At 41.0% G+C, this 144179-nt stretch overlaps 2 protein-coding genes across 24 annotated transcripts in view; one reads left to right on the top strand and one right to left on the bottom strand.

Annotated features, from left to right (window-relative positions):
- The window catches only part of KIAA1217 (KIAA1217 ortholog), a 327102-nt gene extending 300110 nt beyond the window's left edge, over positions 1 to 26992 (top strand). For 11 of the 19 annotated variants that reach the window (XM_015853276.2, XM_015853273.2, XM_015853271.2 and 8 more), the window contains 11 exons: positions 2694 to 2869; positions 9795 to 9925; positions 10173 to 10320; positions 10931 to 11432; positions 12108 to 12288; positions 15035 to 15189; positions 15747 to 15893; positions 19121 to 19240; positions 22491 to 24170; positions 24602 to 24724; positions 25406 to 26992. In XM_015853276.2, the coding sequence (XP_015708762.1) occupies positions 2694 to 2869; positions 9795 to 9925; positions 10173 to 10320; positions 10931 to 11432; positions 12108 to 12288; positions 15035 to 15189; positions 15747 to 15893; positions 19121 to 19240; positions 22491 to 24170; positions 24602 to 24724; positions 25406 to 25900 (3858 nt within the window). In that variant the 3' untranslated portion in view covers positions 25901 to 26992. Of the gene's footprint in view, positions 1 to 2693; positions 2870 to 9794; positions 9926 to 10172; positions 10321 to 10930; positions 11433 to 12107; positions 12289 to 15034; positions 15190 to 15746; positions 15894 to 19120; positions 19241 to 22490; positions 24171 to 24601; positions 24944 to 25405 lie in introns of those variants that run through there. The other 8 variants (XM_015853285.2, XM_015853287.2, XM_015853289.2 and 5 more) reach the window with 5 other exon arrangements.
- Positions 26993 to 29925: 2933 nt separating this feature from the next.
- Positions 29926 to 126222, bottom strand: ARHGAP21 (Rho GTPase activating protein 21). 5 transcript variants are annotated; one of them, XM_015853295.2, is made up of 25 exons: positions 103594 to 103714; positions 89997 to 90179; positions 87464 to 87488; positions 77586 to 77678; positions 72505 to 72583; positions 65615 to 65669; positions 58615 to 58644; positions 55177 to 57124; positions 44458 to 44616; positions 44202 to 44304; positions 44079 to 44115; positions 43311 to 43436; positions 42266 to 42550; positions 41249 to 41313; positions 41017 to 41165; positions 40045 to 40187; positions 39753 to 39908; positions 39569 to 39647; positions 38552 to 38625; positions 38356 to 38445; positions 36262 to 36387; positions 36031 to 36072; positions 35572 to 35677; positions 33781 to 33812; positions 29926 to 32514 (listed from the first exon to the last, which is right to left on the bottom strand). In XM_015853295.2, exons 1-25 carry the CDS (start codon positions 103675 to 103677, stop codon positions 30781 to 30783), a joined length of 6003 nt encoding a protein of 2000 aa, XP_015708781.1. In that variant the 5' UTR covers positions 103678 to 103714; the 3' UTR covers positions 29926 to 30780. The 5 variants fall into 5 exon arrangements, with proteins under 5 accessions (XP_015708781.1, XP_015708779.1, XP_015708777.1 ...); XM_015853293.2 differs by lacking the exons at positions 58615 to 58644; positions 103594 to 103714 and adding an exon at positions 126129 to 126222 and having other exon boundaries at positions 30781 to 32514; XM_015853291.2 differs by lacking the exon at positions 58615 to 58644 and having other exon boundaries at positions 30781 to 32514.
- Positions 126223 to 144179: the final 17957 nt, after the last annotated feature.

The following is a 144179-nucleotide window of genomic DNA, read 5'->3' as shown; positions in this document are numbered from 1 at the left end:
AGATTTAATCTATGCATGGTAAAAAACTTTAGGAATTAAATAATAAGATCCTGCAGAGATCCTGAGCTGCAGGAAGTCAGTCCCTGTTTGTGGATGTGCACTGTGTGTCTGGGAGGTGGGTGGCCTGGAAGCCTCTCCCATCAGGGCCTCACATGCTCCTACTGGAAAGGGCATGCCTGTCGTGTAATGAGAAGCAGGGCTATGAATTGATAGCTTGTTTTTCAGTTGCCTGTCTCATGAATAATAATTGGTTTAAAGTGAACTGGCTGGTTATCAGGTTATTTTCAATCCTGGGGTACTTGTGAGGAAAATGGGAGTCAAGCTCAGTTCCAAACTGTGCAGGGAAATACACTATATAGACCAGAGACTGCCTCCTCTTCCTCACTGGCAGCTCTTTACTCCTGCTCCCAATGCATTACATCATCCTTTGGCTGGTCACTCTACCCTGCTTAAACCCCTGGTTACTGGTTTCCATTGATTCTTAATTTTCTCTACCTGCACCCATCTGTACCTCCTTCTCATCTTCTGTCCCTGTTCTCCAACCATAAATAAACCTGTGTTTGTCAGAAGTAGGTAGGTGTTGGATGAATTTTCATAGGAATAGCTGAAATATCTCTTTGAGACGAAGGTGAGTCATTTCCCAAACTTCAAGAGCCCCCTCTGAACACTGAGGCTAAGGAGTCCTGCTTTTTGAAGTATTGATCAGTTATATTTTTATTCCTGAATCTTGTTACCAGAAATGGATGAACTTTTTATAAAATGAATGAAACTTGCTAATGCTACTCAAGAACTATGTAAATTGAAGCGACAAATGCCTTAGCTGTAGATGTCACTGTAATAAATATGCAACCTTGTGGTGAAAGTATTAAATAAGCTTGTTTACTACTGCACACATGCCCACACAAGCACAGAAACCCCATTTTGGTCGCTGGAAGTCACACAGCTGAGCAATATAGAGGTCTGAAATTCTGGACACCTGAGGCTCAAGTTTGACTCTGGGCCTTCTCCTTGACCTCAGATAAGTTATTTCACATTTCCATGTCAGATCTGTGAATAAACAGTATGGATGAAGTGTTACGTGCCCATTCCCTCATTTATTAATTTATTTGTGTTTTGTTCTTACAAATATGACACCGTGAAAGCAATGTTTGTCTCAGATAGCTGTCCTGATCTCACTGTAAGAGATTTTAATGTATCAAATCCAAACACTAATGCTGAGGTAGGGAAAAATGTACATGGGCTGTTCTTGCAAAGAATGCTGTCTAGTACAAAGCAGCTGACAATGTTTATAAATCCATGCTGTTTCAAACGTTTTCCAGCCTCATTTTTTCCCCTTACTGCTTACACTTACCTTAGGCTGTGTTTTGAGCTGACACCTCCTGCTTGTCACAGCCCAGTCTCCTCTGAACACTCTCAGTGAAGTGTTACCGTCCATCTCATCATAGTTGTGTCATTGGAGAAGGCAGTCAGGCACAAGGACTGAAAAGCTTGGAGAACTGAGTTTGCTCCTCTAATTCATGAACTGATTGGAAAGAACAATCTGACAGAGGCTCTTGTTCCTCTGTTTCCCAGGAATTCTCTTAACTACAAGAGAAGTTTTGCTGCCTTGTATGTAACCCATTTTTATGATTCTTCCCATTAAGCAGTATTTTTTCTTTTTATGTTTGCCTGTTAAGCTGGAACATCTAGAAGGCAGTTGAAGGATTGATTGCTAGTTGTAAAAATGGAATTTGGTATCCCAAGATGTTTTTGAAAATCTTACAGTATGAGATTGTTGCTAGGCTGACAGAGTTGTTTTCTGTTTGCCCGTATCCTGAAGTTGTGACTGGATGGAACCCTGCTTACTGCTTCGTGCAAACTGGTGATTTATGTAAAAGACTTAAGCAGGTTTTATTTGTGTGAGTGTTGAGTGTAGCTGCACTAGGGCTGTCCACACACTACAGTCTAGTTTACTTTCTTACTTATGTTTTGTTCTACAAACTTAATATCGGTTACAAACAAAAACACTTTAGTTACATGAGGCTAAGAATGTACAAATAGATCTCATGAGAAAGAAGTGTGAATGGGCAGCTTTCAGAAAATTGATGTATTTTAAAGGATTATTTTGGTGGCTGAGGGAGGTTTTTTATTTCACAGATGAGTTTGTCTGTCACCAAATTACACTGGATGACACAATCCTTTCTCTGCCACTTGAGAGAGTGAAATGTTCCATTCTGAGAATGACAGTGCCTTGCAGCTCTGACATTGATGTGTGTGACTATCCAGTAGGCATACATATGCAATGCAGTGCATAGGAATAAGAGAGATGCACAAAGTAGAAGTCAGGCTTCTGGCATTCTGGTGAGGCATGATTAATACTTGGTTCATGCTGGACTAAACATTATAAAGGGGTCAAAATCCCTACAGAAGTTACACACTGAAGGCAATGTATTGAACCCAACATCTTTTGTTCACAACTGAAAGTTAGATAAACACTTCAGAAGCTTAGTGAATGTGGGCTTTTCTCACCTCTAAGATTTCCTCATGAAATAATGTCTATAGGTAAAGTTAAAGGAGGAAAGAAGAAGGTAAAAAGTCACTCTAGCTGTAAGGCTGTGTTTATCCCAACCTATTTCTGAGTTCTGCAATGTATTCTGTTGCCAGGGATGTCAGTCAAGCAGGAGAAATTGAAGTTGATTTCTTTTGTGCAACAGCTGCAGAACCAGGAGATGCTGAGGGCAATGGTGAAGAAAGCAGAGCTGGAAATCAATGGCAAAATGTTTGAAACAGTGAAGAGGCTTGAAGATCCTGTGCAGCGACAGCGCAACCTGGTGGAACAAGAAAGGCAGAAATACCTCAGCGAGGAAGAAAAGATTGTGAAGAAATTATGGTGGGTAGAGAAAACTCTCAGAATTTATTGCATTTGACTGGCTTTTTTTTTCTTTTTCTTTCTGTTGGGTCCATAAATACTATCTTTCACCACTGTCTTCAGTGAAACTGGCTCTGTGCATGCTCTTTTATTTATGTTTCCTAGTACTCATATTGTCTGTAGAGCTAGGTCTGTGTTGTACAAATCCTTGGTCCCTGACTAGGAGGCTCACTTGGCAATTCCTACCAGTATGAAGATTTCAGCCACTTCAAATTCCTTTGTAAGGAAACAGATGTCTGTAAGGAGCAAGATCACCTCCATCTTCAGAAAGACTCCCCTTACCCTAGCTTTCCTGTTCAGCTTTGCATATAGCATTTTAGGGAAGCAGAGAAGAATTTTGTTAAGAACAAATGGATGCAAAAGAAGGTAATGAGATTAGCTTTTATAGCATGGCTGATGCAGGAAAGAACCACCTGGTCTAACCCTTGTTCGAGCAGTGCCACTTAGAGCAAGGTGCCTAGGGCCACATCCAGGCAGCTTTGGAAACCCCCTAAGGAGGAAGCTCCACCACTTCTCTGGTAAACCTGTGCCAATGTTCAGTAACCCACACAATAGAGAAGGGCTTCATTTTGTGCCTATCACCTCTTGTACTGGTACTAGCACCTTAGAAAGGAACTTGGCTACTCATGTAGTTCAGCAGTCAAACCATTGCTACCACGCTTGCTTGACCACATCACTCAGTGTGACATCTATCCTTTCTGTGAACACCTCCAGAGAACTTTTTCTGCCAGGCTACTACAGCTGGCTGACCCCAGGTGCAATTCCTCTTGTTGAATTTCTTGAGGATTCTGTCCATCCAGGTCCTTCAGCCTGTCCAGGTTCCTCTGGACAGCAGCATGACCCTCTGGCTTACCAGACACTCTTCACAGCTTTGTGTCATCTGCAGACTTTCTGAGGGTGCATTCAGCCCTGTCATCCACATCATAAACAAACTAAATAGGATTGGGTGCCAACTTGACCTCTAGGGTATACTGCTAGTTACTAGCATCCAACTAGACAATGCACCACTGATAACTACCCTCTTTCCAAGCTGTAAGTGTGAACGTCAGATTTCAATAGTAAATACTTCAGTTATTGCATGGGGAGGTGGGGGAAGCTCCTAAATAGGGTACGCAAGTTGAATTGCAATGAGCAGTGCCGTTGTACCTCTGAGGCTCACTCTTAGTGTAAGACTTACTCATTGGGATTTCTGTACAGTGAACTGCAGTTAAAAAATGTTGTTGTTTTGTTTGTTTGTTTTCCATGTAAAGATTTTTTGTTAGACTCTTTTCCCCAAAACTTTGGCCTATCAAGACTGGTGGGATCCAGTTGCTTGTTTCAGCGTGTTCAGAGTCAGGAGGCAAGATGAGGCTAAAATCAATAAACAGTTTAACTATTTCTAACACTCGCATTTGTAGGATACTATTTAAACAATTATTTCTCATACTACATGTAGTTCACACCAGATGAATGGCTCCGTAATGCCGAGAAGCTTTATAGTCCACTTTCATTGGAATTGATAACTGAAGAGCCACAGGAGTACAGTTCTTGACAGCTGAAGAAAGTAAATCTTCCCTTTTGATGAGTGCTTTGTCAGTTGAGTATGATCTGTAACAAAAATTGTGCATCTGCAAAGACAAAGTGCAGTGTTTCTGAGGGAGTATGTGTTTTCTGTGAAGGAAACTTGTGTGCGGCAGTAGTCCATGTTGGTATATATAAGCTGCTCAGCAGGTTTGTAGTCTTTACATAGTGTTTCAGCCCCAAGTAGTAATTCACCTGCTGTTCATCACTTTGCTCATATGTCTCTCATTGCTTAATTTCTGGATTGTTTGCTGTCTGTGGAAAAAAACCACAAACATTTGTGTGATAGTTGTTTATAGCATTGCCTCATAAAATGGATTCTTTGTGAGGTCAAGTGCAATGTCTTTAGTTACAGCTGCTCATTTAGATACCGCTTTGATTGCAGTATGGTTGTGTTTTATCAGTGCTTACAAAGTCTCCACTGCTGCTGTGCTACTTCAGCTCAGTTATCTAAGGGCAGCATCTTCGTGAAGCAAGTGCATTTTGTGCTATGCCTGTTTACTTTGCAGCTAACATTGAATAGGAAAGTATTGTTCATTTGCTAATGTTACAGAAAGATTTCTTAAATCATTCATAAGATTTAAATGGTAACTTAATCTTTTTGGAGATATGTTGGAAACAAATATTAGATCATACTTTTTTTTTTTCTTTATGCCCAGTGGAATTTCTTCATCATGTATTTGCATGCTTGCAGGATCGGTGCTCAGAAAGAAAAGCACATCTGATAACAATACTTGAAGTTCAACAGTTTCACCTTTTCTGCATCATAGATCTAAATCAGTAGACTGAGTTCATGCAAGACAGAGCTTAAGGACTTAGGCAATACTTGCAAAAGTGTATTTGGTGTTCTGCAGCATGAGCTTCAGCTCTGTCTAAAGAAATAAAATGAATGTTCGTTTTGTCTCTTAAATCTCAGCTTAAAACACTTTTTTTTCTGCAAGCCTGAAGATTGCCACTGGAAAATTAAAATTTAAAAATATTGGTAGTTTCATGTTGTAAAGAGCAGAGATGTCAGTGGACACCTCAGTACAAGTTTTCTGTTAATCAGCTTTACATGAAACCTACAGAATTGTGTCCATGTGTGTCAGCTGCAGCAGGACTAAAGTTCAGAGATATATAATGAAAACCAGGGAGACCAAGGAACACTGATGAACATAGAGTTTGTACTCACTTGTAACAGGGAAACATATACTCAGAATTAACTGAAGAAGTTTTTACTGTCCAGCCTTTTCTGCCAACATTAAAGATGTCATATATTATTCTGTCTGGGTTGCAGATGCTATCCTTAAAATTGACCAGACCAAGGGCAAATTGTGACAGTGTGACATATTGCCTAACAGAATATTTCTTTGGTAAGGAACACATTACAGTTATTAGTGGTTTATTATGTTGTAGGTTATTATAAGCACTTTAATGGACAGGTTTTTATAAGCAGAGTATTTAAATCATATCCATCTCTGATCTATCTGATAGATTCTGTATCAGCTCATAATTCATATTATTTTTAAGAAGACTTCCTTGTAAGAATAGCCATGCTCAGATGGCCAGTAGTAGCAAATGCTTAAGAGGTAATATAAGAACAACACTGAGCGACATGCTCAGAGTGTATCTCCTTCATTTCAGTGACTTTGTAGCTCAGAGATTTTTCAAATGAGAGATGTCACCTTCATATCCAAAACTCTGCGGGCATCATTTACCTTTCATGAAAGTATGCAATTTTATAAATGTATGTGCATTTTGTTGGGTATAGTTTTCAAGTTGAAGGAATTCTGTAATGAACCTCCTCCTAATTGTAAAATCTCTTATCTGTCAATCAATCCTCAAACTCTTAAATTATGCAGGGCAGAATATTCACTAATTCTAATCTAGTCATAATGTTAGAGATTCCCCACACACTGATGATGTCTTTTCCAGCCTAAAAAGTCCCAGTCTGGTTAGTTACTCCTTATGTAGAAGCTATTCTGTACATTTCATCATTCTCTTTTCTGTAGCCTTTCTAACTCTACTGTACATTTATGAGATGGGGTTGGGGAAAGAGGAGAGCCCTGCAGAAGTTGTACGAACGTGGCTGCACCAGGACTTCATGCGGTGACATGGGGATTGTCTCCCTGTTCTGGTGGTCCATTACAAACCCAGTGTTGCACTTACGAGGGCTGATTATCAGTTCAGTATATTCATAATTGTGCATAAAAATTCAGGTTTTGGGAGGTTGTTGGGGTTTCTGCCTTTTTTTTTTTTTTTTTCTGTGGTTGGTTGGTTGGTTTTGTTTCTTTTTCTTCTTCATGTGAGCATTACCTTACATTTATTAGGTGTAAACTGAGTGTTTGGATTTTTTTTTCCTGGTCAGTTAAATTCAGATGATCCATCTGCAGCACTTTGCAGTCAGCTTTCATTTTCATTCCTCTGCATAATTTAATATCTGTTGGAGGTTTCTTGACGATACTATTCATCCTCTTTTCTAAATCATCTATAATATGTTGAAAAGCACCAGCCCTAGCACAGATCCCTGCGGAACCCACCAGCGAGCTCCATTCATTCAGTAAGCTGTTCATTGATCCCTTTATTTGCAGTACTATATCCACGAGAGAATTTCCCTTCTTGTCCTACAGCAACTTTTCTTTCTTAGAAGCTTTTACTTAGGTACCTTGCTGAAAGTCATTCAGACTGTAGCCTGTCCCCATGCTTTTGCTGTTTTCTTCAAATGACCATCTGGATTTGTGAAAGCTCTTTACGTAAGTCACATTAACACAATATGTTAATCCATGGGTCCACTAATTCTTTATTGTTCATTCCTTTTTATGGCATCTATCAATTACAGTAGCCTGAAGATGTCAGTCTCACCAGAGATTACCCCACTTGCTTTTTAAATTGTTGTTTTTATCATCTATGACCCTTTCCACTACTCTAGCGCCAAAGAAACTCTAATCAAGAAGTAAGATCCTTAGCATTAATAGTTCAACTGTTTCATCCTTGAGTTGCTTTTGAACTCCGGGGCAAATACCATCTGGTCTGGGTGATTTGTTGCTACTCATTTTGCAGTATCCATGGAACAGGTTACAAAACAAACTGACAATCCGAGACAGATCCTCTGATGCTTTTCTGCCTAAAGAAAGATCTCGGCGTAACAGTTTGTCTCTTCTCTGTAAAACAGAGGAATCATTTATCATGTATTGGCCTTCTGAAACTGCTTTAAGGTGATATCTTGTTAATTGGGTTTGCACAATCAAATCTATAAAACCGAGCTGTTTTCCCATTTACAGAAGAGAAACACTGGAGACTGTTCCATCTGTTTAAATCTTTGGCTCCTGAGGGATGAAGTTTCTCTTCCCTCAGTGTTAACAAGATGAAGCAATATAATATGGCATCCTCTGAGCTGTATAAGGATCAGTTGTCATGTTTGATAGGATCACTGTATGGAATTAAAGGTTTTTTACTCATTTCTACTCAAAGAACAAAACAGAAAGACACTGCCTGCTAGTAAGTTGGATGTCTTTTCTGACAGTCATAAGCCTACCAAAACATCCTACCATTATTCTGTGTTTGCTCATTTCTTTCTACCTGTGAAAAAAGTAAAGTTTTTGTGTGTGCCTCTTTGGATGCCTGGGGAGTGCAAATGTCAGAGAAAGGTATTTTTCCAGTGTTAAAGTGCAAAGACGGGATGGATTCACCCTGTGGTTCCCAAAATATCCTCATGTGAAGGATGAAGAAGGTGCAGGACTGCAGAACATAATTTTGGAGGGCAGCAAACTCCACTATAAAGTGCCCTGTAGTGAGTGAGTTACCTCACTCACACTTACTTTTCCAGCTCCTTCCGGGTTTAGATCTGCAGCCTTCTTTATTGCAAAGCAGAGACAGGGACAGCAGACCACTGCATTATTGCATCTTCTTCTGCTGGAAAAGTATTGCGAGTAATGTTCCCTTGCTGCCATCGTGTGGTCCCATTCGTTGTTTGCTGCAAGTACACTTGTGCTAGTGGATATCGGGGCTCTCCCAGTCTTTCTCAAGGCAAAGTATTTAGGAGAGGTAATCTTAAAATGGGAAGAGCATCACTTATCTCCACCCACGTTCAGAAGCAACTTGTGATTCTTAATTCAGAAATATTTCATAGTTTTTGGATTGAAATTAACACTTTTCTGTGTGAATTTGTTTCTCTGAGCGTAGAAAGTGCTGTTGTATTGTCATTTATTGTTCTTTGTGACCATGTTTCCACTTTAACAACCTTAACTCAGGGTGGTGCTGCAGTGGCTTTACTCCTGTTTATCCCATTACTGGACATTTATTCCTCTCTCGCTCCTCCTTCTGTCCTCCCTTATTCACTGATGTGAGTGAATCACATCAGTGGTTATTTGAAGTGGCCTGGCTGAAAATGAGTAATTTTCTGCTGGATTTGCATGGCAGTGCTGACACAAGGGAAATACAAGGAAATGCAAGACTCATGGAAGGCAGTCTTCTGCTACTTCTTTGCTGACAATCAGCCTATACCTTTCAAAGCTTTGACTTGAGTGAATGCAAGAAATGAAGTCCAGAATTAGGTTAAAATGGTACCTGACTGACAGCTTGGAGTTTGCTTTGCGTTGTTTTCTAGCATGCGATTAAACTTGTGAAAGGCATAGAGGAAGCACCAGGTGAAGCCTGAGGAAGCATGGGATATCCCTGCTTGGAAAAAAAAACATCTAAAGTGATTAATCAGTTAATTCAAACGCTGACCAAGAGCTGTAGACAATGCACAACTTGCTGTTTCATCCTGGCTATTTGTGGAAACAGGATGCTGTATCCTGTCCAGCAGGAACAGGCTGCTAAACAGGCCTGTGTCGAGGGACCATGAGGACCAGTTTTTTTGGTAGTTACTTCACTGTTGTGCCTTCCTTTGCATGTCATCAGCTGTGAGAAAATATAAAGTGCAAACCAGTACTGGATGTCACAGTATAGCATGTATGTACCACTCTAGGATTTGCATTCTCAGTGGGCTGGCTGTTAGATGTGTTTCATTACTCCATTGGCCCTATGTAGCACAGCTGCTCTGCACATGTGCAGCATCAGAAAAGTCAGTGGTTTTAGCAGGTGGTTGGAACTTGATGATCCTTTGGGTCCCTTCCAATCCAAGCCATTCTATGATTTGGGCAAGTTACAGGTGCCTGTGCTTTGGGTCTGAGCATCCAGGAGCCTCCTGTCTCATCATGGTGCCTTGCTGTTTTTTTTTCATCCTGTGGTATCATATTTAAAGATACCACAGTTAAGGTTTCTGATTTAGTTCAGCCCATTCATTTTCATATACTTGATTATAACGTCCAGCTTGCATTTCATGTCTGCTCTTTTGTTTTGCCAGTGAGCTAGAGGGATTTGTTGAAGACCTAAAGAGGGACTCCGCTGCTTCCAGCAAGGCTGTTACACTGAAAGATGTTGAAGATGGAGCCTTTCTTCTGCGTCAAGTGGGAGAAGCTGTTGCCACCCTTAAAGGTACGTATTTATGGTTATTTGTTTTGATTTTTCACTTTTGACCACAGTAGCTGAGAAGAGTTTTGCCTTTAATCTGAGAGCATAATCTTTCACTTGTGACATATTTAAAGTTAGGATTATAAGGGGCTTGTTTCATGGCCCCTGGAGAGAGGCTGAAACTCTACTGTTCAGCTATCACCCTGTCATCTGTTTTTCCTCAGGGGCTTTTGTGATTTCCTTTTCAGCTTCACAGTTGTTGTCTTTGCAGGAGAGTTCCCGACGCTGCAGAATAAAATGCGTGCGATCCTCCGCATTGAGGTAGAAGCCGTGAGATTCCTAAAGGAAGAACCACACAAGTTAGACAGCTTACTGAAACGTGTGCGCAGCATGACAGATATCCTTACCATGCTCAGAAGGTGATATATCTTTTCTTCAAGCTAGAGAATTTCCTCAAGCATTTTGGGTTTGTGTTCTTCCTTTCTCCCCAAGTAGTGTGGAGAAATGCAACTTGTTTGTAGCATTTTAGAGTTTATTCCTAAAGCTTTCTCAAGGGAAATCAAATTATCCTTTCCTGTGCTCTGTGCAGCAGTTCTGTTCTGACCGACAGTCTCAGTTAAGTGTTAGAAATGCTTGACTTGGCTGCCATACTTTACCCCAAATTGCTGACAGACAAAACCTTCCTGAGGTATTGTTTGAAGGCTTTGTTTTGGCCATTTTCTCAACTGCTACTTCACATTCCGTGTAGCTACCACATTCCATGCTAATAGTGCAAGAATTATTGTTTATCTAGGATCTGTAAAAAAAAAAAAGTCATCTGATTTCCATTCTCCCTCTGAAATCAACTCCCTGTAACTCGTGGTTTGGTCAACAAGAGCCAGTGTGTCCTTGAAGGATTTTAAATACAAAGCACAAAGTCACAGATATTTTGTAGGTTTTCTCTTGCAAAAGCTTATTGTTAAATACTGCCCATGCTTCACCTCTATGCTAACCATGCTCCATGCTGTTGTGTTCCATTTGGCTGAGCAGACATGTTACAGAAGGACTGCTAAGGGGTGTGGATTCCTCCCAGTCTGTGCAATACTCCGCTGTGGAAAAGACCACTGCAACTGAAGCTCTGAAAAATCAGGAGGAGCCCAAGCAAACCCAGGGACACGCACAGCAAAACCTCACAGCGGTCACATCAGAGTCCCAGGTATCATCAGTCAAGTCAGAAGTCGTCCCCTTCTCCACAATGACGGTACATCATGTGCAGAGCTCTCCTGTTGTCATCCATCAGTCTCAACACTCATCAGCCCTGGTCAACCATGCCCAGGGTTCACCTGCTGCACCCAGCCACAGTGAAGGGCTGCCAATGGGCAGCCACCCTTCCACCACCCCACCAGCACCCCCCCAGGAGTCAGCAGTAGGATCCCAGCCCACCCAAGGCATGCCGGCACTACAGGTCTCTGTCAATGGCAACACCATGCAAAGTCTTTTCATTGAGGAAATTCACAGTGCAAGTACCAGAAACAGAGCCGTATCAATCGAGGTATGGTGTACTCTACTCACCCAGCTGTTGTCTTTTTGGGTCTGAGCTCCCAGTCTCACTTCTGAGACTGAAGGTGGGATTTTCAAATGCATTGTGAGGATTTATATGCTTAATCTCTAACTACACCATGCATTTCTGAAGATACCCTCCAATTTTAAATGTGATAGTATAAGATTTTACGTAGGTTAAAGAATACCCTCTTTTTGAACAATATATGTAATTCTTTGGCAACACTTGCATTGCTGGATTTCATCCATTCCTTAAATCTCCATGTCCCCCATTATGGAGAGAGAAAGATGAAAGAGTGTGAAGTTTCAGTGGTTTCACACAGAGGTAGGTATTGAGCAAATGTACAGCTGAACTCTCATGCCTTATTACAGACATGCACATTAATCACCAGTGTAATGTAGTAAATCACTGAACCAGATTTAAATTTTGCCTTTGTTCCTTTAGCAAGCAGTGGTCTGTGTCAGTTTGTCCTGTGTTTGTATCTAGTACAGTGGAGGTCGGAACTATTTTACAGTTACTGCTTTAATATATTTCTCTAGTTGCTTACTAGAACTGAAAGAATCTATCCATGGTGACCTATGAATTTTGCACATGGATTTTTTTAAGAAGTAAATGGTCACTGCAAAAATCAGAGAGGTGAACTGGTGCTTTACTGTTTTTGTCTAGAAAGCAGAGAAGAAATGGGAAGAGAAAAGACAAAACCTGGATCACTATAATGGAAAGGAATTTGAAAAGCTCTTGGAAGAGGCCCAGGCCAATATAATGAAGTCAATTCCTAACTTGGAGATGCCTCCCCAGCCAGCAGTCCTGCCTAAAGGGGATGCAGGGGAGAAGTTTGAAGTGTCGGGTAAGTTTCAATAGAGTAAATGGTGCTAAGAAGTTGCACATTTGGAAAAGAGAGGTCATTTATTCCACTTTCTAAAATAGTTGCAGTGTAAAGATTTCTGTTCTCTTGATCATACCATGAGTGGTCTGTGAGGAATGATGCAGGTCCAACTGTCAGAATGCAGGACTGTATCACAGAAGCAGTGATTTTGCAGATGCAGGGGTGGGTGACCAACGAAATCTGAATTTCCCCATACTGCAACTGAGTGAGTTTGTCCTCTGGAGAGAAGGACTCCTTGTGAGCAGAAGAGTAAGAATACAGCTTCATTTTGACAGAGATGAGAATATTTGTGCTCTGTGCTATATCTACAACTCAAGTACTGTACTCAGTTTTGTGCAAGGTTGGCAATATGGAGTGTTCTGGAAAGAGCCACAGAGAATTTGAGCACAAAAGATCCTACCATCAAAAACTTAAGGTCTTTTTTGTGGAGGTTTCTTATCAAAAGAAGATCAAGACGTGTCTGAGGCTTCTGAGGATAAGGAGATCTCTTAACTTTGCACAAATTCTGACAACTTTCAGCACATGGAAGCTGAAGCTTGAAAAAGCCAGATAAAAATTAGGTGTCAAATTTTAACATTCAGAGTAAGTACTCACTGAAGCAAGTTTAATTATGAACACACTGTATTATTTACCACTTCAAATCTTGCAGTAATATTTTATTCCTTTCTGAAAAGCTGCCCAGACAAGCTCTAGGCATGATGCAAGAGCTGCTTGAAGAAATCCTTCAATCTGTGTTAAGTGGGAAGTCTGCTGCTTGATCTTAATGGTCCTTACTAACTTCATAAACTGTAGCTATAAATACTAGAGGTGTTCTGGATGAGTCTGTCAGAGGTCTGTGAAAGACCTGCAATGCTGCATAACAGAGTGTCTTGACGAAGTGGATGGGAAAGGAAGGAATGAATGAGAGGGAGGTTTGCAGTAAGGATTCCGCCCACAGCTACGCTGTAGATATACCAAGTACACTTCCAACACCCCCAACTGATTATGAAAGAGAATATTGCAGCCTAGTCCTGTTCATATCCATTATGGATTAATTGCTCTAGCCCATTTTGAACCTGCTCTTTTGCCATATACTTCCCCACTACCATGGCAGCCTATTTGATTAAGTATCTCACATGCCATCCAACTCTTCTGTCATTCAAGAAAAAAATGCCAATACGTTACAGTCTGCTGTAAATTGGCATACTGAGCAACATAAGGAGAGCCCATCTACCCCAGCAACGCACTGCATAAGACACTTTGGCCATAATTTAGCAGAGTCCTTTGCTGGCTTTGCTGCAGAACCGGGGTAGATCACCTTGGCACGCTATGTTGTCTCAGCCATTCTCCACACAGAACCCAGCTAAGAAATTTTTTTCCCTGCAAAGCACAAAACAAAGTTAAATCATACCCTTTTAGCACAGTTTTGCAGATGACTGTAAATGCTTCTTTAATGTCTTATACTGTATCTCATAGTTTGTATGTATCACAAATACGAAAGAGAAATCATTACTTCTTTGTGCCTTTCATATCTTGTGTCCAGACTTACTCTTATTAAGCATAAGAAAAACTTTAATGTTCCTGCATTCAGAACCACCAGATTGAGCATAATGGGTTGAGCCCATTGAAAGGAGCAGAGGTGGGCACAGGCCCCACATCACAATCTCGTGAAAACCATCTTAGAGAATTACTTTGACTTCATAGGAACTGGTCTCAACTTGTGCTGGTAGAGAATACCTGATGGCATGGAAATCTTAATGGCATGTATTGGCAAAAGAAGTAATCTAATGTAAAGTGCGTCTGGAAAGTCACTATTGTTGCAATTCTGCAAGTCAGTGCCAGATAATCACGGAAGGCAGTAACAGAACAGTGGATTTCTTTAAGCTTAAGCAGCTTTGAAGAACATTTGATCTAATAAGGGAACAAAGATGAGGCTGGGTCAGCCAAGGGCTCTGTCCTGTCTGGAGGGGCTGGAGCATCAGAGGAGCTTGATGCAGCCCAACCAGCAGACACTTATGTAATAACTTGCCCAGAGGGAATACTTAGCCCTAAACAGATGTTTACAGGCAGTAATCTGAAATCAGGAGGTTTTCTGAGTTATGCATTCCAGCTGTTGATATAACACTGAATAGCTACAGAAAGGTGCTCCTCTGCCCTTCACAATGATGAGAAGACTCATTGAACTTGTCTGAGTGTAGCTAGTTCTGGTTAACTACAAGGCTACTCTGCTGCTCCTGTCCTACCACCTTGCTAAGAGCATCTCCCAGCTGAGCAGAAACGTTACTGCTTGCTTCAGAATTACTGAGAACGCCAGCAAGCCCCTAAGTTTGGTGTCTTGCTAGTACTCATGCCAGTTGCACACGCTTTCAAGGGAGGCTGCAGGGGCCCAATCTTAATCAGATACCGTGTGACTGATTGCCAGAAGTGTGCTGACCTATCACACCTGTACACCAAGAGCTGAAATCCCAGCCACAGTGATGCTGGGAACAGGAGTTTTGCTGAAAATTTGTGGGTGAAATGATGTATTTTTGCTGGGCAAGTGCAAGACTGCTATTGTGCAGGAAGGTTCCACTTGAATCACGAATGTGCTTCTATTTATGTCTATTCATCTGCAGAACTTTTTAGGAAGTTTTTTTTTTTTTTTATTCCTTCTGGTTGGGGCAGGGCTGAAAGTACTTTTTTCCTTCTTTCCCCTCTGCTCACTTGGTGCTGCTTTGCTTACTTGCAGAAGATGCTCCAGATGCAGAGCAGGATAATGACAAGCTGACCAAGTCCCCACCTCCTCCACCTCCGCGGCGCAGTTACCTGCCTGGGTCAGGACTGACCACGACAAGATCAGGAGAGGTCATCTATGCAGCCAGGAAAGAGGCGGCTGCTGGCAAGGTTTGGTGACTCAGCCTCTAGGCAGTCAGATTGCTGAAGAATGGATGGCACAGAGGTGCATTCCCAAGCTTGGGCCGTGTCTGTAAACCACGGAATAAGTTGAGACAGAGCTATGTCTTGAAGAGCTACTGAAATTGCTTGCCAAGAAACGCTACTGTCAGGCTAAATGAACAAGTAGGGTTTGATTGGTTCTGTTTAGAGCAGTCTGGGCCTTGCTGTGTTTATCTCTCAATATAGAAAACAAGTCACAAGCTGATTTGTTTACAGTTGTAAGAAGATTAAAGATGAAAAAAAATAAAAAGCACGTGTTACACAGATGGGAAAGATCAGCTTGGAGCTGAGAGCAAGTTCACAGATCTGCATGTTGCAGATTAGTTTTTTTGGTATTCCTTTCTCCATCCCTTCTTCCTGAAGGAAGTAGTGGGAAGCCCAAGTGAGGAAGCTGTTACTCCTACTCCTATGAGTAGGAGCTGAATTTCGCAGCTGAATTTACTGTTTGATTTGCATCTGGAGGGCTCAACTACATTGGTTGTCTGTGCTTTTTCATCCACTTGTAGGAATGCAGTGAAGATGCTGGGCAAACAACGCAGCCCAAAGCCCCTAAAGAGGATCAGGCATTGTCTCAAAACACAGGGCTTGCTGTAGCATCCGCTGTAAAAGATGAAGAAGAAGAGGAAGGAGATAAAATAATGGCAGAATTACAGGTAGGCCCTCTGGTTTGCTCGTGCACAGGTATGCCTGTTTTGGAATCAGTAACACTTCCAGAGTCTTGGCACAACTTATAGCTCAGAACATGAAGGAAAACAGATCTGCCTTTCTCACCCAGTTCCAGTTTATTTCACTGGATTATGCACATTTTGCAAGCACCTCCCAAATTGTTTTCAAGAAATGAGAGGGTGCTCAAGAATGCAGAGGTTGCCACTGGGGAATCTTTCACAACACACATGTATATTGGTCAAGTAAAATACTAGTATCTCTTTGGTATAGTCTCTGGCATGGTGTTCTCAGTACCAGACACACAAGGTGCTGAGAGTCCTTCATTTGGGTAGAGAGAATATGGAGTGTGCTTCTAGCAAGCTTAGCTCACAATGCTGTGATCCAGTGGTTCTTGGTGTGTTTGAACACTGAAACATTTGCTGTTCCCTGCTCTGTAGGCTCTATAGCTGGTGTATTACTTTTCCAGTGGCATAGAAGGAGTGTTCTCTTGCTGGTCCTTCACTTGACAGCATATAGGCTGGCTTAGCTCAGTGATGGCAATGCTGCAGTAACAACCAACTATTCCAGCTACTGTCAGTGAGCTCCAGCCTCCTGGGACACCTTCTGTCCTCTTCCACATCCCCATGAGCAAAGGAGATGCAGTTATCTTTAACAGCTGTAGCCTCTGATGTTTGGGGTGGCTCAAAGCACTGTCAGAGCAAGAGTTGTTCCCTGCTGCTCACCAGAAGGTGCACTTGGTGCTGTTGGGGAGTGTTTTCAGCATTGATATCAAGCAATGACTCTTCCATTTGATGAGTGTGTCCTGCATAAAAGAGCTGGTTCACAAGGAGCAAGTGCAGGGGCTTACTCATGTCCCTTGTTAACACTAACTAATTAACACTAATTAACTATTAGTTAATAGCTTATGTGACAGGAGAGCTGCAAGCAGTGAAGTTGTTCAGTTGTCTCCCATTTCCAGGAGAGCAGCCCAGCTGCCTTTCCTCTTATGGCCATGAAGTAGAGTTTAAGATCTAGAAAGGGAGGCTGGGGGCTGTTAAGGGACAGAAATGGGCATGATAACTCAAAGGGACTGAGTGTTTAAATGCTAGTTTTGAGGACAAGCAATGTTCATTTTAAACAATAATCAAAATAGCAGGTTATATATATTAATAGCAGGTTATAATAGCGGGTCTGTCAATGGGTTGACAGAATATAGGATTTGGAAAGGTCAAACTGTTCAGTCTAGGAGCTACAGACTTAGTCTGATGTCACTTATAGGCAGAACTGGAAAACTAGGTTTGGGATTCAGTCAGTGAAGAACTGAAGGACAGGTGTGTACAGTTATGCTCATCAACACGATGTAATGGAACACCAGTCAGTCAAAGGAAATGACTCCCTTTGATGAGGTAACAGGTTAAAGTGCTTGAACTGAATTGTGTATCTGTAAACATTTTTGTTAGTCATTTGATCAAATATCATTCACATTAAAATCTGGCACCATTGAGTATACAAAACACTCTTGCCAAAGCCCCCCCCCCCCCCCCAAGAATCTTAAAAGGACTGAGAGCTGTGTGGCTCTGGAAGTGTTACTCTCAAAGCAGGGGTTTATAGTCACATCCCGGTGGACTCAGCTTCCAGGACACTGATGGTACGTTTAAAATCTTTCCTGTTCAAATCAATTTAAGACTATTGAAGTATGAGAGCAGGGAGATGATAACAATCAGTCGATGACTATAAAACATCTAATTCACTGAAATATAGTCTGCCTGAAGAACAACAAATACAGGTCAGACCATAACTGTGTGTATTGGAAAGGAGCTGGAGCTGTGGTAGCAAGTTGACAGCAGCTCCCAGGTGGAGTGCTCTTGCCACAGAGTTAATGTCTGCTTTGGGTGTAGATGTGAGAACAGGGAGTGTTTTTATCTCTGTGTACAGAAGATCAGGAAGAGGAGACTGAGCTACTGCGTCCATGACTAAGTGACCATGTATTGCCTGTTTAGGAAGGGCAGTAAGAGTATGAAGGTTCAGAAGAGTACAGTGTGGAGGTAGTTTCATGAGGAGGACCTTCTTAGACTTGCAGAGGAAGTATAATGCTAATCAGCTGCAGAAGCACAGGCTGTATGTGTACACCAGTACAGATCTTTTGGAGCAAAGGTGATACATAAGCAGATTACAGAGGGAAATAGTGGATTCTTCATCACTTAAAGTCTGAAGGACCTTAGGGGTGCCTTTGTAAGTGGTAGGCCTGACTCAAAAGCACATCATTAGTCTCAGAAACCGATAAGCTGGGGACAGTCCTATACCTTGTACTACAGGAGCAGTAGCACTACTTCTGAGTACTGTGTCATCTGAGCTACGCTGATCAATACAGACATGCAAACAGGACGTGATGGAAAAACAGCAGCAACTCTGCACCATGATTTTTGTACTGGGTTTTTTCATTTTCACTGATAATCTGATTTTGCATAAGCAGTCAATAAGCACATGAAATACAATTTTTCATTGTTATATTTTTATTCAAATCTGTAAACAGGGCTATTGATTTTGTGAGTTGCCAGGAACTAAGTGATTTCCTTAATATATTGTATAGTAGTGTAACCTTGTGTTTCACATGTTGTGTAACTCCCATAAGCACTCCCTCCCCCCCCCATTCCCTGGCTGGCTTGTGCATCTCAATGGTGGCAGACAGTGCCAATAGTGGCCTCCAGAAACCCCACAAACACTTGGAGCCAAGACTGTGCAGTTGTGTCAGTGATGGTTCTGATTATCTGGATCTGAGCCAGATGGATGGAGAAACCCAAAGGAAATGGAAAGAGGACAGCAAAAAGGTTGAAAAGTCCTGGCTGTGTCCTGGGATGCACATGGTGGGAGGCCAGTGGTCCCCAAGCCCATCTTTTGTACTGTTTCCAGAGCAGGAGGAACCTGTTATCATCTGGAGCGTTAATGAAGGCTGTGGTAGAGACAAGTCTAAAGTTTTAATAACGCTGTATGGGAACAAGTGGTATTATATAGGTGTTGCATTATGTGCAATGAGGCCAACAAAACTGGTAGCTGAGTAGACATCAGCGGGTGAGGAAGAAGTATTACTTCCCTTCTTCACTCATTTATTGACTGTGTGTAAGATGGGCTGTTGTGAATGTTAAAAAGAAATGCTCTTTTTGTAGTTGGTTATCTCCAGACAATTCTGTGTAAAAGCTACTTGGTCTCCTGATAACCTGCAGTATTTATTTCCTAGGCTTTCCAGAAGTGCTCTTTTATGGATGTAAACTCAAACAGTCATGCTGAGCAATCCAGAAATGATACACATGTTAAAGACATAAGGCCTGGGACTTTAATACATCACAAGGAAAAGAAGGTAACAAGTGGCGTTTGTAAACATGCCACCCGGTCTTGGCATAACCTTCTTTCCTTACTTCAAAACTAATCTTATATCTTGTGTCCTCTTCTCTCTAACCCCCAACCACAACTGCCCAGCGGTTTCCTTCTTTTAATCCCAGTATGGATCAGAAATGCTCAGATGGAATTTTGTATCGATGTACATTATGTGTCTCACCAGCAGTTACACAAGGAATGCATGAAGTTTTAAGACTGTGAAATCAAAGTTAAAATAGGATCCCTCAATTTCCTCTGAAGAGGTGTTCTTACTTCTCAGAAAATCCTTCCTGTGTTGCTCTGGCAATGGATGATAAAAGCATCTCTCTTAAGTCTTGTTCTTGTTTTGAGTAGAATTAGTGGTTCCTTTCAGTCTCAAGAGCCAATGTAGAGAATTTCTGCTTTGCTTTGCTTCATTTCTTCACCGTAGAATTAGTTACTAGACATTCAGAAATCCCATTTGGTTTGCTAAAAGACAGAGACAAGATGGATGGGCCACATTTGCCCTTCACACTTGCCCTTGTGATGTTTAGGGCTCAAGATTCACACTTGGACACTACACTAACTCATGGGACTTAAAAGAGGTGCCATGTGTCTGGGTCCACAGCCAAGTTGGGATGAATTTTGCACTATGTCTGGGATTGCTGTTTGAGTTATTGGCGTTAATGAGAGGCTGACATGTAGGATGAAAAATAGGACAAGTATTTCTGCCTTTGCAGACTTCTTTTTCAAGTTTAAGTGTAATTAGTTGAATTGTCGCTGAGCTTAGGTGGTCATGCAGGCATGACAGCTTGTTAGCCAAATGCCAATTTGCAGTGAAGTACTGCTGTGGTGGGGAAGACAATGCAGCTTTTCAGCACAGCATTTCAACTTTGTAGTGCATTTTTGTGAGTGTGTGCAAACTGGAAATAGCAGTAATACCTTTTGTGTTGTTCCGTCATTAGCAACTCCTCAAGAATTTATAAGTAGCATTGCATTTCATCCTCCCTTAACAGAAATTGGGATGAAAGGTAAAATGACTTTTGACAGGTCCTAAAGGCAAAGAAGAACCCAGCTGCCCCATCTGTACAGAGCATTGCAGCTCTAACGCTGCTGTTGATATCTGAGACCTCCAGTAAGGCTGCCAGAGCTGCTCTAAGAGCAGTTTTGGTCTAAAGTGGCAAGCAGCTTGCTGGGTGAGGGCACAAGATCGTGGTGATATCTAAAAGGAAAAGCTGCTTTGTGTTGAGTGTTACGTGTTATGGAGAAAAAAAGGAAGAACATGTCTCTATTTATCCTTGCTAGTCCTGGTGTCAGAATAAGATTGTACTGTTGCACAAAAACCTGGGTTACCTCTCAAGACACCAGGCGTGTTGTAACACAAATATCTTTTCGAAAGTTGCTGCCAGTTGCTGTAACCTGCCATTTATTGGAATAACAGAGAACACAGGAATTTAAGGTTAATTATAAAGTCTATTCTTGTCATCTGACGTGACAGAATGATACATTCACTTTAAATGTGGAGCCTTGTGGTCATGATAAATTCATAAAGGAAATAAGTTTTGTTACATTTCTCTTTTGTTGTCAGAAAGGCAGCCCTTCCTAAAATGAGGTGTATTGTACAATGACACCTACAGATGTTGCACTGATGCTTGGAACAAGAAGTGCAACTGGCTAACAAAAAAAAGTATGGAGAAATGGGAGTTCACACACTGAGTCTGGGTGTTGAGAGGCAACAAGTGCTGTTACCTTTTGTGATGCCGGGAGCTCTGGCTTGTAATGGAACTGGAAGGCACTTACCATGTAGGTAGTCTGGGCCTGAGGTGACTGCCATGTTTTGTTCTGGCACCAGTTCTCGGCATAAAGTACAGGCACCTTTGTCCTGCACACTGATGCCTTGCTGTTAGTGGTTGGTTTGTACAATCACTCCTCTTCATTCAGAAGTACGTGGGGCTTTCAAGGTGGCCTTGGAGCAGCTGCACAGCTTTATTGTGCATTAGCCAACCTGTGGATTTTGGTACCGTCATTCATTTATCTCAGCTTAGAGAGTGGCTCTCCTGGCTGATCTTCCAACACCTCTTGATGCTATCATAACTCATCCTACATGTGTGTTAAGAGTCAGTTTCTGTGCTCAGGCAGTGTCAGCAGAAATGCTGTTTGGTTTACTGCCTTCTGTCACCTGATGCCAGATTTGTTTCCTTCCTGGTGAACCATCTTTGAGCGTAGATTTCTCTCTTGCTTTGGTCACAGGTGTGGTGTCTCCTTGGTCATACCCTCACCCCGATGATTGGTGTTTATCCTAAGCTGTCAGTAGCACTTAACAAACCAAACAAAAAATGATATTAGGAGTAATAAGGAGCCTGACATTATGAAACAGCATCTCCAGAGGACCTCATTTAAGAACAAAGGAAAAGCATCCCTAAAATTTAATTGCTGGGGACATACTACTTTTAAGCTAGTGGATGACCTCTCTGCATACTGTTCAGAGTTGCTTTTATTAATGAATGTAGCTTGTTGTTCCATTCTGCACTTCCAAGGATGCTGAAGGCTGCCTCTGGTAATTCAGAGGGAAGGACTGCTTTTAAGCTGCAGTACTGATTTAGAAATGTTAAGATTGTGGCCATCCTAACTGTAGCAATGCAGCACGGCTCAGGCGTGAGCAACACTAGAAGCAGCAAAATGCTGTAATTTGAAAAACAGCTTTTTCCAGGAGAAAATGTACTTTTGAAGGTAGGCAGACCGTCATTTCGCTCTCTGCTGAGCTGGCTGCAGTGAGCCCTTATGATCCAGCGTCCTTTGATGTGTCGCAGCTGAAACTAGTCTGATACTTCGAACCTTTTCAACTTCAATCTTATACAAACCAGGTTGTTTCTTTTGTCTTTAACTTGGAAGGTAAATGAGCCAAGGTAGTTCTCTGTTGGAAACAAGGTAACTAGAAAGCTTTTGCATATTCTGGAGGCCTTGTTAAAACAGGAGCGGTAGGTAACAACAACCCATGCTGGCCACATGCACACAGTGCAGTACATGAGCACAGAACAGTAACGTCTTGCTGTGCTGCCAGAATTTGGAATTCTGCCCTGAAGAATTTCAGGAGTTAGATGACAGCTTCAGGCATGTCTCTGCAGCACTGAACTGAGTGGTGAGTTCATGAAGTCTGCGCTTCCCCTGAGAATATGATGATTAATTTTGGGGGAAAAAAAGTCCTGTAAAAGTAACAGCCCTGAATAACTGAGTAATCCGACTTTCCCCCTTAGGTGTATGGGGCTACAACAGGATCTCCCACAGATAGTGACCATCTTAAAGAGAAGAGGGAAGGGAAAACTGAAGAAGAATTGGGTTCTGATTCATCCAGCACAAATGACAGTAAAATTGGCTTTTCAATGAATGACAGTTCTGCATTTAGCAAGGGTTTGTTTGTAGACAGTAGAGACTATTCTAAGAAAAACCTCCAAAATATGAGCACAAACCTGCCCAGTGTCAGTTTGCCAGAGGATGACAAACGAAGAGGGGCTCAAGATATTTTAGGATCCCATTTTCCAGCTGTTGAAAATGGAAAGCCAAACCCAAACTACGGACTGTCACGAGATGCTTGCCAGGGCCCTCCGCAGGGTGAAGCTGTGCCGAGTGCTGCCAGGTCTGCCCCTGTCAGCAGCGTTGCCCCTCTGGTGAGACCTTCCCAGGAGGCTGCAGGGCCTGCCCCCTCCTCACCCGAGCAAGAAGCTCCTGCAGGCGGCTGTGGTCAGGTTGTGCTGAGACCCAAAGCAGCCAGAAGCAATGGCACTGAAGAGGCAGAGTCTCCAGCTAGCTCTCCAAGTGAAGACAGCCCACCCACTGAAAACATCGCCTTCATGATTACCAAAACAGCTGTCCAGGTCCTCTCAAGTGGTGAAGTCCATGACATAGTCAGCCGGAAAGGTGGTGATGTGCAAACGGTGAACATCGATGCGCGGAAGGATGTGGCATCGGAGAAAGGCATCCCAGAAAGCACTGACAGCGAAGAGCCAGTGGTGTGTCTGGACAAAAAACCCGTCATCATCATTTTTGATGAACCGATGGATATTAGGTCAGCGTATAAGCGTCTTTCTACCATTTTTGAGGAGTGCGATGAAGAGCTAGAGAAAATGATGACTGAGGAGAAAATAGAGGAGGAAGAGGAGGAGGAAGAAAATGAAGCACGTGAGATTTCTAAGAGGCCTAAGGAAGAGCCCCCAGTGCTTATTGACAGAAAAGCCATCGCAGAGTATTCAGCGGCTCATGGTCTCAACGAGCAGTACGTGTTTAACCTCCACTCTGCCTCGGAGTCCACAGAAAACAGGGCTCCTGCAGAGCAGGAGAGCTCAAAGACAAACTTTAATAAGTACAGTCAGATGTATGGGCTGCACACAGAAGCAAACTTGGACTCCACCGATCAGTTTGGAGGCAGGCAGGATTCTAAGAAAAAGTTTAAGTTTAAATTCCCCAAGAAGCAGCTGGCTGCTCTGACACAGGCAATACGTACAGGAACCAAGACAGGGAAGAAGACTTTGCAGGTTGTGGTTTATGAAGAGGAGGAAGAAGATGGGACCCTAAAGCAGCACAAGGAGGCCAAGAGGTTTGAGATCACCAGGTCCCAGCCTGAGGACCTTGACAAGAGTCCTACAGGGAAGCAGGAGGCCCCTCCTGGCGCTGCCGTGCCTCTATCTAGGACTGATGAAATTCGGCAGAGCACGTACCGAACTCTAGACAGCCTTGAGCAGACCATAAAGCAGCTGGAAAACACCATCAGTGAAATGAGTCCCAAAGTTATCCCCGAAAGCACACACAGCTCTGAGGGAAGCACTGTCCCCTTCTCTGCCCCACTAGTACCAGAGGTCCCACCCCGAGAGCTTGTAGTGCTGGATGAGAGCCGTGGTGGCACAGAGCCCCCTCCGCCAGTCCCAGCCACTTCACGTAAGGTACCTTAGTCCGAGAAATTGAATCTCCAGCTGCTTTCTAAACCTGCAATAATCACCATTAAACACGAGGGTCTTGTGATTTGTTCGCTTCCTCTCAGGTGGCTTGTCTGGGCTCCCATGAGGTGTCTAACAGCTAATAGACATTGGGTTGGTTTACTTTGCTGCTGTTTGGTGATGGGCAAACGCAGGGGAGCTGGGTCCAATAACCCGCTGTGTGAAATGATGAGCATCACTGACGTGAAATCCGGTTTGATCAGTAGTTGAGCAGTGTTCTCCATTTGATTCCTGATATTAACACCTGCGGTGTGAAGCTCCAGTGCTCTCCCTGCATGTCATTCTGCAGCTGTGTCGGCACATGGCGTGCGGCCGCCCCGCAGCGCTGCTGACCACCTGCTCCCCTTCTCTTCCCCCGTCCCCCACCATTTCCGCAGGGCCCCAGCGCTGCCTCGCAGACGAGCCGGATGCCGGTGCCCATGGCTGCAAAAAGTAGACAAGGAAGCACGGAGAAAGCAGGCAAACAGCACAAGCTGCAGGACCCGCGCCAGTACAGACAGGTAGTTTTACCCTAACCCGGTGTTTGGATGGACATTTAATGTTGTCTGTTAATTTAAAAACTGCAGTGACTGACTGACTGTGCCAAATAACGGATGCCTGTCTGTCGAGTTGAGGCCTAACTGGACGTCCTGGAGCCTGGGGGCATGCCCGTACCTACTGATCTCTCACATGCCTGTGCATGCCTGTCTGCAATAAAACACCTGCTGCTTTTTGTTGGGTTTTGTTTCGTTCCGTTTTGTTTGTTAACCCGTGGTACTCAGCTGTAACGTCGAGATGTCAACTACCTGTTTACTTTCCCTTCGGTCAATGCGGGTTCCTTAGGTCGACCGTGCCTGCACGGAGCCCCGGGCACTAACCTGGGGGTGCTCTGGGGGTGCACATTAACCCTCCCATCGGACATGTCTGCTCACCCATGAATAACCCCGGAGCATGGCCACGTAGTGAATGCTCTGTAATAAACCGTAGGTCGCGCCTTCTCCTATCCGTGCGCTCTCTATCTCTGCGTTCTTTGTTGTGTACTTTGGGTTTTCTACCAGGTCCAGTCCTTTATGGCTGCCAAGACTTATCTCAGGCCTCGAGCTGTTAGCTCTTGCTCTCTGTAGGGCTGTTCTCCCAGGTCCTGTTGATTTGTCGTATTACTGGCTTTCTGACAAACTGTCTCCTGCCGTCTTTATTTGCAGGCTAATGGAAGTGCTAAGAAAGCTGGTGGGGACTATAAGGCTACTTCCCCCACCCTCCCTGCTTCTAAGATCCCTGCCTTTTCTCCCACTTCTGGGAAAAGCAGCTCTGCCCCCGCTCCCAGCAGTGACGGCCCTAACCCCCTTACCCCATCCGCAAAGCCCTCCGTGCCCCCCTCTGGCCTCCTCGGGCCCCAGGCAGGCCGCATGGCGTACTCGGCCTCCCTGATCCCCTCTGTCGCTAATGGCTCCTCCAAGTTCCAGAGCCCACCCTACGCCGCGAAGGGCCACCAGCTCTCCTTCTCGCTGCAGACTCAGAACGGCCGCCCGCCCCCTCCTTCCTCCTCCACCTCCCCCCCATCCTCCACCTCTCCCACCTCACTGAACCAAGGTGTGAAGAGCATCAGGACCATCCACACTCCCAGCTTCACCAGCTACAAGGCGCAGAATGGAAATGCCGGCAAGTCCGCCTCCCCCGCGGCCAAGGAGCCGGCCTAGAGGCTGCGTGCTGGATTGCCACTCCTTCCCTGCAGCCACTGTTCTAACCAGGGAGCATAACCATTTTGCTGTATCGCTGGAGGCTTAATACTAACCATGTGCTAAATACTGAGTTACTACACTAGAGTAGAGTGAAGCTTTTTTGTAAACCTGTTGCTGTTGTCATGATAGAAGAGCGTTTTCCCTCTGTAGGCAGCACCTCATGGTGGTGGTGTGTGGGTGTGAGCCGGGCGCTGAGCATGGCTACACGTGTGGCTGGCGTTTAGTAAGAGGTTTTGTATAAAGCTATTTTTCATTACGGGGACTAGACATGAACAGAGATAGATATACTGCAGTGTGATTATACACAACTGTAAAACTGAAATATTCCTCTTTTATTTTGGTGTTATTTAGCTTTGTTACAGATTTCTATTTTTGTCAACCAATGCCACGGTTCGTTTCGAGATCTTTTTGCCAAAATATTTTGATATTATCCTATAATGTACATTTGAAAGCAGTATGCTGGACAGTAAACCTCTGCACCACAGACAGACAGAACAAGACTGGTCTCAGTGCACAGGAGGCAACTCAACCTATTGCACTGCCGTTCAGAGTCTATTTAAGAATTCACCAAGCAGAGAAAAAAACCCACAAATAATAGTTTGACACACACAGGGAGTTGCCGATGATTATTTTCTTTCTTTCTGAGCTAAATTCACCCTCCTCCTTCAGCTTTCTTTTACTGGGACCTGGTAACCCATCGATGTACTGCATTGTGGATTTTAAAATGTACACTTCTGTACTGTTCTGTATACTGGCAAACTTTTTGTACATACCTATAAATAGATATAAATAAATAAATGCTGTATGTGGCTGGGCACTTGGCGTAGTTTGACCACACCAAAGTTAATTTTTATGCATGCTTTCAAAATATCTATGGGGCAGGGCTGAAACAGGTGGGTCACGGTCACACAGGAGGAAAAGCAGCAAGTTTGCAGAGCTCATGGTTTTGTAAATAAATTTATTGTATAACAAACACCCTGATGTAATATACAGAACTATGATAAGCAAAGATCTTTACAGAAATAAAGGGCTGCATGCTTATGTTTTCTACTTTGTCACTAATATTTTTTCTGGTGGTCACAAGCAGGGCTGTTTGTTTGCCTTAAAGAAAGAGGGAAACTACCAGGAAAAAAACAAAAACAAAAACAAAAACAAAAAAAAAACCGCTACCCTGATTTTCCCCAGGTTAAAGCCATAAGTAAGGATCAGTTTCAAAATGGAGTCTTTTTAATTAACTCAGACAAGAGTGAATTGCTTGGCTGCCGGGTTGGTTAAAAAGGCAGCAAGAAAAAAGGGGAGCACCAGAGTCTTGGGACTGATGAAATGAGGGATGGTCTGACCTCCCTGCTCTGCTTTGTTCCTTACAGGGGAGCAAGAGTTTTCTTGAAACTCATTTCAAGGCTGAGCCCTCAGAGGGTGCATCCCTTGCAGTGGAAACAACTCAGTATGCAAACATCAACTCGTACCTCACTGACAGGAACAGACTCGTGTTCTGGCAGTGCTTGTGCTGGTCCCCTGTGAAGGGGACATTTCTGCAGGCTGAGAGCCCAGCACTGTCCAGGAGCTGCAAAGCCAAATCGAAGCGCAGCACAACTCACAGCACTCTGAGTGTGGTGCTGGGCTCCAGCCATCTCCCAGCCTCTGCAGGACAGCTGTGGGCCCAAATCCATCTGACTCCCTGCTGAGTGGCAGCTCTCCCCACCTGCTTCAAAACTCACCAGTAAGGTGACACAATTAAGGCAGCAGCTTCTTAGACTTATGACTGCAAACTCAAGCTCTGGGCACCACTTGCACAATGCTCCATGCTGTCAGTCAGTCCTTTCCGCTCCCTGCTGTGTCCAACCACATCCTTCTTTGCCCAGGTTGGCATAATTCAGTGCTTGATTGCTACCTAAATAAGGGCTGTGCAATGACATGGCTTTAGAAGCAAGAGCACAGACTTTTATGCAAGTGAAGATACATTTCAAACAACTCTTTCTTCCCATACGGAAGGAGCGGGGAGTTTTCACAGAACCATGAAGTCATAGGGGTTTAAAGGGACCTCTGGCGACCATCTCATCAGTCCAGCCTCCTAAAACAGGCTCCCTATAGCAGGTTGCACATGTAGGCATCCAAATGGGTTTTTTACTACAGTCAAAGCTAGTAGATGACGATTATTAGGTATGTATAAGCACTAATACCAACCTCCGCAGTCTTCTCCAGGCTGAACAGCCACAGGTCTCTCAGCTTTTTCTTATGTGGGAGATGCTCCATGTTCCTCATCATCTTGGTTGCCCTCCACTGGACTCTCTAGAAATTCCTGTCTGAAATCAAGGAGCCCAGAACTAGACACAGTACTCCAGATGTGGCCTCACCAGAGGAGGGGGAGGATCACCTCCCTCAACCTGCTGGCCATGCTCTTTTTGAGGTACCTTAGGACACCATTGGCCTCCTTGGCCATAAGGACACACTGCTTCTCACTGCCAGCCTGCTCCCCAAAACAACACTCAGGTCCTTCTCCACAGAGCTCCACTCCAGCAGGTCAGCCCTCTCTGATGCACATGGTTATTCCTCCCCAGGTATAGGACTCTACACTTCCTCTTGTTGAACCTCATCGGGTTCCTCACTGCCAACTCTCCACCTTGTTCAGGTCTCACTGAACAGCAGCATAGCCTTCTAATTTGTCAGCCACTCCTCCCAGCTCCGTATCATCAGCACTGTTGATGACTCCTCCCCATGCTGCAGCCAGGGAAAAGACTGTATGTGCGGAGATTTTCCTTCCACACTGCAGCCCCCACAGAAGTAGCTGAACTGTCTGGACTGTGGCCATGTCTTAGTTCCACATGAGCTACCTGACAGATCTCTCCTTGTATCCCCACACTGGGCTCAGTTGTCCCTTCACATCAAAGGCTTCCCCAGGCCCCTCTTCTGCTGGACTACTTCCTCCAAGACCTGCTTTACATGGAAGACAAAGGGAGCTGCAGCCCAAACTGCCACGATCTCCTTCTTACACTCCCACCAGTGTCCGTATCCTCTGCCCACCTGCCTGCTCTGCTCACATTCACATTCCTACCATGAGTCCAACTGCTCTGCTAGTGCAGCACCAGAAGATACCACGGAGCCCACAAGGATTTAGATTCGTGTCCTGGAGCATAGGCACCCAATACAATGATGACTGTCCCATTTCACTAACATACCCACTTTGCCCTGCATCTCATGCAAATGCTAATTTTCCATTAATTTCCAAAAATACATTTCCAAAAATGTACCATTCTCCTGCCTGTGTTGAAGTAACGGGCATTTTTAAAGTTTGTAAGAAGACCACAAGAACACGGTTCACTTTTATGTGAATTGGTAACAGGTACAGAGACCCAACATAACCACATGGTGAGAACGTGCACAGGTCTTCTGTTCGATCTAATGCTTTTTTTTCCCACAGATTTTGATATGGGAGCAGTAACACAGTAGATAAAAACACAGGTCTGTTAGAGTCATTCTAGAAAGGAAAAGAAGTCTGTGTGAAACCTCATCTATCCATACGCCTCCTGGCTGCTATCATTCCTTCTCAGTGATGGGAGATATGCGTACAAGCAAGTTGTTCTATGCTCGCGATGTTTAACATCAGTACAGGTACGATCCTCTGCCAAGTTGGTAACAACAGCCATGAAGTAAGGGAAGGGAACAGGAAAGGAGTGAGGAGCTGCTTTGTTTTCAAGTAGTTGCACAAGGAAATAGAAGAAAAAAATGTAACTGGTGAAGAGGCGACACGCAAGAGGGATTTTAGGGCACAAACCCATCTTCATAGTTAAAACTATACCAAGTCCCAAGCCCATAACCATACAGACTGTTTTGGCCAGCAGCAATTCACTTCTTCTGACTTGGGGAACATTGGGAAGATGGTGGGTATGGTTCTTCATTGTTCCAAAAACGCCAGATTAAACACAAAGCAACTCGCTACGGCATTTTTAAACCCGTCATTAGAACGAACTCACACCACACACAGAGTCACCAAAACAATTTTATTTCCAGTGTTTAAGTGGGTATGCACACAGGCATGATACAGGTTTGGATTCATTAGGTCTTCATGCAGAATTATATTCTCAATAAAAGAAACCAGTTCCATCCAGTATCCACTATCTACACGCCTATGTTACAACATTTATATCAAATCTGGTATCTGAAGAAAAGATACACATGTAGTATGTACACTTAAGTTACTTATTTTACAGAAAGATTAAAAATTCAAGTCACATAAAACTCAAAATCTGTATTAAAACTGGAAATATAAAACTCCAATATTTACTGGAATGCCTAAGGAATGGAAGCTCTGTAGCCACCTGTGTTAACATTTGTAAAATGTAATGAAACTCGTTAACAGTAAAATGCATTTGTTTGTAGTAAGTTTCTCTAATTTAACAATATGGCACCCTAAGAAACCAAATGTGTTTATGATGAGGCACTTGTTAGTGACTAAACCAAAAGAACAATTTTTCTGCATACTAATGCCAGGCCAACTCTCAGTCAGAAAACCATGTATACACTACACAGCTTGTTGCATCAGATGCTTTGTCCAACATTCGTATGCAGCCATCAAATATACTTTTTTCATAAAATATATATATATATATATATATGTATATATATACACACACTTTACCTTTAGTGTTCTTCTGGCTGTGGTAATGCACTGTGAAGACGTTCCACAGAGCATATTGATGAAACCAGCCCAAATGAAGGCTGCATAACAACAACAGTACAAGAAAATATATATATATATATGTACACACACACATACACACAGTTACTGGGAAGAGTAACGTTAAGTTAATGAATTGCTGTAGTGGACATTTCTCCCCATTTCAAAGATACTGGTAGAATCGAGATCTAACCACTTGGGTCCCAGACAGCTTATGAGGATGGGCATCAACTGCTGGGCTGAAGTTGTTTTTGTTCATATTCTGGTAACTTTCACCATTTACCTGGTCTGGTGGCTGAAATGGTCCCGAAGGTGGTGTTCTGCTGATTGAAGTCAAGCTGCTGGAGGAACTGCCTTCATCTGCTTGCATCTCAGCAGACAGAGGCAGATCTACTTTTGATGCATCTGCTAAGCTAGTGTTCTCAAGTCTGGGCTTTCCAGTTTCACCCGTATTAAGGTCAGTTGTGCTAGTGCGTAAACGTTCTCGTGCAAGCCACTCTGAGATGGAGAGGTCCTGGGCTGGACATTTTGGCTTCAGACGATTCACAGCCGAAAGCTCAGATTCTCTCTCTCTACTTTGACTTGGCTCTTGAACTTTCCAAACATTCAGGACACTTATTTCATCAAAATCCCTCTGCCCTCCAAGCGTATGCCTTCGCCTGATATTCTTCCTCTTCGCCTTCTCGGCAGAGTTAGCCTTTTGATTCCCAACTCCAAACATGTCATCTGCAGACGATTTGAGCCGCAGCTTTAACCTATCTGTAATTTTTAATCTCCAGGTAGGTTCTTGTTTGTCAGTCTCACTTCTGGCTGATGTAGCTAAACTGCTTGTCGACCTTCCTTTTTTCATTATATCAAACATTTTGGTCACAGCAGGTAAGTCCTTCTCACTCTTCGCATCCCCAGAACCCTCACTGTCCGTTTTGTGCCGTGCAGATTTTCTCCTGGACAGCGTATCACATTCAATCAGTTTGTGTGAGCTAAAAAGTCTGCGACTCTCTAACTTTGGTGTTGAACTTCCCTCGGTACAACTTACTTCGCTTTCCTCAGAGTTCCTCCGACTGCTCTTAAACACTTCAGATACTTTCCCCTTGGACAGCCTTTCAGCAGCAGAGCTGGTGGCAAAGACAGGGAAGTCACTCTCACTGTCTGTCTCCACAGGACGCCCTTCACTGATCAACTCGCTTCTCTCATCATCGGCATCTTCTCCCTTGCTTTCTGTTACCGACTGCACTTCAGGGCTCAGCATACTGGCATCTAAGCCAGTTATATATATAGAGGATGAAGTCGTTGAATAATCTGAGGTGATGGAACTGACATCAGCTGCTAAAAACTCACTGTGTTTGATTTCAGGGCTGGCTACCTTTTTGCACAAGTATGTGTGCTGGGAAGCCTGAGAGGAAGTGCTAAGCATAGTGCCAGAGTCAGACACCGTCTCTTCAACCTGGGAAGAAGACTGGGAAATGGGCTTTTTAGGGTTAACCTTCTGCACAGTTTGCTGGCAGCTGAGACTTTGTGATTTGGTACGTTTTTCAAGGTAAGGCAGTGAAGGTTCCTCTGACAGGACGCTCTCTTTCCTTAACGACTTCTTTTCATCCTTTACAACATTCACATCTTTTTTACTGCTGTTCTCTTTTTCCTTCAGGACAAACATCCTCTGTTTTCTCCCCGCATCTCGCTCTTTTTCATATTCCCCTTTAGCTGTGTCCTCTTTTGCTGCGTCACCCCGAGACTGCTCTGCGAGCTCCTTCTTGGAAAACACATTATCCAACTCATCTTCTGAGCTACTCGGTTGCGGTTTCTCTTTTGTTTTTTTCCGCTTGCGACTAGCTGCCGCAAAAATGGAGGACACGAGCAGTTCCTTACTATACTGATCCTTTCCAGAACCCCAAGAACCCTGTTTAGAAACAACAACAACAAAACACAGGGCATGATTAAAAAACACCAAGAAACAGCCATTAGCACAAGACTTTTAAAAACATCTCCTGAGCTTCAGAGCAGAAAGTCTGTCTCTGTTCAGGAAATACTCTTCATTCAGGAGATGTTTCCTTGCCACGCAGTTGACGTGATACTGCCCACACTGACCATTTTCATCCTGGAAATCCCACTTGTTGAGCCCCTTCAACTCAACAAAGATTTGTTTTTAAGCACAGCTACTTAAGTTTTTGACTGACTAATAAAGGAGGCTCCATTAACAAGGATGGCTTTTTCAAGACTGGATTGTAACAGAAAGTACTTTGCAGATGAGGTCCCAGCAGTGTGGATTCAAGTCTCCACCTCCCTACCTATGTAAGAATTTCTCAAACTATTTTTCATTTGATTTTTCATCTCTCAGTTTCTGAGTTTTAAAATCCTACCAATCCAATAGGAAGAATGCAATAAAAGCCACATAAAACCCAAATTTAGGTGCAATTAAAGAAAACTAACAGAAACAAATTTCTTCCCGCCCTTCAAGGCATCTGCCTGTAGAATCACAAAGAAGCAAAAAAGATGAGTCTGCTTATTCTGATTTGTAAAATTCATTAAAAACTATTTCAGCAACAATGACCATGCTGCTGCCTGGCCACCTCAGATCCAAACACCTTTCCTACTCCCTCCCAGATTTATCAGAACTGACATGTTTGTCTCTGACTGCTGACCAGTGTAGTCTGCACACTGCAAGCATTCAAGAACAGCGAAACAGGAGGTATAGGGCAATTGCTTACATCAGGGGACCTTGAACACAGCTGGACTGAAACCTGACATCTGTGCCAAGGTCTCACCAAGAACGGCTCAGATGTGCGTGTTCAGACAGAAAGCCTCTCCCTCTGAGCTGAGGACAGGAAGACTCAGACCAGCAATGAAGGACTTATGCTCAATGAAGTTCCTGAAATCTCGACCATTTGCTACTGCTGCAGCACTCCAGAAAGGGACACGTGGGGGAACAGTTATCACCACAGAAATACTTCCAACAAAAACACCTGGGATTTCATTATGGAGGGGACCCTGTAAGTGATTCCAGGTACCTTTTTAGAAAATAAGCTGCTGCTAAGAAAACGGCATTATCACTTAATTAAAAGCAAAATCTACCTAGTTCTATAGTACACCTTCATAGAAGCACTCTAATAAAGCATCCATCAAATCTCTGAAGGTTACAGCTATGCCACTTCAGCGAATACATTACCTTAGATTTTGTTGAGTCACTAGTAGCTGAATCTGTGGAAAAATTAAAAACAATTCTGCTCAGTTCCGTGCAATTTTCCTTTTTTTTCTGTTGCTACAGACAATGCTGGACTTATGGAAAAAGACAAGCACAGAACAAAATGTGAAGCAAATAAAACCAGAACAGAGTGAATAATCAGAGCTCACAAAGATGCAAGCTGCACCACAGAAAGCCACCGCCATGAAAAGATGCTGTGAATTGTAGGCAGAACCAGCTCAATGATAGGAATGGCAAAGGAGCCCTGTTCTTCTAAACTAAAAACAGAAAACAGAAATACTAATGTTTATTCCATGTTTTAGGTACACAGCCCCTGCAAAACCGCAGCTGAGAGACCTTTTCAGGATTGTAGCGTGTACTCTCCTGAGATTCAGGATACACAAAGCAAAATTGAATGTCTTATCACTGCTGACTGCCCTATGTACAAATCGTGGTTCGTGCAACCGTATTCTTTTTGGGAGACTAGAGTTTTTACAGGAATTCAGTTGCATTTTGTGTGAAACACCCCAATTATGTATCTCTCTACACCTGTGACTAGGTAGAGGTGGGATTTTCTTTGTAAATCAGCTAGATTTCAGCAGCCACCAGTTTTGTACATTTCCCATAACAAGCGCTATTATGAAATGAAAAATGGACACCATAGTTTCACTGTCTCGCAAAACCCAAGATTATACAATTATAAAGGGGGTAGGAAGGGGCTAGCACAGCAACTAAAAAATATGAACTTGGATGCGTTCCACCTTTAGGAACTTGCTCCCTAGGAAGAAAGAGCTGAGCCCCCTGCCACACCCCTTTTTGACACATGGCTAATGCTTTATGACTAGAAAGACTGGTAGACCATACCATGCTATTTCTCCTCAGGGTCTGCTTCAGAGATAACAAGAAACAGCAGAAAAACTTTTAAAAAGTAGCATTGATCTGTTTAAAATACTCTTAAAAGAAAATTTACAGCACAGATCAACTTTTTGGTTTTCCATTTACAAGAAACGGGGGTTTCTGCAGACAAGGCAGCTACAGTGTGGGCAACAGTCCTCCTTCTTCCTACAGTTCCAGCTGTCCATCAGTGACATCACAGAATCCACTAATGACATCACCGTGTGATAGACTCCTCCCACTTCTCCTGTTACAACATCAGTATAAAGTGACTGCTTCAGTAAGTGCTGAGCAACCCTTGGAAAACTGAAACAAAAGCTAGAGACGAAGGGAGAGCATTTGTGGGATACAACATGCTGGGTTAGTGCAATAGTATAGTGAAGGGAAGGGGGAAAAAAGTCACCAAAAAAGAGCCTGCATTGCTTGTCCTTAGCCACACAAGAGGATGGCATTCATAAACAGAAGGAAATCAGCTTTAGTATAGACATACTGCAACATACCCCCAAGTAACAAGAAAACAATTTTTTGCATTCCTAACGAGCAATATTAGAACCCCACTGGAGATCAATCTTTCTGCCATCACAACACACCCCTTTACAGCAGCGTATCTGCTTCGCCTTACGATGATGACTGCATGAGCTACTGTGAATAAATAAAACAGAACGCGCAAACCTCATCTTTTAATGATTATACTATTGTTAGACAAAGTTTTCTAACATATCATGCATGATTACCGACAATTCAAATCTCTAAGAAGTGTTAATGATCTTTAAGAAAAGAGAAAAAGAATTTATTAGTAAAAGAAAATAGAGTGAAAGAGTTACAGTGAGTTAACAGAGTGGGTTATTCTAGCCTACAGACTAGCACTGTCCAGGCTGTTACCTGATACATCTCCAGGAGACACTCCCGTTCTTCCAATGTTGGTGAGTAAATGATCTATGTTTGGCACTGGCTGAGATTCTACAGTGTTTTCCTCCTGCACTGCTGTCTATAGTTAATAAACAAAGATGTCTTCATCATCGTTTCACAAATAAGTCGTTATGATTCAAAAGCATTTAGAAAATTGCATAATTCACCTGAGGACACACTTTCCTCATAAGTTCTCATTTTCCTATTTGGATCTATGCTTTTTAGAACAAATGCATTACTTTTTTTCTTTTTTTTCTTTTTCGTTTAATTAATAAATAAATTACTGGAAGGATTAGAGAGCTAAAAAGGTACTTTTTAAAGAGAAAACTATACAGTGATGCAATTAAAAGAAATACGGACTTTCTAGAGGAAGCAGAAGCAGTTTCTAAACTTAGGTAATCAGAATGCAAATATTTATGCCACAATACTTACAAGGGGTTCTTCAGCATCATCTTCTGTGAAAAACCAGTCATGCTACAATTTAAAATAAAAACGGTGAAAACTCCACAAGAAACACAAAAGCCAAATGAGGAACAATCAAACATGGACTAAAAATTATAGCCTGGAGTTCAAAGGATAAATACCAGACCCAAAGCGGCCCAAAAAGAGAAAGCAGATCTGTGTATGAACTTACTCTTTAAGTAATGAAAATCACCCACTTACTTTTTGGATGAGTGTTTCTACAATTTTATATTGGTCTGGCATGTGCGTAACCATGTGTGTCATGTTATCATCAGATGTCCTCACAAGCGTTGGACCAAACACTATTGCCAGGTTTCTTGGTTCCATCTAAGAAATGAAGTATTTCCATATATTATATATGTGATGTAAATGAGAAAATGCAATAATATAAACCAAGATTTTAATACAACACTATTCATATCTGAGAATCGTTTTAAAAAAAGGACAAATAAAATTTATTCAAAAACACATTACTGACTCAGGTGAGAAGTTACACTACAATAAAATCTTTCCATGCACAGATGTAATGAAGGCATTCAACACTTCTGAAATTCAAAATTCAACTTTCATTAAGCCACAGCAAGTGAATAGATCCACCAGAACAGAAAAAGAAAAGCCTGTTTTGCTTCAAAAACACTGACTTTTTAAATAAAATGGAAGAAAAATTTATCAAAGACATTGGTAGTTCCCTGTTTGTTTCACCCTGAAAATACTTACATGATACACTAAAGTTCAGACAGTGAACAAATGGCACGTTATGCCTACTGACCAAGAGCTTATTCAATTCACATTTGCTATCAAGAATGTGCAGCATCCAACATGACAGTTTCAATACAACTACTCACAGACAGAGTTAAGTCCAGTAATGTCACAACATTAATCATCCACTTAATTTCCTTCTGAAGTTACATTTCCGACAAATAATGGCAAGAAAGCAGCAGCAAAATACTAATCTTGTATTCATGCCTCCTTTTCTCACTTACTGCTATGACAGAATAGGCTGAGAATGTTCTTGTTCTTACAAGAAGGAAGCTTCAAAGAGAATGAACCAAGCCCCTGCTGCTCACTTTGATGTGAACTGTGGCCTTTGACATATCATACTAGTATACAACCTCATTTGCCCAGACTTATGTATTCTATAGTACTTACATTATTGAAACCATACTTATGCAGTACAATGAAACATAAAATGATAAACGTTTGCTTTGGACTTACTGGCATTCACTACTCTCTTAAAACGTTAACTTTAATTACACTAAAGGTTCTGGATTTTGTTCATCTATAACCTTAATGATTCTGCAATTTCTATTCTGATCTAAAGTTGACCATAGTTCATCTTTTTCACGGTGTTTTGGTTTTTTACTGTATTCCCCTGCAACAAGGCATCATGCCATCTGCCCTGATGTGAGCACCTACAAGCACACCCATATTGCACAGCTTTGCATTCATCTATGCCTCCCTGAAAAAAAAAGGATACTGTTATTTGCACTTACAGTCGGATTATAGCATATAGAGAAGCACTAAACAAAAGCCAACGTCCCCAAGCAGTGGAAATGACAAAAGATGTTAATTAGAAGATTGCTACCCTACACATCATGCTTTTTTCCCCCCTCTTAAAACCACTGAAAGTATTTAAAAGGTCAAACATTTGAGTTATTATAGCAAATCCTAGTCTTCAATTGATTTCAGTGTCCAGGAATGTAGGTTTCACACAAAGCTGATGCAGCCAAGCCTTTGTCAACTGGCTCATTTAGGTCATAGGCATTCACTTAAGATTTGCCCCTAACTTTTTACTCTGAAAGATTCCAAAATCTAATAAAAATCTAATAAAAGTAAGGACTGATCTTGTATTTTATGGGAGTCTGAGCTGTAAAAACGTTCTTGTTTTACAAGAGAGTGCTATAAGAGACCCACTTTCATGCTATCTTCAAAGCCAACTATGCATGTCTAGGCTTTATATTGAGAATATGTGGCATATTAATTGTCAGTTTAAACCAGCTGCCAGACACTCCTACTGGTGTCTAAGTGGATTATATGAAGTTTACTGAGTTGGGATAAATCTAGAATGCAAACAGTTACTCACAGAACAACTAGCACCAGTCTGAATAAGCTTAATACACAATAAACATGAATACTTTAACGGATGTAATCCAAAAATCTTCCAACATAACAGAGGTTTTTAGCTCGTCTAAAATAAGAAGCTACAGACTTAGTCAACAGAAATAATCATGCACTAAAACCTGCCCTTAATGAAAGGGATCAAAGCAAAACACGTTATGCTATTGTTTCTGTTACCTTGTTCTTTTCAGAGTTCTCTGCTACTGTCTTGAGATGTGCAGAAAGAAACTTGAGAGTCTCATAATGATGTTCAGGCAAATCATGAATCTGAAAGAAACAATCACTGCTCAGAACATTAAATGTTTAATGCTTATTTTGTAGTATACCTACAAGGGTATACCTATACTACACAAGACGCCTGATTTCAGCTTACCAGTCTCTTCAGCGTTTTCAAACGTTCAACTGGATCTTCTTTTCTATTGGCATCTATAAAATCTGCATATTTGTCTGTTAAAAAAGCAGAAATTGATCACAAAGCTAAGACTTTTGGAAACTGTAAGTATGGGTACATACTGCATACAGAAACAGTAAGGTAAGCGTGAAGAAAATAAACAGCCTTCATAGACCATTTTAACAGTGAAATTGCAAGTGTCAGTGATTTTTGTTTCATGTTAAAATCTAAGATTTTCATGCTTGCATTTCTTAAAATCTCTGTGAGAAAAATACATTCCAACTCCAAAACCTGATCTCTTTAGTGTGCAGGGTGGTTTTAACAGAGTGAAGCTCATCCGCTGCACTCCCTGTGTTCAACCCCTGCAATCTCCCCAAATCTAAAAACATGACACTCAAATTTGTGGTAGTAGAGGAACGTGTTCAGAATCTCCCCTGAAAATTTTATTTTGTTTGGTTTATTTAAGTTTTGTAAGTACAAAAACCAATCGTGCAGAGGTAACATGGCATAAAAAAATTTCCCAAAGTCAAGTTTTGCTTTTGCTCTCTGTTTGTTACTATTTCTAGTGGAAATCTTTCAAGATCTAACTTGTAAAGATCTGTTTATTACCACCAAATCAGAGTTAATACCAAATTCTTGCTGCCTTTCAACCCCCTGCAATTATTCCAGAAATAGCAACAGAATAAAAGTAAAAAATAAGATTTGGATGGGTTTTTTTGTTTGTTTAGTATGCTGAAGTAAATAGAATATTAACATGGATACACTGAAATATTTTGGCACAATATTTGAACACTGTAATTATTGTACAATTAGACAAATTCTATTTACTGCTCTTGTTCTTAAGAACGAGACTACCACCGTGACTCCCTGTTCTTTAAGGAAGTAAAAGAATTTATTGCAGAACTGGTTTCACTGCACTTTCTCTCAAATCATCTGAAAGTTTCCAGACAACTGCTCAACAGTAGCTCATAAAGAAAAAAACTGAGGTAAACAACTCACCATTGGTGAAAAGGGGTTCTGGGAGCTTTCTGAAGAAGGACTTGAGCAAACTGCTTATGACATTCAAGTCTCGCCATTTCTAAACATTTAGAAGAAAAAGAGATATAGTCTTTGTATTTCTATAATCATAGCACAACTCAAAGCTTTCAGAAGTTCAAAGTGAAAACACTGAATGGAGACTTACATCATCATGAACATCTATGTCCGTCATTCCTTTGTTGAGCTCCTCTTGCATACTTGAGATGGCAGCATTATTTCCAGGCACTCTGTAAATACCTGTGTACTCAAGACCTCTTTCTTCAACTAGCTTGCAGCATATGTCAACAATCAGTGGGATATACTGAAGAAAAAAACATTTTATATGTATATATATGTATGTATTTATATATACACACACACACATTCTTAAAGTATACATGAAAAAGCACTAAAAAGCATTTAAAATCACACTGGAAAGAAAAACTGCTCTTTCATACTTTGTTGGTATGTGCTGGGGGACAGTCATCCAGTCTGACACCAAATGTTCCTACTGCAGATGGCTTCTTTTCAAATGTCTTCCTCATAATGCTTGGAATGCCTTTTCTCCAAGTCCCTTTGTCTTTAGGTGGGCTTGTCTCATCTTTTTGTTGTTAGCATTATGTAAGTAAGAAAGCAAAGAAGACACATAAAGGCATTTAAGTCACAAAAGATACCACAAATCCAGGTAACATTTACAAAAAAGAAAATAGTGTGTCACTATCCTTTCCTGTTTTTCACCTTTTTTCTTAGCCTCCCTTCCCACAACAACTCGCTGATACATATGAATATACCCATACTCAGAAAAAGGAAGCAGGTGGATGATACGGTGGAATTTTATCATTCCAAGACTAAATATACGAAGATTACATTAAAAAAATAAAATTCACAACATTCCCTAAAGATTACATGGCTACTGAGTAACGGTGACATATAAAAGTTATGAAATTAATATAGGCACACTAATATTTGACATTGTGCAGACCTACTTTCAGTAATTAGGAGGTTTCAGGTGCTCCAAATCAGTCCCAAAAGGGACTCAAACACTTTATAATATTATTTATACAAAATCAGATTAGAAGTTCAATTGAACTCTTTACTTCCATTATACAACTCATGTAACAAATTACAATTCCCATTCACCCTGCACTGCAAGTTTTCTGATACAACAGTACTTCTTACTTGACTATCTCTGGAAATAATATTTCAGTAGGCTTATAATTTACTTAACATCTGCTATTTACCTACACATCTGCATCACAGAATGAGTAAGGGAATGTTTGTTAGAAATATATGCAGCTGCAGCTACAGTCACTAGCTCATATTTGGTTTACACATGTAGATTCTTGCGTTTGAGGAACTTGAATAAAGCACCTCAATAGCTCTAAGAAACTAAAGAAATTATTATTAAAAAAAAAAAGAAACATGCAAACCTTTAGTGAGAAGCTTCCTTTCTGACTCATCCTTGGGAGAATGTGGACTCTGCGTCCTCTGATCTGCTTTAGTTCCAAGCAGAGTCTGCCTGATACTTAGGCTCTGACGAGGTGTTTTGGGAGATGGCTCTGTTTTGCTGCTTGAAGAACTGAAGCAAGATACATTACTTCAGTAAAAAGAATCTAGATAATCATACATACAAAAGCTACTGTCAGCATGTAATTTACCTACCTCATCATCGTGCTGTATTCTTTAATTCTTCTGCTAATTAGGTCTCTGCTAGTGACACCAGTGTCCTATAAAATGAATTGAGATCTACTTTATCATCTTACAAAATACAACCAACAGTTTTACTTTAAGAAAACATTACCTCCTCCCATCTACAGAACACATATGAAAAACAACACTTCAGTACATCTAAAAATCTAGTAGGCAGTTCTTGGGAGCAATAAACACAGAACACTCGAAAACCATGGGGAAAACTCAAGTGAGTAATTACACATTAGATACTACTATTTCCAAAGCAGTAGGTATGTGACTAAATCATGTTAAACTGGAATTTACTTCCAGTAGAAAACATGCAAATCAACAAAACCTGCTCTGGAAAGAATCAAATCTTATATACACAGAGTAGTCATACAGTTAGTACCACGCACAGAACTGAAATTGCCCTGAATTCAAAACATGCTTTTATCCACTTAATGACACACACATTATATACGTATTTTGGTAATTATTTCAGAACTAAACAGATATGTATGCCCACAGACATGAAAATGTTCTTCATCACTGAAATGAAAATGCACCGAAGATCATTTTGGGACAGATATGTTGTACTTAACAGCATATTCTTGCTTTGCATTTCACATTAACATTCAACTCATAAAAAACACCAAAGTTTAATTAAAGAAATGAACATCCTAACTACCGAGAAACTTATCACACCATGAACATGCTACTTTATAATGCAAGGCCTGGTTCTATACTACAATTACTTTTGACTGATACATTAGGGATTTTTATTATCTTAATATAAAGTTTATCTACAGTCAAGTCAGCAATTACATTAATTCATTTATTTCAAAATACTGATAATCAGAATATAATCATGCTTTAATAAAAAAACAAACTCAGTTTACTTACCAAACTACCTTACCTGTCACATTTTCTCGTGTGCTCCTGCATACATTTTGATCGATGGTTTGATTACAAATTTTGCTGTAGTATTAAAAATAATGTAACAATTACCTCATCATTTAAGTTGCTGTTTTCTTGTATTGCTTTAATCCATGCTAACATATTATCTCTGTCCTCCGCTTGAAACAGATATTCGCAGTCTGATGTGGTGAGTCTGAATACATTTTTCCTCTTGGTTTCACAGTATGAAATGTCTATTAAACAAGCATTGATGCTTATAGGTTGCTCTTCTTCTGATGGGGTCATTTGCTCCTTTTTATCCTTGTACAAATAAAGTGAATGACCTCGAAGAACAACATATAACTGTTTCCATGGCCGAATGCTCCCACCAACTCGCTGAAAAATATAAACCAGTATGTAAGTTTTCTTTATTTGCTACCATTAATCTGGGTTAAGATAAGCTACCTCCAGAAGCTTTACAAACTCTCTATAGTCGACTTAAGAACTATCAGCAGAAAGCTTTCACAAAAGTGGGACTCATTAACTGCTGTCAGAAAACAGAACTTATAAAGCCTGTCCTCCCTGATTACCCATTGAGAGTTCAACTGACAGTAACAATGCAACCAGAATTTCACAGATGCCTTAAAATAAACATAGCAAAAAAAAAATTTAGCAGATTCTTGCCCAGTCTTTATTCATTTATTCAAGTCAGACTCACATTTACATAACAATGCAATTCCACATTCCCACTTCTTCTTAAGTGTTATCCCATACACATGCAGGAAGTTAATGTGAACTCAGCTCCACAATGTTCATGAATATTATTGCTTCTCATTATTAGCAAAGAGAAAGAAGGCTACAAGCTTAATTTATCTCAGGATGGATTTTTCTACCTGCCTTGTTTGAAAACAGTTAATTTCACAGAAATGAAATACTTTCAAAAGTAGTCTCTAAAGGAAACTAAGAAACTCATTATGATAAATCTTCTAACAAACAGTTCTAAAACTGTCATAGTCATTGATGTTCATATCTCAAAAAATGCTACTATAAAAGAATAACAAGAAAGCTTCAAGTTTCTTACCACAGTTCTCTGCCAGTTTTAAGTATTTTCACCAGGTTAAAAAATAGAATGAAAAAATAAAACCACGAAAGGTACCTTTCCTTTGTCTGTAACAAGCTGACGAAAATGGAGCCACCCTTCTTTGGAGGCATCACCAAAGACCTCTGAAGAAGAATCTTTTCGAGAACCAGAATCTTCGGAAGATTTCTGACTGTCTGTGACCTAAAGAGAACATCACAGAAGGAAATTCACATTGCACTTCTAGACCCTTTTTTTTATGATTTCTATATGCAAGATCACATCTATCAGTGTTCAAGAGCCATTTAAATAAAAGCTTTAATAACACGATTCAACTTCTAGTAAGCCCTGAGTGGCTGAATAGTTGGACTCAACCATTGCAGGTCCCTTCCAATTGAGTATTCTGTCCCTCACTTTAAAAGCTGATATCTTATTCAGGAAAATGTCCCTAAGAATATTCCCCTGGAAAATATGATGTCTAAAGTTTCCATAGGATAGTACAAGAATAATGATCTTGCCCATCTCCAGAATGGGACACACCCCAGACTCTTGTTATTAAGCTTTTACTGGAGGCAGCACAGATATGCTTCATTTACAGAGGCTGAGGAAAAAGAAAATCATGAATCAAGTGGGGAGCCTACAAAACAACAGACCGTCTTTCACGCACAGCACACAGTAACATTTAATGTTTAAAATCAATACAAAGTAAGAATGATTTGATGGATAGCAATAGTAATCATGTTCATGTGTCTTCAACGCATCATTCTGTATAAATCAGTTGTATAATTCATGAAATTTGCTGCAGTAATGTTTACTATTTTTAAGAGTTGTTAAATATTTACTTACCTTGATCCCCTTTAAGCTCGATACATGCTTAATGGACCTGTTGGGACAAAAACAGAAATTCAAATGAGGTTTTACAAGCTTAAAAAAAATTTCCAAATCAACTGACATTTTTCATGAACTTACGATTTTTCCTCATCTCTATAGTCATCCAGTCCTTCATCGTATGACTTCGATCTCTCTGGTTTTGTGGCAGGCTGGCTATCCAGGACACTGGGCCGAATGGATTCTATAAGGAAGTAGAAGTATTTTAAAATGGTAGGAAACTGACTCATGTTTTACAGCTTATGTCAAGCAGTAAAGAGGTTACGATTTTCACACCTGATCTCCAGAGAGTTAAAAGCAAAAAGTAGCATGGAAAGAAAATCAAATCACCACTCACCATGATCATGAGAAAGCTGTCGCCGAATTAAAGGGATTGGAGATGTAGGACTGGGAGGAACAGTTGTTATAGCAGGTGCTTGAGAAGCAGATGCAGAAATAACAGCAGAAGCAGGAATGTGTGCAATATCATGGTCAATACTAGGACTAGTCGGTTCATCTACAAAGGTAATATGTCATAAATTAACAATAAATGCATTAATCAAACGCTCAAACTAAACGGCTGTCTGAACATGTCATTGCTGGGATATTATATTAAGTGCCTTAAACACAAAGTCTTTCATACAAACATCGAGAGTCCAATTAATGCATACTGTTAAATGTTTGTTTTTTTTTCTTTTTTTAAACGTGAAAATCTGCTTCATTTTGTAAGGATGTTAAATCATACATTAGGGATAAGGGCAAAGAAAATCATGATCATTATGCGATTATACGAGAGAATCAAACAGAAATTCTGCGCTAATCTTTTGTAACATGATTTTCAAGTAGACTGGTTTTGTTTGTTTGCATGCATATGAAAAACATCATACATCTGTAATTGTAAACTCAAGAGACAACTAAGTACTGCTTCCTAAAATAAAACACAAGCATTCCAACTACCAGAAGCTATTTGGTTTAAATCAGTGATCCAACAACACAGCCAACTTGCAAACAAAAAATATTTGAAATATTATTAGCATTGAGAGTACCAATCCTCCCATCCTCCACACATTCATATAAATAAGCAAGTATTCATGTTATCAAAGATGGCACCTCTACATACCAATTATTTCTTCCACTAATTGCTCATACAAACGATTGCATGCCGTACATGCCCAGCACCTCACAGTCTCAACTGCCACACGAGTCATCGTGAAAGAGTCCAAAAAGCTTTAAGTATTTCTACTGTTTAACATGCATCTGGAAAGACATCAGAAGCTGAAAGACGCCTATTCGAACACTCTGAGAAGAGAGCTGTAACATCTTCTAGCACACCTCGGTAGTGCGACAGAAATAACTGTACTTCATACTTTGGAAGAAGAGGAGGGGTGGAGAGAAGCAAGTCACGAGCAGGGGCTGGACTGCACTGCCATAATGAATATGAATGTATCCTAGGTGCTAAGAACTGCAATATGCAGAGCTTCTGAAAAGCCCATTGAAATCAAGGGACACTTGCAAACAGAGGTTTATTCTTTGCCTTGTGCCAACACAACTGCGTAAGCTGCATTGTGCTGTTCTAACGGTCACTAGCTGTTCTGTTAAAGGCAGCGCACAAAATCTGGCAAAGTAAGTTTAAAACAAGATGACAAATATTAAAGTACAGAAAGATTCAGCCATGAGAGCCCTACTTTGCATGGAATGGTTAAATACAGTAATTTTAAAGATTTTTATTTGTTATTTTCTAGAGCATAACCCTCCACCCCTAAGCCAGCTGTGAAATAGGAACATGAATAAAAAGGAAAGCAAAAGAATTCACAGCAAATCCATGACATTAAATGGAAATAAGTTCTGAGTTCTGTTTGCATCCAGTGATCAGCTGAAGCATTTACAGACTTCTCTAATGCAGCAGCAAGGAGAGAGAACCTCAGCTGTGCTACCATTTTCCAAACTACAGCAGCTCACTGTCCTACTGTCATCTTTTTCATCTGCTCAGCTTCCCCACAGCAAACCCTGAGAACACACTGATGTTGACTAATGAATATTTCCACTCACTGAACAATTTTTCAGATGAATTACTTCAGAGAACATAAACTGCGAGTGCTCAGCTGCAACTCAGTTCTGTTACAGACTCATCTCAAACCATCACAGGCTCTACTTCAGAAAGTTAAAGACGTTACCACTTGAAACAAACCCACAGGATGTGTGAATGCAGGAGCTCAGGCAACACTACACAGCAGTCCACAGCAAAGCTACTTAAACACAAGATTCTGTCTGTGGAACAGCAGTCCAAGTGCTTGAAAAATTCTTTACATTTCAGCAAATGTGATATTTGACTCTTCAGAGGTACTTCCTTTAAGTTCTGAAAGCCCTGTGTCAGAATTTGTAAAGCCTTCTGTATGAAACAACAAAGAAAAATGAATCTTTCAAATACATATGTTCAAATATTTGTACCAGTGAGAACCCAATTCGTCCAGCAATGCTGATGTTGTGGCGTATTACAAAAACACATACAGAGCACACCTCTGCTTTCAGTGGGAGAGAGGAGAATATTACAGGGTTACAAGACCTATGGTAGAATTCTGTGTCATAATATCTGTATGCTTCTGTAATTGATGTCTCTTACTGTATTATGTGTTATTGCTTAACACAGTGTGTTGGTTATTACTTTACTCCTTTATTCTAACAGTGAAGTGGGTGCCACCTGATGAGACCTGCTGCTGTTTCTGGATGAGAATGCTGCATCTTGGAGACAGAGCACGTACTCCAGCAGTGCGTGGCCATGGCCCTGAGGTGAGTTCAGAACTGAGACTGTGGGCATCCCTCTTATCTCAAAAGCCTGTGCTATGGATGCCCTAAATGCACAGCTTCACACTAGATGGAGATCAGAGCCCTGGCTTTCATCTGCAAAAGGAGCAGCAACAGCCAGCATGGATGCACGTTTAGCACAGTGCAGCTCTCCCAGCAGGTCTGGACAGGGATGCTGCAAGAAGCTCATCCTGCCTTTAAGCAGCATACAGATGAGAAACAGAATCCTACTCTGGGACCACTGTTACCCTCTGCCTATAGGCAAAGATCAGCACAAATCATCCCTGATGAGCAGATCTGAATGCGGTCCTAAATGGAACAGACACCACTTGCATGGAGAAAAGCATTTTCTTGCTATCACACTCAAACTACTTCCCTGTTAAGCTACATAACAGGGAATACCATGTAATTAATTTTCATTTTTCCAACAGGTCATGAGTGGCTTTTGCAATATACTAAACAGATTTATAGCATAGAAATTTACAGCAATTTTCTTGAATTACCAATATATAGTAAAATCAACTACCTATAACATCATTCCTCAGACCAATGCACTTCAGCATCAATATATACAAGGATACTTCAAGAATGACTCGAGATCATTTCTACACAGGTTGCAACTCTTCACTCCATTTCTTAAGTGAACAGAGAACGAAATTCCACTCTAATATCACAAAGTCAGGATAATAAATCACCACAGTTACTTAGAGAAGACTAAGAGCAGTAACACATTCTTTAATGCTTTAATGTCTGTATGTAGAAGTGTTTAATGTAATGTACTGCCTTTGTTAAAAAACATGCATACTAATTTGCCAGTTCTTTACATCAGAATTCCTATTTTCCAGTCTAGAGAGGAAATAAACAAAAAAATTCTCCTTCAAGTTTTTCCAAGACCAAAAATGGTCTCAAAAATATAAGAACTTTATTTCAAGCTTGACAAGTTATATATGATACTAATAATTTAATAATACAACAAAGAATGTTTCTGAGACATGCAGTCAGACACCTCAATACAGGTACCTTCCTGCTTCAAACTGCCAGTTTTCATTCTTGTATGCAGCTAAAATCCACAAACTGATGGTGACAATTTGGTTAGTTACAATAAAAAGAAAGATAGAATTGAACTTCACAACATGATAACTGCAAAGCAGAAAACACAGCTAAATGTAATACTCCGTTTGCCATCAGTGATTTGAAAAATTTGTTCTACCTGCTTCCCAAGGGAAGGACAGATACTACTTCTATACACAGCAATGCAAGTATGCACCTGGTGAGCAGCTACAGCCAGCCTTCATGGAGAGCCTTCCAGTGTGAGAACATTTATAGGAGGTAAGACAGTGAGGATTTCTTAAAAAAAGAGAAAGCTCCAAGCACAGTTAGCTTGTGTTAGCTGATTTGCTAACTGAAACAAAGAAATGTGTGCACAAAAACACATTTCTGCTGTTATGCACTTGGAGATTACGGACCTACAAAGGGAGGGCATCCATACATCATGTAAATTATCCAAGATAAAAATATGTGTAATATTCTGGATCTTCAATGACACAAACCTAACTTTACATAGAGTGAATTCATTATCTATAGCAGCAGAACTGCTGATCTCCAAATGGAGGCCTATGCAGGTGAACAAGTGTGACAGAGGATGCACCACCCCTGCCCTGTGGATGAGGTCACCTCAAGTTTCTTGGTTGGTGACTGGGGAAAAAAAAGTCACTTCCAAAGCTAAAAATCAGCTTTCATATTCAGCGCCCTTTGGACCTGGCAATGTTGCAGTCAGCATCTCAACAGCTCAGAAGGTTTTAAGAAGGAACTGCATTACTTACTAAGTGTGCACAACATTATCATTTTAAACACTAATTAGAGATTTCAGTTTCAACAGACAACGTAAGTATATGGCTATAGACTGTAATTCCACATGTAAAAAAATTTACAAAGACTATTAACTTTTTTTTTTTTTTTTAACGATTTCAACCATTAAAGCCTATTTACTGAGAAGCATACACTTACAAATAGCTTTAAATTGCTTTTCATGTCAAGTACTTTAAGATAACGTGCTCCCATGCACAAAACCACTTGGGACACCATACTCCAAACTGCATACGCAGAAGAAGATGCAGTATTCTAGTATCATAGGTTTTCTGAAAACCATACTGAAATCTTGGATTAGGTATGTGTTTAAAGTGCTTCTATGCAGTACTTCATGCAATTTTCATACTCAATCTTGTGGAATTTTAACCGATAGCTCTCTGTCAACACCTCAGCCTTCTGCAGGAGACTGAAGGGCAAGGTTGCACATACTGATTTCTATCTCCAAAGCAAAGGGCTAAAACTGTCAAAAATAAAAGCATTATTTTCATTCAAGAAAGGCAGAGAATTGAGAAAGGGACAGAGGTTGAAAAGAAAATGCACCCATGAGAAGAGTGAAGAAAGAAGACAAACAACACATCAAATAGAGAGGATGTTCATTAACACACAGGCAAGGAAGTTCAGAAAGGTACCTCAGAGGCCTTTCTTCCAAGAAACCTAGGAAGCAGATGAATTTAAGCAGAACACCGACACTGATACTAATATTGATCTACCTATTCACAGACTTAATTTTCCTTAGAAGTCTGTCAGGAAGGCAGTCAAATGAAAGGACTATGTACATAATTTCATCTGCATAGTAAGAAGGCCAGAAAATCAACAAAATAAAAACATTTCACTCAATCAAAAATGAACTACATTGACCTAACTCTGCTCTCACACTAATAGCACAACAAACTGATATATAACCCACAGAAGTGGCTTTTAATTGCCTATCTTGAAGCATGAGCTGCTGCATCGTCAAGACTTGCTGCCCTTTATATTCTAAAAAGGTTTTGCTGGTTAAGATTCTGTTGTTTGCTGGTTTTTAAGTACTTGCAATGCTGACAGCACTGATTGTCTTTACAAAGAACCACTTCACATATCTACTTTACGTAATTACCCTCGTGTAGCCAAACGAACATACTGGAAACATGTCTGCATGCTGATCACATTCATTTTGGTAAGACACAGAAAAAAGGACTGGAACAAGCCTCCCAAATAATCAAATCCAGCCTTCTGTTAACACACTCATGTAAATAACATATTTATTATAGTGACAGAGCTTCATTAAAACAGAAAAAGGCTTCCCTATATTATTCCTTATGTAAGATCTATGATAATATGTTGTTCATTTCAGTGTTAAGCAAACAAACGCACAGCTATCCATGTCTACACAGCAATAGAAAGCATTACATTCTCTAAAGGGACCGGCTTACACCATCATCCTGCCACATGATCAAAAAACACACAATTCACAATATACATTGTTTTGGTCAAGAACTCTCACCATATTCCTTTATTACCTGTAATTATTAAGTTTTAATGATATATTCAGATTTGTTTTGAAAACCTTAACCATTTACCAAACAAGGCCAGTGCTCCCATTCCAACTAAAACTCTTCTAAAAGTTACAAACTTTTAATTTCAAATTTTAGCGGGTTTTTGAATTAAACAAACATTTTAAGTGGTATTTTCAACACTAACTTGTTATTCTGTGTTTTGGTTGTTTAATTTCAGAATACCACAATGATTCAAAAATTGTTTTTTGCATAAGAGATATGGAAATGTTCAGCCTGGAGCAACAGCAATTTGGCAAGACACACTGTAGGACTCTGAAAAAAAACAGAAGATTGATGCTTACCTTAGAAACACTGGTGACATGTCTAAAGCTGCACCAATGCTATTGTTAAAATAATGAAGCAACAGTCCCTCAAAAATGAACATGTCAGCTCTTGTTTCTATTGCCACTACATTTCTGTTTTCATGGATTAGAATAGTTGGCCAGTTATTTGTATAAAAAACTGAATCACAGCGGCTAAAGATTTTTGTATTCATCTTGACTACTAACAGGTTATGCTAAAATTAAACTTTCCTTAAATCATGCCTATCAACCATCCAAGTTCAGCCAGCATTTGCCCTTAAGTTACTGACACACTATGGGTTGACAAGCAATGACCTCCGCTGTTTAAGTCTGAGGTTTTGAGTTTCTATCAGCTAGATGCATTTCTTACAGTAAAAAAAGAACATGTATATTCTCTCAATTATATCCTAATTACAAGGGGAAAATACTCCAAACCTTTTCTACTCCTACATAACTTTCTTCATAGTGTGTTGCACAAACACACATCAATTCATTTTCTAGCTCCTCACTGCATTCTGTTTGTACTCATATAATCTTCTGAGCCCAAAGTGCCTCCAGAGAAGGGCTTCAAGCTGAGAAGTATGGTACGTATTTAATTTTTTACAAAGGTGAAAAACTCACCACTCTTTCAAGAAGTTCTTGGCATTGAAAAGGTTAAAATCTATACATCTCTGCTTTCGGCACTGCCGAAGCAGAACACCAACATACTAGAAGAGAAGTGACCAAACAATTCAATTAAAGAAAGATATTTAGAACTTGAAAGGTTTCACCCCCTAATCCCAGTAAACATTTGGGAGTGCAAAGAAATCTCATTTGGCTCAGGAATGCTGTAAAGTGCAGGTGGTTGGAGATTGAAAAGGATCAACATGGAGTATGCTGGTATCTGTGTTCCATCAGGCAGGGAGAGGACAGCTTATTTCTATGGTACTTCGGTGTTACCTGGCTCATCTTCTATTGGTTATTCACAAATTAACAGTGAAATGAAATGGCCTGAAAACTTTCTAGGGTAAGACTGTACTAGATATTTTCCAAAATGGGACCACACCTCTGAGGAAAAGTCTGTTAGTACTTATGTGATATTTCTGTACGCTTGAAAAAAAGTCCAGAACAGGAAAAAACTATAAATTTCACTGATCAGAAAAATCTAAAACAATGTTTAACTTAGATCAGAGATCTTAATACATCCTTTAAAAAGTTATTTTAATTTGATAACCCGATACAAAACCTACGCTGAGAAGAACATTCAGGCAACAGCACTGGCCAAAGCATTAAACTCCACTGGTAGCTAAAGACACCATAATCACTTTCTCCACTGCCAGCTGCAAGTCATAGGCATGCATACTAACCACCTAAGAAATGTATTAAAATGCTTTTTTTTCCTGTGTCAACTTCTTCTCTTGTAGTTACAAAAAAGTTAAGTAACAATTTCCATCCAAAAGGTGATTGACACATTGAAAATTACATATGGATCAGAAATGTACCATCTGTTTCCTATCAGAGAAATTGCATCTAAGCTGTAAGTCTGAAAAACATACATTGAACACTGTAACTGCTAAAATAATCACTGTCAGAGATGGTGATATTTTTACTGGTCCAGAGAACAGACAAGTTTCTGGTTAAAGGGAATAACCTATCATTAGACTAATTGCTATAGCTTGAAACAATAAGATAACATTTCAATAACAGAGCCCTTCTTTGGACCTGGAATAGAAACAGCAGCTTTCAAATCTAAACACAATAGGCTGTATTTAGTAGCACACTGGAAGTACTGAAGCTCACAGTGCTGGGATGTGTTTTTCTGTAAAACCAGCAACTTTTTCATTCCCCAAGAACACACACTTGCCTAAAGAATTTCAGCATGCAATACGTTGTTTAATTTTTTCAGATCCACTTCTCTTACAAAAGACATTACTACATCTACCTCCAAACCTTGCTCTGAACAGCAGGTATCTCGTTACCATTAGCAAACCCACAACTCAACTCAATCTACAGCACTTTGTGAATGGACTAGTGTCAAAAGGCAGTTCTCCAACACACTGCCATAATCTCAGCAAGAAGCTGCCAGAAGTAAGCGTGATGGAAAGTCTGCTCAGCTTTCTGTGTGCAGTGCAAGGAATCTTGGTACACAGAAAGAGATGCTCGCAAATCACCCTGTTATTGGGCTTGGTTGGTCACAAAACATGGACGCAGAAGCCAACAAAATGATCCTGGCTCAGTTTCCTACCAAATTATGATCCAGTCATATCCACTTCTTTTAATGCAGCTACCAACAGCAAGGTAAACCACAGAATGACTTGGTTGGAAGGGACCTTTTATCTTCATTCAAATTATCATCCTCTAAACTGCCAGACAGAAGTAGAAAAAAAATCCCAACAATTTTCCTTCAAAGGAGTTAAAAAATCTTTTAACTGAGTTTCAAAGTAGATCTAGCGTTTCATCTGTCTGATAAGAGGCAGTTAAGCTTATAAGTGTAACTGTAATTAGGCATAATGATAGCGGAACAAGCAAGTTTAGAATCAGGCACATTAATTCTATCTTCCTAAGACACCCAGCTTTAACAGCATTTGACGCTCTTCCTTATTCAGGGAGAGCTGTTCCATCGTGAGTGTGCTGGAACTGCAGTGGAAGTTTCCCACAGCTCCACTACCAGCACAAGCATTTCCCACTGAGGAAGGCAGTGTTGTGTGCTGCTGTGACGCACTGTACTGGTGTTCTAGCAGCACCACTTCGCATTTCTGTACAGCCCAGGAGGTTCAGATCAAGAGACAAGGGAGCACAGCACATTCACATCCACAAAGCTTCATGTGGTATTAGGCCAAAAGATTGTGATGGAGAGTTACAACTTCTTGTCTTCTGAGTTGGTCAGCTACTACTAGAATGAAGCACAACAGCCATGTTGAAAGCTCCTTTGAACTTTCATCATTTCCTCTAAAATCTGGAAGTAAGCCACACGACTAAGAACTCATGGCACATCTTCATTTAAATCTTTTCAACACATTCTCCTATCATAAAAGGTATCGATCTGACTTCTACACAACATTTAGATTATATAGAGTCAGAAAACTCCCAGCAAGCACTCTTAAGTGAGTGCAAACAGCACACACAACTTAATCAAACATCTAACACTGACTTTAGGCATAAAATTGTAGAAAACATGTGCAAAGACTGGCTACACGCCTAACAGACCTGTGCTAATGCAGGAAGAAAGATAAATGGAGTCTCAAGAAGAGTCCAAAGTAATGACGTATCCAATACTAATGTTTTCTTTTTAAAGGATCTACAAACCTCTCAATCAACAAGGAAAAAATACATGAAAACCATCTGCTAGCTCTTAAGGAAAGCATTTTTGTTAATGGTTAATATTCTGTCAGAAGAATGGAATACTGCATCTTGTTTCATAATCTCCTTCAATTATTTCTGTCATTTTGCTCAATCTAGTAGCAGATAGCATAGATAAATATGGGGAAAAAGTCATTCCACAGATGTGTATTAGAAGACATCTGTGCTAAAGCAAGAAAGCTTTAATTCCCTTTAACAGCTCTCAGTACTTTTCGATGGTTTTATGGATTAGGTTTTCGCTTACATAACTTTGACAATCAAAATTCAGTATTTTTTTAAATAGTTGTTATACGAAACTCAGTATAATATATATATATCAGTGCAAATATAAATCAGCTTGTGTGGAAAATGGTCTGCAGAGACTTGGACTCCAAAGAATGAAACCAGTCACAACCAAAAATGCCAGAAGACAGTCAGAACTGAAGTAGAACAGAACCTCACTCTGTCACCGAAACTCTCTTCTGCAGGTGATTCCACATCCTCACACATCTTACACCTTTTCCCTGATTGTTTTTTGCTACTACTTAAAATCCTTCCATAGGCTAAAGATCATTTGGAAGAAAAAAGAAAAGTGCTCAGACTGTACGACTCAAGATCTACAGAATTCTAACACTTTTTATATCACAGCCCACAGATGAATTGTCACATCTTCTGCCCCCATAAATGTTTTAATTCATAACCTTATTAGCTTGCTTACTTGCACATCCACCTCATTTTACTGCTATCCTTTCACCTGAAACAGCCTTCATTTCTGCAAAGCCTCATCTGTTTCAGAAAGCTTTCTCCTTACCTATCCAGTTGTCTTAAAACCAATTTTGTTCCCCATAGATTGCCATTACATCCCTATTCTCCTTTTACTGGATTCTATGTTTTATACTGTAAAGATGTTTCAAAAGGCACTGTAACTGCTAGGTGTCCACACAAATAACATCAGAGCATTAAGTGGAGTGATCACCAGACAGTTACATAACAGAGACTTCTCCAGGGGGCTGAGGAACATTCTAGAAAAATTAAATCACTGTAGACTTTTTAATACTACTCCTGGATTCTAAACAAGAGTATTTTTTTCTCTATTGAAAACTGCTTCCAGCTTTTACCACACTAATATTATTTGAAATAAGAGCCCTCAACCCCATGATTCTCAAGAACAGAAGTCAGCTACCTGGCATGGAGCTCTCCATCTTCTTTAACATAGGAAAGCACAATGTATACTGTAACAGTTCAACTCACCAATAAATGGAATAGAAGCCAAGGAATCACCAGGCGGGGTGGAACCTGATGCTTTCCTTTCTTCTATTCGCTTTATGTGGACTTCTCTCCGAGCATCATTAGGTAACCAACAGGTGGTGTCCGAGGCTGCCTCTTGGTCATTGACCGCAAGGATGTAGGACTGATGCCTCAAAGGCTGGGGAGTTTGGTGGCCAGAAGGTGATTTGTCCCGCATGACAACTGCATCTTTGTCATTCCCTTGAGCATCTGTCTGCAGAATTTCAGGCTCATGGGCATTTTCTCTTTCAAAATCATGACTCTTTTTTCTGATGGAAACACCTGTGTTATCAGAGGTAGCTGAACTCTCACTTGTTTGTTGAACAAGTTTAGTAGAAGTTGGAGACAAAGAGGAGGGTTGCACGGTTTTGCCCGTTTCTGTTCTGTGATCCAGGGCACCTTCTCCTCGGATCCTTGACTGTTGGTTTAGCAGGCCGCTCTGATGCGAGTGATTAACAGTTCTTTGGTCTTTGCTGGCAACAGCATCCAAGCTCTGGTTAAGGGGAAACGACGGTTTTGCTGCATAGGAGGAGTTCTTCAATGAGCTACTTTTAGAACTTCTGGCTGCTGTGAGAGATGACCTTTCTTGTGAAACAGCCGTAGGTTTTGAAATTCCCCCAGGAGTTTGCAGCTCTCGAGAAGGCTGCAACATTCTTATATCTGGTGGAACTTTCTGAAAATGAGAACCAGGCAGAGAAGCTCTACTACCTACTCTCCTGCTTTCTGAAATATAACCACTTGGAGCCATAGGAAAATTCTGACCTCTAAGGGACATATGAAACGCATGCTGTCTAGGTCTCTCATAAATACCTCGCCGATCGTCTTGTTCAGAAAACCCTGTCCACTTGTAAGTCTTTCTCCTGTCTCCATTTGTGTCTGCTATCAGATTCTCAGAATGAAAATTTTCTACCATTTCACCCTGTTTGCTGAGATAATCCCATGACCGAGCCCTGTGATTCCTAGAACTGATTGAAGGCGACGTTAACGTATCTTGTGAAGCACTTCGTGGCCACTCTTTCATCAGCACAGGATCTTCAAGTCGCTCCTGGGATACACTTCGCTGCCGGATCTGTGCAGACTGTGGAACCCTGTCATGAGAGGTGCTCCTGCGTCGTACCTGTGAAGCAGTGCGACTTGGCACCACTTGATTATAATCAGTTGTATTCTGAGAAGCTGCTCTTAAACTATCTAATCTTTCCTGTATCGTTCGGGAGCCATACATGTGCATGCGCCTGTTATCAACATATTCTTTGTAGGTTTTATAGTTCTTCCAGTCTATGTGCTGGTGTGAGGATGGAGAGCTGTAATGATTTGTAGAGACAGAGGGAGAGTCTGTGGCTTGAACAGAAGGCCTAGTGCTTGGGATTCCTTCTGGACATACTACATAATTTGAAGCCTTAATCACTGTTCCATTTGGATCACCTGGCCTTGTTAATGGCGTCTGTGGAAGTACAATGGCAGTGGACACTGAAGAAGATGGTGATGTGGTTCGTGCTTTTAGAGTGGTTTGATCTTTTAAGCCATATCTAATTTCCTCTGTCCTGTGTGACGGACCAGCATGATTATTTCTGCAAGATGGCAAATCTACAGCCTTCTCAGAAGGCACAATAACAGTCCTTACAGTTTCATTGCAAACACACACAGCTGTATTTGATTTTGCAATGTCTGTTGGTGACGGAGGCACTTGTATTTCCATTCTGTAAGCCCTCTCTGGCTGTGTCAATGCCCGTACTGGTCTGCTGACTTGCTGTTTCCCCAGTGAGAAATCAGAAGATAGCTTATCACCAGCTTGTGCCACAACAGAAGTGGTAGATGTCAGGCGTGGATAACATATTGGTGGTGGTTCAGGTATGTTGTGGGCATTACCGCTGTAAGCTTCATTGCCTTTCAGGTAGGCATCTTGGGAATACGCCTGTGGACAGAAGATTCAATGAGTATTAAGTAGTAAAGGAGACATAGAAGACCACAAATATGGCATTTGCACAAACTTCAAGAGATGGAACACAAGTTTGAAATCCACAGTACATGTAATTGTAGACAAAACATCAGTTTAAAAAAATTAAGAATAGCATTCCATCCCCTTAGTGAACACAAAACAGGGTAAACAAAATAATTAAAGACATCCCCTCCCCCAGCAATTCAATAGCTGAACTGGTGACCAATGCTAGGAGATATCAAAGGCAGAGATTACTGAGTCAGGTTTGCCAGCAATCCATAAGCAGAAAACATATCATTTTTCTCAACCTTTATTTTTTGCTTTCAATCACGATTCTACTACCATCCTTACCATTTGAGCTCCATATTGCTGGGGACCAGAATTTTACAGCAACTGACAGGTTAAAATGCTGCACAATAAATTCAGCTAGCGCTAGAAAATTCTCTAGTCGTATCATGTATAAAAGAAGTCAATACACTTAGTACATGTGAAAGTATGCACACACACACACACACACTCATCTCTCTAAGATGTCTTCTTCATAAAAGCTACTGTACCTCAACATAAAATAAATAAATTGAAGCAGTAACGATCTTTGTTGAGAGCCAAAACCCTAAAAGTAACCTTATATTTTATGGGAGACAGCCAGTACATGGCACACAAATTTTACTGCAAAAATATGAATAATATGCATCATTTTAAACTTGGAGACACAAACATTAGGAAAACCACACAGTATTAGAACAAACTAAAATTTCAGATGTATTTCCTTAGTGCATTTATTTTTATCTCTGTGTTTTAGAGCCTGACTCCTGAAAAAAAAAATGGTTATATTGAATGTAACATGTTTCAGTAGCCTTGCTTTTGAAAAGCAACATTTACCATTTTGAAATTAAAAACACATACAAAAAAAAGTTAATGAGAAGCATACAGCATTTCTAATTGACAGCCCATTACTTAAAAACTTCAGCATGACTCCGTTCAGTTTAAACATAATGAAATAAAGAGCCAACAGCAGAGCCTGCCAATGCAGTTGAAGATTAAAATGATTTCTCAGGGCTTTCACACATTTAGGTGTGGTATCATATCACAGCATTTGCTTTCCAAATCATAACATGCTCAAATCCAGAATATCAATGTGTCCTGTTTTAATACTACAGATTACAGAAGTCTAAGGGCAGCCATACAATTAATACAGAGCAAAGTACAGAGACGAGTGAGGCATTTAAAACAGTGGTGCAATAAATGTTACACTAAGCATTAGTGAAATATTAAAGCACGCTGAAAGAAAATCAACCAAGTAACAGGCACAAACCACAAATTAAGATATTAGCATTATCAAGAGAATTCAGCTCTATCTATCTCATTTCCAACAAACTTGCCATTTCCTATTCTTGCTTCTCACAAATCACTGAACAAAAACATGCCTTACAGAAAATCAGAAATGGCTACTGTATGCTTCTTACCAGAGCTCTGACATCCTTTGTAAACTGCAGCTGGCAGAAAACAGGAAAACATAGTAAAAGCTGCTTACAGATGTAAAGACAGAATTATGTTTTCATATTGATGTTGGATACAGCAAGCTAAAAATACAAGTACACCGATTTCACTGGAAGGTACCAACAGAGGTAAAGGGCAGTAGAGCATAAAAAATAACTTCCTTCTGAGCGTGTCCATCTCAGGATTGTATCCGCTGCTTGCATTTATCTCCTACCCTTACAGAAAACAAAATACATTTGTGCCATTTTGCCTTGGTGCTTCCCTACAGCTGCCTGCAGAGAGCTCTGCTTCTAATAATCAAGACTTCCCTTCCACTACAGCAACATCACTGTCTCTCATTTCCCCTGGGCTTCTCCCATCCCTGCTTCCTGGTGACGAAACAACAGCTTTATTATGCATTTAAAACAGCACGCCCCTTCCTCACATACATCTCAACACAACCACAAGCTGTCAGCTGACTGCAGCTGCTTTCATGCCGTATGTCTGAAATTGGAGGAATGATGCTGCAGAAACACTCTGCTCATGTGATTTATTTTTCCTCCCCTCGTAGTAAAAAAAAAAATAAAATGAAATCAAGCCAGATTACTTCTGCACGTGACACAGTTAATGGATGGAAGGAAGATGCAGACATAAATATTTCTAAATCTTTGAATAAAATGATTATTTAAGATTGTGACTGGCAGTAAGGAAAAAAAAAATGGAGAAGATGCCAAAGAAAAAGCAAACAGATGGTAAGGAGGTCACTGACACCCGAGATAAACAAAAACAACCTCCATCCAAATCAGAAAATAATGACTACGTTACAGAGCTGATACAAGTTTAAAACGTGGGATAGGCATATTATGTCAAGACAAAATACACCGACTTTATGCTTTTGTAAAACACGCCCACGACAGACAATGCTTCATTGACTCTGACAGCAGAAAGGCTGAATTCCAAAGCTGCTGTGATCTGATCATAACTGAATACTACAATGAGTACAAAAATCAGTTCCTAGGTCCTTACAAAATCAATCACAGATATTAAAACTTCTTCAGAAACAAACACTGATATAGGGACCAAAACAAGGCCAGCGAGATTTTCACTGCCCTGCCCCCTCCCAATAAAGAGCAGGTTTTCATGACTGCAGATATATTTGAAAGACACTATTATTATGAGCAAAATATTCTGAAAAAGGAAAGTATTCTCCTCCTTTTAATTTCATTCCACCCATTTCCCAAGAAATCATTAAAACAAACATAAACCTTCTTCCAAGAAAGATAAATTATATTAAGTGCTGTGATATCGCTGTAAAAGGAATATTGAAGCTCTGTTTCATAATCCTGATTACGGTCCAGCAGAGACCTAGCACAGCTTCCACAAAAGTGTCAGAACACGTATTCCACACGTATCAGAAGTGATGTCTGTTCTAACAGTGCCACACTGAACAATGCATTATCAACCTTACAAAACATAGTAACTGCTTCAACCAAAAGGCGATAGTTAGTTTTTTACTTATTAACTGAGTAAAAATGCGAAGCACACCAATATACTTCTTTGTAGTCATACTGTACTTAGTGAGCATACTGTGCTTCAATATGTAAAGCATAGTTTACATATTACTGTCTCATCTTAGTTTTTCTAGTGATATGTGAAAATATGAATTTAATCTGTGATTTCAACAGAAAAATTTACCGATAAGCCCTAAGAACATAAATCAAATCTAAGCCTTTAAAAAAACTTTTAAAAACAAATCAAAAGCTAAACAGTCTTCCAGCTTCAAACGAAATATAAAATCCAGGTGAGAACCTCCCAGTTCAGACACCTGCCATGCTCCTTAATTCCTATGGGAGCTGAGTACTCAACTGTTCATTGGAAGTTCCGCCATGATGGTGACATACTTATGCCTTATGATAGGAGAAATAAATTGTTTTAAGCAAATAAGGCATTCTACACAACACTTCATTAACGTCCCAAAATTCACATGGATTTGCCGGTATTCATTATTTCCCAATTGAGTCTATGGACACATTTATAAACATTAGTAAGTTACACTAAAAATAACTTTCCAAGTGGACGGCTTTAAATCACATGACAGATCCTGTTCAAGATACAAGTTTTGAAGAGTGGTATCTTAAAATGCGCCTGACACCTTAAAATTCAGTGACTTTGTATGCTATGTTCTTCTTTACTTAAACAAGGAGTAATCAGCAAACAAGTAAATTCCAATGTGAACGTATCTTAAAAGCCTGGCCCCCAAAGCCCACAGACCCCCAGCACAGAGTCTGCTGACAGCAGGCAGTACTAAGGCTGACCCAAAAGTGGACTCAACAATTTCAAATCTCCCCACAGACTGCATTTACACCGGACCTTTGCATCATACACAGAGCTTCTGAATGACTGAAGAGTGCCATCATTTGAACACTTCTTGTTGCGTTTTTCAAGTATTAAATCTGTTAACAGCAACAAGCGATTAAATACAATAATGGAAATGAACTATATGGTTCACCAAAGATTCCTCATTTTTCTCTCTCAAAAAAAAAACAGTTTAAAAATGCTCTACAAATTTTACGTAGGCAGATCTAACTTGAAACATCGATTATAACCTTCTCTTCCTCCTTTTGGGCTCAAAATGGGTTACATACAAGTTTCCCTTAAATAAAACCACAAATGGAAAGAGATGAAAGATTGCTGTTCCAAACATGTTTGATAACCACAGGCTGACATTACTGTGGACCTTCTGGCGACACACAGTTATCACTGCCTATTCTTAAGCTCTCAATTCAGGCACCATTGTCCTGTATGTACTTTTTTTTCCTTAAAAGTAAAGGCTACCAGCAGATCTACCTGAGCCCTTCTCCTGCCATCTCTTTTTGGGAAACTAAATGATAAACTGTATTATTTTCAACTTTCCACATAGACTCCTGATTGATAAAAAAAACTTCTCTCCGCTTTGTATTCACTCCTGACTGTTTAAAAGGCACATTAATAACATCTTCAAATTTTCATAGTATAGAACAGCATGACAACTTACATAATTTTCCATCATCTCAACTGACATTGTTTAGCATGCATACAAAAAGCACATTTTGTAGCTTTATTACATAAAATGGAACTGCCCGAAAAGCCATGCTTTTAAACAAAAAAATAACATTACATAACTGAGCTTCAGTCCTAATTAATTTTACTCTTTCAGAAGAAATTCGGAACTTTGCTCTGCAATCTACAAAACTGAGCAGTCTACCACTTACTATGGCCTTTGACCATCATTTTCTCTTTTTGCCTCCTCATTACATTTTGACAAGGCAGATCTCCTTTCAACAATATCCCTACAATCCTGTTTTCCCTCCCTTTTTACCATTCCTGCTGTTTTTGTGTTTCCATCTAATTTGTGCACTCCTGTATTTCCAACCAACCCTTGTTTTGCCTACAAAAACCACTTGTTCCTACTTTTCGCTTCTCTTTCAGCATCCTCATCCACCTGAGTTACCCAAATACACTTACCTTACCTTAAAAATTCATATAAACAAACAGAATTTACAATTCGTAAAAACAAACAGGATGACCCAATGTGAACCTTGAACAGTGTGGCTAAAACTCTAGTGCTCTTATTTCTCTTTCCTTCAGTTTTTTTTCATTCCAAAGTAGCCTGAAACACTATAGGCACAGCTCTGGTAGTTTGTGTTCTTCACTCAGGTTGCAAAAACGTATCTGATTAACTTAGCTGTAAAATCAGACATCTGTGCTGAAACTCTGAAACTTTCCCAGCCAAAAAGTGAAGCCATGAGGGAAAATTTTAATATATAAATACATTTGTTTGTTTAATCTACCACTCAACACTGAGCTACTACCAACACTCTCCAATACAGCCATTGCTTTGTCTAGCTGTGTCTCAAAAGCTTTCACAGATGGAGATACCATCTGCAATGATTCCCGTGCTATAGTACCCTTTCAGTACAAAAAAAAAAAAAAAGAGAAAAAGTGCTACTATTTTACCCTTTCTGATGTCTAATTTGAACCTCCTAAGCTATTACTGAGAAAACGTTATCTCCATGATCTTGGTAACTACCCTGAATAACTGTGGGTTGCTGTTAGATCACCCTTTAGCCACCTTTTTACAATGCTAAATCCCAGCTCCTGATCCTCTCTTCATGGGTTGCACATTACAGGACCCTGACTACCTCCGTAGCTCTTTCCTGCACTTTTCCAGTTCTTTCTCATTCTCCTCAAACTAGTCACAGAATTCCAGGAATAGCCTCTTCAGCATTTCAGGTGGTGGAAGGCAACAACTTCCTTCATCTGAAATCTGCTGGATGCGATGCTCCTAATGCAGCCCAAAGTGTCATTTGCTCTACTCACTTGCACACTGCTGACTAACTGATCCTGGTGTCCACTGTAATCTCTGGCTCATTTTCTCTTACTCAGCCAGTTGCTTCCCAATCTGCATTAACACACGAGGCTATTATGCATGTCAAGCAAAGTTTATATTTTCTTCACTTAATGACATGAGGCATCTGTTGGTCTAATACTCAAGAATACTGAAGTCCATCTGCACTAAAACTTTGTCATCTGTCCTTTCACCTACTCATCTGCGTCATTTGCTTCAGAATTTAAGTAGTCAATATCCCCAAGATGCCATTTCCAAGATCAGGTCAACAAATGCATGAACATGACTTTGACAGTGACTTCACTAATGACACAATTTCACATGTTATTCCCCCTCTAAGTAAGGAGTGCACGTATGTCACAGCAGGCAATGAAACATGGACTGGAACACTCCTCGGCTTCCACTAATGAATGGATTTGTAGCACCGTTCTCAGGAAATTCAATAGAATTCTTAGACAGTGTTTCCAAGGACTAAACTAGAGGTTTATCTTTATCTAACATTTATAAGAGCAAGCAACTGTACTCATGTTCCTAACCAGTCATTGCCACACCAAGTAGACTGTGAAATAATACAAACACACACAGCCAGCATCATTCTCGAAAATAATTGAACTATTTTCTCCTAATTGTGCAGATAAACCTTCATTTAGCTGCTACATTATCTATTAGTGCAGAAAACCTGCATTTATGTCAACAGTTTGCATAATACCATATGAAGATTTTAGTGAAATTTGACACGTGTCAAAAAATCCTTAGCAACAAAACATTAAAAAACTATGATAATAACGTTGCCATTAAATTTCTGCTGCGTGTTTTGAGTCCTGTACTAATAAGGACACTGTACTTTGCAGTTTAACATTCATCTTGAACTTTTCAGCTTTGAGCCAAGTTATTTACCAAATCTTATCATTAGAACAGCTAGATCCTAACATCTGAAGGCAGAAGATAATCAATTGCCACGCTCATAGGAACCATTTGCATTTTCTAGTTGACTGAAGTTACAGAGGCGGGCCAAGTCTCAAAAGGATGCTAGCTGTTATTTTAAGTGTTACTATATTTCTTCCTGTGATGTTCTAGAAGGGAGAGAAACCGCAGGACAGATGAATGACTTCTGTTGTATAATGCCATTCGTTTCTATTATTTGCATTTCCAGGTGCTGCAACTCTGCAATCAAAGGCTGACATCTAACAAACTGCAGCTACCTGTAGCCTTTTGTTTCTGATAGGTCTGAGTACACTCAATGGTCAGTCTTGCAGAATACAAAAAATATCTGTCTCTTCATAGCTTCCCACTAGCAGATGATACGTGGAACAAACAGTCTACCAGACAGGCCTGTTTTTATCCAAAAAATGCATCACAGCAAAAAGGAAGAGAAATTCCTTTATGTCGCATCACAATCATCTATCAACCCAACAAGAGCAGACCAACAGCAATCAGAAGGAACTCATACAAGCCTTATGACCAGGTGACGCACTTGGGGGATGAAGGGAAGGCTGTTGATGCAGCATACCTACACCTGAGCAAAGCCTTTGACATTGTCTCCCACTATTTTCATATTCCTACATAGCAACAGTATGTAAAAGGTCTCCCTACTCCCCAGTTTATTCACACTACCAAAACTCATTCCACGGCCCAATGTTTCCTGTAATAATGACTATTTCTTTGTGAAATATCCTCAAAATATTATGTTAATTCAAATAGAGTTAGCTTGTTGACCTATTCATCCTTTAATGCTGGAAAATACAGCTAATAAAACCCACACCTCCTTCTTAGCAGTTATTTAAAATCAAGTCTTACCACTACTGTGTAGACTAGAAAACAGTCTTCTGAATGCTAACCAGGAAATCTACCTCGTTTACTGTCATCACCCTTTCTCTATTTCAAATTATAAAATAAACTCAATGCCAATATGTTGGGTGTTCCTCCAATTATTCAGAATACACACTTACATACAGTAACCCATTTCCAGCTCTTTTGAACTTTAGAGACACTACATGGGAGCTGAATCACCTGGCCTATATGCAGGATGTCACTTTAAATTTGAAACACAGGTTCACCAGTGTAACAAAATATTCACACCAGTTACAATTTTAAAAACTGGCAATCACCTTCAGGGCATTCATCACATTGTTTGTTTTTAAACGTGAATCTACTAAGAATTAGTGAGTTACAAATAAAAACTAATTTAAACTCCATATGATAATGTATTAATTCAAATTCAGTAATGATTCTCAGTTTCCTTACAATTAGAAATGCTAGTTACAGGAACTGACCCAATTCATAAATTCTCACATAAGGAACTGAAGACAAATAAAGAAAAATACATTGAAGACAAATAAAAACACAAACTTTTAAAGATTATCTTCTCTTTTAAACAAGATAGTAGAAATATCATTTGAAACAGGCATTTCCCCATAGATCTGGATTCCTGCGAAATTTCAGAGGTGGCAAAGAAATAGGAAAACCTCTAAGTGACTGTAAAAAATGTGTTAACATTTAAATTACTTGCTAGTATCAGAGTTCAAAGACCTCAAAATCAAAAGCAAAACTTTATTTTCCTTTAGCCAGCATATATCTGAAAGTAATCCTCGTAAACATACCAATTGAAGGATGTCTTCATCTTTTGGCATAACGCTAAGTTCCAACATGCTGTCACTGAAACAAGAAAAAAACAAAAACATCACACATCAACTTTTGGAAAATCTTTTCAATTCTTATTACAAAGATGATCCATTAACATATGTCAGAGTCCCAGCAAATAAAAGAACAGAAATCTGCCTGAAGAGTACATCTGCATTCTCTATAAAAGCAGTATGTTACGCCGATACACTTCATGAGTTTTGTTTCATTACTCATAGTCCTGATATGCATTAGCTGATTGGAGCTTCTCAGACAAAATAAGGTAACACATCTTCGAGAACAAGTAAAACTTGCCTTTTGCTGGGGAAATATCTTAATGAAATTACATCAAATGTCAAGCAATAGTAAGACAAGCACCGACTTGTACCATTCTGTTCACACCACACCCAAAGAGAATCAACCTAAACATACTTAGTCAAATGACATCTGAAAAACAGGTGAAGAGCATATGGTTTTGTAAGTGCTGAGATTGTTGGTATGAATTGCTGAAACCAAAAGCAACACCTTATATGAAGAGAGAAATAAAGATCCTAGCACATGTACCATTCAATATACGTAACTACAGGCAAAATCAGGGTCCTGAACATCAAATTAATTAATGGTTATCCAGAGTCAAATACTGCAAAGCAGCAAAATCTACACATAGCACATATCAGAACAAAGTCTTTTCATGAGCAAGGAAAAAGAATACACTCACAACACTGGATAAAGAACAGCTGAACTCATTTTTATGTCATCTGAGTTAATTAACACTTTGTTCACATTGACTAAATGTGAACTAGAACAGGTCCAGAGAAGGGCTATGTAATGGACCAATTGGTTCAGATTGTTTTAACTAGACTCACCAAACAGAAAGCAAAGAGATTGTATGTGATATCTAGTAACCTCACATTCAGAAATCCCACAAATAAATACTAAAAAAAAAATAAAATGGAAAGAAAGAAAAAAAAAAAACAAGGAGGCACAAGTACTAAAAGAAAATAAACTGGACAGATCAGACCAGCACTGAGCTTGTCTGTACTGAGCAGTGCAATTCATCGCTGAGAAAAGACAACAGCAGCACAGAGACCAGCCACTAACTTCAGAACACACGAGACAGCCTACGATAGCACTGGAAAAGATCTCTATTTCTTATTCCTGCAGAACTGAAAGTTGTCATCTCAAAAATGTAATATGAGATTTATTATGCTTTCACACATGAAAAATGTTTTCATCTGCAGTTCCTTTTCCAGTTGTTACTGGCCACAGACACAAGGCTGCATTCCAAAATAGCAGAGGCAGGGTATTAGGTTTCACAATACTCTTAATCCATTATTCATCTCGAAAGAAGTGTTCTCCAAAAAGCACAAATTAATTTAGGTTTGAAACCAAAGATCATCATCGAGAGGTTTACACTTTTCCCTTTTAGATCAATGCACAGCTAAGAAAAGAAAATCTTCCAAAAATGTTTTTGGAGTTTTTTGGAATACTGAATTTTAAGACTAATGAAAATATTGACCTGTATCTTCCATGTGCATTTACAAAAGTATTTCCCATTTTGACTGATGGCATAAAAAGCAAAACTACAAATGATTCTTTGCCAGTAGCACCATCAGGAGAGACTCTTGCATAAAGTATATGGGTGTTAAACTATTTTCTAGCTGTAAAATTGCAATAATAATACTAATTTTACACAGGAATAAGTAACAGAAGGAAATGCCCAAAGCTACGGTATCCAAGAAGTGTTCAAGTTCCATTCCTAAATGTGGACAGAACATGCTTACTTTTATTCTTAAAGCCTAACAGAGAACTTATTAATCAATGTTTATTTGCAATATAAACTTTGGAAATTAATGGTATAGTATACAGCATTGCTCAACTTCACATTTATTTATATAAATGAAATTCCCCCACTTCAACACAGAACGATTGTTTTATACAAATATGTTATCTCGTACAAAAAAATCTATGTATTAAAAAAGGATTAAAAGTTTAACACTTCCTTTGGTAGCCATCTGAAAGAAGAAAGAGGCTCCATTCAGGAAGAATGTTTTATAGATTATTCAAACAACTGCTTAACGATTCCATTCTGGTTTGCCCACAGAACCTTCTGCAAACAATCTGGATCTTTCTACTCTATTCATTCTTCAGAACACTCACTGTTTTTCAGTTCTAGCATCAGAAATAAGTATATTGAGCAACAGTTTTCAGTTATTGTACTATGACATGCATACACATAACGAACAAAACACGAATGAAAACCATGACACAAAGTAAGCTTCAGCTTACACTAAAATATTAGATACAGTATTATGAATTCTCAGGGACATCTATCATGCAAATGATTTTCATTACACCATTTCTGAGAGAAATTTAATCTTGGAGGAATCAAACTAAAGCACTATTGATGGGCTGTCATCACGGAAACTATTCACATGTTCTTTTGCAGTAATGCAACAAATTCAACAGCTAAGCTGTACATTTCTGAATAAACAGCATTTTCAAGATGGGTTTGCAAAAAGAAACCAGAACAAAAGTAGCAGCCAAGAAACAGCTGGCAATCAGAACGTGTTTTTTGGTTTGTTTTTAAAACAGAACAATAAATAATTTATGGGGTTTACATTAGTAATCTGCACATCACGAAGCTGATTATGTAAGCAGATGAGAATAAATTCTTAATGAACCAAACTAACTATTAAATGCAAAGACTAGGAAACCCAAACTTCACAGTGATCTTCCAAATAATCTTCAAAGTGGTTCTTTCTAGAAACTCTTTTGAGGTGTGCCATTCATTATCTCAAGGAAGTAATCAGTGCATGCTTAACTTTATCATCTCCAACCAGAGGAAAACAGATAATGTCCTTTACAGCTTGAAAATAGAACTTTTCCATGAACAATACAAAACATGATTGAATTATAGTCCATCCATCAATTCCCCTGGAATTTATAGGAAGCCATCATTTCAACATCAGAACACATTCATATGAATCCAGCACAGAATCACAAAATCATTTAAGTTGGAAAAGACCTTCAAGATCATCAAGTCCAGCTATCCCAATTCTCAACAAAATGGAGCACACAGTATTGTTGAGGTCCGCAGCCCCTGCTCAGTGAACAGTATCCATCAGGCACATCTTTGTCCTGCCAATGACAACCACAGGCTTCTCCAAGAAGACCTGCATTTCCTCTGCATTTACAAAACCTTTATAGCCAGCAGCTGTTAATATAAGACACATGGAAACGTAGGTTCACCTTGATCAGATAACTTGAAACAAACATCTGGAAGATAGCACTGTGGAAGAATTAAAGCACAGTCTGCTGTCTGGGCCTCCCAGCTCCCCAGTGCACCAGGGGTCTGCTTGGGCTAGTTAAAGATGAAGCTAAATTAGATGACATAAATAGCACTGTCCCAAGGAAATGACTTGCAAGCCACAAAAATATGCCACACTGTATCTCCTTAAAACACTTCCGAGAGAAGCAGCTCATCAGTTACCAATCTACCAGTGCTGTGTGGGCAGGAGCACTGAAACAAAAGGCCAGTTATTTCCAATTTACTGCTATTTGTTTCCAAAACAAAACCAAAACATGGGTATTTATAAAATAGAGGAAAAAAACCAAAGTGCCAACACTATCCATCCTGGTACATGAAGAAGCTGACTAAGTTCTGAAATCTGCAACGTTCTCCGATGAGAACAAATATCTACAATTGAGCTGCTTTCCAGAAATACAGGGAACTGTTATGGAAATAAAGTTGCAAAAGCAATCTACCAGGAAGCCCAAGCTAATTTTCATGGCTTAATAGTGAGTGGGGGGAGCTCTTCAGAGGTTGCAGAGGATAATGTACATCGTACTCTTACATAAAGTGCTCTGAAGATGATGCAGTTACAAAAGAACAAGCATTTACAGTTGGCAATACTTGAGAATGTAATTAAAAACATTAATTAAAAATACTGCAATTAAAATGTCTAGCAAAATCATCACACAATACAGATTATGAATGAAACTGGTTTTAATCGTGAACAGAGATCCCAGCCAACAAGTCAGTCTTCCAAAAGGCTCTTCAGGATGTCTCCTGCACAAAGCCTACTAAAGAAACTATGAAGTGATGCTAAGACACAAACTATGAGGTAAGCTAAGACACAAACCAGAGCTGTAACAATGAAATGGGGGATTTTAACAAGACTTCAAATATATTCAAAAGTGAACTTACGCAAGATCAACCAATCAAGACCTATTAAATTCATTCTTTAGACACATAAGAAACCATCAGAATCAGCCATGACTGCCTGAAAGCTACGAGGAAGTTGAACCTGACTAATTTTGGAGCCCAAGCTATTTTTATGGCATTTATCTGTTAATCGTAAGAGGTTCAGTTGAAGAATTCCAAATGGTTGTATTTTCCATTTAAAAAACCCCAAACAAACAACAACAACAAAACAACAAAAAAACAACAAAAGACAAGACAAAAACAAACAAACAAACAAACAAAAACCAACTTCACAAACAGACACAAACTTTGGCTATGACCTTATGATAGAATCAAAGAACAGCTTGGTTTGGAAGGGAAGTTAAAGATCTTTTAAGTTTCAATCCACCTGCCATGGGCAGGGATACCTCTCACAACAGCAGGCTACCCAAAACTCAAACCAACCTGGCCACTGGAACACTTCCAAGGATTTGACATCCACAGCTTCTCTGGGCAACCTGTCCCAGTGCCTCACCATCCCCATGGTGAAGATTTCCTTCTTAATATCTAATTTCAATCTACTCTCTTTTATTCTAAAGCCATTAATCCTTGTGTTAATGTGTCTCTCTCCAGCTTTCCAGTAGGCTTTTTTTATGTCCTGGAAGGCCAGGAGTGAGAATCTCCACTCCCTTTTCTCCTTCAGGCTGAACAACCTTAGTTCCCTCACTTCTTCTTCACAAGAGAGGTGTACTGGCCCTTCAAACATTCTCATGGCCTCCTCTGGACTTGCTCCAGCAGGTCCTTGTATTCCTCATGCTGGGGGCCCAAGAATAAAATGCAGTATTGCAATGGGGGTCTTATAAGGGCAGAGTAGAGTGAGACAATTGCCTCCCTTGACCTTCTGTCATGCTTCTTTTGGCGTGACCCAGGATACAGCTTGCTTTCTGGGCTGCAAGCACACACATTGCTCTCTTGTGTTTTTTCATCCACCAACACTCCTCAGATCTTGTACTTGGCCTTGCTGAATTGCGTGGGAAGTCAAGGTCTCTCTGGATGATATCCTTCCCTCCAGCAAGTCAACTGCACCACACAGCCTGGTGTCATCTGGAAACTTGCTGAGCACGTCCTCGATCCCACTGTACGTTAAATGGTAACAGTCTCAAAGCATAAGGCAAAGGACACTGTTCACTGGTCTCCACCTCAACATTCAGATGTTGACTGCAACACATTCAGTGCAACCATCCAGACAGTTCTTTATCCACCAAGTGATCCATTTGTCAGGTTTGTGTCTTTCCATTTAATTGACAAGGATGCTGTCTGGGACAGTATCGCCTGCTTTGCACAAGTCCAGATAGATGACATAAGTTGCTCTTCCCTTATCCATTAACCTCCTCCTTGAAAGCCGCCAAATTAACAATGTACATGCATGTCTCAACTCAGGTAAACAAATACCCTCATTTCTTATTTAACAATACTATCTTTATCTTCTCTGCACTTGTAGAAATCAGGAAGACAGATTCTGCAGCACGTTGTACCATTTCTAGGTGCAGTAAATAATCACTGATATAACCATGTTCAGGTGTGTTTTGTTTTTCCCCAGTATGCAGAGAACGCACTCTGGCAAGGGACAGTTCATTACTTACACTAATGGGTCTGAAGAAATCTTTATTCACAGGCAGATCCAGAATTCAGAATCTGTCTCCCACAGGTACATCATTCAAAGTAAACATTATGTCCTGTGTCTTAGATATAAACTACTGCACAATATTAATGTTTTTACAAAAACAAAATGAAGAAATGCTTCACGGTTAGTGTTACCTCCTATTCTTTTTTAAATGTTATGAAGAAGACAGATTCCATCTTCCCAGCTCTTGCACAGAAAATACTAACGACAATGAACATTTCCATATGCTTTCAGATAGAGCTCTGCCATCTCAAAAACCTCAGACAGGCACATTCTGTGTGAAATCTTGAATAAACTCTATACTAAATTAGGAACACGAGGATCTTCTTTCTCCTACTTGTATCTATAAGTATAAATAAGTATTAATGCATGAAGAGGGAGTGGGGTATGTAACATTTATTTGGAAAACATGCTGATCACAATAGAAAAAAGGTGGAGACAGATTTTAGAGATGAAAGTGGTATGTGGATTTGCGCTCAGACATGATATAACACGCCCCTGTGAGTTGCAAGAGCAATAAATACTGAAATTTCTCAACTTTGTGCAAGGTTTGTAACTCATTGCAATAAAAAGGAGAGCTGAGACGCACTGCAGATGTTTTGCAGGTATGCACTAGTATAATATTTTTTCTCTTACCAGATATGCTGACATCTAGTTATCAGACCTCAAAACAAAGTACAGTTCCTGATTTTAATTTAAGCAGAAACATGTGTGTGTTTATGTAGCCATTATAAGTCTATTTCAATTTTATACAACATTCCTCTAGAGCACTCAGTGTGATCTGCATACAGGGGACAAGTACTGGCATAAATAGACTGGCACAATAGAGCAACCCCATTCTTAAAAACTTTTCAGTATTCAGAAAAGACAGGGAAACAAATATTGAATGTACACTATGGAAAATAATATTGATATGTTGACTTAGTCACAACCACTACAAGCATTGATTTCCTGCTTACAATAAAGAGCAAGTATGAAACAACAGAAGAGTAGGATCTTACCTGTTCTGTATTAAAGCAATGACTTGAGAATATGTTTTCCCAATAACACTTTCTCCATTGACTTTTATAATTCTGTCACCTGTAAAAACCAAAATTATACCTTAAATCAACTTTGTCTAGACTTCCTTCACCTTCTTTTCATTTTGCATTTCTGTATGTCACAATAAACAACACAAAAAAAATTAAAGACATGTAATAAAATTACTTGTAAACACATACAGGGTACCAAGTTTCGAGACTTTTCATAATACAAGTTCAGTTCTAAACTTCCCTGTCAGTCACCCAGAAAACCATGGAAAGAAAACAAGAAGCAGGCATACGCTGTATCACAGGCTCACTTAAGCAATCAGTCCTCAAAATAAAGTTTTAGATACATGACGCTGGATACTGAATTATGCTTAATTCTTCAGAAGATCTTAAGTAGGTATTTCATTCCAAACAAAACTGAACATTAATTCAGAACACTCCCAGAGATAACCGTATGCTCCTCCTTTATTATCAGCAAATGCTATCATTTTGTACTTCTGAGAAAAACAAAAAACAGTTCAAAAGGTGCTCCAGGTTCCTACTTCATCAAAATAATCCAAGCTGATTCCAAAACATTATCATCTTTTCAGCACCTGTTGGACAATAGTGCAAAAGGATATTTATTATCCATGCAGATCAGCCTTCAGAACTACCATTACTTTTATCAGATTTCTCTTGTTGCACTTCCCTCATTCAGAACTTCAGTCTCATCATAATCGGCGAATACATGACTGAGAAGACATGAAAAACTTTGCCTTGTGAGCTATTTTAGCCCATTCTATTCCTTCAACAGAAACAGTATTGATGTCATCTCCAATCAGAAGAACAGAAGTATCTTGAATTTACTAATGAGGAGAAAATAGCCCCAAAAAGGATTACAGGCCTGGAGAGTTTTAGAAGGCTGATGGAGAAAAAAGAACTGAAAAAAAGGACCCATGCAAAGTTAGCCAAAGAGAATGGCTTTTTCCAACACCACTTGGAAACTGAAAGTCCTTTGTATCCTTTGGGTGTGATCAAATCAAAGACTAAGGAAAAACAGCTCAGTCTGAAGACAGCCTGACTCAGCGGCAGTAGTGCTCCAAAAATGTGTGAGCTATGCAGGTTCCCTAAACAGACTCCAGAAAGTTCCACATGTATCAATCCATACAGATCTGCCAACTGTTTTTAATTAGCTGATACTATTACATCAGTTAACTAAACAGGTGCAAAATTTTCTGATTCATAGAAGTTCATATGCCACTTTATTTGCTGGTTATCATTCTCTTCTTCAATCTCAAGACCTCCTTCAGTTCTTTCACTTACTTCCCAAGCTATGAAGGGAATATGGCTCTGCTAGTCACAGAATTGCAGGGGTTAAGAGGTCATAGAGTCCAACCCCCCTGCTAAAGCAGGATCCCTCCAAGAGGTCACACACAGGTAGGCATCCAGATGGGTTCTGAGTATCTCTGTAGAAGGAGAGTCCACAACCTCTGTGGGCAAACTGTTCCGTCACCCATTCCATAAATAAGTTCTTCTCCATATTAGTATGGAACTTCCTAGTTCAAGTTTTAAGTCATTGCTCCTTGTCCTATCGCTGCACATTGCTGAGAAAACTCTGGTCACATCCATTTGCCTCCCACCTCCATTTAGATATCTATAAACATTAATTAGATTTCCCATCTGTATTCTTTTCCCCAGGCTGAACAGGCTCAGGTTACTCAGCCTCTCCATGTAAGAGAGATACTCCAGGTTCTTTATCATCTTTGTGGCCCTCCACTGGACTCCTTCTAGGAGATCCTTTTCTTTTTCAAACTGGGAAGCTACTGAATCATAGAAACACAGAATCACCAAGTTGGAAAAGACCTAAAAGATCATCCAGTCCAACAGTTCACCTATTACCGATAGCTCCCACTAAACCATGTCCCTCAACACAACATCCAATTACTCCTTGAACACCCCCATGGTCGGTGACTCCACCACCTCCCTGGGCAGTGCATTCCAGTGCCTGACCACCCTCTCTGAGAAGTAATATTTACTAATATCCAGCTTGAATCTCCCCTGCCATAACTTGAAACCATTCCCACTAGTCCTGTCACTAATGACACGAGAGAAGAGGCCGTGAAAGTAGACTGCTTTATAGTACAGAGTACTCCAGGGTCCAAGGCTACTGAATGCTCTTATGTTTGGAAACACAAAGTGGAACTTGTTAGGGCAGACAGCAGTGTCAAAACAGAACTGCATCTCCGTGTGAAGAACACATGTTCACAACCACACTGCACTGTGTGAAAACACAGCAGCACACCATATCTGCAGCTAGTTTGGAAGACAGTGTGCTCAGGCTTCCTCCATTCTCCATACAAACAACTTGAGGAAACCAAGGATAGACAGAACATAGCTATGTCATAAATGCAGACTCATTTGTTCACTGTAAAATGAAAACCCTTTCTTCCTTGTTTTGACAGGGAGAAACGTGAGGTAACATTGAGCAAGCGTGATTGTTAAGAACTTAAAAAGGAAGACACCCTGCTGTAGTGTTTGTGCTTGATCTAGCAGCCGGCAACCTTGCCAGAGGTGGGGGGTTGGAACTAGATAATCTTTGAGGTCCCTTCCAACCAAGGCCATTTTATGAACAGTTCACAACTATCAGTCACATGGATTGCTAGGCACATGCAATGTATGGTAAACCCTATACCTGTAATTAGGCTGAGAAACTAAATGACGTTCATTAAAACTAAGTTAGTTTTGAAATACTTGACATCACACTGAAGTAAATCCTTCCACAGCAATGCAGAGAAATGAAATGCTACGGTTATCTCTCTAAACTCTGTCCTTTCAGGTGATATGACAAGACTTCCACAGAATAGATCAGATTCTTCTCTGGAAATTAAAACTGGCTTATTGCCAGGTTGTTTTGGAACTTGCCCACAGATGTAGATCTTTTACTCAGCATTCCCATAGAAAAACGCAATTAGGATACTTTGCAAGTAGGCCATGTTATCTATTTTTGTGCAGTTTTTATTTTTCAAAGAAACACAGCACTGAAATGAGTCTGCTGAAAGCACACACCAAATGAACCACAATATGAACCTGCCAAAAAACCTTCAAGTGGGACACACTTCATAACTGGCTACTTGAAAGAAGGAGTTGCAGCCAGCTCTGAAGAACACAACTTTGCTCAGTTTCAGGTTCATGTCAAGAGGAAGGCTTGAGACTATATTGCAAAACAGGGCAGAAAAGCATGAAGGCTTTTACCTAAATAATATTTCTGTTATCAACTCAGTGGTCCACTGAATACTTTTGATCGAGGTATTTAATCACGTTACAATATCTCCTTTTCTGAACACATTTTAGTCCTTGATATTCTTGCCTAATATAAATCACAGCATGTAGACCAACACGTGGGAAGTGTGGATATATTTCAGCTGTCTTCATTTCAATAAATATTATCTAAAATATTTATGCTTGGAACACAACGATACATTCTTTTCAATGAAATGTGTCAGATGTTAGACACCTAAGTATCTGTTTAACTCCAGCCAAGATAACCTTACAAGAGCATTCAGAAATACTGAAAATGAAGTGTCTCATGTTTATGATACACCATTCCCTAAATTTATGAGAGATGATCAGGCTTTCTGCTGAGTAGCAGCCAAGTAAACTCCTGAAATACAGCTTTCTGATTCTGGGTCATGAAGTTTGGGTTAGGACTGCTAGTATCACAAAGTAAAAGACTCTACAATAACAATGGAAAACATGACTACCTAATATTAAATTTTTCTTTCTTCTTCTTTCCATTATTATGACTATAAAACAAAGCCAAAATGCAAATACAATTCATTCTACAAAATAAATGTTTAGTGTCTGTCTCAGAAGTAAAGCAGTCTTCTCTGCTGTTCATTCTCTAAATGCTTTAAAATTTAATTTCAATACAAAGGTTGAAATATCCTGCTATATTTCAAGATATAGACATGGAGTAGTAGCATGACCTAATTAGATGTAATGACTATCAGCAGTGTTTCCAAAAAGAATATTCCAGTAGATTAAAAACACATCTTTAAATGTATTTTTTTGTTCCTCATTTTGGACTCCTAAAATCCCTTCTATGCCTAAAAATAAATAAATAAATACATCTACAGATTTGATCTCTTTCAGTTTGGCAAACACTGAACAGAACAGAAATTAAAATGGCTCCTCTGCACAACTTCAACATATGCTGCATTTTATCAAGCCAAAACATTTCTTTATATAATACCTTTAAAATAATGCCAACATAACCCTTCCCTCAATAACCACTTAAGGAGAAGTTAAAAAAGAAAAATATAGCACATGCTGTAAAGCAGCATTTAGAATTGTTTTTAAACTGCAGATCATCCTAAAATATTTTTTATTTCTTTAGGAAGAAATACTCTAATAAAAGCCAGCACACAACTGCTGTCAAAAGAAAATACAGACACTTCACTGTCTACATAATCCTTTCACAGGAATCACATTTTGCCTTATAGAATAAAAATCTGTGTTTGTGACAGAATCCATCTACTTAGCTTATATCATTTTAAGACTTTCCCTTCTAGCACAGCTTTTTTCCTACAACATTTAATCAAGGAGTTAAAGAGTACCTGGTCTTCAGAAAAATAACTCCTGCCTGATCCAGAGATTATAGATTAAACAACTGAACACAATTTAATAAGAGACAGACTTAGGTTATTACTTCATGTTCTGGAAGTACAGCAATTTGAAGGACAAAAACCTGAATGCTTTATCACTACCACTGGTAATAAAGCACAAGAAATGGTAGCCTACCATGCCATTTTATTTATTGCATAATTGTTTGTAGCCTTAAAATAATGAACAAGAGTATTTAGACTTTTGTGACTTAATACATTTTATGTAGCACATCTTGGAAGTACACAGTAGTGCTTTTATGACAAAAATCCCTGGATGAAGATTTTGATGAGAGCTTTTAAACTTCCTAATGAAAGAAGATTTAACGGAATACAGAACTACACGTAGAAGCTTAAATCTTATTTTTATATCATGTATAAAAACATCCTATCAGTGTTACAGAAGAATAGTACCTGTGCATAGTCCAGCTTCAAAAGCAGGTCCACCTTCTTTAACTTGTTTAACAAATATGGTATCCATAGGCTCCAGTCTATTTCTTTGTTTTCCTGAGGGGAAAAAAGAATATTTATTTTAGGTGTTGGGAGTGGGAAAGCATGCATACAAACTTATGAATGTGTTCTGAAAAATGTAGTTTTTTCCAGGTTCATTTCACCATGTCTTTGTGATTTCATTATCGTGTTAATTCCTACACTGTTCAGCATTATTCTTTCCCCTTCTGGATTCCTATCTAGATATTAAACTAGAGTAAGATTTAGTAGAGTAAACTTAGAAATAAAATCTTGTTCACTTCCCCTGGAAGTGAGAATCATAAAATTATAGTCCCTAAAGAACTGTAACACTGACTCTCAGACTGTATTTTTCAGATGTTCCAAGGCTAAGTCTAAAGTTTTCCTGAAGATTTACCAAGATTCAAAAAAGCAGCATTTACTTCTAAGTAAATTATAATGTCTGCACATGAACTGATAACACAATATGAACCTTAAAGTTGACCCACAGTAATAAGAAACCATCTATCTTATCTTCCCACATTCTCAGCGTACCCTTCTTTCTTGGCTTTCAGAAATACAGACACCTTTTGCTTTTTACAGAAACTTGAAACTTTCCTTCTAGCCTGCCAGAAGAATGCTGTAGAACAAATGAAGTTCAGCACAGAGTATTACCAGCCTATCCTGGCATCTCTGTCCTACATGGTAGGGAACACAAGTGTTCATAGAACCAATGAGGGAACCTCAAAGATTCTTCAAAACTTGACTGTGACAGAGCTAGCTCTAAGTATCTTGGGTCCTTCCCTGTTCCTATCACCAAGTTGGGGAACATCACCATTTGGAGGCTACACAATGAGTCAGGCAGGAGAAAAGACATGACTGAAATTAAGCAGAGTCTGGGTAGGTCCCATTCTAATGTGCCAGAAAGCCCTGACACAAGGTAGAGAGTGTGGTGCAAACTGCAGAAAAAAGTAGGAAGGGCAGTAGAGAATAAAGGGAGTACATAAAATTAGCACTGCCAATAAAAAGAAATAACCCTTTCTTATTTTTTATTCATTTCTCCAGTGATGAATGGTTGACTCAGCCTTGAAAGTCTTCAAGGGCCAGGCTGGACGGGGCCCTGGGCAGACAGATAAGAGGGGGCAACCTTGCCGTGGCTGGGTGGTCGGAAGGTTGGAAATGGTCTCTAAGGTTCCTTCCAACCTATGGTGCTACAAAACGGCACTTCTTTTGGAAGTACTGACAATACAGCTTAAACATTCCTCCTGGTCACGTTTACTAACATAAAGCAACACATTCCCTTTCTCAATTATTGACTGAATAAAGCGTCCCTCTTAAGGCTGTTTTGGCTTAGTTTCCATAAAAGGAAAACTCACGATCTGAACAGCCTCAATAAATTGCACAAAATCAGATTTCCCTTCTCATTCTCCCTCACATTTTTCAAAGACAAGTTTTAGCCTCACTGCCAACATTTTTTTAGCCCTGCCACCTTATCAAAACCAATTCAACAAAATGGCTGTAAATGGTCTCAAAATAACTCCTGATGAGATGAGAATAATCAGAAAAGTTGATCTGATAGGATCAGAAAGGTATTATGTATATACAAATAAACCAAAATATTAATAAAACAAATCCATCTGGCAGCTCAGTCCCAAATAATTTAAAATGCGATTAGCAGGACACAGCTACAAGACATACAAAATGCTCCTTATAAAGAAGAAGTAATATCTGTCATTTTTAATCTGCTGATTTAAACAGACACCAAACACATGACAGGTCTCATCCTTTAAGAATCAGGAACATTTTAGCAAATTTAGACAAGCTCGTACAATAATTTATCCCTGATGCCATGAACAAAAGTTTGCTCCAACCAGAGCAAACAGATAAAATTACCTTTTATAGGATCAACTATCCATCCCAGTACTGCCACTTAACTTGATTGAAGGGATAGAATCCCAACAGTAACAATAATAATAATTGAGTTCCCATAGCATATTTGATTTATAACACTTAACCACGTGATGTTGGGTTAGATATTAACTCAGCTCTTTACAAAATGCCCATCAGGAAGGGATGGTGCCCTACTACTAGTCTGCATGACACTTACAAACACTACCTTGTCCATGCCAGGACACATAAGAAGTCAAGAACTCATTCAGTATTAGAATACCTTTAATACAGTTGCCACATCAGTGTTAGAGAAGAACATTGTACAAATTTATGAAGGCTTCCCTGAACACCCAATTTCTGACCAACCTATTGGCAGAATAGTACCTACACAAAGAGGTTCATCAACAATGTAAGTGGTCACTTTAAGTTTTTCCAGCTAATTTAGGGAGCAAATTGCAAAGTCAGTGACACTTCAAATGTGGTTTTTAGTCCTACATGTCTGTCATGGTAACCCGTGACAATGTCAAAGAAAGCTATACTGAATACTCGTTCTTCTCCCCAGAAAAGAATATATATATATATATATATATATATATATATATATATATATATAAATTGATTGCAGAAGGCACTACTACAGTTGTACTGTTTGAATAAGACAGGTCTCCCTCACACTGTCACACATAAAGGTCAGAGCACAAACTACACAGATGTACAGCAAGCATCTACGACTGTAGCCCTATAAAGCTGTTTGAAAACTGTCTGTTAGAGATGCCCTCACTAAAATCACGGCATGAGCTACAGTCCAAGAATCCTTTTACATGGCAAGATATAAGGCCAGAAATGGAAATCTTGTGTAACAAAACATTGAAATAAGTCGAGCATTTTACATAGCACTAATAAGCAATGCACAATTAAGTTACAGAAGAGACTGCTTGGTAACTATTGCTTAAATGCAAGCTGTTTTTACAATTAAGTCTGCATTCACTTAACCACTTTTCTTCATTGCCTTTTGTTTGGGGAGTAACATCTAGTAAGAAACATCCTAGTATCTCTTTCACAGATAGCTGTTCTATAAAGCTATGTGTGGCTTAGATCTAAATAATTAGCTGTTTATAATAAGAATTTAAAGACATTTGATTCGAAATCATTTCAGAAGTTTCATGTAAAGGATTATTTCCAGTTATTTTATGTTGCTCATTCTAGAGTAATTGCTTTAGGCATCCATTTTAGCAAAACTCTATGCATGCTCAAGAGGTTGCATAATTATTTTCCTACATATTTTCCACATCATGGCCATGAAGCTTTAGCATGTATAAAGCCTACTGAAAGGTAAAAAGCCAAGGAGGAAACAAAGATTTATTTACTCAAAATCATCATTCCTAACTCATTATGAGGAATTAAATCTCATTCCTGCCACAAGCTGCCAAAAAGCAAAACTTCCTGCTTTCTGCTCATCAGTGACAGAGCTTTGAATATATCAGACAAGGGCGTTTCCTCATCCATTTCTTTGGCATTTAAACTCCCTCTGGTGGAAAGATAACACCCAATGCACCAGGACCCCAGTACATCTCAACCTAACATAGCATCTTCCAGCTCTCTGTTGTCAAAGGAGAAAAAGCACCTTGTCCCAGCGTATCTGATCTTCGTAATCCTAATTGGAAGTGATCTTCACTCAGCTGACAGCAACTGCACTACAAGCACGTACTGTGCAAATGCAGACTCAGAACGTACCTTTACTATGTAGTTAATTAATGCACAATTCCACCCCCACCTCAATACTCACACCCTCTGGGCACAGAAATGCTTACAGTTAAAACTGCTTATTACCGTGAAACCTCCTGTAGCCTAAAATACACTCAGAATTCACTCCCAAACTAGGTTAACAAAATGAATATTAGCTTGAATAGAAACAGACCAAGCTGCCTTTGCAGGCATCATTACTTGCATTCCAGCATGGCCAGTTTTGTGCAGCTGTATCTTTCACTGGTTTACTGCAGCAGGAGATGAACTCGTATGTTTAATTTCTCCAGAAGTGCATTCAAAAACAGAGGTGCAGTTTCACATAGGAGTAATAATAACAATAATAATAATAATAAAAGAGCATAGGAAATGATTAGGTATGTAAGTTTACTGAACAGAAACTGGATTACAGCCCATTAAGACAAAAAGTCCTCTAAACACAAAGTCTCCAGTCTTAGTAAATGGACAACAGTCAGGGTAAGCTGCAGCTCAACGTAACATCCAGGCAGTGAAGTCATTTTGCTAACAGAGAAGCTCAAGCATTTCTTTGAGTACAAATACTCCCTTAAAATTATGCGATTCAAGTTAAAACGTGACTTTACAGAACATAAACTGATGACTGAACTTTTACTTCAGAGATGCAACATCAGAAATAAAGCAATAAAAATGAACCACCAAACACTTAGAAGGCTCAAGGCAAAAATTCACTGGCTTAAACAAAGGTAGTATGGACTCAAGAAGTCTTTATAATGAAATTGTTAGCCTAAATAACTGAAAAAATAAGTCTGAAAAAGCATAAGGAACTTTCATAATCAAATGCATGAGAAATACAAAAAAAGCATCTGATAGCAGCAAGCAGGTTTTCCCCAGTCAACACAGTCTTCATAATTGTATGTAAATCTTGTAAATAGTCAATCTCACAATTGTTACCTTCAGGAACTCATGAGATCAAAACAGAATCTACAGTAACGTATTTTGCTTCAACTGCTTCTCTAATTAACATCAAACAGAATTACAACATGTTTTTTTCTTAAAACAAATATTTATCATAATTTATGACCTTCATACTATTTGGATCTGCCAGCTGTGACTGATGTCAATGCCACCTTCATTCCTGACAAGGGAAAAAAATCAGTTCACATAATAAAGTTAAAGGGAGGCTTTCCTGCCACTTTCTGAAATACCAGAGAGGAGCACACTTTCATCATAGGCAGCTGATTTTCAAAGTAACAGAATTCTAACCTTCTTGCTTCTCCCTGATGAGTGGCCATCACATCTCTCTTCTGCCTCTTTGACCTGCTGAGCACAAACCTGCAAGTGCTCAGGGACACAGTCCAACACGGTTCTTTCTTGAGAAGTCTCTATGAATCTACCTCCTAATAATAACACTATTTCCCTTCCTCAGCACATCCAAACCATGCTCAGAAAACTTTGTAACACAGGAAAAGAAAACCCTGACTTTTATTCCTAACACTATGCAGGGTATTTAAAAAAACAAAACAAAACAAAAAAAAAAAAACAAAATAATTATAAAAAATAAACTTAAAAAAAGCCAGAAAACCATGCCCTTAAACATCTGCTCACCTAACAAGATAACTGCAGGAACTCCTGGCCCTATTTTGCAGATAGCTGAAGCGACTGAATCCCATACCATACATTATCACTCACACTATGAAACAGCTTAGTTAGTCCCTTCCAACCCCGCACGAGACTATGACTATGATACTATGATGATACAAAGACGGGTTTTTATGTAGAACTGACTCAAGGGCAAGGGAACACTGCCCTCAGACATGAAGATCTACAAATACACCTGTGGATATCCAGGACACTTGCACTCCATACGGTTCAACAATGCAGAGGGAAGCAATTCTCAGACAACTTTCAGGGAATGGGAAGAGAAATATGAACAGACAGTGGGACAAACGCTTCCAAATGATTACTGAATCAACAAACACAAACTACTCAAGAAGAGGCAACTGAAAGTACAGCAGAACTCTAATTTATTAACAGATTTAGTTTAATTAAATACAAATCATTAAAACTATCAGGAGCACATTTAATGGAGCGCAGCTGAAGACAATTTTGGATTTTCTAATCTGCAAACTGAGTTTCATGCACAGTAAGCATTTATCCACTAGCAATCCACTGCAGAAAAGGAGTCTAAAGGTCTCAGTCGAGCCCCAGGAGAGCTTAATTTCACCCACTGTCAAGCATGAAGTAACTCTACTAAAAAAAAACACTGAACAAAACATAATGCCAAGGATGAACCTCTGAATGAGAAGAGCAAGTAAAATAGTTCTATTCAGTCATTTAGGTCAGAAACATCTGGCACTCAGTTCCATGATTCAGGAAAAATATGTTATTATTCATAGCACCTCTGGTATTTTGATTAGGCAACGCTAAGCATCAACCAGCCTTAATTCCACTGTCAAGTAAGACAAGAGCAGGAGAGAATCATCTGGCATTTTCATGAAAAAGATAACAATTTCACCTTTAATACAGGCTTTCTCAAAAAGTATCTTCCCACTACATTAATTGCCAACACTGTGATTTTTTCCAATCTCTCAAATCTTAAAACCAACCTTTTCAAATTACAAATTGACATACGAGTTAACATATGATGAAACAGTCAAGAGCAACCAATTCCCTTTCTACACACACATACCAGAGCATAGAAGACATTGAAAGGTACTGCTGGAGGTCACCTGGTTTGCCCAGGACTGTGCCCAGGTGGCAAGCAGAGCCATTCTATTGATATCTGTTGTGAACTACAGACTTTCCCCATAATCCATGGAAATTATACTTACGCAGCTTTTAGGATTTTTATTGAAAGTCAAAGATTATTTGAAGCCATTAGGAGTCACTGAAAGGGCCTATACATGTGACAGAATGGAAAGCCAGTGGTAAATGCTCTAGAAGGGGACGTGCACATCTAGCTCACATCTCCATCAAAAATTAAATTTAGCCTTCTGATAGCACTGTCATCATTCAACCATGTTATCTTCCTCTTTCCCTCTTATTCCCACCCCACTATCTTATACCTTAAGACTGTATCATCCCAGCAATCTATTCAACTTTCCAAATACTTGAGTTCACATTCATTTATCTTGTCCCTTATCAGCACTGTTCCCACCATCACAGGTACAGTTACTTCATTTCACAACAGACTGAGCTTTAATAGATGGTGTTAGAAACCCTGGGATTAAATTCAACCCTGGAAGGACACAAACCACATTAGAGAAATCAACATTCTGTTTAAAGAAATAAGACATCAAAACCACATTTAGTATTACATAAGCAGCAGTCTGAAGTAAAAAGTCTTTCCTGCATTTTTTCCATGATTCCTCCCCAGCATCAAAACAGACTAATATAAAGCTGAAGGAGCTCAAGCAATAAATTGCAACTTTTATGCCTCAGAAAAATTGAAGGACAGAAATTTTTAACCTAAGTCAGACACATTAAAAAAGTCTGGTGATCACAATTCAGCAATCTAAAAATGCCAGGGAAAACAGACGTCTGAACTCTCACTGGTAGGTGTGTACTCATTAGAGTCTCTACGGAAAAGGAGACTGAATCTTATTATACCTAATTCACTTCTTTCTTCTGGGAAGATAAGCTGCCAGTTGCTATAGATACCTCCATATAAAAAAACAGGAGATAAGAACACTATATTAAAGAAAAGAGTAATACTGGATCGTAATGATAGCTAGATTTCCAGGCACTGTAATAACATAGCTTATATCTTGTGTTAACAGTGAAGTTCATGTCAGAGACTATGCCAGCTCTCCAGCTCACTGTGAGCTACCTCAATGCATCTTTGTGATCCCAATGAGATCCTAGCCCTGCAACTGCATGTAGGGTTTCAATTTCTCCTCACGTGTATTAGCATACAAGCACTCCACGAAGCCATTCAGAAAAGTTACAAAACCTCAGAAATGATACAAGAAAGGTGACAATTTTGCACTGGCACACATTGCTTCACAGAAATAAACAGCACAAATGCCTTCAGCTTCGTCTTCAAAAGAGGAAAGCTCAAGTGAATCACCACCTACAGACTTCGGAAGGAAAATGTCTGTGCTATTTTCACTGTTAATTAAGTCACAGGTTCACAGAGGCAAGTTTTTTAACTCGAAGCTCGAAGGAAAAAGCATGAAATTGGCCACTAGATGGCTCCTCCGCACGCCCAGCAGCCACTGGGCCCGACCCCAGAGCACGCCAGGCCTGGGGCAGCCCAGCACACACCTTGCAACCCCCAAAGCGGCTCCACTTCTCACCCATTCTACATCGCTTTAAGCAGCCTTGCCATAATCCTTGAGAGAATTTCTGCTTTTGCTAAATTAACATGGCTTTGTGAATACGGAAAATGAGACTGACTTTCTTGGTTCTCTCTTCCCAAATTAACTGCCCTCCTTTGAGGAAAGGAACAACTTGTAGCAATGTAAATAGGAACAGCTTAACAACCCCAGCTGGTTTGACCTTTGTGGTCACATTGAAGTTTGGGGTAAAAAAAAAGCTTAATCTTTCAGTCCTGTTTCATTATTTGTTAAGGTAAAGCACACAACAGTGGCAGGTTAAATTCTAGGGACATCTATACCTGCTGCTCTGCCATTTCTCTCTCTGTACAAAGCACAAGCTCAACTTTTTCTTCCTGTTAACGTGAATATACTTATCTTCCCCGAGTATGTTTTGTGCCCTCTGATCTGTACTGCAAGGCGTACAGTGAACTAAGCAGCTATATATAAGCAATAACTGAGCTATGATTCATAGCTTAAGTAGCTAGACAAAAATTTCCAGAAAGCCATCTTGCTCCACCTGCACAGGTCTCATAACAAACCACATAAATGCCTGTTTACTGCCGATCCTCTACTGCAAAACATCTCAGATGAACATTTTGAACAGCAGACACACAGCAACATAATACATAAATGACTCCAATAATACATAAAAGACTCCAATGCAACATAAAGCAGATTGCAACCCACCAGTAAAATCAGCATTCACTGTGCAGTTTCTGAACAGAGGTATCCAGGTTTAAACAAGCCCATCCCCAAAGAACTGCATTGGAATGGCTTATTAAGGACAAACTCAGGCACTGACTGCATATTACACATGCACTGCACCTAATCCTACATCCTTTGCATACCTGATAATTTTGACAGAATGCTAAAACTGGGAAGTAGCACCTGGGTCCCCACCTGAAAACTCTATTTTTTAACTCAAATTATAACATTTATTATCCCTGTAATGAAACAAAAATATGCCAGCCAAAAAAAAAAAAGGCATTAACATGGAAACAGCTAAATGCTAAAAGGAAATTTTAATTAGGTGAGACTGAGACATAGTTCTGCTTAGTGAAAAGAAGCTAATTAGTGAATGCTTTAAAAGAGAGCACACAAATGCAATGTAATGTGGAGAAAGTGATGAAAACGGAGCGGAATGGACTGATATAACCTAGAAATAAGTTATTTTTCCATCCCTCGTAATAAAGCACAAGATAGTCTTGTGCTTTATTCACAAATTTTATCTGACATCATGGAAAAACATTCAATGGGTTTCAAAATGTATATGAAAATGACAAACCACTGAAAATGACCAAATAAATCAATACTACTAAATACTGAAGATAACATTACTAAGATAATGTAAGGTAATACTTACATTATTTCTTCAACAGTTATATGCCACATGAGGCTGGTTTTTTGTTTGTTTATCATCAGTATTAACATTAAGCCCATATGCTTCTGTGTTGATTCTATCAGAGTGAGTCTCAGTGGAAATAAAATTTCATACCAGCTACACTCCAATGCATTAAAAAAAGTGCTCCACAGTGCACTTATATGAATACAGATAGCGCACACAATCACTTTATAGTAGTTTGCATAGAAGAACAGTAAGGCCTAAATACAGAAGAGTGTAAAAACTTTGTCACTAAAAAGCCCATCAAACATATGACAAAACAGTCTGAGCAGCACAAGTGATACAGCATGTATTGCAGTACACTGCAAACTGTAGTAAAGCATAGTAAATACATAAGCTGAACAGGTGCAGCTAAAATACATTTTCTTCCCTTTGTTCTGATGCCATGAAATTCACTAAGGACGGTACTTACTAATTTTACATGAATAACTAAGAGTTTAAAATGTATGTTATGTAGCTGGAGATAAATGTTTACCATATTGAAGCAGTGGAAGAATGAAAATAAAACATACCTTGTCTATTCCCATTCTCTTCATCCTATGGAAAAAGAAAGAGTGCACATTAAAAAGTCACTAAATGGAGAAAATACACAGGCATCTATAAGCTAGGAGGATTTTAAGTGTACTCGTAACCTCAACTGTGCATTTCAGTATTTCATCCTTTCTCACAAATATTCCAACGCTGCAGAACTAAGGCTTCAATTCTGAAATTGCAACATAATTCCTGTTTACACAGAAAAAATTAAACAGTTGCATGAAACATCCTCAAAGAAACAACTTGAAAGGCATTATCTGAAAACAAGTGTAGAAAAATATCCAAAATACTGCCATGAAGCCTGACACTGCACTGTGTTGTTGCAAGTATGTTTCCACTCATCAGTCAAGCATATGCTGCAATCATCCACAATGTTAAATAATATGAAAGACATCTTTCTAACACTTTTTTCTTTTTTCTTTTTTTTTTTATAAGCAAGCTCTGAATATTCTTAGTGAGATTTGAAATATGAAGTTTGTTTTGCATCCAGTGCTTCTGCTAGAGGAAAAACATATCCCAAACACTACTTAAGAAAATCTCTGCAGACTTTCCTTCTGGTCATCTCACTATATTTTACAATTCTAAGTAACATATATCAGCCATAGTCCTTTAAAAAAGCCTACAAATGGAATGTACTGATGGGGAAGGACATGCTTAAAATAGCATATAATTACTTCAGTTACTTTCTCATCAGTATTTCAATATGAATGAGACTTTTGATAGAGCCCGGATAATTTCCTGTTCAGCAAAATTCTATTGAAATTTTCTAACTGAGATGGTTAAAATATGGAAATGGGTTTTCTTTCTGAACTGGGACTTCATGGAAGTACTACATTTTTCTACTAAATACAGGTCCTCATACTGATACATAGATAAGATAAACACATACATATAACAAATTTTAAAAAGAAGGGAGTGAACAGTACTGCTCTAACTTTTTAAGAGCCATGATTATTAATTATTGTTATCACTAAATCCTTAAGTTGAACAGTTGAATGGTCTCGTTCACGTGCCATTAGACAAACACTGCTAACATGTGTCATAATACCCCTTGAACACCTGCGACAGTCAGCCTGCCTTCAACTACATAGGATCACCTAAGAGAACAGCAGCAAAGAACTGCTCAAGGCAACGAAGACTTGCCAATAGCATCCTCCCTTCCTCCAAGACCTGGACACTTTTGATCAGTGAAGAGAGAGGAATGATTCTTAAGCTTAGAAATAATGACTGAGATCATACTTAGCCACTAACCAACATGATCTTTGGTCAAATAAGAATGGCACAGAAATCAAATTTGTCTCATGTTAGAATCAAGCACAACAGGTGAATTTCATTCTTCACATAACTTAAGTACACAGATATAAAAGCCACCTTATGATGACCCAGGAACTAAAACTTTGCAGATATTACTTTTTTCCTCCATCTCATGGACATGAAGAAGAGAATATAATGGTTCAGGCTAACTTACAGAAGTGCTTACCAGCACTTTGCGGTCCAAACAAAACTTATCTTTATGGGTAACTGAACACCTACAACAATCTCACAATCCCATGATTTTTCCTTTCAAAAACCAAATATAAAGAAGAATGAATTACTCAGATTCTGACAAGTCATAGAAGAAACAGAAGGGAAAAGGATGCCAAGAGCTCTCTTGGAGTTCTAGCTCCTTTTTCTTCCTTCAAGATATGCCTTGAGATTTATGGGTATCAGCACAGTATGTGCTGTTTGGATCTCTCAGATGTGAATGAGAAGAACTCCGGACTCCCCCAGTACGATTTGCCTTTCCTTGTGTGCAACTCCTTCCACATGTGAAAATATTATTGTCTGTATGAGCAATTCAAGAGAAAACATATCCCATCACTTCGTGTTTAAGCCTATCCCGCTGCCTAGCTGCAAAAAAAAAGAAGTAAACTCAGAGGAAGGGTGTATCATTACTTGTAAGTAATTGATTTTCAAGTTCTAATCAATGTTATTTGAACTGACTAGAAAAAAAAACCCTTCTCAATACTCAAATCTTTATCAGTATTAAATGGACTTCCCAGCAACAACACTACAGCAGTTTCCAAATGGTTCAGTCACAAAGGAGAATATATACCACTCTTGAGTAAGGTAGACCAATAAGCTCCTTAAAATTTTAAAATACTCTAAATAAAACCTATAAAGTACTTTCATGCTATTTCTAATTAAGCTAGAAAAATTTTCTTCAGCGTAGGCTGGTATTGATTTGTCTCTTGACTTAAGGAGAATTGCAAGATTCTTGTTCTTTTCAGCAGAAAGAGTGAAATATATGGAAAAAAGCGTCTAATGTCCATTAATTTTACAATATTCAGAAACTTTTTCCAGGCCATTCTCTTAGGACAGTGATTTAAACACATCTCAGTTCTGAAGAGGTAAACAACCACAACCTACACCCTACCCTTGAAGTATACACTAAAGAGTATACAGATGAATGAGACTGGCTTTAAATTAAAGAATAACAACAACAAAAAGCAAGAAAACAAACTCACTTACTTTAAAAGAAAATTGAACTGCAGATTCTGGAGGGTAAACTATGAAGTGTCTTAAGGTGAAGCCAAAACCCTGAGATGTCCTCCTTAACACAACAGTTTTTGGACCAGGCCAAGAGAAAGCTTCTTCATCCTCTGATGGTGATATAGCTTCACTTTGCTCTTTTCCATCTTTATTTTTTGATGCCTAAAATAAAAGAGATACAGATATTAGTTGTAAATCACAATTTGGTTGTATTTTAAAAGCATTACTGGGCACTTGAGAACTTCTCCTCTCACATTCAAAATAACCGGATAATCACTGATATTGTCTTAAGAAACAAGAACTGCAACGCAGCATCCTTAGTGTTACATCTCTGGTCAAATCACTAACTGAGTTTAAGTTTCATATTAGGGAAGTCAGCGTTCAACAGTTACAAATTCAAGGAACATGTACAGCTTGTTTTTGTTCGCTTTGATATAAATATCCAGATCATTTCTTTCTGTCTTTTAGGACTCCATTTCTGACCACACAAAGCTCACATGCATACAAACAAATACAAACTCCCTTTTTCCGACTTAAAATGCAGGCATGGTTTTCTCTACTTGCAGCATCTCCTCACGTACAACAACTGATACAAAAATAAGGTAGAAAACTGATTAGGCTTCTTCAGCAAGACAGCCTTCAGTATTTTTTCTTCATCTTTTATTTTTCCCACCCTTAGCTACAGTGCAGTACACCAGCACTAGATACAGAAGTAAGAAGGCCTAACTTCCTATTGCTGTTAGTACTACAATCCCACTTCTACAGAAACAAGACCATTTGTTTCTTTCTTAAGGGTAATTTTATATACCTGTGACTCGTGAAATACAGGGTTTTAAAAAATATTTGCAGCTTTACAAGAAATCTTCCATTTCAGTTTTCAAAGTGAGTGCTACGTCATTCATGACAATTCAAATAAAGCTGAAAACATACAAAGAAAGTATGCAAGAACCCTTATGACTCTCCTCTAAATATCCTAGTTCAACGATGCGTGAAACAAATTTAGATACCAGAGCCTATAGACTATTCAAAGGGTATTCAAACAGAAATAATAGTCTTCTTGTCCTTCTGCAGCCCTGCTGCTGTGGCTCAGCAACCGCCTGATACTTGGCAGAATTTTCTGCTCGGATTTCTTCCTGGGCTGCTCCAAAATAATCCCTTTTGCTTTAGTCTTACAGCTGCTACGTGAAAATGCAGCACTTCTTGGTAAGGTGGGCCCAGCCAACTCCAATCAATATCTTACAGAGAATACAAAGCATTTCAACTTCCACCACAGCCACTGCATGTATTAGGAACTCTTGCAGCTGCTTGGTGAGATACTTAATTCTGTATTCTGTTATGTAAAACAAAGCTGTGTTTCTACATAGATGCTAAGGACACAACCCAGAAAATGCACATCTCATTAAGTGCCTCAAGGAAGACAAAGAAATACTGGGCAGCCGCCTGTAAACCAGACCTCTACCATACACAAATGACAGAGCTGGAACCAGCTACTGGACTCCTGCACAGAAGCAGTGAGCTGGGCCCATGGGACTGTGAGAATCCCAAAAGGACCAATGGCAGGTTCTGGAAAAGAATAGTAAACATGAAGAGCTCAATCTCTGCTCAGTCTGTCCATGTCGATCACCTTCATCCATGCTTCAAGGTAGCAGCGTGAAACAAGACTGTGCAATTAGATGACTAATGAATGAGAAATTAGTGAGAACTGAACTGCCAAGATTGGCTTTAGTTTAAAGTTCAAGCAATGCATAGATCAAGTTAAAGGTGACACTATCCTCTACCCTGACTATCAGTGCGGTGCTGAGGTGTTTCCCACCAGTCTGTTCAGCCTTTAAACACGACAGTTTTCATTTCTGCACAAATGATGAACCTTCTCAGCCTTCCCTTCTCATCACATGAGCAGGAAAAGTGCCATTGAGAACGATTGATCTGATCCTATTGAAATGGCATAAGTAGCAGTTCATAATAAGAATGTATCACTGGCCTCAACGTTTGACAGCAACCTCCTCTGCTACACGACAGGCTACAGTCCACCTATTTAATATTCCCTGCAACCTTTTTTTTTACTCTTCTCAGATTTTTACAGGGAACACCTGACACAGAAGTTTTAAACAGTCAAACATCTGCAGGTATCACAAGAACAAAAAACTTTAACAAACAAACAGCCATCTAAACAACACCCCGAAAAGCAAATACAGAATGTGCTTTACTCCCTCCCCCTCAACAAAAGCCTCCTTAATTAGACTATAGTTTTGATATGTTTAAAACTGATCATTCATACACAGTGACCTGAGAACAAAATACAGCCATACTTCCCTATGTCTGAAGGGTAGGAGACACAGTGTTTGACTGAAATGGGAAAAGAAGGTCTAATTTTGCTCTAACTTAACATCAACCTTTAACACTCGTGACAGTTGCTGAACTAGCAGCTATTCACGGACAACAGAGTTCCATAGGCAAATCATTATTTCCTGTAAGAGCACGCCAGAAGTTGAAGAGTTATCTTCATGCTGCCCTTGGACCCCTGCAAGGTCTGCCAGCAGCACAACAGAAAAGGCCAGTATTAATAATAAATGCGAGATGTAGTTGGTAACAGAAACTCCGAGCCCCTATACAAACAAAAAGCAATTTGAATTACAAAGAAAAGAGTCAACATCTGTTGAGTGACCCTGCAAAGTGTCCAACACCCACCCGAAGTATCTCTTGCCAGAGAAGGCTTTAAGAAGGAACAAAAAACTTTTCAAAAATACAAACAAAACAAGGATTCAAGACAGAGAGCAAGAAACAGATGATGTTTAGCATAGGCAAGAATGTTATTGAAAGCAGAGATCCTACGTGGTATCTCTTGTGATCCAAAAATGATACCAATCCAGTTACAAATACATAAGCATCTGATATCCTTAGAGTGATTTGTCTTTATGAGTAGAAGGGTGCATTTCAAGAGAATGAAAAGTGAATGCTTTATTTTCACGTCACATAAAATCTAACGGGCGAGAGATTATTTGCTGTATTCCTTACTGAAGATCTGAATGTTTGACTCGGTAAAATACAGACCCTATAAATCCAAAGCTCAACATGAATGGCAGAATGCACACAATTGGGTTCAAGGACTGCAGAATCCCAGGCTACAAACAGATGATTCAAGCGTCATTTCCCTCAGGATTGCTTCATACGAGGTTTTTATACCAAGTATCTCAAAACATCATTTCCTGTTACATGCAATTACAAGGACATACAGCAGATGCTTAAGTGCCCTGTAAAACACGCATCTGACTTTGAATATTGTGTTTAACCCTGTTTTTCTAGGTAATAAAAGCATCCATGAAAAATCTGGTACTTTAACCACCAGGAGTCTGTAGAATTACATAAGATCAGTAAATAGCACCAGTGTTTCTAAATAATACTATGTTCAAGAAAAAGTAATCTCAAAGCAATAATTTCACATTTAGCTTCTGAACAATTACTGACAGGCCTACACAAATAACATGCTAAAAACAGTCCAGCGACCGTCAAAAGGGATTGCAATACAAGCCATCAGTTGTCTTTTCAGCTGTCTAAACAGAGAAATAGAAGTACTCTGAGTTCTGTCATAGGTAAATAACAGTGAACACACTACGTAATTATACCTTGCACTACCAACACCTGAAGAAAAATACAAAAATCGGTTTAAGGTTGAGATTCTTTACTATCAACAGGCTCCCCTTGATCACATGGCCTGTAGCAGACTGACCACCAGATGTCCTTTATTGAGTCTGGTCCCTGACTTTAATCCACAAGCTCACAACGCGGTTGTGGCTGCCTTAAGGGGCAATTCTTGACAATCTATCCACTTTTTAACATGGAGGACAATTCCCTCACCCCTCTTACCCCGTCTAAAATGCTTGTAGCCCTCAACCGTTTGCTCTACACATTTAGTTTTAACATTTTTCTTTAATCAAATAGCATCTTTCACAAATTCTGTAAATAACAGCCTTACGGTGTTGCCCAAACTATATTTTCTGGAGCCTAAATTTAACAAAAACCAACAAACAGACTAGACCATCTGGTGGGCTCACCTGTCAGCAGCTCCATAAGCACAGTCTGTCTCCTGCTTCGGGATTCAGTATTATTCAACTTTCATCAAGTCCACCAAGAAACAGTGCCATCTCAAACAGCTGTTTCAGCTCAATGTGTGTATGTTGAACAGATTTAACTGCCATCAAATGATTTTTAAAAACTAATAACATAAACCAGGACCAAAAAGGATCTTGCACATTATTATTAATCTCACAACTAGCCTGAGACAGTAACAGGATATTCCAAATGCTATAATAAATGCTGGGCTTGCTTATAAACAGTGGCATCTCTAGTACCATGTCATTTCTTTTCCCTGTTTTTTCTAACCAAGTAGCTATTAGTTAGCCAACTTGCCTGTTAAACCTACAATTTCAAAGCAAAAAATAAAGAGCTTTCCTATTTTTTTGTCACATAAAGAGTAAGATTCTTTTAAAAGGTAACAGGAGGAAAAGGGGTCATTTCTGGCTAAATTTCTGACATAAAAATGCCTGTGTGGGAAGAGGATCTTGTTATCCACATAATAATGGCAGTTCTTGCTGCAAGTCAGGTTTTTCTTTAATAATCAGACTGTTCCACCGACAGGTTTCAAACAAAGTTAGAATAAACCACTGATCCTTTTAGTCTCAACCACACAGAAAACCTCAAATTGCTTTGCTAGAAGCTGACAGAAAGACAAAGAAATAATGAAGATATCCACCAAAAATAATAATAAAATTAAATTTAAAAATCTATTGTTCTGGTAAATCTATGTGACCAAAAATGATGAATCACAGAACTTTATCCTGCTCAGAGGACAGCATGTCCCCTTTACCTTCTATCATCACCTTCTGCCACCTGGACTCCTGCACCAAAATGACTTTGGGCCAATCACTCAATCCAGTAGAGAATATATGATTCCCTAGAACTACAATATAATAGGAAACAAACATAACTCCCAAAATACATTGCCTCTGGGTGCTCTTAAAACATGCAGCATTTCCCCTAAAAACATCTTAAGATGAACATTTAACAAAGATTTTGCAACTTTTTTATTTATTTTATTTTTTTAATGATTACCTCCACCCTTATTTGCAGTACAGCCAACATCCAAAAGGAAAGCCAGATGGTGTTTCATCTTGCATCACCTCAAAAGTGGTGATATTACTTCTGACTTTTTATACACGTTTTCCACTGGGTGAATACTTCAGTGAGCACTCCACTAAATTACCATTACTCTGTGAAATGTCTAGTGGTCAGTGTACATAGAACAGCCACAACAGCGTTGTAGAAGCAGACTGAAAGATCTTGCTGCTCTTCAAGCAAAATCCCAAGCTCTATGATCATATGCTGAAGTGGTCTCAATCCACAGGGAGGTGCCATTTCCAGAGTCTTTAAAACAGGCTGGAATTTAAAAATACTGTTTTATAGAAGTAAATCATTCCCAATCAAAGAAAAATAACTGCTGACACAAGGTTGACGCCGTACGCAAACTTTTCCTCCAAATATCCAGGAAATAGCTTTGTCCTTGAAACAAACAAGTTCAATCACTTTCACCTTCAGCAACACGTTCAGCTGTTCGCTGAAAAGCCCCTGTAAACAATCAGGAAAAGCAGAATGCAGAAATACCCAAACCTACATTATTTCAGACCTCAACATCAAAAATTCTTAGTAACCCTAGAAGTAGATATGACTGCAACACAGCAGACTGGAGTGAAAGATGAGTGAAGTCTTACCTACTGGAGTTATACTACAACAACACAATTGGCACTAACAGAAGAATCAGGCAGCCTGAGATATGTAAACGTATTGAAGCACAAAAGAGGAAAAGTTATTTCTGCCTCCAAACATTCCTTAGTGTTCCTCCATTCTTTCACAGAGCAGACCATAATTATAGAGATTCCACTCCACAGGCAGTGCTGAAGCCAGCAACAGGTAGCACAAGAGACAGAAAATACTCAACTCCATCCCATCCACTTCAGTGCTGTACATAGGAAAGCTGCAGGAAGGGTTTACATGCCCATTGACAATGTTAAAACCACAGGGCCTGTTTTCAGCAAGCACCACAAGGCTCCCTTGCTATGAAGCACCCAAAACTGGAAGTGAAGATGTAAACAAGCCCTCGAAGCACAAATAATCTAACAGCTGTGAAATTGTTTTCACCACAAGAAGAAAAAGCACCTGAGATATGGAGATAAATGGAGCATGAGTCATCACACACACAACTATTAGTAGGTGACACTCGGAGAGGTACATAAAACTGGCCCAGCCTGTACCCTCTCATCAGGGCTGCTACTAATAGCCAAAGACTGCTTTTCAGAACTGGGAAGCGTAGATGTTTCACAAAGAAGTTCCTCAGGAAGGAAGAGGGAAGATCCCCAGCTCAGTAGGTGTGAGCCCTCAGTCACTAGGTGACCCACTCATCACCTGTAACATCGATGGGTGCACACATGAAGCACAGGATGTTTGCTGACACTCCCCAGGACTAACGCTTCTCTGGAAGCATCGGAGGAAGATGCAGCAACTGAGAAGGAGAAGAAAAGCCAAAAGACCGAAGAACTCAATTCAGCTCTCCAAAACATGGTCCAAATGCTTTACGACTCCAGTTACTATAGAGAATGGTGTACATCTCAAGCAACAGGAAAAGAGAAACAAATTATTAGGAACTGCCCATAAGATTTAGAGCAAAGACTAGCAATGTCACTTGTATCATTTGCCAGGCAGGGCAGCTGGGCCCTGAGCCCTTACCAGCAGGGGTGAGGAGACCCCTTCAAGCAGCTGTCCTCTGTCCTCACATGGGTTGTGATGATGACCATAAAGAGCTGAGAGGCTTCAGAGCAAGGCAACAACGATGTAAAAGCACTGAATGCAGTAAAAGGTTTCAGAGGTAGGACACAGCTCCAGGCGTTTCCCTCACAGGAGCAGGAATGTGAACCTCAGCTGAATGAAATATTGGACCCGGAATATTCTTTTAATTCAGTACCAAAGGTTACAGCTGCCTGCCTGTAGCAGAGATTGGAGAACTTTGAAGTCTATCTTGGAAATGAGTAACTCAATTCAATAAAATGCATTAATAATTGTATTAATAAAAATGCATTAATAAAACCAAGGCCAGGTATAGAGAAAGAATCAAGAGAGTGATACGTGATGACTCCAGAAGTGTGAAGTAAGTGGGAAATATGCAACCTTTCAAAAACAAAGTTTCTGTGCCAACACAGCAGACGGTTGTTCACATGGAAGGAGACATCACTGCTGCCATGCAGGCTGCATAGATGGCTTGGGATCAGGAGGAGATAGGCAGAGGGATGAGAGCTTCCATGTACCCTTATGACTACTGGCATAGTAGACACCATCATTCAATGGAGATATAGCACATTCAAGAGTTGGATTTCAGTCTTCAAATAGGTCAACGCAGAGCAGAAAACCTGTAAAAAATAACTCGTCCACACGTGCACCTTATTTTACACAGCTCAGGTTTTCCTTACTGTGCTCTACTGCTTATGAAAGGACGAAGAAAAATAGTAGATGCCTCTGTCAATCTCATCACCACTGCATAGCCCTAAAAAGCACAGCTGAAGGCTACCACCAGCAACCTCTACCTTCCTCCCCCATGCTAAAATGCTCCCATTGAAATTGCCATTTTTTGGCCCTAAGCCCAAATACAGAAGAAAAGAAGAAAAGTTAGAGGAAGCCTGTATCTAAAAAAACCTCAGTCTTCTTGACAATATGCTAATAACAACTACATAACTAACTAGCTTTACACCTAAACACTCAGGAATTTAATGACAATCTGAGAAAGGAAGGTCTTAACGTCAAGCCCGTAGGTCTGATCAACCAAAAAGCTCTCAAGTGCTATTCACCTGGCTCCGGATCATATACAGCAACACCAGTTGGCTCTGTTAACTGAGCCCAGCATACACACACTACAAAAATATACTAGATAGTGTATGTACATGCATATACTGTTGTTGTGGGCTTTTTTTGTTGTTGTTTTTGTAGTAGCTTGTCCACAATCAAAACCCGTAATGCTTTAACAGGAATCAAAAGCTAAAGGGCACTCAGGTTTAGCTCAGACCTATTACTTTCCACACAGCAGCAGCCAATTCCAAGCACCACCAAAAGCAGAGTGAAAATACAGGGACTTCACAGGACTGGCACGCAAATTATTTTAAAATCTGTTTTTGTTTATATCTTGCAATATAGATTTAGAACAATGAACAGTTCATTGGAATAAATGTAGTCAGAAAACCATTAAAAAGAGAAAGAAATTTAGAGCTTCCTTGTTTTCTTATAGGCTCGTTAGCAAAAGCCTCTCCTCTTAACAGCAACATCCTCCTTAAATTGGAAAGAAAGGAAACATCTGCAGGGCTGGTAACATAACAGCAAAATGTCATGTGATCCTAATTTAGCTAAATCAGAGCTTTTGCTTCTCTGCTTGTTCTGCTGTTGCTTATTAAGAATAGGAAATGCTTTGTCCTTAACCTTAGAGTCAGATCTAGAAACACCAGAGACAGACTAAGAGCACACTTCTGCCTCTCAGTACAGAAGCAGTGTTTGAGATTGCTCCATGCATGGTAAAAAACTGCCTCAGCAGTCTGACAGCCTGTTCATGGCTGCCTTCCACTGCTTCCTGTAGCCTATGGAGCTCTGAGATAAATCCACAAACAAAAGTTGCCCGTGATCCATTCTACTTCTTACAAATAGGGAGAGAACAGCTCTCAGCTGTCCCCAGCTAAGTGCATTACTGCAAAATTAGGAGCTAAATTGGATGAAGTTCATACTCTTTGCTTTCTGGTATAGCACAGGCTTTATCACTCACTACATACCAGACAGCTTCCACTGCATTTTCATCAGATTCTACTACAGCACATCTATTCATGCACGCAAGTCAGTTCTGCACAAGCCATTAAGTAAAACAAGACCCCTACAGAGTATAAAGCCTGAGCTGTGCAGGCCCTGATTCAATAATCAGATGCAGGACAGCTTTAAAGTCAGTTGCAGAAGAACCTACACGCTTCTCCAATCCATCTCCTCATCACATCCAGAGCCTATATCCTGGTTACACAAGTCATCAGATCTGCAGAGGACAGAGTTTAAGGCTTTATGTACTTCCAGTGAACCCCTGGGCTTAGCTGGGGCTTCTCTGTGATGCAGCCACAGTGCTGAGCTATGTGGGCCTGGCAGTGGAACAGAAACACACTTTACCCCTTCTCTCTCTCATACACAGGTATGAAGCTGATCTCTCAGAGAAGCTAGCGATCTTTCCAATATAAGCAGAATATGCTCACTCCTGTTTCAAAAATACAGAGTTAAAAGAGATTAGCTGCACTACTTCAACCATGCTGAAACATCACCATACCTGCCAATTATTCCAACAGTTCAGACTTAATGTCATCAGATCTTCAACTCAGCCACCTTGCGGTTTTACTCAAGATTCTGTTCCGCGTGCCCATGAATGCCTGACCTGCCCCCAGCAAACCTTTGGAAGATCAGGGAATTATCTCTCAATGTCAAAATTCAGATTGCCACCCTAAATACAGTTTTTTCAAGTGAGATACTATTTCACATTCTATCCTGTTGTATAGAGTCACGTGGCAACTACCCACTGTTTAAGCTTGCAAATACAGATGCATACCAGCAAAAATGTACCACTTAAATATAACCTGGTTCCATGTTTTAATATACTTCATTTGAAATAAATTATATAATGTGCAAATTAACACTGAAAGTTTTAAAAGCCCTACTCTCAGAAGTACTCATTTTATGTATAAATCAGCGTGCGCAGATGCAAAGCCACATGCTGTATTTCAGAACCCTATGTTTATAATCTACTGTGCATGTACAGCACAGAGAAAAGCAGCTTTTTCACTGCAGAATTTAATATACCTCGATAAGGTACACAGGAAGGTGGTTTAAAGAAAGGACTCAAGTCATTAACTTGAAAAAAAAAAATCTGAAATCTTTATGTCACCAGAGATGAAGTATCTCTAAGAGGATAGAGAAGAGAAAGTTGTCCACAGGATTTTCAGTTTAGCTGCAAATCCACCAGCTTTCAAACCCTGCCTTACAATGTGATCATAAGTGACCTGTGTATTTCAGCCCAGCCTGCAGCCCACATGTCAGCAGAACAGTCAGCACAGCTGATGTCTAAACCCTCGTTGTGTTCTGTCTGGAGGATGGGGTGGGGGGCAGAGGAGAAATCTATTTTAACAAGAATCCACTGGCTTATTTAAGAACTACTTGTCCCCACATGCCTATTACTCCAGTTGGAATTGCTCACTGTTGCTGTTACTTCCCTGTACTTCTGAACATTACAAAACGTTTCTCCAACAACAATGCAAATTCCCACAATGAGTAAAGCCATCAGCTATTTCCTGCACTGATTTTACACCTTTTACTCAACAAATCCAAAAACATCACATACTGCACTGCTATGAGACAAGATTTTTATCATATTCCGTCCCTCCCTGAGGCAGGAGATAAAGAGAAATAAGAGCACGAGAAGATAACATATCACATTTCAAAACTTATCAGCTGCAAATATCTGAAAAGGAATGCAACCACCTTTGTTACTTCACCCTCCAAGTGACAAACCCAGAAGACTGAAATGTTTTTTTTTCATGTTATCTGAGATTCTCTGGAGGAAGGGAAATAGCTGCAGTGCAGCAGCTGCTGCAGTGCTTCTGCATCCGAAGGCTTGAAGGCAATACAACAGCTGAGCTTGCACTGCAACATCTCATTCTCATACACTGTTTTACAGCAAATATAACCTGCAGATTAAAAACTAAAGATCTTGGCTGCTATAATGCCACCACATGACAACTCACTTTCTCAAAGACTATCCTGATGGCTGTGGAAGTTCTCCCAAGCCCAACAACTTCAGTGATAAGGCTCTTCTGTACAGTGAACCTGTATGGCCATCTGTCAGCAGGTAGAACTCAGCAGAATACTTGTCTTTGACTAGGAAACCATAAATTTAAGTATTCAAACAGCTGAAAGACCATTGCTGTTACCTTTAGAGGTTAGGACACAGCAATAAAGAACAGTAGCCAGACACTGTTCAGATAGGAATTTGGAACAGTGAAAAGACCTGCTCTCCTCCAATTGGTAGCAGCGTACTCAGGGCACAGCAGTGACCTGCTCCTTGCTGGTACGAAGACCTACATTCAACTCACAGTGTACTGTTCTATTGCCTAAGACTTGTAAGCAATGCTTATGTGATACAAGGGAAAAAAGAGATTACATAACACTGTCCTATTGGTTCTTTTATGCTATCCACCAGTAATCCTTTCAGCCATCTGAAGAAGTGGCACTGATTGTTTCAGAGTTGCTAGCAATGTTCCACCTTGGCCAAGAGGTGAATGAAGACATCAAGCATCAAGAGTTTGCCTGCACACTGAAGGCTGATAAAGGATTTCCTTAGCAGAAAGCAGGGAAAGTTCTGCTGTACCTTACTGAAGATGAGCTAAGTTATGTGAATGAGTAAAATCATTACTTAGTACTTCCATACAATTGTTCAAGGACTCTCTCTTACTGGGGTCAGTACTAGTACAAGCATGACTCTGAGGCTACATCTTCACAAACATCAGACTAACAATGGAAAAGATTACCTTCACTTTATTTTTGAAGAGATACTTTGGGAAATGTAAACCAGAGGAGTTGAGTGTATGACAGTAATAACAAAAGGCCATAAGAACAGTTCTATAATCTGATTCAAGAAATCATCAATGCCATAAATGACTGCAAATCATCCCATGATGCCTTACAGGTGCTTGAGTGGATGAAAACCACCAAAGAAGCTGCATGAGCTCTGCTAGTTCAAGGATGACACAGACCAAATGGGAGCTGGGCTGTGCAGCTACACTCGAGCAAGAGCTGTTAGCTTCAGACTGTACTTACCTGTTCTCTGACCTGCAGGATTCCTGAACACTGATAGGAGGAGCAACACTGCTATACAAAGCAGTTCACATCTCCCCCCAGGGCTGAGTCCATCTACATTTTACAAGGCACTCTAATGCAGTAGAATAGCTGCACTAGTCTCTTCCTGGTAGATAGTACCTCAGAACTGAACTTAAAAATTCATTTAAAAGCAAAACGAACAGCAGCAGCTCACTACAATATACAGTTTCCAGATATTTTACTTTCAGAGAAAAAACACACCACAATACAACCCACAAACCACATTAGCCATATATTCTACTTATCTAAGAAAAATGAGTAATATCAAGCAGTTCTGCAACATTTCTACCTTAAGCACGCAATTAATTTCAAGTATATTGATCTAAGGCCTGGTTTTCCTTCCAGTTTACTAAGAAACAGCTTTTAGGTTACATGAAGCCTGCCTTGTTGGGTGTTCTTTTTCCTTTTGTGTTGGCTTTAGTTTATTGTTTTGGGGTTTTTAACAGTTCATTTCATTCTTCTGCTCAAAAAACAATGTCACTTTCCCTCCCCCCTTCTTATTCCAAACTCATTTTAAAGTTTGGTGGGGCTGCCCATATCATCAGCCTGGCCTTTTCTTACTACCTCTTGATTTCTGAAGTACAGGAAGCCATTGTCAGATTCAATTTGCCTACTCTGATGAATTCTTATCTGTGTGTTTGCAAACTGAATCAAGCTTAGTTAAGCATCTGAAATTTAAGGCTCTAAAAGCATCCATTTGTCTCTTATCTTTCCAACTCAACAGATGAGACTTCTTTAAATCATATCATTAAGGAAATGATTTCTAAGAAGGGCATATTGTTTCTACAGACTTACATGTATGGTGAGAGTACTTCTTGCCTCTATTACTGTACTGGAACTGAAATATTTTATAAAGCCTTCTCCTTAATGCTGCAGAAGAGCACAGTAAGTTCTCTCCAGTGACTGCCTGAATGGCAGGTGAGAAACACAGGTTACATCCACCTTGAAAGCAGTACTGCAACAGAACAGCACTATTTCATATCCCTAGTGAGTGGATTCTATTTACAAACGTTTCCATTCAAAATCCAGGTAAGGTTTTCTTCCTCTAGTTCTGCATGAAATAAGTCAGTCAGACTTAAGAGCTGTCCAAATTCAGAACTGAATAACATTCTGTGTTATTTTATCCCGTATGTTCCAAAAAGTATGCAGTATCCAACCTCTTTTCATACTATTTTCTCTCATATCCATGATAAATTTTGAAACAGCCAAAATGTTTGAGTTCAGTTAAACTGGGAAACAAATCAGCTTTATATTTATTCACAATGCAGATGGTGCTGGCACATCTCCCCTTTCCTGTATGTACAATTCATGGAGTAAATCCTCCTCAAAGGTCAAGACTCTACCAGAGCAATCTGAAGCACTCCAAGTGTTTAAAAAAAAGCAATTATATGGTTAAAAACATGCTTTATATTTTTATTAACTGTAGGAAAATCTTTAGTTTATGGCTTCATTCTTAATATTGCATTTTTCAATAGGATGGGGGAGGGAAGGGGGGGAGAAATGGATGACACTAGCTAGAGCCTTCCCCCCTCATTATATTAAGTTCTATAATCATATTAAAATATTGTAAGATAAGAAAACAACAAACCTGACCGCTCCAAGCACAATAAAGGTTACAGATGAAGCTCCATTTGTGATTGATCACGCAGTCCAGAATCTTGAATTGGGCCATGTCTTGCTATAGCGCAGACTGCTGCTGTGCTCTGACTCAGCTTTTGCCCGAGTGATACTGAAGGATATGAGAGCTATGCAGTAATGACATTCAGGAACAAGGACCTTCCTTCCTGCTCAGACTCCCTTCCCACCCCAACTATGTGTCGACTCAACAAGATAAATTGACAGAACTGCATAACATTCTTCAAAACAACACTTCCGAAACTGTCAAATTATGCATTCTTGAAAAAGAAATGGGAAATCAGAACATCCTAAGAATTCTCACTACAGCAAATACAAAAAGGTGCTCTCAAGCTGCGCTTGTTTGTTTTTTTTTTCCCTTTCCTGCTGCTGCTGAAACCAGTCCAAACATCACCAATCATTCATATCATAGATCTTAAACTTGCTTAGGCACAGCTATGATACTGGCTTCTGCACTTTCACGAGATGCAAAAGCTGTGTCTTCTGTCTTAAAACACAGTGCAATATGAGCCACCTTCCAAAGCCAGGAGAACCTCACAGATCTCACTGCAGCCACAGAGGTTCATATGCATCATGTTCTTAAATGAAGACTTCCCTTTAACCCATCACAGCACTATACACAGGAATGGTGTCTGCCTTTTGAAACAAGGGATGAAGACTGCCCCACAAGCAGGGGAGTGGAAGATGGAGCAGTGGGATCCTGAGAACCTGAGAAGCACTGGAAATGTTTCTGCCTTTACATATTCCTCTTCTGCAGTCTGCAAACACCCCTGTCTCAGATACATGCTTCCCCCTCTATGAATTGATGGTCTAATTTGTGTTCCCCCACCCCCTTCAACTATGAATACACAAATTACTAGACTAGTTACAAAACAACTTTAAATTATCTGAGGTTTTATGACCACAACTAACAATCAGACTCTTCAGCACCAGCCAGACACGGTTTTATCTAACAGCTGTAACTCCTAATAACTTAAAACCACAATGTCTTATTTCTGGAAGATGTGCGATATCCCAAGAAACACCCCAGTCAGGCGAACAGACCCAAAATTGTGGCCCAAAGATAAGACAGGAGCAGAGACAGCTCCACAGGACACAGGTGTCAGGTACCCCCATACCCAGGCTCAGCTACTCCTCCAGTAAGAAGACAAGGAAAATACAAGAGAAGACGTGGATGAGAAGAAAGGCAGAATCCCATTTGAATGAGCGTTCATGCACAGCCTCAAGGAAGAACATCTGTGAGATGCAGGAGATCTGTCTATCATGAGGAAGTATCTAGCAAAAGCTACAAGACCAGGTGGCCAATTCAACCTTCGCTTCAGTAACAGCCAAACTACTGAGAACTCAAGCGTTAAAGAAAAAGTGCGCATTAAAAGCAAACTGGAAATAAACTCATATATGAGAGCCAAACAAATGGTTCAGCCAAATAGCAGCTTGTAACACTGAAGCAGTTATACAGATACAGTTACATTTGCTTTTAATCGAATAAAAAAAAAAACTTGTTCCAAATTCTTACCCCAAAGGTTCTGGGAATTAATGCCAGAGTCCAAGCAAATCTCATCTTTTCACCAATGTGAAGAGTCTGAAGATGGCCAGAACACAGCTGTGTGCAAGGGATCTATGCTTTTTAAGATGTACATGGCAGAAATTCTCAATTATCACTATGGCAAAGGGAGAAGAGCAGTACCAACATGACACTGCACAAAATTAATACAGCCCAAGAAAAAAAAATAATACGGAAATTAAAGTGCTTGAGTTATTAAAAGCATAAGAGCTCTTTGTACAAGTGAAATGGCCAGCACTGAAGCAGCCTGTGCTGACAAGAGCCTGGAAGAAAAGTCCTGCTTAGCAACTATTGCTGGGTGGAACAGACATTCTTCCTCACAGCAGACATCATAACTGTACAAGCCTGAGAAATCTTGGAGCAGGAGGATGTTTGGGGAGGTCTAATGGGAGGGGGATACTGCGGAGATGCCAAAGCAGCAATGCAATGAGGCATACAGGAAGGGAAGGCTGGAAGGAGGCAGGAGAGGGCAGGGCACCCTGTGGGAGCAGCAGGCAGGGGTGCTGGCAAAGCACACACAGCAGCCTGTGCAGGGCACAGCAACAGCCAGCTGCACATCAGTTGTGCTATGGAAAAATGCTGTCATCATCTGAGCAGGATGAAGGGAAGAAGGGAAAGGAGGTCTGGAAAGTTAAGAGAAGTTTGCTTGTTTAGACCAAAAAAATAAAAATTTAAAAAAAAAAAAATCAGATATATTTTAAACAATAATGTAGACCAAACCCACAGTCTCACTATTAACTACTTCTAGGTTTATATATTATTATCCAGTATTTAGACCCATTAAAGTACTCAAGCCTCTCCTAAGCATTCAACATGGCATGTTAAGAATACTGTCCACAATTTAACAACTCAGTTCAGCCTCTGGAATCAGGTTTGTGCAATTCTTCACCTAAGACCAACAGCCATTATGAACCTGCCATCTCAGCATTAACTTTCAAAGCTGTTATAAGGAAATTCTGAAACAATTCATCCCCCCAGATCTGGCCAGTGCTTATGTAACACTGCAGTTCACACAGAATTATCTGAATCCTTCAGATAAAAGCATAAATTACAATACATTGCAGTAGGAAAACATTTTCAGACACGGTCGGTATTGGCTTGGCTTGTGGCCATTAACAATCGATATCAAAACACTTTTAAACTTCATTAAGCACGGAAGGAGACAAAGACCAAAGTTTTTACAAGCCAGAGGCTTTGCTTACGTCCTCAGATAAAAGGAGCAGCTCAGGAACTGCTACAAGAGCTGCACCTCCAACAGTAAATAACATTTATTCCCTAAATAATGTCCCTCCAAGTCCATCTGTGTACCTCTAAGTTTAATTTGCCATTACTGAAAACCATTCCTGACAGCCTTCAGCTAGCCTGACAATTGCTCCTATTTACAAGAGACAACCTCCTTCCTGGCACAAGGTTAAATCAAATTCCACTGCCTTATTTTAGATCAGAATAGAATTTTCTTTACAGATCACTGTTATGTGTTTGTTGGAAGAGCTTCTGTATTTCTTCTAAGCGCAGCAATGCTCCAGACAGTCTGATTAGACAATCCCTGAGTAACTGCACAAGAACTGATGGAACTACCTTCAGGTAGGTGCACAGTGAAGAGTTTTCAATACTCAACTTACTAATGCCTTTGTTATAAGAAAGCTTATTGGAAAAAAATTAATAAAAATTAGAAGGTTTACATTGTTTTTGGTAAAATCTTTATGTGGCTTCCACAATGAATTTCAAACTGGGCCACAGAGGCCAACACAGCACATAGAGGTACACTCCCAGCAGCAGAGAATGACAGCGGGCATGTATCTATGTCAGCAGGCTCCAAAGGTCTCCACATTCCATTGCCAGTGAACCCCTTGCCACACTGTAAGCTCTGACTGGGAAAAGCTGCCGATGACACAGAGGTAATTTAAGTCACCGTGTTTTCCTGTATCTCTACACATACTAATGCACAGACACAACTAAGGTAATCTTTTAGAGTCGGTCAAGGAAAATGTAATTCAGTAAATGATGACTGGACTGAGAACACAAGTGAGCTGAGCAAGTTCCATTCCAATCAATCAGTCTATTTATTATTATTCCAATCCAATTGAATACTCCATCTACCCAGCTAAGAAACCAGCACTCTTGCAAACAGTAGCAGCCATTCCTTGGCACTACCACACAACGTATGACGACAACCATGAAGCTCAAGAGGAAGCCTGGCCCATTTTAGTCAATGAAATTAAGAAGTGCACAAGAAGGAAAAGCTCATCTGAAAAAATAAATTAATAAATAAAAGACACAGTCTTTCCATTGCTCAGCTCACAAGACTGACAATGAGAAAAGTTTTTACACACTGAGTCAAGAGCAGGAAGAGGCTGAAATAGGATTTCCATTCTGAATTCTTTCCCATCATTGGAATTGTTATCAAAAACTACAAGTTGGAAAAAACAGTAAATGCCAAACCCACCTCCCTCCACCTTAAACATAAATCTGGAGTTTTCCTTCCCCCAGATCAACTTCTTTTCAGGATGCAATACAGTTGAGAGAACCATCAACACAACAAATATCCTACAGGGATAAATGCAGCTGTACAACAGCTGGTACAGAACCATTCACACATCACACAGTTGCTTCTCTGGAACATTTTAAAGACACTGCTAATGCAGAATGAAGTGCTCGTTTGTTTGGTTGCAAGAAGACTTTTGAAGCCATAGGGAGCCATTCTCACAGAAGTCTGCTGTTCATTTTCAAGGAGACTGGATAGCAATACTGACGTGGAGACTGTTAGGCTGAATCACAGCAGAGAGAAAACCTTTATCCCTTGAGCTACCAATTCACAAGTAAGCCAAGCAGCTGCCCCTTGTTTAGATGTTAACACAATCACCTTCAATAGCTCATTTTCAGTAGACTATGTTGATGATTCTTTAACTTCTGCTTCTGACATGATACAAGACGTGTTTTCTCTCCCCCTTTATCTAAGCTGTCCATTTACAGGCCTCTCACTAACTTCAGCTGCTGGAAAGTATCATTTTCTAATTTATTCCATAAAAAACAAGTATTTTACAGAAAAAAATAAAACCACCACAAAAGTCTCCAAACTGAATGCTAGTAAGGAAGCTGGAAATCTTAAACTGGAAGAAAATATCTAACACTGCTCTATTGCTGAGATGAAAAACCATGTTCAACAGCTACTGACCAAGAAATACAAAGCAACACTCACTCTTAGACAAAGTACACTTTTGTGATAGCACTCAGCACTTCTGTAACAAGATCAAACTTGTGAGAACACAAAAGGTTTCCCAAGCTTTCATCACCGCTACCTCAGCTCAACTGATCGTTACTCACATTCCACCTTCACACTCCTGGAGGGCAGAAGAAACACAACATGCTCCTGTGGAAATTCCTGTTAGCCTAATCCCCTGTCCCCACAACTGCATCAGTTCCATTTCAGCGTTGACCTGTTCTCACTACCCTTTGTTTTATAGGTTAACAGAGGATGAAAAAGCAAAACAAAAAAACTAAAAGTAAAGAAGCAAGTGTATTTGTTACTGTGTTTTGAGTTACATTTGTACTTTTCACCTGGTCGTTTTACATCATCTCCACAAAAAAATGCGCCATGACTTCATTTGAGCTTTCTCTCCATGGTTACCCTTTAAGGCCTGACCAAAACACTTCAATGCTCATAAGTAACATAACACAACACCATCATCAAACTTGTCATCACAAAAATGATGATGACTCTAAGCTACATTACTCATCATGTCTATACTGCATGCTTGTCTCCAGAAGACAAACTGTACGCAGTGGCGATTATACAGTTAGTTATTATTTTTACCAGCTTAGGGAGCAGGGAAGTTTTGATTTTTTCTTCCCCAGAAATAATGTTTTACCATCTAAATGAAATCACATAAACTTGTACGGCTTTTGTAACAACAGCACAAGTACTCCTGTGTCCAAAACTGCCTTGAGCCCTAACAGATACCTCTTCTTGTCTCCACATTCCTCACTGTACTGCTGTACTTCCATGTGACAAGTTCTGCTATATTTCTTTTTATCCCAGCCCAAAATCAGAACTACAAGGCCACCTGCCTGCCCGAGATTGGGCTTCAGAAACCTGCAACTTCCACTTTGAGTAAAACAAAAAAAAAAGTTTTAATAAATAAATCCTTATATACATTAGGGCAGAAGTAAGTTCAGGACAAGTTCTGCCCCTGGTGATTATAAAGAAAATCCTTCAAATGTATTAGGATGCTTATTTACACGGCGTATCTACTATAACACGGTTTAGCCTTCTCAATAATCTGGCAATCTCTAAATACAAGATCTGGATAAAGCTAATCACTCGGTGCAACCACAGTGAAGCACCTCAGATTACAGCCCAATATCCTCCTATTGAGATCACATTTTCTCCTCAGTTTTCCCACTTTTAAAACGTTTTCAGATCTGTCATTTGACATTCTGAAACCACCCTCGGTTGCTTCCAGTGTTTTTCATTTTAGAAGATACATGCACTAGCTCAAAGCTCTTCCTCACTGTTGTGTAGCTTTCTGCCCTTTCACTAAAGTATTTGTTCAGTCAAAATTGGGAAGCTTTGGAAGGAAAAACACTTTGGAAGATGTTAACATATGGCAAACTTTGGAATTCTAGGAAAGTTTATGGTTCATTTTAGCAATAAACTTCATCAGGCTACAACATGAGTAGAACTGACTTTGGTCTCACACACCCTGAATCTCCCTCTCATCATCTTTCCTCCCTTAGAACTCCCTCTGCGGGAAGAAAAGTAAGTTTTTGGCTAGGCTGTGGTCATGCCTGTGCTGACAGCCAAAGCTCCCCCACCTCACCTCCACTGGGAAGCACAAATCTAAGCTTCTCCTCTACCCAGCTGCTGACATGCCCCACATTTCCAGGCACTTCCTTTTCTCCTTTCCTCTCTTCACATTTTTACCAGAATTGGCTAGTGAGTTCAAGAGTACCTGCAAAAGAACTAACGGATGTGCAGACTGATAGCAACCACAGAATAAATAATAAACAATGAGACTCAACAACTCTTACTTCTTTGTTTCACTCCACTATAGCATCTGTTTCCTAACATATCTTTCATTCAAAGAACACGGGCCCTGCATTTTCAAGTGTATTGCCCTCCATCATAATAATCATAATGCCCTGATCATCATAATATAGTACAGCACAGAAGAAGGAGTCTTTGTTCTAGAGTCTGTGGAAGATAACTTTCTCACACAGCTAGTAGGGGAGCCTACCAGGGGAGGTGCCCCACTAGACCTGCTGTTCACAAAGAATTGGTAGGAGATCTGGAGGTCAGGAGCTGCCTTGAGCAGGGTGACCATGAAATGGCAGAGTTTCCTGCCTAAAAGTCAGGAGACTTTTCAAAGTCAGACCATTTATTCTCAGGGTGATCTACCCCCTGACCTGGAAGTCTTGGATGAGCAGCATCCCCACAATTCAGGTGGAAACATTCAGAGACCTACTACTCCACCTGGACTGCCACAAGTCCATGGGGCTGGATGGAATCCACCCAGGGAGCTGATGGAGGTGACTGCCAAGCAACTTTCCACCCATATGTCAACAGTCCTGGTCAATTGGAGAGGTCTCAGAGGACTGGAGGCTTGCCCATGTGACTCATTTACAAGAAGGGTTGCAAGGAGGATCTGGGAAACTACAGACCAGTTAGCTTGACTCTGGTGCCAGGAAAGGCCCTGGGACAGATTATCTTAAGTGACATCACACAGCATGCGTGGGACAACCAGGGGACCAGGCCCAGCAAGCATGGGTTCATGAAAGGCAGCTCCTATCTGTAATCTCAAGTATTTCTAGAGTTCAGACAACTGGACATACTTTTAGAGCATGAGCAGCACTACGTACTAGTAAGCCAGGTGTCCAACTCAGTCTGCATTTAACAGGCAATTACTTGCAGCATGAAGAAAACATGACATGACACTTTGTTCTTTCGTAACACTGGAATTTAAAAACCTTCTATTTCATAACCACAGGATAAAAGAAACGTTTTATGACAAAAACAAATAGTATGCAAAATACATCTGTAGCGCTGGCAAAGACCTGTTCTTCCTCAACTAGAAGCACTGCCCCACTACATTAAGAGGAAGTCAACGGCTTCGCCCTCTAGCCTCAAAATTTCAATTACACTATGAACCCAAGGTAATTTTCAGTGGTTACCACTAAAGGGAAGTGCACTGATTGCAGAAAACCACAGAATCAACACACTTAGCACCGCAGGGATGGTATCTAAGTACATCTTAGTAATAATGTGTCTCAGAATTCTATTTTTAAACCCTGCTTTGCTGGCAACACAATTCATCCATCCAAAATTTAAACAAAAAGTAGAGCTCATCACGCCCTCTGGAAGCTGAGAAAAGCAGAATAACGTACTTTCCCACAACATAACGTGTAAGAACGCAAGTAGGCAGTATCCTCAAAACAGAAGTTTGCTCAAATTTGCACATGGATTTCACTAGCAATAAAAACCATCTGATGATGAGTAAACGCCACTTTTTAAATGACCTCCACTGCGTATGTGAAGTATGTAGTGCTTATAGTATGTAGAGCTTAGTCAACCCAGCAGGTTGCATCTTAGGAGAGGAAAAATGAGGAAGGCAGGAGGTCCTGCGCTCTGCCACTTCCCTTACCCTTCCCACCATGTAACCCCCAGCACGTTCAAGCACTGCAAACTGTGGATCTCTAAGGGAAGGAACAGGTTGGCTTTGGGAGATAAAGCACTCAGCAGCATGAAACAAAAAAAGGAAGTGCAATGGCAACAAGTCCACAGGTCATGAAGAGCCACAGACAGGTAAGGATAATGCCAGAGACAAGGCCAGGCCTCATAAATGGAAGAAGAACTTCCTAGGGACAGGAGAAAACTGGTCTCTGAGTTGAAACAACCTGTACAATTCATAGAGACAAAAAGTGAAAGTCTCCTCTGAAACTAATTCTAAAAGCAAGAGCCTACTTCACTCTGTGAAGAGTTACTGGCTGACAATTTTGATTTGATCTAATACTTTTTTTCCAACCAATTTTGTAAATAGAAGTAAATAAAATGCCTCTGACCTTCAAAACATTTTAGAGTTATCACCGTTATTAGAGGGTACAGGCAAAGCTGTACCAGAACTCTGGCCAACATGGTTCCACCACACTAATTTGGGAGTTATAACCTCACTCCAACCCTCAAACAAGTATTCAAGTAGCTTCAGTAGTGCTTTTAAAACCAGTAATAGCATCCATGCAATGATGTCATCCTCTGGAGTCAGGTGATAAAGGAGCACCCTGAATTGTACCTATCATCACCCTAGCCAAAACTCATCTGGGGAGAAAAAATCCATCTCCTTCTCATCCCTCACAAAGAAATTCCAGAAGACAGACTTAGTACCAAGATGAATCATCTGCTACTTTTATTTCTGTGCCTGAAACACCTTTGTCTCCAAAAGAGATGCCACCCACACCAGTCCAAAATAGCAGTGTTCTGTTGAGCTCCATCTTCACCAAGTACCATGCAGGTGGGCCTCAAAATCCATCTATGTGTGATAAAAGAACTCAGTGTTTTGCAAGCTGTGCTTTCTTAACACATAAGAACTCAGCAGGCCTGGATAACTGTACTGGCCTAAACATGGTAAGAAATAATCTCATTTTTATTAGAAAACATACACCAATAAAGTTTATATGACATAATAATACTGGAGGAAGAACATACAGTTCTAATCACTGTCAGTGGAGACCATCGACAGGGAAAGCAGCTGCCCAGTTACATGGTAAATGCTGCTGCAGAAGAAGGTTCCTGGACTCCAGCAGCCCATTCCAGTGTTCAACCACCCATTTTGGTCCCCATTTTTAGGCTACACAACAGTGACTGACAACATAAAATGACAACCAAACATTTAACAGGTCACCAATCCACTCCTCAATGTTCTCAGGTTAAGAACTCTTCATCTGCACTGAGTGAGTTCAACTCTTCTTTCTGTCTGTAACTATCAGTCTACCTGCAGATACTTTCCAGACATCACCACAGTTTTGTTTCTTTGTGAGTAGAACACAGTTAATGAGCAAAGATTTTTTATCTTTTAAACCGATAAATTCAGGATTATAGTACTAAGCTAATAAGAAAGGAATGATGGAAAGATGACTGGAGAGCTTGAGTACCTCTCCTGTGATGACAGGCTGAGGGAGTTGGGCTTGTTCAGCCTGGAAAAGAGAAGGCTTTGGGGAGACCTTATTGCGGCCTTCTAGGTATTTAATAGAAGATTACAAGATGAGGAAAATCAGCTTTTTATGTGTATAGATAGTGACAGGACAAGGGGGAATGGTTCTTTTTTTTAGTGAGAGAGTGGTGAGGTGCTGGCACAGGCTGCCCAGAGAGGTCATGAATGCTCCACCCCTGGAGGTGTTTAAGGCCAGGCTGGCCGGGGCCCTGGGCAATCTGATCTCATGTGCTTGATACAGCAGCTGGCAACCTGCCTGTGGCAGGGGAGTGGGAACATGACGATCCTTGAGGTCCCTTCCACCTCAAGCCACACTGTGATACTAAATTCATTACTGGGAGGTTTTTTGTTACCGTGTTAATGTAACTTCTCTCTATTTTCAGTCAGAAACAGATTATTCACTCCCTCCCAACAAAAAACCACATTAGGACTGAAACAAGCCAGAAATCCAGGTTAAAGAAAACCTGAACCAGCATACTTCAAGCAATGAAGGTGTTCATCCATTCATCTACTGATGGATTTCACACAGGTGAGAAATAACACGTTACTTGGAATGCTATTACAACATTCTCAATAGCTTAAGTGAACTATACCCAAAGTTGATGTGTCAGTGAAACCAAACTAAAATGTATTTTTTTGCTTGAAGCTGTAAATTAACAGGCAAGCCCCAGATCACTCAAAATCTATCAGATGTCTGTCAGTGCTGGGTGGAATACTAACATTTCATCCAGAAACCCTACGTAACAAGTTATTGTAAACTCTGACGCTCAAATAGAAATCAAAGAAAAACAATCATCGGTGAATCTGGGAAATACAGGAAAAAAAGAACCACTGAAGAAACCTATAGAGAAGCACAGCATTTTTTAATTTAAAATAAAAGACTAAGCTAACTACATAATAAACATCAAGACATGAAGTCAGAGTTGCTTTTATTTCTGAAGAAAATAGGCCTTGCTCCTTAAAAAACAACTTGCTTATCATCATATTAAGTTCACATTATAACTTAGGAATGTCTTCTACCAGTCTTATTGCAGCACAGGCATGCACAGTGACCCATCAATCTTGAAACTGCTACCCACGTGCTAAGCTCTTCCTTAGGTAAGCGACAGTACCAGGCTGCATAAAAATACTTGGTACTGGAGAGGCGGCTCTCTTCTGATGCTTTTTGTTTCCACTATAGTGACCATGAATACGGTTCAGGATACGAGGAGAAGGGAATGAAGCCACACAGCAGTATTACAGCCCCAGACTTCAGGAAAGGAAGACCCCTGAAAGGTTCAGCAATCAGCACAGAAGAATCCCGAGGGAGACTATCCTGGAGATGAATCCAAGATGGCTGAATTTCAAGAATCTCCTCTTCTAAGCTCAGAAATGGCCCGCACCAATGGGCAGGAAATCAAGCAAAGGTGGCACAAGGCCTGAGTGGATGAAGGAAGAGCTTCTGACTGAATTCAAATATAAGACAGCAAGGTCCAAAGGGAATACAGAAATACTGTCTGAGTGATGGAGTCATGGTCACAAAAGCCCAACTGCAGTTAAAATCTGGCAGGAGATTTGGGCAGACAATTGGGCGGAGTGTACCCTCAGACAAGCCCCCAGCTGATCCCAAACTGGGGAGAGTTGTTGGTATCCCAGATGGGTATCCTGCCACTCAACTGTATGTTGACAGGCTGGAAAAACAGGCAAATGAGAAACTCAAATAGAAACGTTAGGTCATGCACCTGGGGAGGAATTGCCCAGAGCAACAGCACAGGCTTGGGGTCAATCAACTGGAAAGCAGCTCAGCATAGAAGGTCCTTGAACTCGTGATGGTCAATAGGTTGAACAATGTTCACAAATGCGCCCTCAGAGCAAAGAAAGCCAACAGCCTCCTCAAGCTCCATCAAACACAGCACAGTATGGGGAAGAGAAAAGAAAAGGGAATCTCAGAGAGCCAGAAATTCTAGCAGGAAGACAAAAAAACCACCAAGGGGGAAGAGGTAGTTCTTTTAGGCAGACTTTGTTAATGCTGGGAGGAGACACCAGATGAAGGACACTCATACTTCAGCCCACAACTCACATTATACATCAATAAAAATAAATAAAATTTGTCTTTGAAGCTCTTATTCTTACAGCAATAGAGTATATGTTATGACACTTGGGGTATCTATACTTAAACCTAGCACTGAATCCCTGGAAATATGGCTGGCAGAAAGTATGTGAAACAAGTTATTTACTTATATCCAGCACATAATAAAAGAACAGAACTGGCACAACTGTTTTTCTCAAGAATTAAAAGGCTTTTTCCAAAAGCCCATTTCCTAGAACTGCTGGTTTAAAGCATCCTGAAATCAGCAAGGATTTTTAGCTGAATGGACTGCCACAGGTTATTTTATGGAGTGATATGGTAGGGACAATGTCATTTTTCATGCATTTGAGCTATTTTATTACATAGTGCTTTGTTTTTCAATAGGAAATCTGCATTAACATAAACTACCATACAATCTTTTCCTACCCATAGACTTCCACTAACTTTGGAAATTATCTGCTGCTCATCGCAGGTTGTAAAGGTTCATAATCCTCATTCCAGAGCACATTTTTGCAATCCTTGCTTTCTTATTCTCCTAGTGGGGAAGGCTACAAGAGCCTTTCAAGGAATGAAAGCTTATGGTGTCTTGGGCCCTAAGAATCAAAGAGAAATCTGCCAGGCCAGATTATCTAAGAGGGGGAAGAGACTGCAGTATTAACTGAACTTAAGGTCAAGTCACTCCCACAAATCCTTTTCTTAATCTCATACATAATACCTTTCTCTCAACTCATCCAGTAGCATTAATGGCTTGAATTTAAAGAGAAAAAAAAAAAAAACAACTTTGAAATATCATGATTCACCTTTCTGGCACTAACTAAAAGGAATCAGATATTACTGATGATGTTTGTGCTTCACCTCCTTCACAACAGAGGCAAAACATTGTATACAGATAAAAATCCTGGTTTCCAGACTTCAGGTTCCCATTCTGAGCTATGAGAGAGCCTTGAGACAACTGCTACATCCCCTCTGATGTTGCATCATCCAAAGTACTACTGTCCCATACCTGGCCACAAAGTGAATAAGGTTAATGTGCTGTAAGAGGTGTGGGTTAGAATAGTTTTCCCCAAATAAACTCATAGCAGAAAATGTGCAAAAACAGATATCACAACATTCTGAGGTGAGGCTTAAACACAAGAGCTCTTCCATATTTTTTTAAGTATATATAATTTGCCAATTTAATTTAAAGGAGGAAAAACTGATTGCCCACTTACAAGCCTAAGAGAACTGTTTATCCCATACACACCTTGCTGAGTAACTGTCTGGTATTACCACAGTCTCTCCTCACCTTAAAGAATTTGGTTTCTCAGAGTCATGAATCACTGATTACACGAGCAGAAACCATCTCCACCACGAAAGCCATTTAACATTTCAGGCCCAGCTTTAAAAACAGCACCAAGCACTGCAGGATGGGTTGGCAGGAGGCAAAAACCTAAAATCAGCAGGACTCATTTCAAAGTCCTGTGACTAAGAGATGAACCTCTTAACCTTCTTGAGAGCCCATTTTAAGGACTGGTGAAGAGGAGAAATTGCTTTTGGCCAGGTAAAGCCTCTCCCTCCACTATTTCCCGTACTTGTTCACCAGCAGACCCCAAAGATACGCAGTTTGCTGTGCAGCCCCTCGAAGAGCAATCTTCTATCCCTAAATAGGTACCACAGAACCAGAGTGGGAGGGGAATACAGGAAACCAACTCTTCTGCAGTGAGCAGAAGCCCCAGTGGCATCATCCACCCAAGGAGTTTCACTATAGCCCTCAGGATTTTATTGGGTCAGTTGCTTCCAAGATCATAAGCAAATAGAAAAATATGAGAACACAAAAGCGGAGAATATTAGATGATCATAACTGCCCTTTCTCTGAGACTCTTCTTCTTCTACTATGCTATTTCTCAGATGGGGAAAAACTAAGAGGGAAGCAAAAGAACCAGGCCTAGACACACCAGCTGCAACAGTGACATGGATTTATGCAGCAGGGCATGACACAGAACGTCAGCTGTTCAAAATTATTAGGAAATGGATGCAATTTGCTTATTTGACCACCACCAAGAAGTTAAGCTACTGATTCTTTAGAACTAGCAATCACAGCTCTGAGAACTTCACTCGTGAGCTCCAAGTCAATCATTACCTCTCAGCATTTTCAATGCAACGCTGACTGTTTTAACCTCCCCATACTCACTACTTGACATTTATGCACACTGAGTTTTCTCTTTATCAACATACACTGAACATCAAGGGGTCCTTCAGCATTTCCTCACCAACATTTATCTTCACTGGTAAGCAAAAAATCTGCACAAAGGAAAACAGAAAAATAAGTACTTCACTTCCCCATTGCCACTTAACTCACGAAAACAGCAGACAGGCCTGTTCAGCTGTACAGCTGAATCATATTCTCAGTCACAATGTAAACAGAAAAAAAACCACCACCAAACCTATTCAAAACCACCGACAAAGTCATAAAAAAATAAAAGGCTAAAAGCTAAAGGGCAGAGGCTATGCAATGCTACTACTATTGGCCTGCATCCATTATACAACATCCTGTTTTGTAACACTTCCATACATAAAAAAGCTTTGTTCCACGACGGAGCTACAAGAATCCTTTTGGATAGTAATGGATTTTTTCTTTTAAAATAACAATAATCAACTTTTTTCTTTTCTTTTTTTTTTGTTAATGAGAAGGAAAGAGACGCAGTTAATGAGCTTGCAAGATTACCTCCATGACATCAGTACCAGAACACCAGTATACTCAAGTATTTATGGGTACTGAATTACTCTGGATTCTGATGCACTGATTGCTAGAAACAAACTTACATGGGTAATCTTCAACCTGCTGGCTTTCCTCCCAGCGTCAATTTGAGGAGACGGGACACTTTGACATCCTTGGAGCAGAAAAACAGCCATTCATTATTCCTTTCAAAAGGCCAGAAAGGAAATCACATTCAAGTCTCACCTATAGGGAGCTCCAAAGCAAGTTCTCAATAAATATAAATAACTTACATATAGAATGCTGGACCATATTCTGACCAAACCCATGTGAAAACAGGGTAAGTACACTGAAAGCCTGTAAAATGGCCATGAAAATTGATTACTCCAGGCAAAGTTTACTTACTCACCTTTCACCATTGTGAATGGAAATAATAAAATGTAAAAATGCATGCAAGAAGGGACAAGTAAGACTTAACAGCTGTTGATGAATGAGAAATGTTTGCGGCTACACATGGGAATACTTCTCACAATAATCATAGGCTCGCTATTCAAGTTACATCAAAACCAGAAAGTGCAACAACAACAACCCAGGAATTAAGATGAGACTGATCACTACATGGGAAGGAACGCCTTGGTTTTCAATTTAACCCAAATCAGATCTTCACCTTACAAAATGAGATCAGAACTCAAAGGTGGCAAGAGCCACCTGCTTGAGGTGCACATACATGGTGTGCTGCTGCTCTCAGTGGCCCAAACAACACAATGTTTTGATTCTCAGCTGAGAAGGCTGCCCCAGAACCAGGAGCATATCACTGCATAGGCTACATCTACCTATTACAAGCCAAACAATCCATAAGGGCTTCTAGAAACATGATTATATTCCTTGAGCTCACCTCCAGGTCAAAGCAGGTAGCTCCGACAGTGAATGTATCTGTATTTTAACCGGTTCTGCCTTCATACTTTGAAAAAGAAACGTGAATGAGATGACATCTACACATCCAATGCCAATTTAAGAAGCACCAGTTCCCCCACCCCAGAGTGTTTTAGTTCTCTTATGTTTCATCATCTCCTTACTATGAAAATTGCTAAATACTTAGATGAAAAAAATAGAACAGAACAGGAGAAAATAAAATACATTACACATTACATTTGGATGGTTGACTTGCAATTAAATTTCAATAACAAGTAATACTCCATTAAAATGAAGAAGCATACAGCTAGGAGAGCACATTACCACTTCAATCAGTAAAACTACCAGATGAATTCAAAAACAAGCTCACACTTCTCCTTTCAACAGATGCAAACCAACTACAGCCATTACTCAGAAGTGTTTATCATCACTGTTCTCAATGCAATTTAAAGCCGTCTCTCATTTCTCGTTCCTGTCCTTCCAAGCGAAAAAATAAAAAAGAACAAATCTCAGAATTAAAAATAAGGAGGATTAGGTCATCTAGGCAGCCCACTGATGCCAGCGCCAAGATTATCCCCTATAGTGTATTTGCTCGTGCTTAATGCAGTCCATACAGTGTGTCCTAACACATTATGCAAATGCCACATATATAAAAGAAAACTGTCTATCTTGCAGAGCACCCCTCAACCGAGAGCCGAGCTGTAATTAGCCACGGCCCCTAAGGAGGCTCCTCATTCACTCTTAGCAAAGCAGCAGCTGCTGGCGAAAGGAAATTAGAATAAATAAATAAAGAAATGGCAACATAAATAAGTCTACTACTGACGCTTCCAAAGGTTCAGTACGTTCATGGTTACAAGCAAAAGTCCACATTCATTTAAAGCTGTAACAGGGCAAATATATTCAGGAAGATGGAGCAGTTCTATCCCCACAATACAAATAAGAGATCCAGAGAGCAAAGCCCATGGCTTGGCCTATCAACAAGAGAAAAACAGATTTTAGGGACTGTGGATATTATCTCCCCAGAAGAGTTTTCTTCGAATCTAATAGCAGGAATCAAAGAGCAAATTCAGAAAATTTTCACCTTTACATTATGTATACCTATCTATCTATATAAACAATTCAGTGTAAGGACTGAAAGAAAAGCACATCTCCTTCTGTTTAAAAACACAAGGCAGACACAACAGTGGAAAGCCTTTGAGAAGGCCTGGGAGTATTTAAGTACTGCATCCATAGAGCAGCTCATCCCACCTTATGACCATAAGATTCAAAGCATTCCCTTTAGCACCTTCAGGTCTGTAAGAGGTGCAGGGATCCTGAGAGGAGCACAAAGTCTGTTTGATGTTGCTCCCACCCATCACCTGTATTTATCTGCTGGTGATAAGGAACAAAAATGCCTTTATAAAAGACATTAAATATTAAGAAGACAAAAGAAGGGCTTAGACAGGAAAAATACACACAGTTTACATTAATCTGCATTCTGTGTAATGAACAGGCAGAGTGTGACATGATTATTTCCACTATCCATCAATCCGACCAGACAGCACAACTCTCATCACTGTCTATGCATTATACTTGGCACAACACATTACTCAGTACATACATGACCTACTAGGGGAGGCAGACAAACTGTAGCACTGAGTTAAATCCAAGGACTCGATGAGCTCACAGGAATTGTTGTCTTCTGCAACGAAGGAGCCACACCTAACAAACAGCTCACAACCACTTCTGGAGTCCAGTCCATTGCCACGTGGTCTCAGCAGCAGTTACGCTGCCCTGCCCCTCGCAGAAGGGCTAAGTCAGACTTTTTAGAAACAATGACCTCTTCTTAACAACAGGAAATAAATCCGTTTTCATTTAACATCATTTCCTAAGTTTTTATATGCTGCTTCCTAAGCCTTTGCAATTCAACAAGCAAATAACCGCCATGAAGAACAACACAGCCTCTGAACATTAGAAAAAGCTTCATTTTCCTCCATCCTCCAGTTGTTAAAGCACAAGGATAAAAGCAGCTACAAGCACCAAGATACAGCAGGTAATCACACACTGCAACACAAGTCCCCCCAGAAAGATACAGAACCATTTGTGCGTCATAGCGCTCACAGGTTGCACACATCCCTGTTATCATACAAAGCAACACACACATATAATCACAGAATTAGAAACAAAAAAATCAGCTTTTACTTTTTCCAGAGGCAACACTGAGCTGCAGATCTGCTGAGCTGCAACGTAGTCATCCACCAACACGACACTTCTGCACATTCAAGTAGTACAAGATCACAGATGCATAAAGCTCATAAGTGTCATCAGATGCTTTTCCTTTCCCTGCAGTTTGCTCTGTTGTTTTTTTGCATACTCAAACAGCAGACAAGAAGTAATACATCAGAAGGAACAGGGATATTATTTATGCTTTTAGTTTAATAACAGGGGCTGTTTAAAAGATCTTACAGAAGGAAAAAACAATAAGTCTATGCTTCACTGTTTGTTAAAACTGCTGAAGAAAAACACTTCAGAGAGGGCCAGCTCTAAGGTATTGATAAATGATCTGGACGCTGGAGTCCAGTACATACTAAGTAAGTTTGCAGATGATCCAACACTGAGAGGAGTTACTGATTCCTTTGGGGAGGGGCTGTAGAAAGGCCTTGCAGAGAGACCCTAACAAACTGGAGGGCTGAGATGTAGTTTAAAGGCAAGCGCCAAATTCTTTCTGCACACGGGATGGGGCAACCCTGGATACTTGTACAGAGCGGGGGGATGACAACCTTGAAGAGCAGCCCCATGGAGAGGGATCTGTGGGTTCCAGTTGACAGCAAGATGAACATGAGCCACCCATGCCCTGGGGTGCACCAGGCCCAGCATTGCCCCCAGGAGAGGGAGGGGTTGTGTGCTCTGCTCTGTGATGCCTCAGCTCCAGCACTGGGTGCAGTTTGGGCACCATGGTATGAAAAGGACATTAAACTATTTGAGAGCATCTAAAGGAGGATGACATTCTTCCTAAAGTTCTTATTTTCCAGACAAAGGTTTCTTTTTGGAAAGACAAAATGCACTTTTTTGTTTTAATAGTCAGGTGCAGCTCCACTTAAATACACATTCCCACCATTCTTGAAGGCAATCAATGACTTGCTGCTTTACACTATGACTTACCGAATTCGTAACATTTCCCTACAGAAAGGTCTGTGTTCTGTCAAATTACCTTCAGCTCACTCTGACATCAATGTGAGCAGAAGCCAGCGTCAGGCTTGTATGAACAAACAGGCTTTGACTCAGTTCTTCTGAATAGTCAAAATGACCGCTATTCCAGGTAACTATCTGTATCTGTATTAAATCTATTCTCCCTTGATACAATACTTGAGCCAAGTTCTCTAGAACACCACAACTAACAGCCACTTCTAACAAGAAGTTTTATTTCTAGTATGGTGTATTATTTTATATACACAAAATCTAATGAACGCCTTTCACCAATTTTTAGTCACTATATTACAGGTAAGCTTCTTTACATAGAAAAGATACTGGTCTCCATGGACAGAGAGCTCCAGAGCAGCTCACACATTTCCAGGTGTAATTACTGCACATATCTAAATACAGCCCTCCAGTGCTTGTGCTTCTACAATACAACAAACACCTGGGTGTCACCACTCTAGGCTTACCATTATCACCCCAACTAGGCTGGTATATTCAGTGGCCCATGCTTACTATTATGTCCATGAAAATGCCAGTCATTTGCTATTTTGACCGTCATCGTTGTCCCTTTCTGCTTCCTGACCAGTCCAGCTTATGCACTTGTGCTCCCTCTGATAAGGAATCCAAGAAAGATATCACAGAAGTTTCCTTCCCCCTGTGTTTGTAAACACAAATACTGAACTTCTGAAAGCACTGCAGATGTGAACTCTGCTTTTATTGCAGCCCTAATGATTTGTCTAATACAGAAACTCCCTGCAGTTCCTAAAGACAGTCTCCTGTGTCTCCTATTCTTAACAATCCAGCCGAGCAGAGAACACCCAAACACACACTCCAAATTTCTTTGCAGTAAAGTATGAACTATTTCCAATTAAAAAGAAAAGGAAATGTGTTCAAACGAGTGCCAACAGAAAAAGCATCAGAAACCCTTAACATTCACTGATAGAAGTATTTGTTTTAGAATTCATTAGAGCAAACAATGCTTTCCCATAGAAGTTTGCCTTTTAAAGCCCCAAAGGCCACTGTTGTTGTATATTTTTTCAATCCTACATTCCAACATCTTTTATTTTAATACAGATTTACTGCAAACTGCACCACAAGGTGACTTTTCTTTTTAAAGTAAATGCAGAACAGCAGGCAGAGAAAGGGAGTTCATATTTACACTAACAAAGCAGCCAGCCTTGAATCTGGACAAGCCAGTAAATGTGATGTTGTGACTAAGGCAGCACTGCCTGTAACTCAGCGAGGCTTAATCTTTACAGCAAAACACCACCACAACCTGACAAAATGGAGATAGCACGCGCTCAATAATCTAAAAGCAAGAGAAAGCACACTCTCACTTATCTGCCCTTATGAACATAAGCTCGGCAATCCTTGTTCCCGGTTGCAAATGTGTGTCAGATTTCATAAAGAATGGCAAACAGCCCTGAGAGTCCCTGGCCCTCGCTGCCAACTCCCCCAAGAGCCCAGAATACGTGATCTGTCCCTTTGAACAGGCGCTTCGAGCCTGAATGCATCAGCTTTGTTCTCAACAACCATTTCCTTGCAGGGCTCCAGAGAGAGACCACCAGGTACACTGTCAAAGCAGAAGGGAAAAGTGAAGAACAGAAATCATGGCAAAGCAAGACAGAAATTGAGCACAATATCAGAGCAAAGAGGCAGCCAAACAAACACAAAAATTATCTACCCATATACGCACTTAACTAAAGGAGTCAAACCATATGGCTGCAGTTTTCCCATCTCTGTGTGCAAAGATAACAGAAGCAAGAGTTTCTTGCTCACAAGTTTCCCTCCCTTGTCCAGCTGGTGTCTTACCAAACCCTGATGCTCAGAGCCCTGTGCTTCCAAAACCTCTGACTGGCTGCAAATCCGAACTTCTGCTGCAGCCACCTCGCCCATAATGAACACAGGCTGAGCTCGGGGTCTTCCTCATGAAGCACTTGCAGCTCTGTGACTACACATTACATGGACTTGAGTTAATATTGCATTACAATGTGAACAACATATGGAAGACAGCGTCCCAAAACCATAAATCATTCCCCCAGAATGCTAATACCTTTATTACCAGCATTAGCACACCATAAAACCCCAAACGACTTCTTAGCAAATTCAACAGTTTTGGTTTGAGTTTCCCCCTGGAGAAACGATGCCCTCAGTGCCCAAACACATCCTATTTCAGTTAGACACTGCTCACATAGAGCACACATAGAGCACTGGGCACAGGAACTGCTCCATCAGCTGAACCCAGATAGTAGATCACAGGCTCAGAAGATCACAACTCTCAAACTCTCTTGGCCTTTCAGACCATTCTATGAAAGAAATATAAGAACAAGGAAATAAACTGTACTTTAAGCCACGCAGGAATATGAACACTGAAGTGCCTGGGACAGCACTGCAACCTTGATTAGCCATTCACAAGGGCTATCTTCATTCAAGCAAAGATTATGTCAGGCCAGCTGTGATTAAGGCGGTCATCAGTGTACAATTAGCAAGGTAGGAGCCTGCTGTCTTAGCTGCTAACATTTAACTGCGACACCAAAATACCAGGCAAAACACCAGGCAGCACAGCCCATTTTACAATCCCACACCTATTAGTTAGACAGCTTTAAGACAAGGAGCTGCAGAAGTGCCAGAGGCCTCATCAGGGCTTAAAGGGAGGGAGAGGTGGATTACAAGAGCCAGAGCCAAGAGACCAACAGGCTTGATGAAATTAAAAAGCAGATTTTCACTTTATCACTTCAACATGTGGCTGCTTCCCCCTTCACACCTTACATGAATAGGATTCAGGGATACGCTCTCTAAAAACGCCCTTGTTTTCAGCTACCATCAGAAAAGGACATCAATAATAACACAAAATCCACACACAAATTAACAGTTCACCACCAACTCAAACCCTCACCATCTTCTGCTTTGATTTCAAACTCCTATTTTGTCCTCACCTGACCCACCTGCTTTAAGAGACCGCAACAGCAGTGAGGAAAATCTTACAGCACCATATGTGCCACTTCAAATCGAGGCAAAAAAGGTGAACTGAGGATAGCAGCAGACTAAAACCTGCCAGCTTCAAACCCAGCTTCCCTCAGTTCCCTGTGTTGGGTATCAGCCTGCTACAGTTCAGTTTGGGCAGACAAAAGGCAGCTCTACATAAAGGATGCCCATTTCACAGCCTTACACAGATCGAAGTCAGCTTTGTGTTATGGGCACACCAGCCTCGAGTCAGAAACAACACACAAGTTGTTTCCGTGAGTAAAGATTGTAACAGACCTTGGGACAGCTCGGCTGAAGCTGCTGCATGTTTTGTTGGTTTTCAGTCACAGTCGTTTCACGGACGTTTAACAAGGAGAGCACGGGGGATATCACTGGATACAGCTCCGCGTTACAGACCTGGGGCTGTTTGTCCTTACACGCGTGCTGACACGGCGGGGCACGCCAGCAAGTTTTTAAACTCACACAGAAGCATTCCATGAACAAACAGCACGACTAAGAAGGCGTTTAACGCCGGTCACCGCACACAGGCCGACATTCCCACTACGAAGCACCGGGTTCGCGCTTATCGCCGCGGGGAGGACGAAGCCGCACCCCGGTGCCAACGGGGACTGAGCCCGGGGCCGGGCTGAGCGCGGGGGCGGCCGCACGGCCCGGGGACGGGAGGGGACGGAAGGGACGGGGCCGCCCCGCCGAGCGGCCCGAGCGGGAGCCGCAGCCCCACACCGCTCCCAGCGTCCAACTCCCAGCAACTCCGGGGCGGGCAGGAAGAGAGAGAGGGAGGGCGGGAGGAGGGAGGAGAGGGGGCGGCCATTAAGCCCGCTCCAGCCAAGCCGTTCCCCGCGGCGGGAGGCGGCCGCCCGGCCCCGCGCCCGTACGCTCCTACCTGGCCGCCGCCGCCCGGGGGGGGCTCGGTGTCTCCATCTCCGCCGGGTGGCCCCGCTGCCCACCGCGTCGCCATTATCTCATTCCCGGTTACAAAGGAGGCGCGAATCCTCTGGAGCCCACATCGAGGAGGGGAAGGGAGCGGGAAAGCAGCGCCGGAGCCGCTCGCACACACCCAGCGCGGCGGCCGCGACGACGACGACGCCGATCCCGGGGCGGCCCCTCCTGGGGTCGGGGGCTCGGCCCCGTCACGCAGCGGCCATGGGGCAGCGGCCGGGCCGGGGCTTCAGCGGCGCTTCCCGGCGTCCGCCTTCATGGCTGGAGCAGGAGAAAGAGCGGAGGTGTCAGTCCCGGCGCGGAGCCGCCGCCACCCCGTCCCTCGTTGGGCTAATTGCGCCCGCTCGTCATCTTCCTCTTCCTCCAACTCCTCCTATCCCGAGCCCCGGCCGCGGGGAGGAGAGGGAAGGCGGGGGCGGGCGGCGCCCGTGCTGCTGCCGCCTGGCTGCACGAGGAGCGGGACGGGGAACGGCGCGGGGCGGGGACGGGCGGCAGAGGAGCAGCGGGGCCGGGCCTGCAGGGATCCAAACCGGCCCAACTTTGAGCAACTCGCGAGGGGCGGACGGGAGCGCGGGGGCCGCCGTCCCGTGTCCCTGGGCTGTGCCAGCGGCACAAAAGCGGCAACAAAAGAGCTTGTCCCCGCGCCGCCCAAGCCCGGCTTTTGTTCCCCGCTCGCAGGCAGCGCCGCCCTCCCTCCCCCCGTTGCCGCCGGCGATCAGACCACCGCACCGCGCCCCGCCCGCCGCCCCTCCCTCGGGCCTCCGCGCCGCTCCACCCCAGCGCGGCACACAGCGGCCGCCCGGCACGGCCTCGTCGCCACCCGGGGGCCATCGGGCGGCGCCAGCTGCTCCCAACGCGCTGCCGGCCACCTGGGCACCGGCCTCGCTCAGCGGGGGGTGAAGGGGAACCGCTGCCCGCGGGGGCGTCACACAACATTTAAGATCTATTTGCCACCCGGCCCCCGCGCAAACTTAAAATCCAATCCGCGGTTGTCAAGAAGTCGAAAAGACCGGAGTTAAAACCTCTGGAGATGTTTTAAAGAAGGGGAACGATTGGGGTACTTTTCCTCTTGAGAAGCTGTTCCCAAACGAAGCAGAGCTGCAGCCTTGTGCTTGGCTGCGTGCTGCTCCCTGAGCTGCAGTCATTGTGTCAGTCTGCAGAACATCATTGGAAATCTATTATGTCTATTAAATAAGTTCCATGTATTCGTAATCATCGCTTCTCCTCTGGGAACCGCGGAACCGGCTCCAAATCTAAATTAGCATCATAACTAATATCCATGCAGAAAGTTGTCACGTTTATAAAATGCCTCGGATTGAAACACGAACAGACTATCTGAGCAGTCGTTCGGTATCTGCTGAGCCTCTATTTATATCGCCAGAGCTACATCAGTACAGCCACAAATCTCCCATCTTTACTTTCCTTCCACTGCCAATCAAATGTTAGTGTTCAAAACAGAACAGTGAGGCAAAAACATCCCAGAATCACACGTTGTTTGGTGGCGAGGCCGAGGGAACAGACCTTATTATGGACTCTTGGAAGGTTCTATCAGCGCGGCTATCAAACGAATATTTGCAGTGCCAAATCCTCATTAAACTGTACATACTTCATTTTCTTCCCCTTAATCATAGATTTCTATTCTAGGGGCAGATGGTTTTGTTTAGGGGGCCGGGATATCTGTAGGACTTTCATGCATAAGGCTGCTGTAATTCTTCATGCTAAATATGGTGTCATCGTTACAACAAAGCTTAGAGAAGGAGGGAAGCTCTCATAGACGTGCTCGCTCAGCTCCATACCAGCCATATCTCACAGTCCCTCAGCCACCTCTGAAAGTGATTTAATAAAAGAGGTTGCAAAAACAGAATTAGGGTAACTGAGAGCTGTGATTTCACTTTCTCACCTTCCAGTCTGAAGGTGTTGACACATATTCTGTTAGCAGACAGCTGCGGCAGCTTAAAGTGTTAGCACCGTCCTACTGTTTATTATCACTCCTTGCTAAAGAGCATCATCCCCACAGGAGAGCCGGTGCGGGCATCTCTGCGAGCACCTGAGCCGCTTGGGTGCAAAGTCTGCTGGTTTCCTTCAGTGGCAGAGGAGGGCAGAGCTGGGCCTGCACTCAGTCATTCTCTTGTGCCAGTTCTGCTGGGTGAGGGATGACACAAAAACGGGTCTGTGACACAACTCACTGCCCAGGCAGTTTTGTCATCCCAGCCATCCTGCAGGCCCATTCTTTTCTTAGCAGGTGCAGCCTGCTGTGATGTGCCAGACCTGAGATGTTTGAGCAGGGAGCTGGCTCTTCTATAGCCCTGCCTTAGAGGAAAACACAAGTGGAGAGAAACAGAAGCTAAAGTGAGAGCAGATTTCTTGCAGGACTTCTTAGATTAGATTAGTGTGGAGTACCTGGTAGGGTAGATTAGATAGGCAGTAGTGGGAGATAACATATTCTGTGATGGGAGGGGGAAGATTGGAAGGTGAGGAGTCCAATAGGAAAATAGGGTTTAAAGGGCCTGGGTTTGGAAGGGTGAGTGGGAAGAGATTTTGTTCTAAGCATTTAGACACATTCAGTCTCAGAAATTGTCACCTGTGGGAGCCATTGAGGTGATCCTTCCAGTAATGCTTCCTACTGCAGACCCCATCTGCCTAAATCTCATAGTCAGGGTCTACTCTGAGCAGTTCAGGCTGAACATGGACACCTTATGGACTTCCTATGACCTCCCCTCTGGCTGCAGAGATCAGTCCCATTGCTGCCATGCCTACATCTTGGCTCCCATGTGTGCACTGAACTCTGACCAAAGTGCCTCCCTACTTTTATTTCAGTCTTCTCTCCACAAACGATCACACCTACCTCACGTGGCCCTGGATGCTGATGCTTTCCGAGTGCTCCAGAGCACTGCCAAGAAGAATTGCAGCCAAACCTGCCACTGGGTCCATAGTAAGAGAAGGTTTTGGCATCATGAAGGTTCAGCAATGCTGTCTCTACCAGCTGCAACCTGCTGTGCTAGAAGTAGTCCCATTTTGAGCACATACTGTATTCTGCCTTAGTTTCCTGGTAAAATCTCTGCCTAGATGAAGTTGTTGTGAGGAGAACACATTTTCCAGCCAGAAAAGCTTTGTAACAGCGAAAGTGTCAGTGCTAATTCATATGTCCTCAAAATATCCTCTAGCACTAAGCTAAGCAGTCTGGTGGGCAGCACGGCCTATTGCCTTCCCCTGCCATAGCTGTAAATGACTTGAAGCAATGAGCCAGCTTGAGTGTGATATTGCATAAACGCATGGCAGGTTCAGGACCGTGAAGTGAAAATGACAACTGGGTGTGCTCGGTGAGGCTGTGTGCAGAACATTGCTGGCTGTGCTTTCAGGACCTGTGTCTCTGGCACTGTGACATGGGAAGGGGCAGCCACTTTCTGTGCAGAAGCTGCCAGGAGCTGATTTCCTTGGCTTTATCTTCTATCCTGTGCCATGACAATTCTAACCCCTGCTTTGAGGACACCTCAGCTTCTTTCCAGTAACAGCACGAGGCTACAGAACTTTCCTTACGGAGTGAGTGATGGGCTGGGTGTCCTGACCTGAAATGGTGTAGAAATGGTCAAGTTGTTTCCTCTCATACCAGCTGTGCGATGATGTGGTAGACAGAGAGGTGCTTCACCAGCCATCATGGCCTAGGGTCAGGCTTCTCTCTGGACTCTGCCTCTCACTGCTACACAAGAGAGAGATTTTTTATCCAGGCTACATGTGACTGTTGTTCCCTGGCCCTTCATATTCTCCTGAGGAGAATCACAATCATTGAACTGTTAAGGTTGGAAAAGATCACTAGGATCAGCTAACCCAGCTGCCGACCCATCCCCACCATGCCCACTAAACCCATCCCTCAGTGCCACAGCTCCATGTTTTGTGAACACCTCCAAGGCCTGTGAGTCCACTGCCTCCCTGGGCAGCCTGTTCCAATCTGTGTATGTGTGTGTGTGTGTGTGTGTGTGTGTGTGTGTGTGTGTGGCTTCCACATCTTTTTCAAACAGGAGGTATGACGTGACTGCAGTGACAGAGGAGTGTGCCTGTGCACAGGCCAAGGTTTGAAAGAGGGAGCAATAAACTGTTCTCAAAACGCTGTGTGGGCTTGAGAGTATCAACAGGGAGTAACATCATGGCTCGTGTGGATGTCTGGGTATCTAGTCCTTACACTGTTGGGTTTTTAGCCATTTGTCTTCTGCCAGTTGTCTACTTTGGGAACCAGCTAGAGGCCCTATGAGAAGCAGCATCTCAGTTCCCCACATCTTCAGTGTCATCTTCTCAGATCACAAAGTTGAGGCGTGAGAGAGCTGACTGTCAGGATGATGCTCATCACGCAGTTCAGATGACGATGCCTGAGGCACAAAGAGATGCCGGGACTTTGGAGAGAGATGGTTGTTCCTCCTGGCCAGCATCACTGATGCGTCACCAGGCAGAAAGGAGGCTGTGAGCAGGTAAGAGGCTTGTGCGACTTCATTTCTCCTCAGATCAAGGAGTGCTGAGGGGGTTATTCTTCTAACAGAGATGGTGGAAAGTATCTGATGTGTTGTGAATTCATACCCAGCTACTTCTTAATGCTGCAGGCTGATGTGCACCTCTTACAGCAGTAAGTTTCAGTCGTTCACTAAAAGCAAACTTAGTACTCTGCAAAGTATGACATTGTTCAAGCCTGCAGGAATTTACCATCATCCAGCCAGAGACAAAAACAAACTCGAGGATAATTCAGTGTGCCCCGGGGAATTCGTTGCAGTGCAACATTTGATCAAGCAGATTATGACTTAGGAGGAGCCCAGCAGAACTCACTTTACTTTTATCTCTGGTTCCTAGCAATGAAAAGCTACTGAAACATGCTGAAACCATAAGCAAAGCAAAACTCTTGTTTTTCACATTTTGCTGTTGGAAACTGTCGCTGTGGAATAGCAAAACACTGTGCGAGCTGTTTACAGCAAGATTTCCTAATTTTCTAAAGGGCTAAGGGAAGAAAATCACTTTTTGCATTCGCTTAAGCTATGTGCATTCCTTCATTTGTTTTAAATTAGAGGAGCCGGTGTCTAACAGATAAAGTCATCAGCCTTAGTTCTATTGCGGCTTTATTCACTTGGTTAACAACGTTAACTTGTTTTAGAAAGCCAACAGGGACTATTAGATGTGCAGCATTTTCCCTTAAAGCCATCCCCTCCCACACACACACACAGAGTTTAAAAGAGTTCAAGATAATAAATATCCAATCTATTTAAAACTGGCCATGTCAGAAAAGGTTTGAGCTCTCACATGGTGGAGAGAAGTGAAATGACAATAGTTGTTGCCCCAGCCCCTCTGCTGCAATAACAGCTCTGTGTTTGGCTCTGTGCTGTCTGCTGAGGGGTGATAAATCAGCCCCATTTTGTGCAGTGTTTAGTTTAACTACTTAACTGACAATTTAGGTGGAAGTAGCTGGTGATGAATCGACCGTGGTGTTATCACTGTGTCCTTGCTTTATCGCATCAGCAGCAGCTCGATCTGCTGATTGGGGCGGCTGTGCTGGAGTAACACAGAGGTGTGAACAGCCGCCTCCAAAATTCAGGCTGCACCTCTTGTTTTTCTTCTGACTGTCCACAGTTCCCTTAGAAGGGGCACGGTGTGACAGCTTCCTGCTGAGCCCTGCCATGGGACGGGTCTTCCTCTTTAGACAGGGCTGGATCAAGATAGCTTTCAGGCACTGAAGATCAGAAAGAAATATAATACCTTTATATCATAGGAATATATTGAACTCATCAGAACCCTCCCTCCTTCCAACAGCGACGTGCTCCACCCAAAGTTGCTGCTTTCTTATTTTATCCACTCTGTCCAAAGAACTTTTACTTCACTTTGAGCTCGTCAGAGCATAGATACTTTGTAGGAACCAGGTACCCCTAAACCTGACTCCATGTGCTGCTTCTTAAACAGACTGCTGCTCAGCTCTTTTTACTGAACAGACACAGGAGATGCTCTCTGGGACATCTAAAGGCCAGAATGTCTCTAAACCTGTAAGCTGATTACTCTTTATGGGGACTCTGAAAGTGATATTTGGCCTCTCCTCTCCTCTCCTCTCCTCTCCTCTCCTCTCCTCTCCTCTCCTCTCCTCTCCTCTCCTCTTCCCTCCTCTCCTCGTCCTCTCCCCTCCTCTCCTCTCATTCCTCTCCTCTCCTCTCTTCCTCTCCTCTCCTCTCCTCTCCTCTCCTCTCCTCTCGCTCATCCTCATCCTCTCCTCTCCTCTCCTCTCCCTCTCCTCTCCTCTCCTCTCCTCGTCTCCTCTCCTCTCCTCTACTCTCCTCTCCTCTCCTCTCCTCTCCTCTCCTCTCTCTCCTCTCCTCGTCCTTCTCTCGTCCCTCTCCTCTCCTCTCCTCTCCTCTCCTCTCCTCTCTTCTCCTCTCCTCTCCTTCCTCTCCTCTCTTCCCCTCTTCTCTCTCCTCTCCCCTCCCCTCCTCCCTCTTCCTTCTCCCTCCTCCTCTCCCTCTGCTTTCCTCTCCCCCTCTCCTCTCTCTCCTCTCCTCCCTCTCCTCTCCTCTCCTCTCCTCTCCTCTCCTCCTCCTCTCCTCTCCTCTCCTCTCCTCTCCTCCCCCTCCCCTCCCTCCCCTCCTCCCTCCCCTCCCCTCCCCTCTCCCTCCCCTCCCCTCCCCTCCCCTCGCCCTCCCCTGCGCCCTCACCTCCCCTCCCCTCCCCTCCCTCCCTCCCCGTCCCCCCCCTCCCCTCCCTCCCCCTCCCCTCCCCTCCCCTCCCCTCCCCTCCCCTCCCCTCCTCCCCTCCCCTCCCTCCCCTCCCCTCCCTCCCTCCCTTCCAAATGAATTATTCTCATCCTTCCCTCCCCTCCCCTCCTCTCTCATCTCCTTCATCCCTCACTGCTTTCCCACCACCTATTTTCCTCTTGAAATGGGGACGCAGTATCCAGGAAAGCATGTACCCCCTTCCCACCCCCTCTCCATCTCCTCAAAACCACCAAAAACAAAGAAGTGGGAAGGTCAGGCTGTATTTGTGTCAGTATAGTGAGAATTTTCCAGTAAGGTTTGGTATTTTAACAGAGCACAACTGTCACTGTAGCTTCCTGGAAGAAGTCTTATAAATGCCCTAGAAAGCTGCATGCAGCTTTCAGAGACAGGACTGTCTGTGAGTGCTGCCTTAAGGCGGTAGAAAATATTGGACTTGATTCTCTTCAAGTCTTTTACAAACCCTTTGAACAAATGTCAGTTTGCACAGTAGATGCTGGCTGATCAGAGTTAGACATGCTATGTAACGAGTGACTCTGCTCTAGTTTTAAGGACCATCAGAGACAGCTGTGAGCATGAGCAGCCCCTGGAGCTGTGGTCAGGCTCCAAGTGCCTCATCTACCTGTACTGGGAAAAAAAACACAAAGAAGGCAGAAATCAAACCATGGCAATTATTGCAGCTAAGGAGCAAAAGTGCTCATTTAGTCTAAGCAAGCGATGTTGACCGCCTAAGCAAATAGCGGTATATAAAAAAGATAGTGGAGAAAGCATTGAATGTAACATATTTCCAGTGTGACTAAATTAATTATTAGAACCCTCCTTCATTTTTTCTCTGTTAAGAAGAATGGCAGAATTTGATCCAGAAATCTGACCAGCAATAACATACCGCAGTGAGAAGTCAAAATGAAAGCAGTGAGCTAAGAAACAAAGCCACATTTGCGGAGTGTTTTCAGCCCAGTCTTCTGCTGGGACACCCTCAGATGTTCATTTCAGAGCTGCTTTCCCAGAAGAAAGCGGCAGCCAAATATTTAAACTCATTAGATATACTCGAATTCTTCAGTGCAGCACTGGGCTGTTTCGCATGCACCGGTCTCCAAATGTCTCCATGTGGATTCCATGTCCACAAAAAGGTCATTTGCAGGATTAGACCAAAACATTACAAGAGAGGCAAGGAGAAATCGTCCAAGTTAATTTAATTCTCAAGGCGGTCCTTAAGCCCTCAGCAAAATACATAACAAACTCTGAGCGCAGTAACACAAGCATTTCTCCCCCAGAAAATCTAAGGACGGGGTTTTGTCTTTTTGGTACAGTTGGAGTGGGGTTTTCTGGTATTCGGTTGGGGGTGGACTATCAGATTTCAGGACTGTAGAGTTGCCTGAGCTATAGGCCACAGGCGCTGTACGACTTCGATGAGGTTAATTAACCTTAATAACTGGGTCTGGACAGTATAAAAAAGAAACCCAGGAGGAAAAGGCTTTTCCATGCTATGCTGTGCTCCTGTCTGCTTTCCTCCGGACCTGCAGGACTGGCTGCAGGACCAACCTCTCCATTACCTCGGGTTGTGCCAGGACTTCTCTTTTGGAGCCATCATGAAGTTTTAGAGGAATCCTGATGGAAGCCAGAGAAAAAGCCAAGATTTGCTCCAGTCATCATTTGTCAGACTTCTCTGTTCACTAACACTTTTTTTTTGTGCTGTGCTGATAGTACTGTGTTTATTTAATCTGCTCTCCTTTATTTATTGCTTTTCTTTTACAAAGGAGCAGTTGCTACAGCATTGCCAGCGCAACAGTTTTCTTAAAGTTTAGCAAAGTGGCCTTTTGAAATGTGTGCTATCTCCAAAGCACCAAAGAGTTAAAGAAAAATAAACAGATGATTGCAACTTCTAGCATTTCAAAACAGAGGTAAATAACAGCTGTGCGCAGCTCAAGTCCCCTTCCAACAGTTCCTGCTGTAGCAAAGGGGATGAATCGAGTGGAAACTCTGCAGCAGTCATCCTTTGGCTTTTCCTCCTGCAGGATGTTCTGTGGTTCCAGCTCAGACAGTTGCACTCTTGATAATGCAAAGAAATGGTCTGTACAAGAACAAAACTGGGGGCAATGTCAGGTACGCTGCTTGTGTTACTGGCAAAGGATGCCCCGTGTGCCGTTCTCTGAACGCAGCTATCTCAGGCAGCTGCTCCTTTAGCTGCACCTGGAGCCAGGAGGTTATTTCACAGCTGGCCGGACTGATGACGTCCTCCCTGACATGTGAACACAGCTGGACATGGCTTTACACAGTTCCTCAAAGCTCAGCAATGACAAACCACTTTCTTTGCTCTCTGACCTTTTCTGCTTCTCTGTGCTCAAATTGGGCAGAGGGACAACAGGCCTGGATAGCGAATACTCCTGCTGCAGGGAGCTGGGCACTGCTGGATGAGGGATGGAAGCACTGCTGGAGCACCTTCATACTGCCACATGTGGCACCCCTATAGAGGAGGCCTGCAGATAGCTTGAGGCTGTGCTGGGGCTCACATGCCACTCTTCAATAGCCAGCAGGTCCAGCTCGTCACTGGAGAGCTTGGTTCTTCTCAGACAAATGTCAGGGCTTTGTTCTCGTGGGCTGGTCTTTTGTAGTTTTTGCTCATTTTATATTCCAAGTCTTTTCATCCTCTGCTCATGCAATTTCCATTGACTATGCATAGGATATGTGCAGAATCTAAAAGTTCTTCAGAGTATTGGCTGGAAATGTTTTAATTAAGCGGCTCTCACACTCCCTCTCTCCTTCTGGCTCCTAATGAACATACTTGCTTTTGGTTCCAATTCAGAGCAGGAGCACTGCTGAAATATTGAGAATATTGATGGATTAGTACAGCACACACTGGCTACTCTCTTTCCAGAATTAAACGTCTCATTCACCTTTAGCTCAGTGTGCTCTTAAAACCAAGAATGGGGTGCACAAAGCTGTTCCAACGTGGCTCCATGTGCAAGCAAATCCCTATGAATCTGTCTGCAGCGAGGCAAGCAGGATCCTAATAACACACATTTCTAACACCCCGAGGCAAACAAAATTTTCTGCATGCTTAGTGCTCCCTGCTCCGAGTGCGCCAGACACCAAGGGCAGTATCCATGACACCTGATTTCACCCACTTATACATAATTCATGGCGCTGAGCTCCTTTGCTGGGCTCTCTCAATAGTCAATGAAGACGCAGAAGCTGACACGTTCACGCACTCTTTTTTTTAAGAGTTTTATCAGCTTCATAGGGTTATTGTTTCTCCTCACTGACTTTTGGGAGAGACTGGACTTCTGTAGTTATAATGAGTGATTATTAGCCCACCTTCTTCTTCGAGCCACCTTCATACTGGGGGGAATTGCAATAAAAGTAATGCTTTATCCCTGCATATAAAACAGCATCCTTCTGATGAGTAGCAGTGGACTGCTGTGTGACTCTGCTCTATGTATACAAGTACTAATTACTTCTATATTAAGAAATAAGCGTGACATGTTAACATTAAGGCTTTCATCCAAATGTGTAGGGGAAATGTTCTCCTCATAGCGTTGCTGTTAGCCGAGAGTTTTAAGTGAGACATTTCAATTACATGAATTAGGTATTTCCTATTTCTCTGGCTTATCCCTTCATAAACTGTAATGCTGTTCTGCAGTGTGAGAGTGACAGTGCGACTGTTCTGTAGGGTCGGCATTATGGGAGCTTTGTTTTTAGTAAGGAAGGCTTTTCGTTCTAAACAAAGCACCAGGGCCAGTATTTTGAAAGCTTCTATTAAAGAAAATATTGATTTTCAGTTTAGTTTTATCCATCATGTTACAAAACTTAGCAGTCTGTCTGCTGCAGAGGATACCAGGGATGGATGTGACCGTGGAAACAATCTGCTTGATACACGTCACAGTTATTGATATTGAAATTGTACCCATTTGGTAGTAATAAAGAATTGAGCAGTGGTGTCCACTGGTGTAAGAAATAATTAGAAAATCCATTGCACAACTGACATACACAAACCCAGAGAAAACTCAAATATTGAGCAGTGATATAACTGACCTCTACAGAGGTGAGGAGTTTAGCACTGTACACTGAGCCAAATGCACTAAAACTGAGCTCAGACCTTGTCTTTTCACAGTATATACTCTCACAAGGGCTGTTTTTATTGTTGTTCATCAGAGATCTGTTAGGTAGGACAGCACATTGGAAAGATTTGCAGTACAGATCTTCTCTAAATGATTCTGTGGCAAGGAGTGGCTTATCTCATTCACTGCTGAACAAGGCGCTAACGAGTTCCATCACTTCTGTATAACTGGAACTGAGAACCAAAGCCTCCCTAACACATTGTTTTCCAGTCCTTGTGGCTGCAGGACAGGCAGCCTTTGGGTGTGACTTGAACTCATACCAGTGCAGTTACTCTCCTGGTGCTGCCAGCAGAGTCCAAGAACTGCCACATTGATCACAGCTATGATGTTAATTTATGAAGTGCATACAGCTCCGAGTTTTAACAGTATTTCTTCCATAGGGATGAGTGTATTGGAAGGTACACCAGATGTTGAAGGTGCTGTTGACTACAGATGTGATTGAAAGGTGAAGAAAAGATGTTGTGGAAAAGAAGTGCCAGTGGGGTCAAAGTTGGATTTAGTTTTGTGCACACAGCAGAAACTATGAGAGACCCATCCAAAACAGGCTTTTGGCAGTTAGAAAGGCTGGCTGGAGAAACCATCGTATTCCAATGGATGCTGAGGGAACTCGGTAAGGCCTCTGTGGATCACATTGTATCGGGTCCTGCAAAGCTCTCCCAAACCTTTGCATGTATCACTGTGGATCCTCCTTTATCTGCCTGCTTTGGTGTCAAGAAACAGATTCTCATGCATTCCTGAGAACCAAAATTACAGCAGCCCACTCACTCCATACTCATGTTCTACCACGGACAAGGACTGCTGAGGTATCCTGTGGCTCCTGAAAGTTTCTATGCAATGGTGGCATGAGGAATGAAGGCCTGTCTGAAAGGGGTATTTATCATTATTTCAACACCTGTGGTTACCCCTAGAGACCCCAAGGGTCTTTATGATACCAGTAGCACATTAGATGTTCCATCCGATGTTCTCGACAAACTTCAGAGCTTTCCATGACTCTCCATTTCTATAGAGAAATCCCTACAAATATAGGAGCCAGTTTCTAGCCACATGACTGGTCATACATATAGCCCATAATTACTGAGTTTGTATTCAGTGAGCAGTGCTTTCAATGTGTAGTTCATCCACTGTGTATCTGGATGGGAATACATGGCTCCATCCTTATTTCAGTGTAAAAGCATGCAAGTATTTAGTGCTGAACCAGAAGAATATCTTTTCCTGTTGTACCTCCAAAGTAGTTCTGTTAGGAAGATCTACTTCTAAACTAGCACATAGATGTCACTTAGAGACAGGTTGTAATGGGAAACATTTGGATTTTGGCTAGATTAGTGCATTTAAATGGATCAATGATGAGATGCAGCTGTAGGGTGGAGGCTCTTTAAAAGCTGCATTGCTCACTGCCAAATATAATGAAATACGAATGACTTCCAGCTAACTTATTGTTGATCTTTATACGAGGGAAATTTTGCAACATGAGCATTTGATACTGCAAAGTTGCACCGTAGAAAAAAGATATACAGGAATTTTAAAGATAAGGCAAGAAAGTCATGGAAGGTTGGAGCAACAGCTGAAAATACAGGTGAGGTAAATGTGAGATGAATGGAGACAACCAGAAATCAGAAATGTTAAAACTCTTACCAAAAAAGAGATGAAAATAATGGAAGGATATAACAGTCAGAAGGAGTGGTAAGGAAATCGTTAGTAAAAGAATGGCTGCAAGCATTCAGAATTACCACTATAAGGAAGAAGAATCTCTAGGGAATCAGGTGTGAAGCTGCACAAACTCAGAGCTAAGGAAGTTGGCAAAAGAGAACTTTGACCAACACAGATAAAGCATTTTTGTTTTGCTGTGTTCTACTTGCAGTTCCTGATTTGGATTGTGTTACTCATTTAAATGTACACATTCTGATATGTAAGGAAAGGAGACTGAAAATGATTCCGCTCAGTTTTCTTGTTTCATTTTTCCCTCTGTATGTCCACCACAGTCACGATCAGTTTATTTGCTTTGTCTCCGACTGTAAGATGGGAAACTCTCAGGCATCTCATGGCAATCTAACAAGAGTTCAAAAACTAAATCCTTCTGCCAGCTGAGAGAGAACATTCTGCATGAAGTCGCTCAGCCGAAAACAACACAAAAAAAGCCCCTGACCTGTTGTCCTCGTCTGCAAACCATAGAAAATGGGAACAGTTCTAGTGATAGCAGAAGTAGTTTTTATCAGATCCTTAAACTTGCAGAAAGCTATATGCAAAATTTTAGTCACAAGAAATCCTCAGCATGTGACCCCATTTGGGTTCAGCTTTCTTCAGTTCTTCAGCCCAAAAATAATGCAGTGCAGCAGACTTCAGTTAGTAGGAAATACATCTGTGCGCAAAGGAAAGGAGAAGCTGGGGACTAACCGCTCCTAATTGGATAACCCAGAGGTTTACATAACAAAGGGTTTGAATAGTGTTCATGGACAAGAAGGTCATTAGACTCCACTCCTCCCCTTCATTGCTTTTCCAAGTTTTTACACAACTATATAAAAGCTGTTCTGTTGTTGTTGTAGTTGTTTCTTTGGTTTGTTTTTTTTTCCCCAAAAAGGTTGGTGTAGATGAATTAGGGACTTTTTCTTGGCCTGCTGTTCTTGAGAACTGGAAACTTGAATTATATATGGATAATAATAAACTCCTGGGGCCAAATCCTACCTTCATTGACTGCACATGGTTCTGGTCTGCCTTCCACATGAACCATGAGAGCAGACCTTCCTTCTAGCAAGCAGCTCTAGAGAAGTTTGTGGGCTGTGACAGCAAGGCTGCATAAAGTTTCACATTTTAAATTGCTTCAGCTCTGCCATCTAGGGGCTCTCAGCCCAGCAGGGTGCATGGTAGAGAAAGCAGTGAGGAGTCAATGTGAAACAAATGAGATTTTTGGCAGAAAACCATTATGATGGACCCAATCCGGTCTGCAATATGGGGAGGACCTGGGTCCATGGGAGTCTCCAGTAGAACATGAACAACCTCAAACTGTAGCACTCACATGGCACAAAAACATGATCAGTCATATCAGCATTTCAGCCTGACTGTGAGGAGGAAACACGGTGCAGCTGCGGGGCTGGCAGCCTTCTGTGAACATACCCTAAACAAGGCAGAATATTTCATTTTGGAATAAGAGAAACTGAGACCAAAACAGCCTCTCAAAACCACCTAGTTCATCCCGATCCAGCTCCATCTGGGTTGTTCCCAGCCCTGTGTTTTAGTGATTTATCTGGTCTATTTTTAAATGACTCAAGAGATGGAGTTTCTACCACTTCCCATGGGAAACTGGTCCATGGTCTGATAGACACAGCCAGGATGTTTTCCTGATGTTCAGCCTTCAATGGTTTTCCTTTGTTCGGTTTAATCTCATTACTCGCAGTAATTCCCCATCGGTCAGTGCCGAACAGTCAGCCCCTCTCCTTTGTGCTTACACCTTCACAGCTGGATATGGTCATCTTTAGGAAAACCCAGTAGGCTCGATTCTATATTACTCACTTTCTCAAATGCAGAGACAAATAAAAAATATGAGCAAAGTATGGGGTAAATTACTCTTAGAGGATGCTTTCAAGATTTAATCTACTTCTGTTCAGCAAACCTGGACAAGACCTGCTCAGGTCTTCCAAGGTACGGTGACTGGTGACCCCACATCCCACCACCTCCTTCCTACCTGTGTCAGAGCTATGGGAACACATTACACAAGGTGGGAGTAACAGATGTGCAGTTATCTATAATAAGGGAGCATAGGAACCAAAGAGTTGCAGGAAAATGTGTTTAGTGGAGTGGCGTTAAGAAAAGATTACCAAAAATATCTGCGTGTGGGTGCTGCTGCTTTAATTCGACTTAGGAAATACCAGACAGTAACACTGTAATTAATGCCAGAGAGACAAAATTTTAGCTCAGAAAGAATATGGCAAATCTGGAGCAGAAAGACTGGTGAATCATCAGCATGGGGAAAGCTGTTGAAGTGTTATTTGTGGTGAGATCCTTCAGGGGCCGAGTACAGAGAGGGAAGAAAAGGTGACTGAAAACAGCTATTTCTTGAATGTTTGGAAAATGCTGGAAAGAGAGTGAAGATCCTGTCATACTTTGTTAAGAAAGTTTAGAGACAGAGAAGCTGAAATAGAACTGTGGAAGCAAAACGAAAGCACGAAGAGTAACCTGATCAAATCTCTTGAAAGTAGGAGACAGATCAGAGGAGGGAGCAGTAGTATTAGCTAGAAAGAAATCAATAGAGGCTTTTGTGAGGCCCTTAGGAGATAACTGGGCTTCCGGAAGCTTGAGTTGCAGCGCAGCATCAATAGAACAGGCTGTTCCTTGTTAGCCTTAGTCATAAGAAAGCTGCTGAGGGAGATGAGATGAACTATTCCTCTCCTTCCCCCACAAGCTCCTATCTTTAAAATACCGGAGTTTTAGACGTAAGAGTTTGAAATTCAAATGAAAGGTACATCTTACCTCCAGTTTGCATTTTGTGGGAGTCGTGAGCTTGGGATGCTGGAGCAGAATGGACAGAAGGTGGGTAGAGGTCAGAAATGGGGGAAGCACCACAAGCAGTGATTGTAGAAATGCTGCTCAAGGAGCGGATCACAGCAAGGACAGAGCACCTGGGTGGGCAGCTGAAGTCAGGGGCAGGTAGGAGACACTGAACCATCCTTGTGAAGCTGTGCTCCTTGCACCTGTAAATGTGCATCTTTTTCTTTCACAGTGAATCCATCGAGGAGACAGCAACAGAACATTATATTATGGATAACAACTGCAATTTCATAGTGCTGACTTTATCAAGAGCTGCTCAAACGGCACGTGCACAAGCTCCAGGTGCTTGTCCATGGAACGCCACTGAGAATGTAAAAATAGTCAGACATTAGGTGGGACAAAAACCAGTTGTTATGGGCTCAGGCATGTCTGTTCCCAGGAAACTGCATTGCATTCCCGCCTGTCTGGACTGCAGTGAGGTGCAAAAGAAGATACTCTGGCATATCTCTGTGACCTAAGTGTAAAGTTATTGTTGTTATGTGACGTGCTAGTGGTAGAAATTGGATGAACTTGTCTGGAGACAGCAGAACCTTCTTTCCACTCACTCAATTCAGATAACACCAAAGAGATAAACCCTGGCCAGAGACATCCAAATCAAGAGATAAGTTTTAAACCACACAAGATATTTAGATCTGAATTTTAGATGTTTAACTCGAATGTTCTCTCTTGCTATAGACGACCTTTTGCAACAAATGTTTAAAAATTAGTTTTCTATGATTTCTTTTTTCCTTACTTCTTTTTTTTTATTGCAGTCTGATTTTTCAGTGTCTTTTCCTCCCCTATTTCTTACATCTCCCTTTTTCTTCTGTCAGGCTTTTTTCCTACTTCTTTTTTCCTGCTCTTTCATTAGTCTTTCCTTCCCACACCATCCATAGACAGGTGGGATTCCCCATAAGTTTGTGCTCCATTCTTTCTCACTCTCCAGACCTGGTCCTTTAGTTCCTGGAAGGGAAGTGCACAAAGAGAGGAATGCAGGTGCATGTTGGACCCAAGCTTATATCTTAGGTGTTTCCAAGACAGATTCCCCCTTCCAGTGGGTCATTAAATGGATTTGGCCATGTTGTACACTCACACCTTGACCACTGTCTGAATAACCCAAGTCAAGAAGATCCGCAGTCACTGTGTACTCATTACTGACAGCTATGGGAAAAACAGCAGTCATATTATAGCTGTATCGCCCGTGACGCTATGAACTGTGTGGATAGATTTTAAGGTTTTAATATGGCACTGTTACACATTTGACTTTCTACAGCATAGGACAACATGAAGTGCCTGGCGGCCTGGTCTGGCTGGCCTACACTCCAGCTCTCAGTAATGAAGGAAGGGTGGGCAATGGCAAGTTAGAGCTTGGGTTTAGCTTTTTTGGAAAGAAAATAGATATGGAGTTCTGCTGGTAGTAGAACATTGGGGATTAGGAATTATCAGGGTACAGTTTTTATGTTATCTGTAAAAGCAACAGTACAAATATAAAAATATCGTGCAGGCCAAAATCTAGCGATCTGTGTTAATTCTGCATTTTGTACTGACTCCACCTAAGCCATCTGTCTGGATGTTGTTGGCTGGGCGGTAGTGGCGTCGTATGCAACTTCACTTAATTATCCATTTCCAGGATCAGCCTTCAGCTCAAAAAGATAAGATAAAAGTCAAGACGGAAAGCAAGAATCTGTGATTCACAAGATGTCACAATCTTTGGTTTCTTGACTGAAGTTTCTGAAATAAGAACCACCTGCTCCTGGTAGTAATGAAGCATCTATGACTGGAAAGTCCAATGCCTATTTTAGTAAAGTCTAAATAGAGAAGAGGGAAAAATAAAGCTAAATTATGCCAGAAGCTTCACCAGTGGTCCTGGGAGACTGGAAAGGAAGCACAGCAGATCCTTCAGAGTCTGACAGTCTTACAGTTTGAAAAGCCATTAGTGCCAAAGTCCTACCGCAGCTCGCTCTCAGTTCTGCTACTCTCCTTAACAGTGCGGGAGTGAAGCTGACAAGTATCTCTAACATCAGGGCTGTGACCTTTCGGTTTTTGAATCAAAATATGAGGCTGAGTGCTTGCCTACATCACATGCTTATGTCATGAAAGCCAGCTTAGAAATGTCTGCAAAGGGTCAACTTGTAACACTCTTATCTGAAGTAGCGCTTTACTCTTGGATGTCACCACACTCAGCCGTCCACTTCATTGGACGTACCTCCACTTTCTTTTCAAGAGCAACTTAAAAATATGAACAGTGAAAGAAAGACGGTGTCCAGAAACAACAAGAGGACGGCGCATGACCCCAAACAACACAAAATATCTGGGTGGGAGGTGCTGAACACACACAACTGCTACTTTCAGTTGTAGTTGTAAAGGAACTGAAAGAAATCTGAATTAATGAAATGAGAGCTCAGGGGGAATGGCCTGGCACAAGCCCGGCCTGTGGTTAGTTTAATCATCTATCCGGCTCACCCCTGGTAAATCAGGGTCAGGAAACAATGAGAGGGCTGGGGACTGTTTGTGCCGTTGTTTGCTGACTGCCTGTTTAAAGGAATGTTGGAAGAATGTGCCAAGAATCTGGCCTGGTCAGGGAAAACGTTCTCGTTTTTGAAAGACTGACAGACCCTTACAGGAAAACAG

The sequence above is a fragment of the Coturnix japonica genome, chromosome 2 (genome assembly GCF_001577835.2).
Source record: "Coturnix japonica isolate 7356 chromosome 2, Coturnix japonica 2.1, whole genome shotgun sequence".
In the NCBI taxonomy this organism is placed as follows: domain Eukaryota; kingdom Metazoa; phylum Chordata; class Aves; order Galliformes; family Phasianidae; genus Coturnix; species Coturnix japonica.
This window is presented reverse-complemented; position numbering and strand designations above follow the sequence as displayed.

Coding starts and splice junctions, on each gene's coding strand:
- ARHGAP21 (XM_015853295.2), bottom strand. CDS start 103,677: ATGGCCCAATTCAAGATTCTGGACTGCGTGATCAATCACAAATGGAGC. Junction 40,188..41,016: donor AAGGAAGCTTCTCACTAAAG/GTTTGCATGTTT, acceptor AACAACAAAAAG/ATGAGACAAGCCCACCTAAA. Junction 36,073..36,261: donor TAGAAACACTCATCCAAAAA/GTAAGTGGGTGA, acceptor TTTAAATTGTAG/CATGACTGGTTTTTCACAGA.